General features: G+C 31.4%; 1 protein-coding gene across 3 annotated transcripts; it reads left to right on the top strand.

The window, feature by feature from the left end:
• Nucleotides 1-26871: 26871 nt before the first annotated feature.
• LOC107438760 (uncharacterized) lies at nt 26872-66689 on the top strand. Of its 3 annotated transcripts, XM_087163394.1 has the most exons (16): nt 26872-27074; nt 32970-33010; nt 40402-40423; nt 43149-43189; nt 44557-44578; nt 49262-49293; nt 49473-49497; nt 51333-51379; nt 54253-54373; nt 57375-57436; nt 58546-58570; nt 60940-60982; nt 61108-61152; nt 61234-61270; nt 63516-63631; nt 66534-66689. In XM_087163394.1, exons 1-16 carry the CDS (start codon nt 26989-26991, stop codon nt 66621-66623), a joined length of 855 nt encoding a protein of 284 aa, XP_087019520.1. In that variant the 5' UTR covers nt 26872-26988; the 3' UTR covers nt 66624-66689. The 3 variants fall into 3 exon arrangements, with proteins under 3 accessions (XP_087019520.1, XP_087019521.1, XP_087019522.1); XM_087163396.1 differs by lacking the exon at nt 40402-40423 and having other exon boundaries at nt 26934-27074; XM_087163395.1 differs by lacking the exons at nt 40402-40423; nt 43149-43189 and having other exon boundaries at nt 26887-27074.
• Nucleotides 66690-134573: the final 67884 nt, after the last annotated feature.

The raw sequence follows: 134573 nt of genomic DNA, 5'->3' as shown, positions 1-134573 counted from the left end.
ACTCAACAAGGATTTAGGGATTTGATTTTGAAAAAATTGATGTAAAAAATTCGTATAAGTTTCTGAGCTAATGGATTTTGATGCAAAAGCCCAAATGTAGCGTGTAAGGTGGTCAATAATTAAAGTTAAATATTTTTTTGTTGAATTATAGTAATTCAATCCACCAACACTATCTCTTGCTGGTAAGTCAAAAGACTGATTGACAGAAGGCTTGTAATAATTCAAATCTTTTTTGTGCTGTTTTTTATTTAATTGGCACGTATGACAATGTTTACAAAATTTTGTTATATCTGAAGTTATGTTGTTCCAATAATAAACAGGGGTTATTAAGTTAATCATTTTCTGAACTCCTGGATGATTAAATTTATCATGAGCACTTTGCAGAAGTTTTAATCTTAACGAAAATCGAACAACTATTTTAGTAAAATTTTTCTTACGTACACACAAGACATTATTGATATCAATAAATTTACATTGTAAGTTATCTTTCCTTTGAGCTTCCACGATTTCAATCAAGTTTAACAAATGTGAAACATGAACATTATTATTTTTACTATTACTTTGGACAATTGAATGTGTTGCATCTCTAGAAAGCCAATCTGCTTCAAAATTAGCAGAGCCTTTTGTGTATTTAATATCATATTCATACATATTTAACAATAATGACCATGTAAATAATCTACCTTTTAAATTTTTAATATTTCTTAGCCAAACTAAAGCAGCATGGTCAGTATGTATTGTGAATTTTTGTCCAAAAAGGTAATGATGGAATTTATTTAGAGAATCGACAATAGCAAGACTTTCAAGTTCTGTAATTGCATAGTTTTTTTCATAGTCCCTTAATGAACGAAAATGAAAAGCTACAGGATGCAATGCACCACATTCATCTGCCTGTTTTAATACAGAACCAATTCCAACTAACGATGCATCAACAAAAAGATGACATTCATGATTAGGGTTAAAAATTTTCAAAATTGGTTTGCAAATAATAGTATTCTTTAAAAGTTCAAAAGATTGCTGACATTTTTCTGATCACACCCATTTTACATCTTTCTTTTACAAGTTATTTAAAGGATGTCGAATACATGCATAACTATCAATAAATTTATTGTAAACATTTATTGATCCTAGAAATCTTTGCAATGATTTTACATTTTTAGGGGGCAATAATTTTTTAATCACTTCAATATTATGGTTATCGGGTGATACAATTCCATTTTTAATTTCATATCCTAAAAATTCTAGTTGTTTTTGCAAGAATGAACATTTTGAAAGTTTTAATTTTAAGTTTTCTTGTTTACAAATGTCAAAAATCTTTTTAAGATGGGTTAAATGTTCATCATAAGAATTAGAAAATATAATGATATCATCAAAGTAGTTTGTAACAAATTTAATTTTATGTTTATTTAAAATTCTACGAACTGTACGTTGAAAAATGCTCATGGCATTCTTCCATCCAAAAGGTAATCTTAAGTATTCAAATAGACAGTTGTGAGTAGCGAATGCCAATTTCCCAGTGTCATCAGGATGAATACGAACATGATGATATCTCTGTGATAAATCTATTTTAGAATAATAACTACTATTAGACAATTTTTCTGATAAAGTTTGTATTAAGGGTAGAGGTTCAGAATCTATTTTTGTAATTTGATATAATTTCCTAAAGTCAATACATAAACGACTCATTTTATTTTCATCTTTTTTAAGCACTGAAGTTACTGGGGCAGCATAAGGGGATGAACTTTCGTTTATAATGTTATTTTTCAACATTCCTCTATTTGTAAATCAATTTCCTGCTGTTGTTTTGGGGATGTTTTGTACGACCTTAGAGATATAGGCAAATCTGAGGTTAACCTGACTCTTTGCGGTTCCATTCTGATTTCTCCTACGTCATGCTTATGTTTTGCAAAAATATCATTATAACTTTTTAAAATTTCTTTTAAGTTCACATTTTCTATCTCGCTTTCATTTTTTATATGGAAGTGAAAGATCTTAAAATAACTCCTCTTTTGAAACATAAATCTAATTATTATTCATTGGCATGTTTTCAGCCTTGAAGTCCCAAAATAGAATATCTGCATTTTATGAACACGTAAAAGTTCCAATGCTTTTATTAATACAAAAGTATTTTTATAACTTTTGTATTACACACACACACACACACACACACACACACACCACACACACACACGCACACACACACACAGACACACACACACACATATATATATATATATATATATATATATATATATATATATATATATATATATATATATATATATATATATATATATATATATATATATATATATATATATATACTTTTCATTAATTTAAACTTTACTCATAATAAAAAAAAGCATTATAATTTTCATTGTATAATTTCTAATATTTGGTGACATATTTTAAGAAATTGGTGGCGCACAAAAGTGCCGCGGCACAGTGGTTGAGAATCACAGGACTACGTAATTGTTAAAATGAAAACAGAATTCATCCCCTTTCAGAAATAACGCACCGAACTCTGAGAAAGAGGTCACGACCCCCTAGCGAAGGGATAACCATAAAAGGATAAACAAAAGCCATTGGTCACTTTCTTATGACTATCGATACACGTCAGTTCCTAGGAGGAGGGTCCAAACCTTGGTTCGAGGGCTGGACTTCCCTTCACCGTACTCTTTAAGGGTTGCGAGTCAAGGATTTTGTTTTACTATTGGACGGGGGTATATAGAATAGACCCCAGTGAATAGTGAGATCACCGTCTACGTTCGAAGGCTGCGAGTTTAGACGTCCAAGTGAAGTCCTTGTTCTCATATTAATGACAGTATCACTGTTGCCTAAGGGCCCTTTATCAGATGAAGGAGTGCAGTGCATGGCTTCGAGGGCAGGGACTCCGAACACAATGTCAAGAACACAGTCTCTAAGTCCTTGTTTTCACTTTCAATAGTAAAATTTAAAAAATTAGCTGTAAAAAATTGAAATTTCAATCTCTTTTAATAAAATTTTGAATTTTATTAAAAACCCCTTTTGCATTTTTAGTCACCTGTGGCATCCCTACATTTAGATAATCTTGCCATTTTAGGAAGTTTGTATTTTTATACCACTTTATTTCTAATCTATACTTGCTTAGAAGTACCTATACCAAAATTTCGCGAAGATAACACGCCAAATCATGAAGCATTTCACATTTTCAAGTCTTTGAATTCAATTAAACTTCGCACAGGAGCCCTCTTTGGCTTCTTTCAAAAAGTTAAATTAATTTAGGCGAGAGAGTCGAAGCCTCTTAGGGTCCAACACTTGGGTTAGGATATTATAAGGGTGTTCCCACTAAAGCACAAAATGGCGTCGCAAATGGATTGTGTAATAGCTGCGAGTTTTCCGAATTTATTTATCGTAAAAGAGAAGCACTTCAAGTCACTTTTTGACAGGATACTGTAATCATTGCTGGAAAATAAATTTCGTATCTATCTTGACGAAAACCATAAATAATATAACATACTTCTAATGTTATCATATTTTTTTGGAGTGTTGTGAGCTATTACCTTGCCGATTTCGTTAAATCCCAGGAAAATGAAATGTTATTAACTTCGCACGAGAACCATAAAATTTTCAACCATGTTATCACACCATAAAAATTTCGCGCTTAGAAGCAAAGATGTGAGTGAAAAGTAGGCGTTATTTTTCAAAGTATATTTCCAGTTGCCGGAATGCGAGTATACCTTAAAATGTATACTGAACTTTTGAAGAATTCTTTTCGATTGCCACGGGACACGATCGCAAACATATTGCGAAATACGAATATATATACTGGCCAGTCAATGATAGAACGGTCAAGTTAAAATGAGAAGCAGAGTTGCCTCTCTATGAACACCTGTACTTCTGAATTATTCAATAATTCAACCACTCCTCCACAACCAGAATGTATCATTAACCCCTTGGGGACGGGTGATTCAGAAAAGCATTCGTACAAAATCAGAATCAAGTTGCAATTAAATAAAAAACGGTAACTTAAATGTAGTCGTTACTAATTTGACAGACTTACTTTGCTTTTATTTTAATTATTGTTAGTTTAATCATATATATAATCAATGTTAATTCAAAGTATAACTAAATAGTTTTATTTTGAACAAAGTAATGGTGAATTAAATAAATCAAACAATTATAACTCCGCCCACAAATTAAATTCCTAAAGAAATACTTTGATTACCAGTTTTATCTTCTTGCCCTGATTGATACGGTTTTTTGCTGTCACGTATTTGTGACAGTCGGCGCGAAAGGGTTAAAGCTAAGAATACGGCTATGAATATTTTGAGGGTTAGACCAATTCTCACATATGCCTCACCTGCCTGGACAACCATACCAGAATTCCTCACCAAAAAGCTCAACCAAAGCCAGAACATGTTACTAAGAAAAATCATCTGTGCTAGATGGTTCATCAGAAATACAAATATTCATAAATACCTCAAGATCCCGACCTTATCACAATATATTCACAAATTAAATGCAGATTTCTTTGACATGGCCATAAAATGAATTACAGCTAACTTCAAGCAAATATTCAACTTCGAAAACTAGAAAAAAGATGCAAAATTCAGACCAATCACTTTACATCAGATGCCTCATATCACAATCATCAAAATAAATAATAGCCTCAACAAATGTCTTAATCACAGATCCACCTATAGCATCAGATTCAACAATATTGAAAGATCTATCAAACGTTTCCCCTCGTAGACCATCAACCTGAATCCAGTTCTATAGCGACACATAGTTTATAGCAAGCTGCTTTGGCTTTTTTTCTCTCATTATTTTCATTTACTTAAGCAAAGTGCTTGAATCCCCCCCTACCACACTGCCTGCTGACCACAAAGAACTCATACAATACGCAGGTGCCCAGATAGCATAACTAAGGAGAAAGAAAACAGCTAAACTGTTTAAAAAAAGTGGCAAAATTTACCAAAAATCTGCGAAGTTTGGATTGTTGTTCACTACCTTTTGAAAAAATATATATTTTGCAGGAGAGTTGGCATTTCGGAACTCTGTTGCAGTAATCCATGGGTGAGGGGTGAAAGCGAGACGGAAAAAAGGATAAACTAAAAAACGGTAGTAAAATCATTTAAGTTTTCACTAGTTTTCGGGAGAAGTAAATCTATTCTCTTTTTTAAACTATTCAACAGTATCTACTTTTTTCTAGAGAAAAAAAAAAGCCTTATTAAAACTTTCACAGAAAGGGAATCCGGCATCCCTACTTCCCTTCTAATAAATCCATTAATAAAACAGTTTCAACCACCACTTTTTTCTTCTTCCTGATAATAGCCACTCTGAAACAAATCTGGACTCCTAATCTCGCAACTCCCGAAGAGAACGGTGAAGGGAATCCTAGCCCTCGAACACCTAGCCTAGTTTGGACCCTCCCCCTAGGAAGTGACGTTGTGAATCGATAGTAATAAGAAAGTGACCAACAGTTTTCGTTTATTCTTTAATCGTTCTCTTTTTACTAGGGGCACGATCATCGGCAGATGGCAGCACAATAATAGTTATTTATAATTTCTGAATAATATGAATGTGTTGATTTATGCTTATCTGAGCAGAGAAGTTTATTTTATGCAATTTTATTTAAAGTTTTTAAAAAAAGAAAATTCTCAATGGTTTAAATTATCGATAATATGTTATGAAGGATGGAAAAAAAGATTAAAAATTCGAATAAGGATGAGAATAATGTTAGCATAATCCCCTTAATCGTTGTGCGAAATAAAAGTATTTTTAATTTAATTTCAGTAATATTTCTACGTTTGTGTGCGGCTTTATGATATCCATATTAATAAAATATCAAAGCTCATAATAATAAAATTCAGATTCCTTTGTTCATCAATGCAAGTCATTAAGAAAAAATAGTGAGTAGAATCCCTCCGCGCGGAAGAAGTTAAACTTCGTAATCTGCGACGTTAATTGTAGAAGAATCAGCAGTCGTAGAAGGATCACTAGTTCTATTCAGCGACTCTTTTACCTGCTCCGCTCCCTTCCGTGCTCTGTAATCACGGTAATATTGTGCATTTTCCCCTCGTGGACCTCTTGAACCAGTGGAAGTGCTTGTGGTTGCCTCATCGTCTCGCCATGGAAAATGTATTTGCATTAATAATGTATGTGAATGCGTCATAATGTAATTTCAAAAGAGAAAACCTAACAATCAATTGATATTCACAAGAGACGTACCTTGACATAACCTTAAATCCGTCGCATTGTCCGTGGGATTGTTTTCACTCATTTTTTACAATTGTTATCCACTAAATTTGAAAATAAAAAATACTACCCTATTAAATTATATGTGTATCAAAACAAACTAAACAAATATTTATAGAAAAACAATACTTTTATTATTTTTATGCTAGTGAGAACCAAAACAATATGGAAGTGAATGAGGGAAAACTGGATCCTACCACGTGATTTCCCGGCCAATAAAAATGTAGCGTTAAACGCAACCTTGTTGGAAGTCACATAAGAAGTATAACTTCAAAAACGAAACTAAATATCTTTTTCATTTGTCCAGTAAAAGAGTGACTCAAATTTAATTACTCAATGCAATGTTTTTTCTATCTTTCAATTGAAAAATTGTTTTAAAAATAACAAAGAAATCAAACACTGTTATTAAGGCTATAAATCTACCACCGGAGAGCAAGCTCAGAATCTGACGCTCAAAAAATAATGAAGAACACGCTTTTCGACTCGTGGTCAATGTTTCCAAACCGGGGTTGGAATTGGAATAGTAAAGTTACAGTAAGCGATCTAGCAGAGGCTGATGATTCCTTGGCGTGATTGCTATTAGAGATGAGTCGAAAGTAACGTAACAGTGACTTGTCACAGTGACTGGAGCAGTCACTGTGACAGCCTGTTCCAACCAAAAAGTTGTCACAGTGACTGGAGCAGTCACTGTGACAAGTCACTGTTACTGTCACTGTGACAAAAATCACTGCTACTGTGACTGTGACAAAAATCACTGCTACTGTTACTGTGACAGATTTCACTGCTACTGTCACAGTGACAAATTTCACTGCTACTGTCACTGTGACAATTATCACTGCTACTCTAGCTGTTCCAAATGCCACAGGTATATTCACTGCTCCAAAAAACATACTGAAATACCAGTGAATATTGCCGGCCGATGCTCCAGCTCGTACCCTGCGAATGGAAGCATTTTCGTCGCTTCTAAATTCAAGCTGCTCCACTCTGAAAAATTTTGCTGTTATTTTTGATCAAATATCATAACGGAGTTCAGTCTCTATTTTAGTTTAAAGAAAAAAAGAAATTAAAAAAAGCCATGATTTCTATTTTTATTTTGATAATTTTTATAATTTAGTATTAGATAAATTGTTCGATAATAGAAAAATCTTAATAGTAATCTTAATACAATATTATATATTTGAACAGGATATAATTCGAATATATAATATTTTTGTATATATTCAACCGTAGCTTAGTTTATATTCATACTTGAAATCTAAAACAAATTATAATTTTTATTGATTTTTCTTCTTTAAAGGGAACTGAATTTTCGGTCATAAATATCAATTATGCAGCATATAAAAAAGTAGAAGAAGAAACAGATATTGTTTAAAGATTAGAATTTTTTACATCAAGTTTCCAGACATAGCAAACATTTTTATTTATATCTTAAGTCGTGAAAAAAAAGGAAAAATGTTATCTTCTTTTTTCCCCCTTAAATCGAAAAATTAGTACAAGTTACTAAATATCAACAATGTAACAATCAACAATAAGTAAAAATTTCAAGAAATATCTATAAATATTTAAAAGTACGTAATAATAATTTAATTTTTTATAAGCAAGCTGTAACTCGGACGTAAAGTGTATAGTGGGTACAGTGCCGCGCTAGTGTATGAAAGGTCTGTGGTTCGATGCTCCGGGAAAGCAAGTGTCAATTTTTACATTTTTATTTATAGATTTATACCTATCAAAATTTTGCGGCTAATATTTTCTATTAAATTTATTCAAGCAACTAAATAAAAGTCGATATCAGTTGCATACATAAAATTTTAATTTAAATATTTTTTTAATAAATTATTTTATGATTTTTTAAAAAATAAATGGTAAAATGTCAGGTTTAAGAAATCTTTTAAAATGTCTACTTTAATGGATGAAAAGTTTGTTTGAATATTATAAAAGAAAAAATAGATATCATTTCCAAAATTCTGCCAATAATTGTGCGTAGTTAGTTAATTTCTGTGAAATTTTGATCATAATTTTTTTTCCCATTTAAATTATTGTAATTCTACCACAACTGGGTGAGAAAGACTGATGACATTTACTTTTTATCTTAATTTTTGTTTAATTTAAGAACTGTACAAATCGTGAAGAGAATAAAGACTGCTATCAATAAATGTCAAATTAAAAAATTAATCAACCTCTTTGAAAACAACTAAGTAAATTTAAGTAAATTAAATTAAATTTATTTATTTCTATAATATTCGTTAAAAAGTTATTGAAATTTTAAGTAATTTTTTTATATAATAAGATTTAAAAAAAGAAATTCCGTTCTCGCCCATTTTGTAGAGAGAAAGTCTAAGATCGATATTTATAGCGATTAGAGCCATGGCAACGAAAAAAGCCAAAATATAAATTCAGTTAAGTTTTGGAGTTTTTAACGCTTTGGTGATAATTCACTTTTGAACTATTTTATTTGATTTTCTTATCCTTTTTTCTAGGGTATTCGTCTATAATACTCTAGTAGAGTTCAATTATTACTCATAGATTCTTAATCACACATCTATGCATGCCTAGAAACATATTGATAAATTGTAATTTACTGAAATAAATATAAATAACAATTGCATAAAGCAGTTGAATTTTTTATATCTATTAGAAAAATTAAAGCATAGTGTTTATTTCTCCTTTCCAAACAGCAAAATTTAAAAAAAAAATGCTTAGTGGCGCCATCTGTTGGCTCTTATAACAGATCCTGGTGTACGAAATTAATGCTACCAGCCAAGGATAAAATAAACGCAAAATTAAGAAAATATCTAAATTCATAACAATAATCATAACAAAAAAATTAAATACATTTTTGTTTTCATACTACGCATTCTTTTCTTTTATAAAGGTGAAAAAATCTTCATAAAAGTTTGAAAAGCTATGAAGAATTTCATTAATACGGTGATATTTTTTGTTTGACAACATTACTAAAAATTTACTTGCGATTAAGTTTTCATTTTACTGTACATTTAATGAAGAAATCAGTATTCTATAATATAAAATATTGAATTAATCTCATCATTCATCGTTTTTAAATGCCAAAAACTCAACTACAAAAATTTTGAGATCAGATTTTCACTGTAATATCATTATGAAAATATTAGTAACGAGAAGAATTATGAGTTTTAATTTAATATCTTATCTGAGATAAAAGCTTTGATTTTGTTATTTTAACATTTTACAAGAATTAAATAAGGTCCCATATTAGTTATTAAAAACCATACTACTAAATTGCGTACTGCGATATACATTATTAAAAATTATCTCCTTCCATAAGAATGACTCAGTATAAAGATTAATTTTTTTAATTGACTACATTAAAAATTGATGATATAGATTAATTTTACTAAAAACTAATTACAGCGATTAATTTTACAATAAAAATATTATATCGATTAAATTAACTAAAAACTAATCATATCGATTATTAACTAAAGCACTTAATCGATTAATTTATACCAAGTTTTTATAAATAAAAACGATTAATCGATATAAAATATCGATTACATCTATATCGAAATAATAACAGTCACTGCTATTTGTCACTGTTACTTTTGGGTCCCAGTAGCAGAAGTAACAGTGACTGAAAAGTAGCAGTTTTGCCCATCTCTAATTGCTATTACCATCATTTTTAATAACTCAGTCATCGAAACTACAGAGTAGGATGCCTGAGCGCTAAAATTTGACGAGTCACAAAATTTTTTGGGGTAACTACTTGCTAAGAAACGGAAAACTCAAACAATATGATTTAATTTAATTACTGGTAGATTATATTCACATACATTTTCTTTTACTTTTAAGGTTAACACATATTTTACCACTTTTTACATAAATAATTGCCTGTTACTGAATATTAGATAATTCACTTGCTATTTTCACTTTAAGAGTAATCAGAGTGTAACTTCGAGAATATGAGTTAAATAGAATTAGAGATGGGTCAAAGGTAAAGGAACAGTGACTGATCCAGTCACTGTTCTAGATTGAAGCGACATGGTACATATGGCACGAAAAAGCGTGTACTAACTTGTTAAAACTTTTAACGAAAGTATACAACGGGACAAAAGGTATATATTTAGAGTAAATACAATACCACAATTTTTATATTTTTTTGTAAAGGCACGTTTATCATCTTTTTATAATGGGGCGTAAGTCGAAAGACTACATGGAGGCCGTAGCCCTAGACAATGTTTTAGATGTCAGAAATTTGGCCATATGCAAAGAAATTGTGCCAACCATCCAGCTTGCATGAAGTGTAAAGGTCCATACTTCACCTACCAATGCACAAAAGAGCGGGAAGTTCCAGCTAAATGCGCCAACTGCTCTAACTAGCATCCCTCAACATTTACTGGGTGCCCTGCGCGCCCTGTTAAATTTAAATTTCAAAGAAAGTCAATGAACGAAGCAATCTGCAATTAAAGAACTTTTTAGCGATCCAGAAGTTCGATCTCTAGTGGAATCATTCCTAAGCACCGCCCACTAATGTTCAGCACATCCAATGAGGGCTGCAATGGACTTGTATTTCTTGAAATTCTCAACTTTCTTTTCTCTCCCTTTCCTTTAGGTGATGATTAGATAGATCAAAATAGTACCAGATGAAGACGTAAAAGGCCTCGAGCAATGGTAGATGATGTTTAGGCGTGTCCTTTCGTGGATGAAATTTTCCGGTATACCTAGTGTAGGCTTTCAGTTAAAGAAGGCATGTAAAATGCAAAGCCATAACAGTAGCACAGTTTGAGATTCTTTATAATTTTTTATTCTCAAAATTATGCCATTATAATTTATTAATCAACAGTTTTATGTATAGAGTTAAATAGTGTATAGATGAGTGTTTTTAAATTTTGTTAAGTATCTTTGTTTCTAAGCTTCTTCTTCGTTAAAGTAAATTTTTAGCGTCATAAAAATCAATTTTCATCAATTTAAGCTGCAATAAGATTTGATTTTTAAGAAATCTAGAAACTGAGAAACAATTCGTTTTGAATTATTCAAAACCATAAATTGCATCCCATTACTGTTAATTTTGAAGAAAAATTCATAAAAGTTCTAAAAACTATTAAGCGTCGTTTCTCCCAATCTAATAAACCTTTTATCCTCTATTTTTCCTTATTTTCTTTTTGTTGAGAGGAATTGTGCTGCCTAATAATACAACATCATAAAAAGTCTGTTAAATTTAAAAAAAATAACAAGAAAACACAATTTAGAAATTTAGCAAAGATGGCGATTGTAAAGGCCTCGTAAAGTGTAATTTTGATAAATTTTTAAATAACTGAAATATAATAAAAGTGATGTGACTGAAATATAATAAAACTGACTTTTTTTTTCGATTCAAGAAGAAAATTTAATTTCATGTCACGTCTAATACATGTCTGTTTTACAATTTGTGAAGCATCGAAAGAAAAAAGTAGGCGTTACTTTTCAAAGAATTAAATAAACTCCGTAAATAAATAGTTATGTAAGCTCATCATAATCAATTGCAATATGAAAGATCATTGCAAGCAATCTTTTAAATCCAAATGGAAATTAGCACTAAAATTGATTTTAATTTCGACATCACTTTTTTTAATATAGCTCTGCTTGAGCCACAATGAAATGAAGCATGTATAGCAGTGGTTTCCAACTGGTGGCCCGGGAGCCGCATCCGGCCCGCGAACTAAAATATATTAGTCGTCATTTGTTTGCTGACAATTTTCGTAAAAAATCTGTATGGGTTTAAAATACTTTCCTCGTTAATAAAAACCTACTTTCTTCGTTTCTGTGAAATTTAACATATCAACGGTGCAAAAAAATTTATTTCTCAGGTTTTGCATCAAAGAAAATATTTATTCAAATACAAAAATACTCTTTTTTATTTCATTTTTTTTTTTTTAATATTTTGGGAATATAATTTAGCATGTGTGTATCAGAAGTTTTCTCGAAAAAATTCTCCGATTTAACTTTTTGAAACCACTCATTTTGGACGAAAATATTTACGCACTCATTTGTAAATTTCAAATGTAAATATCTATTCTCTGGTGGTTGCAGCAGACTAACCTCAATTTTATCATTGAACATTTTGTGTGCTGCTATGCAAGTTTTAATACCAACCTTTTAAAAGTTTTATATCTTAACAAATAGATATCTGTTGCACATTAATTGTTTAATACATAGGTGCACATTAAAGTTATTGTAGCCAGAATTTTTTAAAATGCAATTAAATATTTTTAAAAATCTACTGATTTTAATTTGTAATTCAATACTTTTGTTTTGTACAACTTGGTAAAAATCTGACAGTAATATTTAATGTTCCTTCAAATATAAAAGAGTCCTACATCTACATAAAATTTTGATAAAGTTGCGGCCCGCCATTTGATTTGTGTTTTTAATTGTGGCCCCCGGCCTCATGCAAGTTGCTTTACTTTACTTTATTTAAAAACAGCTGGGCACCTGGGCCGCGCAGCGGCCCCTATCCCATTCATCATGAAACTACAAAAATGAGTTAAAAACATTTTGAATATAAGCAGTCGTTGTGGTAGCTTTACAATAATATTACCATGATTAGAGAAAATACAAACTTGAACAGAGATATTTACAGTAATTGCCATGAAAAAATGTACAGAAAATATAACCTTGATTAGAAAACATTACAACTTGAACAGAGATATTTACATTAATTGCCATAAATGTGTACAGAAAATTGAATATGAGCATGAATAAATGATGATTATATATATACAAAAGTCGTGATTCATAGGCGTGAAGGTTTTACATAAATTTTGTCAAGCCTTAGTGGCGCCATCTAGTATGATCAACTTCAATTTGAAAGGGCAGTATGCAGTATTTATTTTAATAATCTGTATGGAAAATTAGAGTTCTGAATAATAATAAGAGTTCAAATAGAAGTTCAAATCAAGTAAAAAAAGACGTTACTGTGCAGGAGTGGCTTCCCCCATAATCCTCTGAAGCAGTTCTTGATTTTTTAAAAGTTCTTGCAATTCTTTAATTATTGTAACCAACCTTTGAGCAAGTCCTGTTGTTGGTGGTGGTATGGCACGTGTTCCCCTCCTGCGGGGACGGGCTCTGCACCCTGTGTAGTTGGCTGTATGAGAGTCTCCGCAGTTACTGCACTTAGGTGGTGTATTTTCATCTCTTTGGCACTCGTATGATCGGTGTTTTCACATCTTGATGGTGAATTACATGATCTTTGACTGTGTCCAAATTCTTGGCAGTTGTAACACTGGATTGGATTTTGTCCGCCTCGGAACCTTTCAATATTGACCGGGATACTTTGTATATTGGTGATAGAGAAAATTTGTCGATTAACATCTGTTTCTGTAAGAATTGTGAGAAAAAGTGGGAGGAGCCTGTAGGTCTCGCCCACTTTTCTCTGAAACTGAATTATCTTTTGCGTTATGATGTCTGACTTTGCCAGTTCCTGGGAGATATGATCAGTATAGAATCCAACTGGAAGACCACGAATAAGAACTTTTATATGCTTAATTGGTTGAACTTTTGCTCGAGTTGTGGGTGGATCTACAGTTGAACTGGAATCCTCCTTGGGTGGAGCTAAGTCAGTATCAGATATAGATTCAGATTGTTGTAAGGAGGTGGCCGTATCTATCGGTGAAAAATGTTTACTATTTGTGGTCATGATTAGATTTGCTTCAGCTTTTTTGACATTATTTTTCTTTTTCTTCTTCTTCAAAGGGGGTTCTGCAATATTTTTGGTTGAGCTTTCTGAATCTCTGGTTGACTCATTCCCCGTCTGCTCCAAAAGTTGGCCGCCTTCATAAGTTTCCATATCAATGACATTAATTGGTGTTGTCGGTATTTCGGGCCTATTTGGCACAGGCATGAGAGACTGCTCCAAATGATTTAGTTTCTCAAGTAGTTCTTTATTTTTCCTTTCATCTTCTTTAATTCTCCTTCCCATGTCTGCTAACTTTTCAGCCATTTTGGTTTCAAAATCCGAGCTTTCCTCATCCGTCGTTGAACCACGTGCACGTCTTTCGGTCAGCCGCTTTCCGCCACGTCCGTGTTGGTGATACGTGGCCATTGTTGCGTGATTGCGAATATTAACTTCGGCAGTGATGTTAACTTAAATTGAAAGCTACTATACCGGGCAGAATCATTTAACTTAACTTGCATCTACTCATACTCTTAAGTTAATTCAGAATTAGAAAAACATACATGATTGCAAGAGTATGAAATAGGTATTACTCACTCAAAAGACACCAATGATAATCCGAAAGTCGCAGTTTTTCAAACCAACATCTGGATCCTGATTTTCGAGACCATTGTCATAATCTTTATCCGGTCGATTTTTTCGCATCTAAATCACTCCTCATGCAAGTTGCATACCTGCCAACTCTTCCGGAAGATTTTATTTTCATATTCAAAGTGGTAGCAATACTCAGGTTATTCCAATTAACTTTTTTAATTATAATGATAATTATAAATGAGTATGACCACCACTACGTATAAATAATTACAATAAATATATCAAAGCATAATAATCCTTGCTCAAGCGAATTTCAACGGGATCAAAATATAAGTATATTTTTGAGTCAGATTGTTTTTCGTTTAATGCTTTACAATCCATTCTCGGAGGGAGTGAAAGTTGGCAGGTATGAAGTTGGAAACCCTTGATGTACAGCGTCGAGAGAAAAAAGTAGGCGTTACTTTTCAAGGAATAAAACAGACTCAGTAAATAAATAATTTATGGAAACACGTCATAATAAATTGCAATATGAAAGATCATTGCATGGATGTGACGTCAGACGATTGCAACCTTTTAAAACCAAATGGAAATTAAAATTGATTTAAACAAACTTCTATATCACTTTTTTTATTTAGCTCTGTTTGAGCCACAATAAAATGAAGCATGCATAGCATAACTCTTTGATTTTTTAATATCACTAAATAGACAAATAATGTTCACTACCAGTAATTGTTTTATGAAATAATTTTAATATTTTAAAAATCACAATACTCCTTCAACAAAATTAGTTACTCTACCCACCCAACTCACACATTATATTTGAAGGTTGTATTCGAAACGTATTGTATTTGGATATGACTAATAATTTAAAATAATTACAGACCAATCGTATATCGTGGTGGGGAAGATATGTGATGTGAATTTTACAATTTGTGAGATCTCGTCAACTGTTTGGGCTATTCTGTAATATTTGGGAACGGTATAATATTGCTGATTATACACAATACTATATATTTCATAAGATCACAGGAACTATGAAAGTGAGTAATAAGAATATTACACTCACCTGTATTTTTTTAAATTAATAATAAAGTATTAATGTTAAATATGCAATGATTCGTTATTGTTTGTGAAAATCGCAACACCGTCAAGAAATGAATGAAATTTATTCCGTATATTACTGATAGTGGAACAAATTAACACGCACTCTAGTTTTGGAATTCTAAATTATTTGTGAAATAGTGTACAGTTGTCTGTTTTTATATTTTTGGATTTATTTATATATATATATATATATATATATATATATATATATATATATATATATATATATATATATATATATATATATATATATATATATATATATATATATATATATAAACTTTTTTGTGGTTAACAGTAAGAGAATTTTTCAGTGTCATCTGAACTAGTTTCCTCTGAGGATCAAAATTGCGATGCCTTCGGATCATCGTCAGAGATGTTTCCCAGACCGTCAGGGGTGAAAGCGAGACGGAAAAGAGGAAAGGCTGGTTGTAAATCCATTTCAGCTGTAGCTAGTTTTGGTGCGCCTTTTCGGTGCGATTTTTCTCTTTGGTCTGGATGGGCAGCCTGAAAAACAGGCTGTGTGGTCTTTCTTGCAATTCACACACGTCGGAGGCTCGCTCAGGGGCTTCGTGCATAGGTAGGAATAATGCGCTCCTGCGCATTTCATGCACGCTGGGCTATCTGTGCAGTCCTTCTGGGTGTGGCCAAATCCTTGGCACTTATAGCACTGGATTTCGTGTCGGCCTCCACGAAATCTTTCTACCCGGATGGGTGTATCCAGTAATCGGTCAAGTTTGAAGATTTCCCGGTGTTTGGGAATGTCGGTCAGAATGGCCAGAAAGAAGGGGAGGAGCTTGTAATCCTGGCCCCGCCTCCTTCTCATCTGCTCTATCCTGATTGGCCGTAGTCCAATATCTGAGAGTTCACGTTCGAGATTTTCTATCTCGGTGTCGATTCTAAGTCCACGTACGAGGGCTTTGATTTTCCTGCCGGTGGGATGCAGGGTATCTTTCGGAAAGGGTGAAGTAGCTGAGGTCTCAACTGTTGCCGGGGCTTCAGTAGTGTCTCCTAGCTCCATCTGTTCTAAATCAGGTTCCGCCGGTGTTGTAGGGATGATCTCTTTCTCGTGGTGGGTTTGTGCACTTTCTAACTCGGGTTCAGAACTGGCTGGTGTCGCCGAGTTGACACCGTTCTTTCTCCGTTTTTTCTTTTTCTTTTCGTTCGTAACAGTAGTAAGTAGTTGTGTAGCAGGCTCAGAGGGGGGGATCGAGTCTGGCTCATCTGTTACAGGAGTTGAGTCAACCGGTGTAGTAGTCTGTATATCCATGGTTTCCGACGCAGACTCTGGTTCCTCTGTTGTAGGAGTTGAAACGGCCGGAGTCGCTATCAGGATATCCTTAGTTTCCAAAACTGGTTCTGGAGCTTTTGGCTTAGCAAGGGCTTTGAGTTCTTCTTCAAGATAGATCATTCTGTAGAGGTTTTTTTTGTCAGTTGTCCTTCATCAAAGCTTCTTCTCATTTGGTTGGTTAATTTCTCTTGCTGGTGAATCATACTAATCAAATCATCTTTGTTTGTACAATTCGAAGCCTTTTTGCGGGCAGCAACTTCCATCGCTTCTCTAAGGGCATTTTGATCAAACGCACCGTCATGAACGCATCCGCGAGAGGGTCGGAAAACCTTCCCTCCGCGGCCAAATCTTATTGAAGTCATCGTGGCAGGAGCTCGGTTTTAAAACAACCTTACTCAACGAAATCCAATGATCGAATGGTGACTTTATCTTGGAAAAGAAGCAGTTTTATATATATGCCAGGATTATAAAAGAAATCTTGATAGTTACAGATATTTCATTTTTTTCGAAAAAAATGCTGGAATGAAATGTTTTACGTACCAGGTTTTTCTCTTTTCCGTCTTGCTATATAAGGGCTTTCACCCATGCAGACCGTCGTTAATGATCTGGATATGTCGCTCCCGATGAGATATATATGGATGCCATACGATGCTCCTGACGAGGAAAATTTTTTTGAGTTATTGATGTTTAATCCTTTTGGTGAGTAGTTCTTAATAATTCTCTCGAAATTATGGCTGGACATGGCAAAGTTTGAAGCTCTTAGTTTAAAGTAAAGTACAAAAATTAAGTTTATTCAATTCAATTTTTAAAGTACTGCAAAATGAGTCTTCGACGTTGCGGACGTGGTGGAAAGACAAGCACGCCTACCGGGCGTCAAAACCTCAGTGACTCTACGACGGATGAGGAATCCACAGAATTCGACAACAAAATCAAATCACGCAATATGGCCACATATCAAAATCATCCACGTGGCGGAAAATGGCAAACCGAAAAGACTTCACGAGAACCAACGGTAAATGTGGAAAGCATGAGTCCAGGTGAACGAAAGTTATATGAAGAATGGATGGAAATGATAAGGATGACCAACGAAGAAGTTGAAACAACAGCGAGAGTGCTCCAGGATTGCTCGCAACTCAAAACTCAACTTATGGAAACTCAAGATGCAGGCCAAAATTTAGAACAGAAAAGCGAAATGACAACCGATACAGAAAATACAGCTAAAAATAATGCAGAGCCTCCTACAAAAAAGCGAAAAAGGAAGAAGAAAAAGCAAAACAAGGCCAAAAATATTGAGGATACACAAATCATGATTACAGAAAGCACCTCTTCTTCACCAATAGATGCCGCCACCTCCTTGCTACTATCTGAAACAATAGTCAACTCCAACATAGCTCCACCCATGGAAGTTCCCAATGAAGAAACAGACACACCCATAACCTCTGCACAAGCACATCCAACCATACATATTAAAGTATTACTCCGTGGACTATCAACAGAATACAAAACAGATGAGATCTCCCATCAACTGGCAAAAACAGGCATTACAACTCATAAAGTCATACAGTTTAAGAGAAAAGTGGGCGAGGCCTATAGGCTCCTCCCACTTTTTCTCATAATTCTTAAAAATACAGTGCAAAATCATCAAATTAACTCCATCACCACTATTCAAAGTATTCCAGTCAGAATAGAGAGATTTAGGGGGGGTCGTGGACCAATTCAATGTTTTAATTGTCAAGCATTCCACCACACTCAAAGATCATGCAACGCTGCCTCAAGATGTGTAAAATGCGCTGGCAATCATCGCTCCCATGAATGCAGAAAGGACAGACACACTCCACCAAAATGTTGCAACTGTAGTGAATCCCACACCGCAAACTACACTGGGTGCATAGCCCGTCCCACTAGAAAGGGCTCTCGCCCGATTCCAACAACAACAGCCGGTATGGCTCGCAGACTTGTCATAATAATAAAAGAACTGCAAGAACTCATAAAGAATGAAGAGCTCCAATTGCTGCAAAGAATCATTAGAGATAATGCTCCATAATGTCATAGTCATGCCCAATTCCGGACTATTCATTCTGAACTCTTGCATTAGTGTAATATGTAGATCATCAAACTCTTCTTCAATGAAAAAAGTAAAACAGCTCAATTAAATTGCAAATTGTATCCGATAGATGGCGACACCAATATTAAACAAAACTTCTGTAAATTTATCATATATCATGTTATATTTGTTTTACTACTTAAAATTACACAATTCTAACTTTATTCAATGCTAAATTGTCAATCGCATTTGCATATATTCTAATTTTACTCATAATTTATCACAACTTATGAATGCATCAAATTTAAATTCCATTCAATGCTAAAATATCAATTGTAATTGTTTATATATTAATTTAATTCATATTTTAATCACAACCTATGATTGCATCAAATTTAATACCAATCAATTCTTAAATATCAATTGTGCTTTTCATATTCATGAAAATTTCTGATTATTTTACAAATCATGACTTATACTAAATATCAAATCATGTTTAATCTGTACTTGTTTATATATTAATTTAATTTCATACTTTAATCACAACCTATGACTGCATCAAATTTAATACCAATCAATGCTTAAATATCAATTGTGCTTTTTATATTCACAAAAATTTCTGATTATTGCATAAATCATGACTTATATTAAATATCAAATCATGTTCAATTTATCAAGCTTGATCTTCTGTAATGCTACCTAAATGCTGCATAATTCAAAATGTTTTTTAATTCAACTTGTAAATACTTCATGATGAATGGGTTAGGGGCCGCTGCGCGGCCCAGGCACCCAGTTTTAGTTAAATAAAGAAAAAAAGAAGATCGTCGTTAATAGCCCATATTGTACAAACGCCTCCTAGAAATTGGAACGGTGATACCTGATTGCGCTAATGATTTCTTATCCCCCTTTAATAAAGGTTGCCTCCTACTTCATTCATGCAGTAAAACAATTTCTGATAAAAGCATCATCTCGCCAATATTGTTCGCCAGAAGCTAGTGTGTTGAGGGTGGAGGGGGATTTGGTCAATAAGTTTTCCTCCATCTTTTAGTAATTTTTATTTAAAAGGAATTTTTTTTATATGTTTGTAAATTTTAATACTTCTGTAATTTTAAAATACAAACTGCATTTAAGCTATGAAAAAAAAAATTTCTAGTTCATTTTAAGGTGACGTATGGCTTTCAAAGTTTCGAAAATCGGTCAAAAGTTTAATTAGACCTATGCAATTGCTTCAAGAATATTGGTTAAAAAGTTAAAAAATATATACATTTGTTGCTAACATGTCGTCTTAAATTGGTTAAAAATAAAAGTTCAGGGTGTAGTATCAAGTTTTAATTAAGTTTAAAAATTTCACTTTAATATTTAATAATTTGAATTTATTTAATATATTTAATAATTAAAAAAAAATTTTACATGCAATTTTTGAATATATTTAATAATCTGAATTTTAAACCAGTTTCAACCAATCTATCTCAACCAAAGTTCTGCATATTATTTTTAAAAACATATTTGAGCATAAAATGACTCTGACCAGAAGTCATGGTTGGCAATCATTATTTTTTTTACTCCAAAATCGCACATATTTGATTTAAAATGGATTTTTTTTTATACGAATAAAATTAATTGAATTTTTTTAAAATTTACCATCCAAAGCATCTGATACAATATTTTAATAATACTATTGCTTAAAAATAGAAGTAAAATAGTTAATATTTCTTACTAAAAATGGATAAAATTATTATTATATTATTACATACTAATCACAGCCTTAAGAAAAAAAATCATAGTTATATTTCTCAGATTCAACTTGGTGATAATTGCTAAAATTGTCAACTAGACATGATGACAATTTGTCAACTAGACGTCTAATGAAAAGTAAATTAGTTTAGATAAGAAAACATTACTGAAAAAAAAAATTACGTCATTCTGGTTTGAGGAAGTCTTGATACACTCTAACTCTATATTCAATAAGACATAAAAGCTTTCCATTTTAATTAGCAAAAAACTAACTGGACATAATTTAAATATGTTTTTTGAAAGTTATTTTAAAAATATTAAAAGGAAAAATACTATTTAAAGGTTTCATGCCACTCTTATTTAAGTGTAGTCTATTTTGAAACATAATAATTACATGAATATCCCTTTCGATATTTCTTAGTAAAAAATTCAAATCAAATTTCTTAGTAAAAAAACATTTTAAATTATATATTTTTTCAATTAATATTTTTTAATAATTTTGTTAAAATTACTGATTTATTTTTCTAAAAAAAATAATCACTATTTACATCAATGCATTTTATAATGAAAGGGATAACATAGTGATTTCAATGCATATGCATTTTATTACTCCGTAATAAAAAAAATAGCTTCCTTAATAAACATACATTTTCAATTAAATCAGACTTTTTAAAAATTCACACATTTAAGAATGTATTTATTAACTATACTGTATGAAAATATGTAAAACTTAAATTAATAATTTTTTAAAAATTAATTCATAATTAATGTTATAAAAATTATGTTTGTTTAAGTTAATGTTTTTTTTAAAATTAAACTGATTTAAATTAGTTATTTATTTTTAAAAAATTGAAAAAATTTAATCAGGATTTAATTCATGACTAAAATGAAGTATTTTATGCCAACCCTGACAGAAGCAATCAGAAACTTAAAAGTCTAGTATATTTTTTTAAAAATTTAATTTATGTGTTTTTAAAGGAAAACCTTAAAATAAAGTTGAATTATTTCGTGCATTTCGAAATGATTTTTAACAAATTCTTTCTGTTTTGCTTACAATAACATCACAGTAAGAATTTGATTTTCAATATATATTTTGAAAATCATGTTCTTTTTATCTACTAAGTTGATAATTGAGTCAATAATATAAGCTTTACTCTATAGTTATGTGCAATACAAATATGATCTTATATCGAGTTTTGCTGTCAATTCAAAATTTAAAAAAAGAAGAAAATGTTGGAAACAATTTTTTTAACATAATTCAATTATTTTTCTTCAATCACTTAACAAAAATCCTAATATGTCTCATAAAATAAAATAGTTTCAAAAAACAACAACTTTTCTAAAGTTTTGTTTGGAAAAGCAAAACTTAAAATACTGAGTGTAACTTTTAACTTATGAGTGTCGAGTCGACATAGTCTCAGTTAATTTTCCAAGTACATGATTTTCATAAAAGGCGTTGCAAGAATTTCTTATAAATTATTTTTTTAAAAAATAAAAGAATAAAAGTTGGTAACTTATTTGATTTTTTTATATTATTAGACTTTTTATTTTTATTTTCAGAGTTAATAAGAAAATCTTGCAACAAATTTTAAGATAAAATTTAATAAAATGCCATATTATCAGAAAAATTAACTGAAAATATATTAACTCGATTTTCCCAAGTTACCCTCAATATTCTAATTTTTACTTCATCGAATAAAACTATAGAAGAGCTGTTTTGTAAAATTTTTAAAAATTATTTCATTCTTACTCTGAAGATATCTTGTGATTGTTAAACTGTTTCTAAATTTAACTACAAAACACTGAGTACTATATATAAACAAAATAATGCGTTTAAATGTATCCTAATCAAATTTTTTATTCACAATAAGTCGAAAGTTGAAAAGGGAATAGCAAAATGTTCTCAAGTGCATAAGTTCACCCGTTCTATAAATACATTTGTAAATTAACTTACCCATAAAGATAATAAAATTGTAATGATAAATGCAATACTATCAGTAAATGTATTATATTCTAATTGTAAATCTAATCCTGTTTAAAATAACTCGAATTTAATAAATTGGACTAATATATTTTGATATATTTCTTGGCCAAGTAGAAGCTTATCGCCAAGTTAGTGCTTGATTTTTATAAATTGTACCCCTCACATGTCAATGAGGAGAGAGATCTACCTACAAACGTTATCAACTAGCAGCGCAATCAGCATACTGCTAGGGGTGGGGGTTATAATTGAGGCAATTACTGAGCGCAGTCCACCATTGCCCAAGTAGGAAGGCCTCAGCACGGATCAATTTAGTAGTCCGATGTGACGAAGTTAACTGCGCAGTAGATGAAAAATAAGGAAGATGTCATTGCGTTCGGGGTCCTAAGCTGCGCAGTGCTTGAAAATACGAAATATGTCATTACGTTTGGACTACTAAAGGATATTTATGGTAACCCGTGCTGAGGCCTGCTCTTATCTAGGATTGTGCAGCTCTAGTGTGACGTAAATAAAGCCTTCCTACCATATTTGTGTAAATATTTTTGGGATCCTTCAATTAAATTAAAAATGTCATATAAAATCATGTAATATTTATTTAATCCTTTTTACCAAGTTAGAAAAATGCTTAAATAAGTTTAGACACACCGTCTGTAAGTGTTTTTCTCATGGCAATCTCTTTTCATCGTCACAGGAACACTTGCTAGGCACCTAGGTATCACCGCATCACACTTTTTGGCGATTGATTTCTATTTATTACTACAAGAAGTTTGCTCTGTATGTTACTGTTTGGATTCAGAAACTGACCCATTGGCGACAACCATGGCCACCATCTATTCTCCATGCCTGATGGTAATTATTGCAAACTTAAAGATTAACAAACTTCATTTGCCTTGTTGAGTCATATAGCCACGACCACATGGACCTGGATTCAAGTCTTCTGGAACGAAGGGTTGTGGTAACCTTTTTCGACATTTTTAAACTCTTTATTTAGATACGATTCATTTTTTAAAGAATTATAAAAACTTACACGTAATGCACTGAATAGTTTTTTTTGTTTACAAATATGATCAAGATATTGTAGAATTTATAGTAGTAATTATTAAATATATTAATAAAATCTGATAAGTTGTTATAAACACAATATAAGTTAGAATGATTATTTTAAATATTTTAAAATGTTAAGAGTAATATTATGTTTGTTCTCTTATTTTAAATTCAATTACCATATGACAACATCAAAATAAAGTAAAATTTTTTTATAATGACGTTGAACGGCTGACCCGATTTTGAGTTTACTACTGCTTACGTTCAACTCCATAGCCTTGTAAATTTGAACCCAAACCAGAAGACAAGAAAACTCCGAAATATAGACTTGGGAGAAATTTGACTTCGTGGAGGACATTTGGATGAAACTAACCCGTATTTGCCTAACATGCAAAGGAAAACCGCGAAAACCTCCCACGGTTATCCTGACGGCATGGGGACTCTTATTCATGATACATCTACCACTGAGGATATTTTAAGTCTGCACTGTAGTCGATGCGAAATTCATTTCGACCGTTGGGATTTGAGCCCCGGTCACATCATTGGGAGGCGAGTGCTCTATCCCCTGAACAACCACAGCTTAAGTATAAAATTTGCACTATAATTTATCACGTAGGTATCAAAGATTCCCTCATTAACTTCATCCCCCCATTGCCATTTCAATTGAACACGGCTGATGATTAGCTTTGTTCGGTAAAAAGAATAGTAAAGTATAGTAATCGTATAGAATATAGTAAAGTATTAGTATAGTAAAATAATAGTAATGTAGTAAGTACACGGAGTCCGCATACAACTATTACAGAGATGCCAACCATCATCTCCTACATCAGAAAGCCTCCACACGGTTTTTTGTTTGATTCTATTTGATTGACCATATTTGATTCTAAAGTTCATTTCATTTATTAACAGAAAATTGGGTACCTGGGCCGCGCAGCGGCCCCTATCCCATACATCATGAATTTAAAAAACTTTGTGTGAAAACATTTTGATTTTGCAACATTATGGTATGCAATAAATGATTCTAAAGTTGACTGAGAGAAATTTATCATGTATATTTGAGAATTGAATCTGTAGTGGTAGACAAGTGAATGCGACAAACCAATCATATTCATAAATTAAACAAATTGTTAGGCATATATTTGCTACCACTCTCTTATTTAAATTGATTTTCTTTAAATAGGATCTTTCGCAAACTGGTTAAATTTATATTTTTCTGATCGGACTACCTATAAAAAACCGTGTGGAGGCTTTCAGTTGAAGGAGGCGTTGTGCCAACTCGCTCTGGATTGCGTATGAATATTTTCAAGTGGTAGCAACATTTCTGTTTTAATTTTTGGTTTAGTACAGTCCATGTATATGATTTTTACTCACCTCTAATTCTGAACTGAGCTGTGTATAAAATATCTAAGCACCTGAGGCCACTTGCGGCTCTTTTCCCATTCATTTTGAGCTTGGTCTGTGTGGTGCTTCGATTAGGTTGTGAAATGCGAATCAAAATGGTAGAAACTCAATTTACTCTTAATTATTTGTTTTTCATTATTAACTAGCATTATGATTTACATTTTAAATTATTCATACAAAAACATTCTAAGCTTTATCTTTCAATGGTAATTTTAAAAAAAATATAATATAAAAAAGCTTTTAATTTCGTTTAATAAAATTTTGAATTTTATTAGCCAACACTCTGTATTCTATTTCGGCAGTGGAAACCCTGCTTCTAGAGTTCTGTAAAAAATTAGCAAACTTTACAAAGATTCCGCACATCTTATAAACTTTGGTTTTTTACCGTTTTATAAAATATTTCCAATTGAACATAAATTTAAGGGACCAAAATTTTAATTTTAACTTTTAGTTTAAATCGTTGTAGGGGAAAAAATTCATACTGATTTTCATTTCCCGTAACTATTTAAGCCATATATATATATATATATATATATATATATATATATATATATATATATATATATATATATATATATATATATATATATATATATATATATATATATATATAATAATAAAATTAACCCTTTTGAAGGCCGTGGTAAGTATACTTACCACCACGTTTTACCACTTTTAATTTAGGTTTCCATTTTTCAATAACTTCAGCTTTCTTGAAGTGAGTTTGAATAAAATTAGTAACCATTTGTGACTTTAAAAAACGTATAAAAGTTATAAAATACATAATTCGTTTTGAAGTTTGTAGCATTTAAGGAATTTATTTTATAAATAAATAAAAATAAAAGTCAGTAAGTTCCTAATAGGTAATGTTAAATATATTTACCACGAAAAAAATGGCATTTTTATAAGCTAAATTAGTTTTTTTTAATTTTTTTTTATCAATTACTATTCTTAAAACAATTTCAATTCCAAAAATACTTTAATTTACCTTTACTAGAAATAAAGGGCCCATTAAAGGGTTAATAATTTAATAAAAATATGATTATGAAGGCACATTAGACAGCATAACTGCCTAATTATTTTTTTGAGGCAATTATGAATTGATTAATAAATTGGTAATTTAAGGGTAATATACGTAATTTTTCAAAATCTCGGAAAAATTTTTTTTTTCATTTACTTCAAGCAAAAAATTTATGTCTAAATTTAAATTTTTTTTTGTAAAATATTGTTTTGTTGCAACATTTTTATCATCAGATAGAATTAAAAGACATATCTATGAAATAGTTTAATAAAAGCAAGTGAAATTCAAATGGAAAATATAATATCTGACAACTAAAGGAGAAAAAGTTATCAGCTGTGATATATTGAGGGGAATAAATGCCATGAATACACACTCACGCTCATACAAAATAGTATTTTTTTAATTTCAACATCCAACACAACATTTTGCTTAAATATTCCATTGCAAAAGTATTATTCAAGAATTTAGAAATTGAAATCATAATTTAATGTTTTGAAGATTATTATTATTTAATGTTATTTAAAAAAAATAATAGTAATTTGCAAAAATTAATAAAAATAAACTTTTATGTTTTCAACTAAATAGAACTGAATAAATTAATTTCGTATCCAATTAAACAACGATTTTGTGCCAATTATAGATTAAAAAAGCTAATTCATGAACACGGAAGGACTGACAACAAATGTGTGACCCTTCCCTCGAAAGAAAAATTCTCAAGGTCACCGTCACAGTTACTTAAAATTTTACACCTGTTTCAAGGTCTCGCACCCCCGGTGGATCTATCCCTCACTGTACATTCCCCCCTAAAACTGGAATCAGCATGACAAGATAGATAAAGGAATCTTCTGCTAGCTTACAAAAATCCCAATATTCAAAGGGTTAGTTGTGTGGCATTTGGTAGAAATTCAAAATGGTACTAGGTTATATTTTAGTTGTGTTGTATAGACTAAAAGATGTTGTCTTGGACTTTTTAGAATTGGATAAAAAATCATTTGGGTAATTATGCACCTTATTTTATTATGGCTGTCCTAATTCTAGTGTGTGTATTGAATGGAGTGTGTGTATTCAATTTGAACCGTAGATCCAGAATTTAATGTAGTTTTTAAATAATTATTTGATCATAATTAGTTATTTTTTTAAGAAAAATAAATGAAGGTTTTTATAACTGTTGCGAGTATGTTATTCATGATTGTTTGATTATTTTGCATATCTTTAAGTGATTTACGGAGAGAAAAAACTCCCGAAAATAAGCACCTCATTAATTATTATATAAATGTAACGTCCAATTAAATTCGGGCCGTTGAACCAGAATTCAACGTAGTTTTTTAATAATTATTCGATCATAATTAGATTTTATTATTTTTTAATTATTGAAAATAGATACAAAGTTTAACTTTAAGTTGACTGAACGGAATTTTTAATACTTTATATGTATTTAACTGTAAATACAATTACATTATGTATAATATTTAATGTGAAATACTTTACCAATTAATAGTTATCCGCCAGGAAGTTAATCTTTTGATGAAAATTTCGAAATTTTGTGGAAAAGCTCGATTTTTTTTCTATTGTTTATATTTGAAATTTTGTTCATTAGCTTTCTATATCTCTTAAAATTTTTGTCATTTTTAGAATTTAAGTTTTAGTTTCTTTTTTTTTTTTTTTTGCATGTGTCTGTGCTGTCAAACGAAACAGCATGGCAATTGTATATACTTTAAAAACATTTTCTGAAAAACGTTGATAGTGAGAAAATCTCTTTATTATAACGCGAGTTACAAAATAGTTCATTGTAGAATTATTAGTAACTTTTTATGTAGATTTCGCATAACGTTATATATATTTTGAACAGAAAGCTAAGGTCTGAGAGTCAATTTATTTTTATCGTACTTTAATAAAAAATATTTAGAACTAAAAAATAAAAATCAATGTTGAAAAAAATATTTAGTTCCTTCTCATTGTATTTTAGTTCGAAACGCAGGTAATTATATTATTGATCTAAAGAGATATTTTTTTAAAAATATTTATGAATTACAATTTATTGCAGATCAGTTAGTCGGCATAAAAAAACTAGTTTTTGTGCTGAAATTTGCCCTTATATTGAAAAATTTTTCATGAATTTTTTTAAGTTAACTTTGGATTTACAATTTTAGGTACCCTGCTTACTAAAAATAAAATTTAAATTTTAATTAAAGTCATTAAAAAAAAAAAGAAATAGTGCGGCCGGAACAAGTGAAACTTCGTAATGTGGAAATGAAAATAGGAAGGGGTAGAACAGGGTTCGTTGATATATATCAATGGATATATATCATGATATATATCAAGATATATATCCGATATTTATTTTGAAATAAATATCATGATATTTTCGATATTTTCAGCAAAATTTCTAAAATATCCCCCACGTTATTTCAAGATTTCTTTTAATCACTACACAAACTCATGCTACCATTCACACTATCTTTACTTCCTATAAAAAATCTTGTTTTAGATTGCACCTGCTCCCACTTACCCCCTACTAAAAATTCATTCTTAGACTGAACCTGTTCTCATTCACCCTATGATGAGTAAGTGGTCAAGGTAGATAATTTAGTAAATGATTTAATGGTAAATTACGCTGATTGTATAAGCATTTTAGAACCGATTGCAAATGCTTTAGATGCAGTTCAAGCAAATAAATGCACAATAGCACAATGTGTTGAAATCTGGTGCAAACTGAAGGAGAAATTAGAAGCATGTGGAAAAAAAGATGTGATGAAAAAGTTCTCAGAAAGAGAAGTAACGGCATTAAACCCTGCTCATTTAGCTGCTAATATGCCATAGATATTGTGGAAAAAAACTAAATGATGAGCAAACACAAAGAGCTTTTAATTTCCTACGCTCTGTTGGCAAAAATATTTTACCTATGGCTATGAATTTTTTGGTCAAAAAGTGCCGCCCCTTTCCAGGCTTCAAGTTCGAAGATGACTTTCTCAATGTGGAACCCACAGTTTGGTGGGAAACTATCAAGTTAAAGGAACCATTAAAAGTCAGAATAACAAATCTTCTTGAACAACTACTAACTGCCTCTCCTTCCACAACTGGGCTAGAGAGAATATTCTCTTGCTTTGGATTTATTCAGTCCAAGTTGTGAAATAGATTAGGGACTGAAAAGGCAGAAAAACTTACTTTTATGTTCAAATATTTTAACAAGAAATAAAGAAAAAATGTGTTTTAAAACTTAGTAAAAGTAAAATAAAAATGTTTTGTATTTTGGTGATTACAAAAGATTTCGTTTCAGAGAACCTTTTTTATTTAAAAAAAATTTCTAATGTTTCATTTTATAAAAATTATAAATTTATTAATTACAATTAACGTTAGGAATTCAGAATTTATATAAAATGAATTATTTTATGTGTTAAATGTGTATATAATGTCTTCAAAACAATTCCTAACAAAAAAGTTAATTTATATGGAAGATACTAAATATAAAACAAAAATTTGAATATATATCAAAATATCGGATACATATCAAAATATCGGATATATATCAAAATATCGGATATTTTTGATATTTTCGAAAATATCAAGATATTTACGATCCCTGGGTAGAAATTGATAGCATCTTTTAATAATCATTTTCGAGTGGAGAAATATCCAAACCTATAACATTTACAATGGGATTATGATAACTAAAGTAAGATACGAAATGTTTGAGTTCTATTATTTCAATATTTCTTGCAAAAACTGCATCAATGATAGTTCCCCCTTTGGTTGTTGGATCATTCCTACCATTTATCATTTCCAATCCAAATTTGTCTTTAAGGAAGATTAATAATGTTTCAACTTCAGGTAACGAGAAATTCACATTAAAATCTCCTGCAAGGATCACAGGCCACCGCCAAAAAAAATCGCCAGCGCATATGAATATTTTACGATAACCCATTGACTAATTCGAAAGAGGATGCGTAAATTTACTAGGTTGCTAGGCAACCAAGCTCTGACTGTAAAACAGGCATACTACGCGCATGCGTTCGAGTGCCACGCACTCAGCGTTAAACGTTAAACGCAACCTTGTTGGAAGTCGCATTAGAAGTTTCACTTTAAAAAAAAATGTGATCCAATTATTCATATACCTTAACAAAAATAAATATTTTAATTTAATGCAAATTTTTCAAAAATGATGATAGTAACTGTTTGAAAAAGTCTACTTGGATATTATATCACAATAGAATTGATTATTTATTTACATTAAATTCTGGTTAAACGTTGAAAATAGAACTCGTCATTACATTAGTGCAATAATTTATAAAATACTATTTTTCCGTTATTTTTTTTTCCGGTTCGGTTTTCCTCGGTTTTTTCTTTATCGGTTCTTTTTTTTCGGTTCTACTATTTAACACTTTTTAGCAAATAATGAACAATATGCTTATTTTCATTACTGTTGTGAACAGTTATAGTTACTTATGATGGCTGTAAGTCTAAGTTACTGTCTTCTAACAATTTTTAGCAAACAATACTCCTATTTTTATCACTGTAGTGAGTTTGTTACGGTTGTTCATGGCTGTTGAAGTTTAACCTATTTTTAGCTAGCTTTTTGTAAGCTGTGATTTTGAAAACAGTGCAAAATGTTAATAAAGAAGACGAGCTCAGGTTTTGGGAAAATGAAAAGCGCTTGCAACCTAACTTTTTCAGTTTAAGAAATTACTTTTAACGCAGGATAATCTGGGATAATAATTTTCATCGCTTTCGAAAAATTTGTGATTTTAAAAGAATTTAATAACTTTAAAAAAATATTTGAATCATTTGTACGTCCTAATGCCTAGATAACTCATTACGACCATATGATATGTATTGTTTAAAATTATACTTCTTCTGCCTGAAGTATAAGGCTTTTTATTTGTTCTTGTCTTAAATGTTTGCTTTTTTTGTTTTCCTTGAAAAAGCACACTTTTATGAGTAAGAGAAACATTATAAAATGTTATCAATAAACAAGTATAACATTCATTCCTAACATCTTTACCCATTTCAGTCCCAGCATAGAATTCTTTTAAATGTGGTACAGTGAAGTCTCCAGGAAAGATCACCTCTCTATAGCGACCAACTCTATTTCGTCTCCTCTATTACATATATTATTTTTACATATATCATATTATGAATGATAAAGCTATTTTATATAAATATACCATTAAGTTTTTTTTTAAAAAGCTCTTTAAATAAGAGCCTCACACAAATATAGAGAATACATTTTACTCAACTTATTTGTTTTGTTAAGTTTTTTGTTTTGATATTTTTTTTGTGTTTCCTTATTTGACATTTTCCGCATTTGGTGCACATGTCTGTCCGGTTACTGGGAGAGGTGTTTTATTAGTCTCTCCTAAAGGTTTTCTTCAACACAAAGTACAGTGGTACCTCGAGATACGAGTGCCCTAACATACGAGTTATTTGAGATACGAGCTGTCGAGCGAGCGAAGTTTTGTTTTGAGATACGAGGAACGGCCAGGCAAGTCCTTCTCCTCCTCGACAATGCTCCTGCTCACCCACCGAACCTCGAACATGACATCCTCGAAGAGTTCAAGTTTATAAAGGTTCTCTATCTACCACCACTCCTATCCTGCAGCCCATGGATCAGCAGGTGATTTCTAATTTTAAAAAGCTGTACACTAAGCACCTGTTCCGGAGCTGCTTTGAGGTGACAGAAAACAGAAACCTCACCCTTCGAGAGTACTGGGAGGACCCTTTTAACATCGTGATATGCCTCAGAATTATTAATCAGGCCTGGCTGAGCGTTGCAACGAGGACCTTGACCTCTGCATGAAAGAAGCTGTGGCCAGAGTGAGTCTGTAGCCGAAAATTGTGCTGTGGCCTGAGTTTATAGCTTCGAAGGATTCGAACCCAAAGTGCCAGTGGAGGAGGATATTGGGTCTCTGGGAAAATCCATGGACCTGGTGATGGGTGAGAGAGACGTGAACGAGCTCATCGAGGAGCACTCTCAGGAACTGACGACAGAGGAATTACAAGAGTTACCGTCGCAGCAGCATTCGGGGGTTCTGCAAGAAATTGGTTTCGAGGAAGAGCCAGAGGTGGAGGAGGTTATCTCTACAAGTGAGATAAAAGTGTTCTTGGGAATGTGGGCAAGAATTTCACAGTTCGTGCTAGGAAACATCCCGAAAAAGTTGCATCTGGTCGTGCATCGGAGCTATTTCATGACACTCGCCTAACTCATTTCTGCAGCATTCTAAGAAGGAGGAAGAAACAAACCTCCTTGGACAGTTTTTTTTAATCCAGCTAAAAAAGCAAAGACCGGTGAAGAGAAAAGCAGTGACTAAAATTAAGCATACAGTAGCATTTAAGATGTGTGCAAGTTGCATTTAAGTGACCAAAATACAAATATGTATGTACACTTTATAAAACAAGTTTTTTTTTTTGCTTTACATTCTTTTTTATTATGTTTTTATACAATATTTGTCATTTATAAATACATTTTTCTTATTCAAAAACACGTAACAAAAACAATTGGGGGTAGCATTTTTGGGGCTGGAACGGATTAATGGCTTTTCAATTAATTTCAATGGGGAAAATTGCTTTGAGATACGAGCAAATTGACATACGAGCAAGGTTACGGAACGAATTAAACTCGTATCTCGAGGTATCACTGTATATGGGAAAAATTCCATGACTCCCAAAATGGGTCGTAAATAGAGGAGATCTTTCCTGGAGGTTTCACTATATCAAAATTGCGACACATTTTGTCTGCTACCTAAAATATGTTATTATTATAATATGTATTTTGTATATGAATTTATTTCTTCTCTTAAAGTCCTTACTGTTAAAATTTTTCACCGACAATTCAAAATTTCATTACGGTATATATAGATGATTATATTGAATTAACTTTTATTATTTTTATTATAGACAAGAAGTGGAAGCAAGATGCGTAAACTTATTGTCAGGAGGTATGTGTTTCGGTTATTTTTTGCTTTCCTCATTGTTAAGATAGCAAGTTTGTTAAGATAGCAAGATAGCAAAACGTAGTGGAGGATTTGAGGGAAATTTTGAATATTTCGTAAGAACTGAAACTCGTTCACACGCGGAAAAAAAGCGAGGTATTCTTTGAAAGTTATAAAGATACTGCAAATGATTAAACAAAAAGCGTATGAAAGATCTGGAATTTTTTTTCTTTCGATTTTAGGAAATTGAAATCTTAATAATCTTAAAAATCTTAATCTTATTAATCTTAGAAATCTTAAAAATCTTAATCTAAATTGATACCAAATAAAAAATAGTATTATTTAGAAATTTAGAATGGGAACTAGGTATTAATGCAGCAGGTGATCTATAGTTTGTCTACGGAAAGAACATCCCTTGCCACGAAGTCTGAGGCCGTTTGCTGCTATGGAAACAAAAAATGGCGCATTTCAAAGAGGGGAGCTTCGTTCTCCCCTCATTCCCTTTCTCTCACTGGCCCAAAGCAAAATCTGTCTTAAATAGTGACCCATCTTAAATAATGACATACTTGAAATAGTTAAACCTAGTAACCGCTACCACTCCAAATGAATGGGAGTTCTTTACATAGTGTGTTAAATGATTCTAGGAAAAAAAGGTACCGGAAAAAAAGGTACGGAAAAAAAGGTCCCTGTGTAGGGAAAATTCTGTAGGGGAAAATATTTTAAATGAGAAGATTGGATTGAAGCGCTTTTTGCTGTTCCGTGCATGTTTTTTTGCGTGTCGCGCGTGTTCAAAGAGCTTTTTATCCAACTTTTGTTTCTTATTTATGCATTTATTCTTAAAAAGTTAATTAAATATGAAAATGTTCAATAAAATTGTTTATTTATTTTCTAAGATCATGATTCTACCGGGAATCTTGACTCTTATCTATTGAAAAAGTGTTATCAGGCTACATGAAACTTTTAGGGGAGGGGGAGTAAAATTAATGTGTTTCGCTTATAACGCTTCTAATAGAAATTTTTTGACAGGTATTTTTTGACAGGTGTCATTTTCTTTCATTTTTCGCTTTTTTTTATTTTGTAATAAGTTACAATTGATAACATAGCACAGAACCGTTTCAGTTAACCAATGGCATGTTTGGGAATCGGTTTATGCATTGACGGTCTTACTTGACCCACTGTTTGCCACCTCTTGTTTACAATATTGGGGAAAAAAATGAAGTTTAGAAAAAGTTTTTGATTTAAATTTTTTTTAAAGTTTTTGATTTATTAAAACATAATATCCCCTAACTATTGAATTTATAATTTAAACCCTAAAATATGACAAAATTATAATTTATCTAAAAAGATATTGCAATAAACAAGGCAGAGCATTCTATATCCACTATCTGGTTAATGTTTAAATATCATTTGCTATCGAATTCGAGAGCATATTTTTCTTTTTTATATTTTGGGTTTTAAAAACTTCAATTTTCGGTGCCATTTCTCTTAAAGATTTTTTCTCTGTTAGTGACTTTTTATTTTCATTATTTTAGTGAATAAATCTAAAAATTATTTTCGATTATTTTTTAAAATTTGTTAAAAATTATAAATATTTGTAATGTCTTAATTGCTTTTAAAAGGCTACTAATGTTCAATTACGTAGTCTTATAAAAGTGAACTCAACCCAGAAGACAAAGAGAACTCCTAGATCAAGCATTGGGAGAAATTTGCCTTCGTGGGGACTTTTCAATGGAACTTAAAAGCATGTGCGTTACATATAGTGTAAACCACGAAAACCATCCACGGTTAGACTGACGGCAAGTGAACTCTAACCCATAATCTGTCTTCCACAGAGGATATTTTACATTAGTACTGTGATCAGTGCGAACTGAGTGCATCTTCATATTGACCCGCCGGCTCTGGCATTCGAACCCGGTGCGGCTCTTGAGCATTTGATTGGTGGTAATGGTGGTGTTATTCGCTTATTTCTCTCTTTAAATAGATAATAATTCTTATTTATTTAATTGGCAATAAGAACAACTTAAAAAATTATCTAAACAGTAACAACTATCATTTTAATTACTTTACATCTTTAGTAATTAATTTACTAATTGAAGCGTAAAAGGTTATTTAACGTTGCATTACAACGTAGTATTATAATTAATGAATTTTTTTTCACATTTATTTACATTCACAATTAACATTTATTCAATGTACTATATTTAAGAGCAAATTAGAATCAAAATGCTGGAAACTTATCAGAAGCAAACCTTATTGAATATTTTTAGCAGGATTTCATTGATTTAATCATGATTTAAGTCAGCTGGTTTTTTTAAAAATATCATTGTTTCGTATTGAATCGAATGTTATTTTATTACTTAAATATATATTAGTCATTTAATGTATATATGTATTATAATATCTGGTCTTTTACATATTTTAATTTGTAATTATGAAATTTCCAGAAAAAAAGAAACCATTCATTAAAGTAGGATTGCTTTTTTAATAAGTAAATAAAAAAAATTAGTATGCTTGATTTTTTTTTCCCATGTATTTTTCTTTATTTTTTTTATGATTCATTTATATTCAATTTCCAATTAGTTTGAACAAAAATTGTGCATCCATTATGCATTTGCTAGAAAGTAATTTATAATACAGTAATATTGCCTGAAATATGTAATTATTTTTATTACATTTTCATTGGATTTAAATTATTTTAATATTTATAAAGTTGAATTAAATAAGATGTGTTTTATAAGTAGATCAGTTTCTTCAATTTAAAATAAAATATATCACAAACCTTTTATGACGTAGTTGACAACTTTTTTAACTATTCCTCTAAAAACTTCAGCTTAGACGTATATGGAGAACTTTGTTTCTGCTTACAACAATATATTTATAAACATCATATTTTATGACATTATTTTTTGAAAACACAAGAAAATTAAAAAATAACTTGATTGGAATACATTACAGGAAAATTTTTTATTTTTTTGTAAAATAATGACGATTTCGATGTTTAAAATGTACAAATTCACAAATATACAATATACAAAAACATAAATAGTTCATTGCTATGAAACTGCAAAAACGGTATTACATATCATCGTTAAAATATCTTATAAATTTTTTAAATAGTATGTCTTTTAGATGTTAAAGAAAATTAAAAACTTACATTTAGGAATATTTAAATATAAAATTTGCTTTATTTAAAACTGCCATGTAGTATCATTTTTAGCTATTCAAAAAAATTAATAAACTAAAGTAATGAATACAGATTTTAATATGAAATTGGAAATGAATGAAAATTTTGTATGTTGACAATTTTGAGTTTTTAGAGGTTTTAAATTTAGTTAGTTTTTAAATTTACATGTTTTTCTTTCTTAGATTATTAGCTATTGAATTTAAAAATTCTGGGATGTCTAGATTTTGGTTTAAAAACTTAACGCAAAGTGTTTTAAACCTTTTTTGAAGAGTTTCATAGCTCCTCTTTTTTCTATGTGCGATATGCACTCCAGCTTTGATTTGCTGGAAACTGAAATACAAAGAATGACAAAGAATGAAAAGCTGAAATACAAAGAATGGCTGAAACATTCCTAGAAAAAGGTTGAAGGGGTTGTTAGAGTGAAACCCCCTCTTATTCTTGTAGGTGTATTCAAGAAACCTCAAGGACATCCATTTGCAGTACACTAATGTACACATACGTCAAAATTGCTATCTTCAGAAATTTACAAGATTAATGAAATGCACTGATTCTAGCAGTAGACTCGCAAAAAAGTACATAAACATCTTTCCTTTTTTATAACACCAATTTCCTTTTGTTTGCAAAAATTTTAATATAGCCACAAATGCTTGTTTTTTGGTAAAGGCACACTTCAGTGCATCTAAACATGATTCAATCTGTAACATACCTTATTGAATTTGATAATCATTGATTTATAATATATATTATTCACTTTGTTAAAATGATATTTGTTTTAGACCAGGGGTTTCCAACTGGCAGCCCGGGGGCCGCATCCGACCCGCGAAGCCTTTTTTTGTGGCCCGCGGACTAAACTTTACTAGTTGTCATTTTTTTGCGGACAATTTTCGTAAAGAATCAATAAGGGTTTGAAATGCTTTTCTCGTTAATAAAAACCTAATTTCTTCGTATCTGTGAAATTTAACATACCAATTGTGCAAAAAAATTTATTTCTCAGGTTTTACACCCAGGAAAATATTTATTCAAATGCAAAAATAATCATGTATGTACTCTATTTTATTTCATTTCTTTTTGTATTTTGTTAATATAATTTAGCATGTGCGTATCAGAAATTTTCTCGAAGAAATTATCCGATTTAACTTTTTGAGACCACTCATTTTGGACGAAAATATTTGCACACACATTTGTAAATTTTAAATGTAAATATCTATTCTCTGGTGGTTGTAGCAGACAAATCTCAATTTTCTCATTGAATATTTTGTGTGCTACTATGTAAGTTTTAATAAAAACCTAAGTTATTGTAGCCCGAATTTTATTATTTATTTAATATTTTTAAAAATATTATTAATAAGAATTAAATATTTCTAAAAATCTACTTCTTATTTTAATTTGTAATTCAATACTTTTGTTTTGTACAACTTATTAAAAATCTGACAATAATATTTAATGTTCTTTCAAACATGAAAAAGTCCTTCATAAAATGTTGATAAAGTTGTGGCCCCACCATTTGATTTGAATTTTTAATTGTGGCCCGCGGCCTCTTGCAAGTTGGAAACCCCTGTTTTAGACCATTATAACAAAATCGTCCTTTTAAAAACATTTCTCTGATAATGAAAGTGCATAGAGAAAGTGATTTTTTATTAAAAAGTGTAGTTTCATGAATGCTGTTCTTAAAAAGAATTAAAAATAAAACCGTCTTTAATGAAATAAAAAAAAATATTTAAAACTGAATAAAAATAGACATAACAGAACAGAAATGTCTATTATTTATTATTATTTCTTAACAGAAATAATTATAAATAATAGATTTTAAACAAAGCGAAATTTACTTATATATTTCCTAAAAATAGCTGAGAAATGTGTTACAGGCTATTTAATGTAATTTATCAGCGCAAAATAACGCGTGTTTGAATAAGTTCTTTGAAATTAAATTTTTTTGTATGCCGAAATCTTAAATTAAATCTTAACCGTGTTAAAATGAGATGTATTAACAAAAAAATATTCTTAATAAAATTCAGTATTAAAATAATCCCTTAAAAGACTACCTATCTGGTAAAAGACTCCTCATTTTACCAAAATAAATGAATCATAACTGTTAAAATAGGGTGAAAACAATTTTGCAGAGAATTGTATCTCCACTAATTACTTAAAAACTGACATATGTTTTAAAAAAATCCATGTTTAATTAAGAAAAGAAATATATTTAACAAAAAAATATCTAGTTTAAGAAACTCCTTCTTAGAAATGAAAAAAATTTCTTGCATCAAATCCCTCCTCCTCCTACTTGCACTAATTAACGAATCTGAATCAAAATTATGAAACGGCAAGAAAACTATTCATAACGTTAGCGTCGTGTCAACTACTTCTATAAACTATTAGTTAAATAAAGAATAACACACGTTCTGTAACAGAAACAACAAAAAAATTTTAAATAGTCTTTTTATCATATAAAGGAAGGGGAAAAAAGTGACATTGTGCTTAAATGTTCTTTCTCCTTTACCTCAATTAGCAAAACTAAATATCAATTAATATGAACTTAAAATATTTCCATGACACCAACCATTCGAATCAGAATTTTCGACAATAAAATAAGTTAATAGAGATAAACGTATCTCTTATAAGAAATAAAAAACCAATAAATAAATAAATAAAAGACGAAACCTCTTATAACAATTTAAAATCTTATAAAAAGAAAGAAAAAATGCATCCGACACAAAAGTCCTCCTACCTTCCTCAATCGGTTAATATGAATATCTATACCCTCTTTCCAATTTATCATTTAAAATAAAAAAAATAACATCTTTTACATTAAACATATTAAAATGCATCTTCCCCTTAGAAAAATAAAATAAATAAATAAATTAAATACATCCAGCTTCTAAGAAAAGAAATACCGTGACTCTAATTAAAAAAGAGCAATACTTTCCTTTCTCCACAATTAGAGAATAAACATCCAACACAGAAATCCACCCACCTTCCTTAATCGGCTCTTATAAATATCAACACCCTTTTCAAAAAATATCATTTAAAATGAAAAAAATAGCATATTTTATATTAAATCTTGCCCTAAAAAAATAAAATAAATAGAGAAATTAAACATACCCAGCTTATAAAAAAAAGAAATACCGCTACTCTAATTAAAAGGCACCAATACTTACACCTCCAATCACGAATAACCATCCAACACATAAATCCTCCCAACTTCCCCGATTGGCTACTTTAAGCCCCACATTAGCAACTTCTACACAAAATATAATTTAAAATAGAAAATAACACATTTTTCGCTTAAAAAAATTTTTAAAAAAAGTAAAATATTATTGAAAAATTTAAATTGTATCTTCCTGCTTTAAAAAATAATCAAAGAAGAATAAATAAGTGAAATAAAATTTAAAAAAAAAAGCGTAATACAACCAGCCTATAAGTGCCCCCACCCCCCTTACCCTTCTCGTTACCTCAATGATCTAATCTGAATTATTACAGATAAAAAAAATATTCATTGAAACAGCGAGAAGCATTCATGTTGCCCAGAAAGCGAGAGGGGAAATATCCATACAGATTTTCCCTATGGAGGTACCTTTTTTACCGGGACCTTTTTTTCAGGGACCTTTTTTTCCAGGGACCCTTTTTTCCGTACCTTTTTTTCCAGGTACCTTTTTTTCCGGGACCTTTTTTTCCGTACCTTTATTTCCGGGACCTTTTTTTCCGTCTACCGTGTTAAATGACTTATATGCAGTGGTGTGGTGTGAAAAAAAAACTTCTGAGTTCTTCTTTACCCAAGATGATTTCACCATATATATATATATATATGTATATATATATATATATGTATATATATATATATATATATATATATATATATATATATATATATATATATATATATATATATATATATATATATATATATATATATATATATATATATATATATATACTATATATATATATATATATATATATATATATATATATATATATATATTACCATTACCATTTGAAATGATGATTATGTAACGATTTTCTTACAATAATTTTTATTATTTAGAAATTATGTTTTCTTTCCGTTTTTTGGGGGGTGAGTGTTTCTCCCGACCTCTACTTCTGCATATTTTGCTTAAGTTATTCTTGGACCCAAATATGGTATTTTTCCCTGTATTATTTCAGAAATAATATCACTTTCATGAATTGATTTTATTTATTTATTTTTTAATTCCAGACGGATCAGCGGAATCCATACGGTAAGCAAATTTTTCAAATACTTTATTTAATTTAAATATTTTTATTTTATTTATTCCTATAAAATAATTAACATTTAGTGTTGATGAGCTGTTAATGTCAGCTGATAAAAGGCGTTCCTGAAAGACCGTTCTTAATGTGTATTTTTAGAATCCTTACCAAAAATGAAAAAAAAAGAAGACGCGACACATTGAGGAACGTAAATTACATAAAAGCGAATGTAAGGAACATCAAAACAGTTTAATTGGAGGTTGAAACTTGAAGAAGTTTCTAATAATCGTCTTTCAATTCTCTTTTATTCTTTCTTGTAATCGAACTTGTGTTGTTGTTATTTACATTCGCTTCCTGTACTGTGGTTTAGGAACATTTCAATAGTGTTTGCATTCTTTTCTCGATTAAAAACTGATTTGTTATAACAAGTAAGTACCCACATATGTATATCTGTCTGCCTAAAGAACTGCAAACCACAGAACTAAAGAACCACAGAGTCAGAGATTGTCTGCTGCTATTCGCGATCACAAAGCTTTGTGAGAAGACTATTCCTCCTTCCCCTTTTTTTTAAAAATATTTTTCATAATAAATTTTCTAAAATATTTTTTAAAATTTCCACGACGTTTTTTTTAGGCCTCTGTTCAATGCAGTTTTCAATTTCGTATCTTTTCTTAACTTTTAAGTTTTCAATCTATTCGAAAATTAGGACAGAAACTAACATACTTCCTTCTCCTATGACACTCCACACGCTATTGGCGAAAGCATTTAAAGTGTTGCCATAAGTAGAGAGTTCTGCTCTACGCCACCTGCAGTCCATTTCGTTTGTCAATAGAAATAAGAAAGAGCGCATTTTAGAGAGTGCATCATTTGATGCTTCTCTCACTGATCTGATCGTAAAGACTCGTAAAGTGGACTGATCGTAAAGACACGGTTCCCAGTAGAACACCGAAGATAACTGTCAGTAAGCGGGGTGAGCTCTTTGATCTGCCTACGTAAAGACCGAGGGTGCGTGGTATCAGTCCTCATTAAACTGTTCTACCGTAAAGTGCTCGACTTCACGAGCAGGTGTTTTGGTTACCAAAGCGTAGGAGCCATCCCCTTTGCAGAAGATCAAAATTCTGATAGCATGGCTTCGGATCATCTTCAGAAATGTTTCTCAGACCGTTGCCAATAACCCATTCTGCAGCTCTAGTGGGGTGCAAATAAAATACCTAGCTACCTCACTCAAAACCTCTCCTAAATGATCCTCACACCCTTACTTGAAATGGTTTAACCTCATAGTGCTCCAGACGATGATTGGAGAAGGGAGTTCTTTAGATTGAGAGACTATATGCAGGCTCGTGTTCTTACTCTTACTCAATACCCCTCTATCGAAAAAGAAGAGCATACTGATACGGGGATATTCATTGGAGGGAGGTTGATGGCTCAAGGTGAGTCCTTCTGTGGTTCATATACAGTGGCGACAATTTCTAATTGCAAGTTTTGCATCCAGAAGGTTCAGCAAAGGACGGCCAAACGCTACGATAAGCACTTATAATCGATATCTTTCATTATGTACGCTAAGGAATAGGACCGAAACCAGTTCAGATCTTATCTTAGTGCATCCACCGGAAGATTGGTGTCAACGTCCACTGTGCCTATAAGGCTTTACTAGCGTGGTTTGCTCGCTAGGCGAGCTGCCATTTGAACGCCACACTCGTCACGCCGTGGAAAGGAATTGTGAATGCCATGGAAAGGAATTGATTGAGGTGTGCGCAGTGCGCAGCAATGGCTAATCAAAAAAGGGCTGTTCTTTTCGCAGATGAGTCCAGGTTTAGCCCCAAGCTGATAGTAGGCGTTGTTTGATTTGGAAAGAATCTTGAGTTTAATATCATCAATGAAACATCAGCAAGACAAGAGATGTAAGTCAAGAAGGTAGTATCTGTGTGTGGAATGGGATCTTTTTGGGTGGAAACACAGATCTGCAAGTCTTACATAGAGATGACATTCTAGTTGTTTGCGTAAGCTCTTATGCTGGTGCAATAGGTGATGATCTTGTGCTACAGGACGATGCTGTACTGGGATCGCCTGTTGGGTGATTATTTTCAGTAGCAAACAATTCAGAGCATGGGTTGGCCAGCTCGATAATCGAATTTAAATCCTACCGACCATGTTTCGGAAGAAGTGTAGCCGGGTCTCAACTATCCTTCTCAGACCCTCTCCCCGCTTGCAACTGCTAGGCTGGAGCAAAGGCTCGCACTTCCAATGGAATTGGTAGGACCGCATAATTGAAAGCATCACACACACCTGTATGTGCTGTAATGCTACTATAGAGGTGATCATACTTCGTACTGAAGGTATTTTTTCGATTCCTAACTGATACATCGGATGTATTCATTTCATTCATTGGTAGATCGCATGGGAATCGGTAGGCCGCATAACTGAAAGCATCCCATTTACCTGTATGTGCTATATTGCTTCGAGAGCTGTTTATACTCCATTTTGAAGATAATGTTTCTATTCCAAACTGACACATCGGCTTTATTCATTTCATACATATGGTAATTTCTGTATCAAATGTCTCATAAATACTTTTTGTGCTACTTAATGTATTATAAGCACTGTAATGTGTGCTAGTTTCATTAAATTATATGAGTAACTGTTTGAGTTATAGCAATTTTTCTTAATTTATGACTACCAAAGTATTTCGCCTTTTTGAATTGATCTATAGTAAGTTTTTTTCCCCCTTTTTCATAGATGTGAACTGATTTCTATATTCCAACTGATAACAAGCACGGGTGAGTTGTTTTGAAACAAACAATATTACTTGCAAACTAAATTATTATGACAATTTTTTATTAGTACTCTATATTATACATTGCATAAAAAAAGTGGAGATAAATATAATACTTAGAGGGACTAACCAAGTTCCTGAATAGTTGAATATGGAAATAATTAAGACGAAAGCTTGAAAATATGCGTGGTTAAAGTCTACCACTAGAAGAGCCTTAGTGGACATTTTGAATTTACTGACAGGAGTTGCAAATATTGTTACCTAGACAAGAGAGGTATTGTTGCATCTTATGTTATAATCACTAAGTGCTCTAGAATATTTCGCATTGAAAGTAAAGGTAAGGATATGTCAAAGCGGGAACTGCACGGCTATAAATATAGATTCTAAAAGTGCAGACTCCCGAATTTTATTTCATGTCCATCGCATACCTGCGAACTCTTCCGGATTTTCCGGAAGATTTTATTTTCATATTTAAAGTGGTAGTAATTATATACTATTTTTTTTCTTTTATAATCTTAATTTTCAAATGATATTGATCACCACTATTCTTACAAAAATTAAGCACATATATTAATATGCGTTACTGTCATGGTTGTCAACTTAAGTTTTCTCAAATACAACGTATTTGTTTGCTTAAAATTGAAGTTTTAATTCCATTTCAATACCACTGGGAAAAATAATAATGGAAGGGATTAAAAGTTGGCAGGTATGCCATCGCCAAGCATTTGGCGAAAAGCAGTAAACCAACATTTAAAAAAATGTTCAGCAATGTCGATTTACTACTTTTACATATTTTCTAATTTAAATTTAAGCAAGCGTTAAATATTTTACGCACATTTTATGCATAATTTCATTATTTAAAGTACTAGACAAATTTATGCGAAATGATTCATTGCTGGCTAAATAATTAGTGAAAAATAATGTATTGAAAAATCAATCCTTTCTTTTTCACTATAAGACGTACGACGTAGCTACCAACTTTACACGTTTAATAATTTAATCATAGGATTTTACTGCGATTTAAGGATTTCATTATTTAAAGTAATAGACAAATTTATGCAATGTGATTCAAAGTTTTCACAATAATTTGTGGGAAAATAATGCATGGAAAAAAAAAACAATACATTCTTTTCCTCTACAGAACATACAACGTAGCTACCAACTTTTCCCGTTTAACAGTAAGATTTTATCTAGTACGATTTAAGATTTTCATTACTTATTGTCAAACAAGTAATTACCAAATTTACGCTATCTGACTCATCGTTGGTTAAATAATAACACGAGTTCCTAGAATGTGTGTATTTTTCTTTTGGTAGCAAACTTTTTGTGTTATTATCAATTTGTTATTGATGAAATATTTTCTTATTTCAGGTAACAGTACCTATAAGAATGTGTAAGTATTTCAGCCTTCTTTTCTCTATAATAGAGTGCTTAACAGTCTGAGATATGTCTGTACAGTGTTCTTCCAAAATTAAAAATGGCGACGAAGTTGCTTACTAATTTGCTTGCAGTTTTTACTTTATTTTATAACCGTCGTCGAACAGCCGACCCAATTTTGAGTTGACCACTACCAATTTTCACCTCCGTAGCCTTGTAATTTTGGACCCAATCCAGGAGACAAAAATATATCCTTGATCAAGTATTGGAAGGAATTTGCCTTCGTCTTGAACTTTTCGTGGAACTAACTCGCATTTGCTTTACATGGTGGGGAAAACCACGAAAGAATCCCACGCTTAGCCCGACGGCAAAAGGACTCTAACCTTTGATCTGTCTATGACTGAGCACTGTGGTCTGTGCGAGCCAGGTGTGGAATTCGTATCGGTCAGCCATCGCTCTGGGATTCAAAACTGGGACAGCCGCGACAACTCTATACACGAGCCACCACGGCTGAATAACTACCAGATCTGATGATCTTTATTTCCGTTGCTACAACAACCATTAGAAAATTGAAGGATTTAAATTATTCTGTAACATGCAGAGTGCGAAACGTCGATATTCTAGAGAATTTCCAGGCATTGTATAGAAACGAGGCGTTTTTAGGCAAAATATGAGAACTTTAGGTATTGTAAATGAAACCCAGACATTCTATCGAATTAAAAATGTTATTTAAGCAGAGAATCAAAGTAGGTGCTGATAATGCTATTATAAAAATAACGGGCAAATGTCAAAAATTTATACGTCATTTTGAGAAAAATGATTATCGTGTCATTATATATATATATATATATATATATATATATATATATATATATATATATATATATATATATATATATATATATATATATATATATATATATATATATATATATACTAAGCCCCCTGTTCACTGCAGCTCACCAACCCCGATGATTGCTTCGCAATAATTGTCTTTTCTTGGCAGAAAACAGTTTTTCTGCGAAAGTTAACATTATTCACTTAACATCTATATACTAAAAGGAATTCTGTTTGCTTACGCTTGTGCCTCTACTTCCGACGTACAAATCTTACTATTTATTAGTATTATAAACAATTAGATCTCTTGGTGAACAGAAGTGATTTTTTGAAGTAATCATTTTTTTAAAATAACATTTATATTCTTATAACATTATATTGTTCAAATAAATTTGTCGAGTTCACAACCATAATTTAATATTTTCGCGAAATATAGCAGTACTGGAAAATAACTTTAAATAAGGGGTACAAAAATATTTAAAGGAAAACAGTACCTTGACGACTTTTGTTAATTTTATGCTGATGACAGCCAAAACAATATTGAAATGAATGAGGAAAAACTGGACCCACTCAGCTTTAGATGGTAAGTTTAGTTGTAACATTTCAGCAAGCAGCATTATCAAAAATTATTACCTTTTCACACACATGCGTTCTCAATTTTAATTGTGCGTTACTAACAGCAAGTCTTCTGTGATTGGCTCTGTTGTCATTTCACTCTCTACTTATATTATATAAAGATATATATATATATTGTTTGAAAAACGTCTCATCTGCATGCATTCCTTTACAACAGCAAAAGAAACATTTCATATACTTGTATATATATATATATATATTATATTATATATATATATATATATATATATATATATATATATATATATATATATATATATATATATATATATATATATATATATATATATATATATATATATATATATATATATATATATATATATATATATATATATATATATATATATATATATATATATATATATATATATATATATATATATATATATATATATATATATATATATATATATATATATATATATATATATATATATATATATATATATATATATATATATATATGTTATGGCCAGAGCCCGAAGTCCGGTAGCTTCGCGAAGTGGCCGCGATGTTCCGACCAAAACGAGATAAAAAGAAATAGACAAGTTTTTAAATACTTTGTCTCAAATGGCCACATCCCACCGCAGTTAGCTAGTAATTTTTAAAAAATGAAGTTATGCTTATACACAGCCAATAATACGTGCCAAGGATTTTTTCTTCCAACTTTGGCTGATACTCCCATGCCATTTCGCGATCTGGTAGGCTAATTCCCGAAATCAAGAAAAGATCGGTCATTGGCCAGCAAATTTACAGCTTTCATAGCCATTTCGCAATTTGGCCGGCCAATTCGCTTAGTGGCCGAATTCGGGCTTTGGCCGTAACATATATACAGGGTGTTTATAAAGTCCCGGACCCATTTTGATGTTTAATAACTCATAAAATAATAAAGATAGATTAAAATTAATAACATAAGACTCAAAATAGATAGACTCAAAAAGTTTCATGACCCTTGTCAATGAACTTCCACGTGTGCCCCCTTCGTCGCACGGAGAATATCAAGTCGATAGTCAATTTCGCGCCAGGTAGCGGCAAGCATGTCGGCATCCACAGAGGCTATTGTGGTTGTAATTCCGGCTTTTAGGTCATCAATATTCGACACGATCCTCCTGTAATGTCCTTTATAAAAATCCCCAAAGAAAAAAAGTCCAGCTGCGTTATATCAGATGATCTGGGTGGCCAAAGAATTGGACCTCCTTCAGAATTACAACCGCAATAGCCTCTGTGGATGCCGACATGCTTGCCGCTACCTGGCGTGAAATTGACTATCGACTTGATATTCTCCGTGCGATGAAGGAGGCACACGTGGAAGTTCATTGACAAGGGTCATGAAACTTTTTGAGTCTATCTAACCATTTATGTTATTAATTTTAATCTATCTTTATTATTTTATGAGTTATTAAACATCAAAATGGGTCCGGTACTTTATAAACACCCTGTATATATATGTATATATGCATGTATATTGATGCTAATTGCTCCACTTTCTACTAAAGTTTTAATAAATTGGTAGCGAATGAAATTGTAAATTTTGTAGAATAAGGATTATTACATCTTATTCTTAAAAGTGTCAACTTGAGATTACTATAATAAGGTTGCATTTCAAATGATCCTTTGAATTTTTGATAAATAATATTGTAAAAATTACTGAAAAAGAAAAATACTAAACTAAAAATAATTTACATTTCGCTACCACTACAAAATATTTTTTTTACAAAGTGGAGCAAATTGGCATTTCTGGCTAAGTTATTCTTGTTAAAACTTCATTCTTTGGCGCGCAACGCCATTGATCGATTGTTAAAAGTGTTAGCGACGTTCTTGCAAAAGTGACATTCTGACATAATATATACCTTTTAAAATTTATTTCAAGGTGGTATAAAAATTCTTTCACTTCCAATTTATTAAATCATAATACGTTGCTGCAATTTTACTATATTTTTTTCGGAAAACTTCTTTTAGCTTTTGCAAGTTTAAGTTTTAATATATTATTCTTTTGTTTATAAATTTGATTCATCTGGTTGAAGGCCAGCCTCATATTTATGCACCACTTACTTTTTCTCAAAAACATAAATTTGGTTGGACTATTGTTTCAAAATCATACTTTCTCTACGAACATTAGGAGACCCTCACCCACTGTAATTTACCAATGACTTAGGTATCTTTTATTAAAATTGGTAAAAAAAAAATAAATAAAAAAAACAATAGTGCGTGGAGTCCCTCCGCGCAGAAGTGAAACTTCGTACTGTGGAAATGACAATAGGAAGGGGTAGAAATTGATTTTTAGTGAAATCTTATTGTTTCTTTAAGACAAACTTTATTGTTTACAATTCACAATGGATCGCATCTTTTAATTATCATTTTCGAGTGGAGAAATATCCAAACCTATAACATTTACAATGGGATTATGATAACTAAAGTACGATACGAAATGCTTGAGTTCTATTTTTTCAATATTTATTGCAAAAACTGCATTAATGATAGTTCCCCCTTTGGTTGTTGGATCATTCCTACCATTTATCATATCCAATCCAAATTTGTCTTTAAGGAAGGTTAATAATGTTTCAGCTTCAGGTAACGAGAAATTCACATTAAAATCTCCTGCAAGGATCACAGGCAGCTCGTTGCCATGGTAGCGTAAAACGTTTAACGCAACCTTGTTGGAAGTCGCATTAGAAGTTTCACTTCAATAAAATGAAATAGATAGTAACGGTAGAAAAATATCATCTTCATATCTTTTTTCATAAAGCTACAATATTTATTGTATAACTTCAGTATAAATGTTAAAACTGGTTAAAGTTATTTTCAACACCACAAATGTTGAAAATAACTCAATTCTTATGATTCTCAAGTTTATATGAAACGCCAAACTGTCCAGGTCTCTCGCGGAGAAACTTCTAAAATTACCAGAAATTCAGAAAGATTTATTTTCAGTCTACTGCTGTATAAAATATTTTGCACAAAGCGTAGAAGTTTGCAACCATGTTAATACAGTCACTACTTTTGCTAACACGAAGAAAAATATCTATTGTGTAAAATTAAAGAAATTCTGTTGTCCCGAAACACATGTTAAGAGAAATTGTAAAGGTTTATGTTAGGTTTGTTTAATTTACCTTTTTTTTTTTTTTTTTTAAAGGATAAAAATCTTACCATAACAGAGAATGATCATTATGTATTTTAAATACTCCTGTTTACTGATTTATTATTATTATTATTTTTCTTACAGAGAAGGAATTGATACATATATTCTGGAAAAAGGTAAGATTTTTTGTTCTGCAGTAACGTAAATACAATTTTTTTTTTTAAAAAAAGGAAAAAATTAAAACTACGCAACATTACCTTGTTAGTTTTGCACGTTTTAATGATGATCTCTTGCAAAATCATTAATTTTTCTTTGATTTATAAAATTTAATAACCATATTTTTCATCCATTTCAGGTAATACTGAAGTGATTGCAATTTGGTAAGAAACAAAAAATACTTTTCCCATATATGTATTAAAATTAATTCATTTTCAATTTGAGCTTTTAATAGCAGATGAGTGTTTCTAAGAGTGTTAATAAACCGAGATTATTTATGCACTAGTGGGCTGCTCCCCCTGCTCGCTAACGCTCGCCAACCCCCGAAAATTGCTACGCAATTTTATATGGTTTGCTTCGCAAACCAAGATCGCTTCGCTCGCTACTAACTTAGGTACATTGCAAATGCACAAAATTCTAAGAATTCAAAACAATCATTCAAATCCATATAACTTTTTTTTTTTTTTTTTAAATTACTTCTTTTTAGTAAATACTAGGTCATTAAAATAAAATTGAATTCAAATAAATGACATGTAATTCGTTAAACCTATTAGAAATGTGCTATAGTATAAAATCTGAAATCGTAACAGCGCGACTGAGACTCATTTTTCAATGAATAACTAATAACAATACTAAAACAAATAAATTCGTGCTATAAATCAAAAATCGTCAAATAAATTCGTAATATATAAATTCGTGAAAAAAAAAAACTTTCAACAAAATACTAAAATAGAGATCTATCGACAAAGACTACTCACTTCTGCCTAGCTTAATAGTATGAGATTGCCGCAGCTGATAGGGTGAATTTCGGAAGAGATCACATTTGGTGAGAATGCTATCTCTGGTTATTTCCGCTTCCGTTTTTAAAAGCGCTATATGTTGAGCCACCTCAGTAGATTTGACATGTGACATTTTTAGCGGCAATCATTGGTCGATTTTCTAGCGTTGTCATTCGGGGCGTTGTAATGAGGCTTTTTTTTGTCACCGTGTAAGAGAAATATATATATAGATACTGTGATCTCTACGTCTTGTAAAATTAAATTTCAAACCTAGTAGCCAAAATACATCAAACTAACTAACAAAACTTGTAATATAATTTGAAGCTAACAAAATATCTAGTTCTTAGATTTCTCTTTAATTTAAGACATTTTCCTTTTTGCTGTTTCTAATGACACTTAGACAAGCAAAGCTCCCTAGCAATTGACCTTTTGAGATTCAAGTCAAAAAGGTGCGTTTTTCGTTTGAAAAGAGAGCACCGCAATGGGGAAAGTACGTCTTGTATCAGAATCCCATAGATAAACGCCCTCCTTATTCATTCGTGATGTTCCCTAAGTAATTTTGGCATAGATTTAAAAGGGAAAGAAATTTTTTCCTGATTCCTGTACCCATGGTATTGCTCGGCAACCTACTACAGCACTTTCAATTCCATAGATTTTAGGATCACGTATATCTCTCGCACCCTATATGTTAACGGAGGGTCGAGGATTGAATCCCGGTGCTACCGGACCAGAGTCTGATTCTCTAACTGCTGAGTTTTTTTCTAGAAATAAATATAATTACTTAAAAATTTTAACATGTAGTAAAGAATTCTCATTTCATTTAAAAATAATCTCTCTCTCTCTCTCTCTCTCTCTCTCTATATATATATATATATATATATATATATATAATATATATATATATATATATATATATATATATATATATATATATATAATATATATATATATATATATATATATATATATATATATATATATATATATATATATATATATATATATATATATATATATATATATATATATATATATATAAATATATATATATATATATATAAATATATATATATATATATATATATATATATATATATATATATATATATATATATATATATATATATATATATATATATATATATATATATATATATATATATATATATATATATATATAATGATTAAATGACTCTTATTATGATTTTAATGTTTTACAGGAGACGAATTCGTTACATCATTTACTTATATATCGAACCTCTGGAAAGTAAGTTGTATTTGTCCTCGAATATCATTAAATTTGTATCGCTATCACTTTTAAATTTAAATGATTCTTAGTGCAGTGCATTCTTAGCAACAGTTCAACGAGTACCGATACCATAATTCCCGATCCTTTCGCAGGCAGATCAAAGTGATCACCCACCCGCACACTGACCACACTCAGTTATTTTTGACATCGGTGATCTTCTTGGGAATCATGTCTTGGAATCTTCTTGAGAATCGTATGATCACTGCAAGACAAATTCTACTTTATGACGCACTTTAATTTAGGGTGATATTTCCTGGTTCCTTGAGAGACTATAAACAAAGGCCTGAATCTACATTAAACTTTCAATTTAACTCGAAGTTTCCTTTTTGTACGGACAAAGGTCAATTGCACAGTAATCAGGAATAAGTAATTGCTTCAATTATAGCCTCCACTCCTAACAGTATGAGAATTGCACTTTTAGTAGTTGTGCGAAAATTTAGCAAAGGGTTCAATATACAATGGATCGAAGCACCTTTCGTCTACTTCGAAATTTGTACCAACTGTTTTTCAACCACATCCTCGAGTGCCTGGGGTTCGCCAAACAGGATTTAGCACATGATTCATTGACGGTGTTGTATTTTTTGAGGGTGTATAACGTCATGGACCTGGTCTAGCCCTGCTGGCCAATGGGGGCGTGCAACAACAACAACACCATTCGTCTTCTCATTGACTTGCGTGAGTGCAATTTTTTTATAATAATCAAGCACGAGGTTAACCGGGTTCGAATTGCGACGATGGCTGATCGAAACAAATTCCTCATCCGGCTTGCAGTGTCCACAGTGCTGGCGTAAAATATCCTCAGCAGTAGACGGATCATGGGTTAGAGTCCTCTTGCCGTCATGCTAACCGTAGAAGGTTTTCTCCTCCGTGTAACGCAAATGCTGGTTTGTTCCCTCAAAAAGTTCTCCACGAAGGCAAATTTCTCTCAATACTTCATCCAAGAGTTCCCTTGTCTTCTGGATTGGGATCAAAATTAAAAGGTGACGGAGTTAAACATTAATAGTAGTAAACTCTAAAATTGGGTGATCAATGACGGTTATAAAATAAAATAATCAAGTACTAATCTTAGTGCTAAGTTTTGAACAATTTGAAAAAAAAATTTTTTTCGAATGTCCGTAAACTTTGTTAAAATATAATAATATTAAAATAGGAAAATCGAAATTACTGCCAATTTTTACGAATTTAAACACCTAATCTCCCATTAAGAAGACAAAGAAAAATTTTTTTCGCATAGTTTGAAGATAGTTTTCATTTTAAAATTGCGGAAGAAAAAAATTATTGTAAATAAAAAGTTGCTATTAATTGAAATTTGCACAAGTGACGAAAAAAATGGAGGGGGCATTAAAGGACGTATAGCTTTACCTGCACTCTTGTTTAACATTATTTGCAAGACAACAATTTTCTCAGAAAATGTTTCACTGTTTAATTGAAGATGTTTTTCGAAGGCTCCACCGTAATATTTTCATATTAATGCTTTCTTGCGAATAATATGCTACAGTACAGAACCCGTTATCTGTGGAAATCAGAAAACCGGAAAACCAAGAAACCGGAACAAAATTCGATAAATTTTCCCGTTATTTTTAAACAAAAAAATTTTTTTTTTCCTCATAAGATTTTAGGATTTTTCGTTCTTTTTTGAAAGATGTTTACCTTACCATCATTTTGGAAATAATCATTGTATTACTCCATCGTTTTTTCTTCTTTTTAAGATTATGTCCAAAAACAAAATTTTTTTTAGTTGAGTTTAACAATAAAAAAACGGTTTTTTGCAGCGATTCAGAAAACCGGAAAAATCAGTTATCCGGAATAGCGATGGTCCCGATCGTTCCGGATAATCGGTTCCCTACTGTATTTTTATAACTGCTATGAGTTTGTAACTGTTAGGTCAAGTTTCGCCTATCTGTAGCCAGCGCTGTCTACGCCAATTTTAAAAATGGCGCAAAACTTCAGTATGGAGAAAAGCCACAGTTTTGTGAAAATGAAAAGCCTTTGTAGTCTAATTGTTTATATTTAAAAACTTACTCCAATGGTGCATTACCTGGGCTCATAAAAATTTGCAAAAGAAGAGAATGGCGCAGTGATATTGATCATTTTCCTCCAGGCGTAAAAATATCCCCAAATTGGCGATTTTTAATAAACTTTAATAACTTGTAAAATATTTTGATTATTTGTCTGTTTTAAGGCCCAGATAATTCTTCAAGGCAGGATTATATATACAGCTTAAAATCTTCGCATTGCTGCAAGTGTAAGGCACTTAAATTGTGTGTGTGTTGTTTTTTTTTCCCTTGGCGAAGGAGTTTAGAAAAACAACGTTGGGAGGACGGTATACCGCGGAAGAAAATTTTCGTCACAATTTCTCCTTTTCCTTCATTACTAATTTAAAATTTAAAAGAAAGAAAAAGTAAGTTCTGGCAAACCTAGAATTTGTCGTGAAGTTTTAATTGCTGAAAAAAAATACTACGAAATATTAAAATGCAAACAAATTATTAGAAAAGAACTTGTGTAATCCTGAGTTATATTCGTCGCAGTTATCATCTCCTAATTTATTTTCATTTGTATGTTTTAAAATTTTCCTTTCAGAATCGGAAACTTCATGGCTAGGTTTGTCTGAACTCACTTTACTTACTAACTAAACTTTAAATTTTAAATTAGTTATGAAGGAGAAGAAAAATTTATAAAAAAAAATTTTCTTCCGGGCATGGCGTCCTCTTAAGATGTAGGAAACGCTGTCCTCTAAGCTTTAGAAAACCATTAGCTGAATCCACTATCACCGTATTATACAAAGTAATAAAACCTTTAATTTTCATGGTTTTAATGAATTATATTTGCAGCTTTTTTACCTGTAGACGATAGTACCCTCCAAGACTTTATGACTACTGAAATGTATCAAGCAGAAATGGACAGAAGGACAAAGACGCTACTTTCAAATGGCAACATAACGAGTCAGTTTTGGTAAGCATTATATTTATTTATTTTTATTTTATGCCTTTGAATCAGAAGCGTTCTCTTAGGTTTTTCACCATTGGGAATAGTAATCTACATTTAGAGACCCAAAAAAAAAAAAAAAAAAAAAAATTTTTTTTTTTTGAAAAGTATATTTTAAATGAGTACCAAGAGTATTTTTAAATAACATCAGTAGAAAAATATGTCCATCACCTTGATTGAGTTTGAAAAATTTGATAACAGCGTTTTGACATTTATTGTAACCAACCGAAGATACCTTGGATATTATTATTGTCAGAAAAGGACACTCTTTACACTTAACTTGCTGAATTAATTTTGTTTTTGCTGCCAATTATTTTAGTTTATTATCTTTGTCTTGTGCGAATTCTTAATAATATCAAAATGTTAAGAGTCACATTTCTAAGCCTGAGAATTAAAAAAAAAAGAGAAAAGACAAGGTTAAAAATAAAAACTGGAAGGGTATCGAAATATCATATTTTTAAGAGGATTGTCGCAAATTTTTGTTCTTTTGTAAAAGGATGAAATTATGGAGGGAAAAAAAAGACTCTCATTCCAAACTTAATTTGCAAAAAAAAAAAGAAGGGAAAAAAAAAGAGAATTAGTGTCTTAAGGAAGGTTTTCTACGGAAAAGTTTGATAATCAGAAGAAGGTTAAAGTTTACTTAAGGGGGATGAAAGCTGGCATGATTGTTATTCCAAAATTAAATTGAGTGAAAAATGGGGGAACGAGGTCAAAAAATTTAATTGGAATATATATAAAACTATGATTTAGAAAAGGCTTAAATTATGATTTTGCAAATGGGGAAATTTCTTTAGTGATAAGAATTTAATTCATACATTATTAGAAAGAACAAAAAAAGAAATTGTAATTATTTGATTCATTATTTTATTATCAATATTGAGATACAATGCGTAAAATAATAATAATAGTATTCGGAACAATTTGACTAACGTATAATTTAATTATCGTATTTTCACATACAAAGAGAAGCAATCTTAATATTGAAAAGATCTCAACTTAATTATTGCTCATCGCCAGCCGGGTGACTGAGTGGTTAGCGTGCCTGACTGCGAAGCCAATGACTGCGGGTTCGAATCCCGCTCTGGGCATGGACATTTCTCTCTCTCTCTCTGTGTTGTCTTCTGATGAGTGAATGTATGAATGTGGCCCACCCTATGAACGGGTATTTGTGGCAGCGTGGCGTGGGTAATGTTGCTCGCCTCCGTGACTTTGGTTCACAGGTGCCCACTGGGTAACGATAAATGAGCAACACTTCCGGCATCTAAGGCGAGGAACGAAAGTTCAGTGCCTGCTATTATTAAAAAAAAGAAAGAAAAAAAATATTGCTCATTAATTAGAGCAGACAGTATTTTGAGTTATAAAATTCACCGAATGAACATTCCTTTCATTTTTTTTAAACGGATTTGGAGTATCTAATATGTAGGCTCAATTGCAACGATTGTTGTTGCTGAGCTCATCGCAGGACCTCGGTGCGTTGACACTTAAAAATCAAAATAGTTAAACATATCAGTATAAAATTAAAATGTGTAATATGCAACCTCTGAACGAAACAAGTATAGGGTTTTCTTTATGGCAAAGTGGCAAACAGCAAAAGCTGTAAGCCGTGTTGCCAGTGGCTGGAGCCTACCCATGAGAAAATAGGTATGTTTCATTCAGAGGTATGCATTTTTGTTGGTGGCTGCTGATGAGTTACAACAATTTTAGTTAAATTTTTGCTATTTACATCTTTTGAAATTATTTCAGTGCAGACCCTATTCCCACATTTCCAATGCACCGTTTCATCTTTATATTTGTTGCGTATTTCAGACTAATAGTTTTTATACAACAACAAATAAGCACCTCGCGAATATTCTACGTCCGCTATTTTCGACATTTTTGAAAATGGTGCATTATGATGTCGATAGAAATTCTAATATATTGTCAAACGATAGTGAGGGGAAAGTCTTTTTTCCCTTTCAAGTTATTTTACCTCAGAAAAGGATTCCGTCCCATATATAAAATCCCTCTATACCCTTTTCTTACACACTGACCCTGAGCTCAAAGGTGCACATGATTAATAATTTTTTTGGTGAAAAGTTGGAAAAAAGGATTTGCGAATTACCACCAACAACCCAGCATCAATTAGATGGCTTGCGATAGTCACGTGGGGGGAGTTCCACGCGACGTTGAAAACAACTGGTCAGGGGTAAATAGAAAAAAGGAGTGAAAGGTGGGATGTAAAGTTGGGATAGCCGCATTTTCGAGGAATATAGTTTTGTCTGATGAGCGATTGAAAGTTTACATCCCTTAATGTTAATATTGCATGGCATATTTCACCGTATCCCCGGAACGAATTGAAAAAATTTTAGTACACAATTAAAAGATTCAATTGTTCGAAGATAATTATTTATAATTCTAAGTATTTATTTTAATTAATAAGGGTGAAAGCGTTTAATTTCTAATATACATATTCTTTTTACATAATTTTAAAGAATGTTTTTTTTATAAGGCAAAATATAAAGTTTGAACGAAAATGATGGAATAGCTTCCAAGTTATGCAATTTTTAAAAAGTCGTATATTCTGTAAAATTTGATATCTGATCCGCACTACATAATTGTTGGATACGTATATTTGATATACACGTATATTTGATATACACGTACATTTAATTTACTCGTATAGACACGTTCATGCATATTCTGTTATAGACCTTTTCTAGTTTTCGAATATGATGCCATCAGAAAACTTTTATCTTGAAAAGGAAAATAATATGCAAAATACTAGATTTTTAAGGTTTTTTTTTCTCCCCTTTTTGGTCGTAAAATGTGGATTCTCATTGAATATCCCAAAATGTATAAATAATAATGAAAATTTCTGTAAATTTTTCTTTTAGAAACCAATTATTTGCCTTGACAGTTTGTCAAGTCAAAAATTTTGTGTTTTGCAATTTGCCTAGTTTTAATTCTTTCCTTCTCCATTCATTTTCAGGTTCATCCGCTATTTCTCTCTTGTTAATGATGTTTTCTACGGACTGAGAAAAATTAAAAGAGGTAAACTTTACATTTATATATATATATATATATATATATATATATATATATATATATATATATATATATATATATATATATATATATATAAAAATAAAAATGGAGTTGTTGACATTTTTGAATTGGTATCTAAAATATGAATTTTAGTTTTAATTTTCATATTCTTTTGGGGGCAAGAATTAGTTCGGTCCGTTTTTGTTGTGATCAAAATCGCATTTATTTCAGAACAAAATGAATGAACAGATTAATCAAAGTATTGTCCATCGATGGCTACTACTTTTTCTTAAATCTCAGGCAATTTTCGAATTCCATCTCGAAAAAATGTCCCGTCTTTTGAGGCGATCCAAGTTAGGGGTTAATTTTCGATTTCTGCGAAAGAAGTGAACTGGTGTCCTGTCAAATCGTGCTGCATCAGTCGGAACAACCAGTAATCAGAAGGAGCAATGTCCAGCGAATACAGTGGATGCGGTAAAATATCCCACTCAAGTGTTTCCAAATTTTTTTTCCAAAATTCATATTCTTTTGCGACATTAGGCTGACCGTTATTATGGTGAAGAAAAACTTTGTCATGTCTTTCCTCGTATTCCGGCCGTTTTTCTCGTAACGAATCAATTGTAGCCTATACCGATCGCACGTAATGGAATCACCAAGTTGTAGCAGCTCGTGGTATACAAAACTATTCACCATTCTTGAAATGTCGAAACCATTCCCTACATGATTTATCAGTTGGGGCATTGTCACCATAAACTTCTACAAGAATTCAACGCACTTCAGCTGCTCTTTTCTTCCAATTAAAACAGAAACATAAAACCTCCCTCACATGGTGCTTCGTTACCACAAAACTTGGCATACTCAACAAAGTAAAAAACAGGGTTTTTGTATGAGACTCAAAGAGATATAAACTGAATATTATTGACAGATATTTAACCACTCTGAAACCATCGAAACCAGCTGTCACTATGAAACATTCATAACAGCAGAGCCATCTCTTAAAAACGGATCGAACTAATTTGTACTCCCAATATATTTTTGGAATTTTTTCCCCTTCTATGTCAGTGTATTTTTTAAAATATTTTTATTTCAAATATAGTATATCCTTTTTGTTTCAGAAAAAAATGTGGAAAGATTAATTAGGTAAGTCATTTTTATGTTATAAAAAAACTGTTTTATTTTGTTTGCACTCATTGCAGTTTGTACTTAGGTGTGATGTATCTTTTTGAGAACTGGTTAGGCGTATGCGATTTTGCTAAATTGATAATTTTTAATGACTACCTCTTTCGTTTGAAGAAAATAGAACAAATGTATAATTTTTGGAATAAAATATCACTATTTACACTATAAACAAAGGGGTCACAGTACCTTTGCAACAATTTTTTAAAATAAAGGTACTATAATCATTCATTTTGAGGATGCTTTACATGCTTATTTAAGTTATAATCAATAATTTATCTTCAAAAAATGATTAAACTGCTTAATTTTTTTTAAAATTTAAAAAAAGTAGAAAAAATTCTAAATTTTTAAATCCCTAAGGCTTTTTTATTTGAACATATTTTCAAAAAAAGTTTTTTTCATAGTGCTTGCAATATTTATCTTAACAATTTTGTGCATTCATTTGTTGATATATCAATTAGAATATTTTTTATAGATTATTTTGTAAAAAAGTAGAAAAAAAAGGGTAAAAACTCCTGTTAGGTATATATAACATGCCGTAAAAGTTGTAATACCTCATAAAATGCTTATTCCATGCACAGTTTAAATAAGAGTATTATACTCAAGATAAAAAAGTTTACTTCAAAGCTTTATCTTAAATAGAAAAAATTCCTTAGGGATTTAATAAGATTAAGACACAAAATTATCATCTATGCGAAAAAGCACTTTGAAGTCAGACTGCTGAGCAAGTTTCTGTATTAGAACAATTTAAAATCATTCATAACTTTTTTAAAAATGTAGAGAGAGAGAGAGATGAATTTTTTTCTGTACATTTGAAATAGTTTGAAGTTTTATTATTAGCAATAAAAAAAATTTTGGTATTTTTGTCATTTTTTGGGTACTGTGACCCCTTAATAAACACGATACGATAATGTGTTCATGTAACAAAAATAAATTTCAAAAGAGAAATAATTTCGTCACTAATTTATATTTTTTAGTAAAGAAAATTACACGAGTTAGTAAGAAAATTTTGATAGTTTTTGCCGAGTTGCAATGACCTGAAAAAATCAATAGGTTGTAACTAATGTTTCTAAAAAGATAAATAAACAAATAAATAAAATTAACTTATTTTCGTATAGAAACCCTTACAATGGTCTTTTAAAATATTTAATCCTGTAATAATAATAAAACTGCGAAGCGATTGTCAATGTTTTATTAAAGTAGACTCTAACTTTTTGCGTTAGTTACAACATTATTTTGAAAATTTTACCTCATGTAATTGCAGTATGGAATTAGCGCACTGCTCCGTTTTCTACACCTTTAGTCAAAATATTTAGATGAGAGAAAAAAATGTAAATATTAAAACTGACAAAATAGTATGTAAGGGTAGATATAACATCTAAATAATGTAAACATCCAAAGGAATTGCACAAAAATATGGAAACGCATCTATACTTACTGTACGTAAATAATCTTTCTTTTAGAAAATGCTTTTGGAAGATTTTACATTACAACATTTTTGACACAATGTGAAGATCGTGCTCGAAGTTTTTAGAAATTGAGTCATAAATACCAATGCAAAAGTTTAGATAGGCGAAATTTAGAAAAGAAAATCAGTAACATTATTTCTAATTTTAAATACCAGCAATTTTGATATTTTGTTGGATTGTGGTATTCTAATCAGGGCCCGAGCTAAGAATTTCAAACTATTAGTCGGTAAATTAGCCAAATATCGAAATTATTGGTCAATTTTCTAAAGCCTTCACCAAAGGCAAATCTTGAGAATTTTGTATGAATCATTTTTTTCCCCATAGAAAAATATTTTATGGTAGTTAGTTTCATGCTTCTAATTAGTTATGCGGCTCATCTACCGAAAATCACTGTAATCGGATAAAAAATACTTATTTGTTTAGAAAAATTCATTTTTACGCCAGTGAAAAAAATCATTTTCCAATACTTTCGCGAAAACACAATTTTATTCGCCAAATTTACGATTTTATCGCATTTGGCGAGGTGGCGATTGATCAGCGTGGGCCCTGCATATAAGAATGCTTTTAGAATAGTAGTATTAAAACCGGAAAGAAGTTTTTAACATCCTACGCTCATTGCGGTCGATTCAAATTTTGAATGGGTTAGAAAGACCACATTTCTGAAAACTGCAAGTCCTTCTTGTACTTTTTAAGCCACTATAACACGTTGCGTTTTCGCAACTGTTGTCCGAAATCGGTTAAATAAAGTTGCATAAAGCGAAGCAGTTTGCATGCATCCCTTTACTTTTAACGCCACTATAACATGATATGTTTTTGCAACTGTAGCCTGAAATTGGTAAAATAAAGTTTGCTATTATTTTATAGGGTTTTATCTCTGCCTCGGGCTGACTTGGCTCTGATAGATGAGGTAATAAGTTTTTATTGATATTTGAATAAAATAGTGATAACAGTGGTAAAATTCAAACAAAATTGTTGTGTGTAAATAAAAGTTATTTGCAACTGAAATTATAATTTCCTTTTTAAATATTTTAGTTTCAGTTACTGAAAAAGGGTGCAAGTACTGTTGTTTTGAGAAAGGTATTTTCATTCTTTAAATTTACCCTTTTTTTATTATTAAAAAAATGAACATTTTGTAAATTTTTTTTTCATTTATTGCAGCAATTGTCCAGAGTTGCAATTACACAAGAACAATTTGGTAAGTTTTTAAAAGCATTTTGTAATTTGTATAATTGAAATATTTCGGTTTCAGAAGCAATTTAATTTTCTTAGACATTAGATTCAGTTTTAGATAAAGAAGAGGGAGGCTAGCGTGGACGTGGGGCTAAAGTAAACAAATGGAATAATTCTGTTATTTATCACTCAAAAATTCTTCGCCAATTTTGGCAGAGCAGAGAAACTGTACCCCGCTTTCGTACATAGTTAGACGACGAAACATTAGATTGCTTAGTAGCAAATCAAGGTTTATAGGGTATAAAAGTTATTTATTATTATTTTTTTTGTTGCTTTAATTGCAACTTTTAGATAATTTTTATATATTGTTTCTAACAATAAGAGATCATAAAGGCAATACTTTTGGTTTGTCTTTTTAAATTCACCGGTAAAGAGTTTAATAAACGAACTCCACGGGACTAGTGTGGGCACCTCATTGTCATAGTAGTGCTCTGGAACTGGGCAGCAAAGCGGCCCCTATCTCATCCGTCATGAATTTGTTTCAAAGTTCGTTTTAACATTGGGATGTCAGCTGTCCGTGTTGTAGCTGGATAAGTAGTTCGAGCACTTTGCTAGAGGAAATTAAAATACTTGGAAATAATTAGGAGCAGCTTGATCAAAAACTTAAGTTTGCTGGCTGTAGATGGGGATAAGGTTCCTGCACTTTCTGGAGAAAATAAGTAAAAGTAAAGAAGTGACTTGATCGATACTTTAGTTTTTTGTTTGCAGATGAGAGTTAAGTGGGACTATAGTGGCAATATCAAGATTAACAATCTTTTAATGGGCCGGCCAGGTGGCCGAGTGGTTAGCGTGCCTGACTGCGGAGCCAGTGACTGCGGGTTCGAATACCGCTCTGGGCATGGATGTTTCTTTCTTTCTCCTTTGTGTGTGATTGTGTGAGTGTGACCCGCCCTATAAACGGGTTTGGGGTTGTGTGACGTGGGCGTCGCCACAGGGGCCCACCGGGTAATGAGAAGAGGGTAGCAGCTCTGATACTTTCTGAGGCCAAATAGACAATAGTTCCAAGTGCCCGCCATTAAAAAAAAACAATCTTTTAATGATAGTAAATTTCTGTTATTGCTGGCATCAATTTTCTCTTTTAAAATACCTCTTCAACGTTAAGAAGTTTGGTAGGGCTTAGTTTTCATACAGATATATGTTCTTTACAGTATAACACATAATACCGTTTTAAATTATCGAACTTTGTTTTACTTCTTTAACACTAAAGGTTTTGAAGAAACCTGATTTATTTACATATTCCTGAACAGATTTTGTTTCTTCTAATTCACTCGAGTGAATTATAGGTGCCCCATTTCTTTGCTATGTAGGAAGTAGTGGGAAAATGGCGATCATACATGTCAGTTTAAAATGCGATTCGTGAAGGTCTTATTGTTTTAGTTTTAAGTGTTATTTTCAAAGGAACAGAGAAGTGTATATGTATGTATGTAAAATTATATGTTCTTCATTAACTTGTTCATTCAGACAAAAAATAAACTAAATGTCAATTTGATTAAAATCTGTAGTTTTCGGAATAGAGCTAATTTCAGATTTGAAATCCCCACATCTGAATTAAGTAAGATCAAATATTTGCAAAAATACGACAAAAATTTGTTTCGCACCTTACTAGTCAATAAAGGTAGTTCAGCATCTCACTTAAACATCTCTATGCCGTTTCACAACTTTGTATGTAAATGTAGCTCCCATGTTCTGCGCATCAGTTACATTGAAACAATTTTTGTTCTTTAGAGATTGCATCAGGTAGAAATGACTCCAGAAAAGTACGCGAAGGAATATTTAAAAGTTATGATAATTCTATTTCCTTCTAATTAAGGAATTCAAGAATGGTTTTAATAATCTATAATGAATAAATACTTATTAATTGGTGAATGTTGCACGTTAAATCTAGTGGGATCACAAAGTCCTCCAAATTCTCATAACAAATCACAACCTCTGGGGGTACTGAATTGGAGATTGATCGTTCTCTGGTCCAGGTCAAAATTACGATCTGTGGATGAATGAATAAATGGAGTATGATTGTAAAACCGGCTGTTACGTGTGTGCGTGTAGCTGAAGTCGTATATGAAGTCGATCATAGATGGCGCCACTGAAAAAACAAGAAACGCACTTTCTGCCTTTAAACTTGTTTTAATTTCAAGCAGGGTCGCTGTTATTGACAAGTGGCATTGGTAATAACAAATAAATACTTTCGTGACTTTTCATTCTTATTTCAGAGGAAAGGTTGCAGTGTTACTTTTGCTTTGAAGAATACAGAGTAGGTGAATTGGTTACATCCCTTTCGTGTTCTCATTTATATCACACGGATTGCATTAAATTGTGGTTACCAATAGTAAGTATTATACTTTTCCCATTTGGCTGTACATTTTAATTCAATTTCATAAAGAACCCTTATCAATTTTTAATTTTTAAATTTTCTTACTGATTTTCAATTTTTTGATGGTTATTTTATTTGGTATTAATAAAATTTTTGATTTTTTGCTGTTACTGCTTTTAGATAATTTCTGTGGGTTTTCAAAAATACTCACATTACATACAGGGTTTGACGAAATTAGAAAAATACTTTTATTCTAAATCGATGTGAATCGAACTCTACCTCTAAAGTCAAACTTTCTAGCTTAAATACCAGCAAAAAATTACACCATTTTTAAAAGCATCAGACATGGTATTACAAATTTTGTCAACAGTTTTGCGATGTAAAATCGTCCAAAATATTTGCTACTAAAAGAAAGATACAATTTACATAGATTTAGTGTAGAAGTGTTTCCATTTTTTGTGAACAGTAAGCTGGACAGATAAAAGTGAAATCGAAGTGTCATTATGTTTTGTGAAAGTACAAAAAAGAGCTGCCAACTGTTATCATTAACAGGTATTAAAATACTTATAGATATTAATTAATATTCAGCCACCTCAACTGGCTTAAACCAATGAAATTGTGACTGAAAATGTTGTATTTGAAAATTAAAAAAAATCATAGCGGCTGCACTTAAAAACTGCAATTTTTTCCCAAGAATGTCTGTACAAAATTTTAAAATAACAACTCAATATTTTGTGCTGCCTCAACGGAAGTTTGAATTAGTTTATTGAGGTGGCAGAATAAAATGTTCTGACTTGCTGTTTGATTGATTCTATTCCGACTTGATTTGATTGAACTGATTTGATAATTGAGTCGTGATGACTCAGTGGTTAAGGCACTCTGCTGTCATTATAAGGCATTGGTCAACTCCCTCCGGCGTCTTGAGTCCATCCAGCTTCAGATTGATGAATATCAGCTTACCTGGGAAGTAAAAGCGATCAGGATGCGATGCTGAGAACATTACTTACATCATGTAATTGTACACAAAATTTTGGTCAATTAATTTGTATGACCTCCTGGCGGCCCACAGCGGGTGATTGTGATGTTTTTCAGACATTCCTATTATGGTAGAATGGTAGAAATCACATAAATCTCGGTGCGTTGCCACGAAGCGGCATTAACTGATTCATCTGTAGTAATAAATCGATGATGAGGAGTAGTGAGGAGGAATGGAGATGGGAAGAAGAGGGGGTGCTTAGCACCAAAAAATCGAGAGGGGGTTCGTGTGAGTCGGCTGGGGCTGAGTGTATTTCGTGTGCTAGGGCAACATATCCCTAAGGAAAAAGGCAGTGATGGGGCTAAATTTAGTGTTGTCGTCAATTAGTTCTATATCTAGGAGTGAGTTAAAATTGCTGGTGGTACAGGTTTTTGCTTCATCGTAGAAATTTTTATTTAAATTTTTTATATAGACGTTGATGTCATCAGTTTTAAGATCCCTTTTTATGCTATTATTGCTAATGCATTTAGGTGCGCCGACGAGTATTCTAATAATCATCCCTTCTGCCATAGAGAGTTTATTTTTTAAATGATCTCTTAGAGTGTTAATGGCGAGGCAGGCATAAGTTAGGATTGGCCTAGTTGCCATTAGATACACAGTGCGCTTGCATTTTAAGTCTAAAGATAACTTCGAGTTTAATATGGAGTTGAGGGCCCAATAGGCGCCATTCGCTTTTTTAATAATGTTATTTATGTGTTGTTTCCAACTTAAATTAGAGGTGATAGTGACTCCTAGATATTTTACACTCTTCGTAGGTTTAATGGTCTGCTTGTGACATTCCTATTACTTAGCTTCAAACTGGTACAGTCTTTTAAATATAATTTACTTAGTGGTGGTATCACTTATATAAATCTTGGCTTTAAGAGTTCAAATAAAAAAAAATATGTATCGCATTAACAATTTATTTTGAACTAAAATTATAAAATTAGAATACAATAATTTTAATTAGAGCTTATGATATTTAATATTACATTATCTTGATAAAAATTAACATCTCTTTAAGCTTGCTGTAATAATATTATTTATATTAATTTTGATGTATGTAGTTAGATAATTAAATAATATCGCTCTTTGAGAACAGTTGCCATCATTTTATTATGTGCCAGGTAATTGGAAAATTCTGTCTAAAATTTTTTACGTTTATTGCATACCTCATTGCATACTTTGAGTTTGCAATAAGCCCAGTAGAAAAGGTTTATTTTAAATAACATTTTTATGCATTTATTCTATTAATGAAATCACTATTTATGGAACAAATTCAGATTTTTTCCATGATAGTTGCCGTAAGCTTAGAGAAATTAAGCCTGATAAATTCTTCGAGCATTTCTTAAATTGCCTGAAGGCTGAATTGAGTAGACTTAAAGACGTCGGGCAGATTTGAAAATACTTAAAACTTAGCCTGACTAATTGCCAACGCCTCCACACAGTTTCTTTTAGGTAGTCCGATCAGACTACTAGGAGCGTAAACTAGTTTACGAAAGAGCCATTTAATAGAATATCTAGTATAAATAAGAAAGTGATAGCAAATATACGTCAAATTTTTTTTTAACGTTATTTTCTTTTATATATATTTTTTAATATTTTTTATATATATATTTTTTTAATATTTATTTTAATCTAATTTCTTTTAAATCTTATTTACTTATCAACCACCAAAGATTCAATTCTCATATACATACATGTATGATAACTTTCTCTCAATTACTTTTAAAATAGTATCTGGTTTCATGCGCACCACTAGTTTACTTTTTAAATAGTCTGCGCAGACTACTTATGATACCCGACTTTCTGATGGAAGAGCGGGGTTATTTTAATTAGCACCTGATTCATAAATAACTAAATTTTTTTGTAGTTTTATTGATTTATTTTTATTTATTTTAGGAAAAAACTTGCCCTTGCTGTAGAAGAAGAGTGGACTTCATAAAAGATTTTCCTTTGAATACATTTATATTGAATCATCACATTTTTTAATCATTTTAATCTATTGTTCATGATGTGATATTTCGCAAGCTAATAAAAATAGCAATGTCTGAAAAATTCAGAGTTACTATATAAGTTAGAGAAAAACTGATTGTAAACCCAATAATTTCTACCTTGTTTTCTAAAGAAGTAAAATTTCCAGGATATATATAATCACAACTTACTATGCTATTTCCCATTATACATTTTTCGAGAGACGTTTCTGATTAGATGCAGAGATGCCGCAGGTGACTAAAAATATGAAAGTGGAAGAAACACTTAATTCATTGTTGCTTATTTATCTCTTTAATTATTCAATGGTAACTACCATCATGGCAAATATTTCAAATTATTCCTATTTACAGCAAGAACTTCTTTTACATACTCATTCAATAGCAATCTGAAAAAAAAAAGAACAAACTCATTCAATAGTAATCTGAAAAAAAAAAGAACAAATCCATTCAATAGTAAACTGAAGAAAAAAAAAGAACAAACTCATTCAATAGTAGTCTGTAAAAAAGAACAAACCCATTCAATAGTAATCTGGAAGAAAAAAAGGACAAACTCATTCAATAGTAATCTGAAAAAAAGAACAAACTCATTCAATAGTAATCTGAAGAAAAAAAGAACAAACTCATTCAATAATAATCTAAAAAAAAAAAGAACAAATCTATTCAATAGTAATCTGAAAAAAAGGACAAACCCATTACATAGTAATCTGAAAAAAAGAGCAAACCCATTCAATAGTAATCTGAAAAAAAAAGAACAAACTCATTCAATAGTAATCTGAAAAAAAGAACAAAACCATTCAATAGTAATCTGAAAAAAAAGAACAAACTCATTCAATAGTAATCTGAAAAAAAGAATAAACTCATTCAATAGTAATCTGGAAAAAAAGAACAAACTCATTCAATAATAATCTGGAAAAAAAAAAGAACAAATCCATTCAATAGTAATCTGAAGAAAAAAGAACAAGCCCATTCAAAACTAATCTGGAAAAAAAAAAAAGATATGTTATAAAATTTGGTAATTTCAATCCCTTTTAATAAAATGTTGAGTTTTTTGGGTTACCACTTTTTGCATTTTTAGTCGCTCTTGGCAAACTTGCATTTGTTGCAGATACACCCAACATTAATGCGAAGTGTTTTTGTGAATGATAGGGAAATAAAACAGAATACTTTAAAACAAATAGAACTCGCACAAAACTTTTATCAAAATATAATAACGTGACTATCTAGGAATGCCAACTGCTTCGCTCTCTGCAAAAGTTATAATGAATACGAGATATTTCAGAGCTTATGGAAAATAGCAAGTGTTTTCCAAAAGAAAAGAAAAATTAAAAAAACAAAAACACTATATAGCAAGAAGAAGAATTTAATTGAAAATTGTAAATGAATATTTCTTTTCACTCATGTAGAGATAAAGTAAAAAATTAACTTTTGCCAAATTAACTTTTTTTTCTCTTCATTTAATTTAATGTTTTATATACTAACTCCACTGAAATTAAACGTCAATTTGTTAGCAAAACTATTGACCATATATTGCAACGTTACTTTTAAAAAGTAACGAGTCAAAGTACAAGTATTTTTAAAAAAAGTAACTAGTAAAAAGTTCTTATTTTAAAAAGTAACGAGTAAAAAGTACAAGTAAAAATACAAGTACTACTAAACAAAAAAAAGTAACGATTTAAAAGTACATTTCTAGGAAATCGAAAATTCAAAGTAACCTACAATTTTATTGAAAAATATTCTTATGTTCTTTAATGTTTTTGCAAAATTGTTGTTATTTATTTAATTATTTTTAGTTTTGCAAGTTATGGTCATTAATTTATTTTTAAATTCGGAAGAATATTATAATATAATTTTATAATATAATCGTTTAGTATAATTTTAAAATCAAATATAATTTTAATATCAAAGTTTGTATGGATTTGCGCGAAAATTTTTTTTTATCTATTGATTTTAATTTTTAGTTTATTATTTTTATTTATTTAAATTACCATTGATTTAAAATTGTTTTACTCTATAGAAACGCATTTTAAAAGCACAAACATAAACAAAGCAAACACGGGATTTCAAATTGCTTTGTCATCTTTGAGCTAGTAAAAAATAATTGAATGTGCAGTATAGATTGAAACAAAACAGTCTACAGCTTTATTTGTAACAACGGCTAATGAAGTCATGCGAGAAAATCATTTTCCGAACATTTCTGCCTAACGGAATAATTAAAATTTGTAAACGAATTTTAGTATCAGCGGATAAATTAATACCTTCCAGTTTTCAAGAGTTAAAATAGTAATTATAATAGTTTTCAATAGCACAAATAGTTCTGAAGTTCTTAGAGATTTGACTGGGCGTTGTTTGACAAGGTCGGGCATAAACATAATTTTAGTAAAAAATGGACAAGGTAAAAATGTATTTAGTAAAAAATGTATTAAGACAAAAATGTATTATTAGTGAGTTCAAAAAGAAAATTGAAAAACATAATAACAAAATCCAAATTTTTTTTTTTTTTTAGAAAGCTTACCGAGTTTTAGAAAAAAGTAACGATTTTATTCGACATATAAATACTTGTACTTTTACCCTAAAAAAGTAACGAAAGTACAAGTAAAAGTACGTACTTTTTACTTGTACCGGCGGTACAAGTAACGAAAGTAAAAGTACTGCCATATATGCTATTGACTAATTAAGCACTTTGAAATTAAAATTTTAGTATGCCTATGAAAATTAATACTTCCAGATTTAAAAGCAAAATTACCACTTGAAACAAAGCTTAAAACATTAATAGTTTAATTTCTGTTTTTTAAGGAAGAGGCCCAAAATCAATTTCGTCCAAGTTTTTGAAAACCGATGCTCGGCTCTGTGATTATGCATTACTGTAAATTATTCTTAAGGAAATTTCTCGTAGAATAATCTGAAAAAAAAAAATGCATTTCAAACAGTAAAATACTTTCTCTATTGTAAAAATAAATTTGTTGATCTTGTTAATATTTAAATGAAAAAATAGTTGACTCCTAGTAATCAGTATAATTGGTGTTTTTAGTGCTGCCATCTACACGTGTTTATTTAAACTCAATAATGCATTTTGAGTTTCACTTTTAATATAATAGATAGCAGCACCATTCTTTTTAGTACTACAGATACATGTAGCCATCTTCTTTGGATGAAAATTTTTGTGAAGGTATTCATCTAGTGACTGATATTCTCAAAGGCATCGACTTTCCTTACTAATTTTTACAAACAATTATTATTATTGTTATTATTATTAACAAAATTGTAAAACAATACACTTAAAAAAACTATAATCATCTAATTATATGAAAAGTATCTACTAATAATGTTCTTCCGATAATCTTGCGAAGTACTAACAAAATTTATTATATAGTTTCACATTAATAGAATTTTTAAATAAACCACTAGTTGAAAAGTATTATTTGTAAATAATTATTTGCCACTAATAAAAGTGAAATGATTGGAATTTGGAAATTTCAGAAATTATTAGATAAATTCTAATCAGTCACGTAGAAAGAATGAAGTTAAAAAGTTTTTTCCTATAAACTCTTTGAATTAATCCTTGTACATTAATTGATTTTTCTAAAAAATAACAAGGAATATTTAATTATATGAAATTTGGCTTCAACTGTCTGAATTAAATTGATTGTTAAATGTGATAATAATATATTTCTTTTAACCTAATAAAATTAAATAGAGTTACCAATTTTCATCTTTTTAGAAGAAAAAAAAGTACTCAAGAGACCGTTTTAGGGGTCAACGGATTTAATAATATGGTAATGGATTTTAATACCATAGCTGCCAATTATCAAAAAGTTTTCACTTTCATATTGAAAGTTGTGACAAAATTTAGGTTTTGATAATTGTGGGAAATGTTTTTTTCTTTACTGTTTTATGAGATTTTTGAAAGGATTATAGATATTTTCAGGTCACTGATTTAAATTCATTCGAGTAAATACTACAAAGTGTCCCCACTTCTCTGCAGCGTATAGAATGGTAGGAAGAAGGTAATAATGCAATTCATTTTTAGAGTGCAATACGTTACGGTCCTATTACGTTCTTGTGTTAAATGATATTTTCAAAGTAACAGATAAGTGTATAAGTAAGCAGATAAAACTAAGGGTTCTTTATAAACGTGTACAATTTGAAAAAAATCAAACTTAAACTGAAAATATCAGATTGAAAAGATCTGTAGCTTTTCCAAAAAAAAACTAATTTCAGACTTAAAATTCTCCCAATAAAATTAGGTAAGATCAATTTACTTGTACAAATGAAACGAAAAATTTGTTGAGTAACGTTCCGAAATTTATTAAAATTGATTTTTAACACTATTATATATAAATAATTAAAACACATACGTTAAAGATTTAGTAACCATTTGATCGGGGTTGCCACAATCTGAAAAATGTATAGATAAATCGCAACGAAATCACTTTATTATTAATTTTTACAACAAAAATCTGTTTATAAATTAAATATATCTGTAAAGGAAATACAGGGAGTTTATGAAGTCCCGGACCCATTTTGATAACTCATAAAATATTAAAGATAGATTAAAATTAATGACATAAATGGTTAGATGGACTCAAAAAGTTTCATGACTCTTGTCAATGAACTTCCACGTGTGCCCACTTCGTCGCACGGAGAATAGTCAGTTCGATATCAAGTCGATAGTCAATTTCACGCCAGGTAGCGGCGAGCATGTCGGCATCCACAGAGGCTATTGTGGTTGTAATTCTGACTTTTAGGTCATCAATGTTCGATGCGATCCTCCTGTAAACATTGTCCTTTATAAATCCCCAAAGAAAAAAGTCCAGCTGCGTTATATCAGGTGATCTGGGTGGTCAAGGAATTGAACCTCCTCGCCCAATCCATCTTCCTGGAAAATGGTCATTCAAAGAACTACGAACGATGATACCCCAATGAGGGGTTGCACCATCTTGCTGCAAAGAGACATGTGGCTGAAGCTCTTCTAGTTGTGAAAATACGAAGTTTTCTAACATGTCTAAGTATACGACTGATGAGACCGTCTTTTCTGTAAAAATGCATTAGTCACACCATTTGTTCTGCCCTATGACTCGATCGTGCATTAGTCCACACCACACATTAACCATTCTCCTTAATATCCGCTCGAATAAAACATCACATAGAAAAGTACTACATAGAACTAACACATCAAAAGTAAACATATTGCAATAGTTGCCAAAAACGAAAGAGAGAAAAATGCAATTAATAAGCAGACGATATTTAGAAAAGTACAGATATTTAGACTGGAAAATGAAATTATCTGAAATTAACCACACGCGCAGACGATATTTACAAAAGCAAAGATATTCAAACCTGAAAAGGAAAATATATGAGTTATTCCATCAATAAATGCCATAAGTTTGTTTATATCTTCATTATTTTATGAGTTATTAAACATCAAAATGGGTCCGGGAATCAATAAACACCCTGTATAGCTAGCTATACACTGAAACTTGAAACGGAACAGTTTTCGTAAAATTAAAAGAAAATTTTTGAAATTTCCAATTGTCTTAATGAAAATTTTGTCATCGCCTTTTATTCCTGGTTGTGGTCATCATTTTGATGCTGTTTTTGTTGCTGAGAAAATTAAAAGGAAAAAGAAAAAAAGAACTTTTTGATTGAGAGCAGAAAAAAATTCTTGAAAAGTACAAAAATCTGCAAATTTTATTTCATTGATCCAGCGTTCTTTTAAAGGGAAAGTTCCTTTCTTGAAATTGATATATTGAAACTGAATAGTTTTATTCTTAAAATATAAAACCTATGAAATTTTCAACTACCTTATGAAAATTTGTCTTCAACTTTTTGCATTTCATTATAGACCATTTTGATGCAGTTTTTCGGTGCTACGAAATTTAAAAAGAAAAAAAAAAAACTCTTTGATTAACACTAGAAAATAATTCCTGAAAAGTACTAAAATCTGCAGATTTGATTTCATTGACCTAGCGTTCTTGCAAAAGTAGTTTTTCTTTCTAAAAATTGGAAAGGTGTTTCATTTTTAGCAGTTACATTAAAGAAACAAAATATTTTTATTTTTTGTGGATGGTTGGCTGAATGTAAACAATAATAAATGCCGTAGAACCGGAAGAAATTTAGAAGACTTCTGGTATATCCCTCCGCTTACGTTATGCTTACGAGGCGATGTGTAAAGAGGCTTAATATTCCAGTTTTATTATTGCGATTTTCATTCAAATTTTCTTCAAATTTCACCATTCATAAGAGTTTTTTGCTATTTATGAATTCTAATAGGTTGTGAACCAAAAAACAAATTTTGAAAAATTAGCATCGCAACATAAATAAAGTGTAAGGTTTGCTACATTTTCAGTGTTATCCTTCATTTGGCTATAATTATGTAAAATATCACCGGTTGTTACTTTTTGGGTTGAATCAAAACATGCTTGGTGGGGTTTTCTGAATTCATTCGTTCTTCGTTTCGATGAAAGTTAAATTGTAAGAACACCTAATATTGAAAATACTACAAGGGTGATAATATTAAATGGCGGACTTTTTCGTGCTTAGACGTAAAAATCAATCTTAATTAGTAACCCGGAAGTCTTAATCCGAATTCTAACCCCCAGCCAGGGCCGTAACTACGCCGGGGCAGCCGGGGCTCCGACCCGGGGCCCCGACGGTCAAGGGGGCCCCATATGAAGAAACCACATCATGTTTTTTCAAAATACAGTACTCTAATTATATATATGTAGGAAAGAAATTGTGTTAAGATAGAGTTGCTGAAAATTTTCTTTTTTGTAATTACGTACCTACTATAACACTTGTTAACACTTTCTGTTTATTGCACTTCTGGTTTACTTAGTTGTTTCCTCTACTATCTATCGTCAGACTCAGTGGCGTGCCAGCCAGGGGGAGGCAGAGGGCCCCTCTAAAATTTAAGTGATGGGGCAAACGATGCGTTTCGCCCCTCCTGAAATTTAGACACTCACAAAAATAAAGTAAAATCGGTAATTTCAAAGAATTAAATTTCAATTTTGAAGCTATTTTTGAAATAAGAAAACTTTATATTCCACTAACATTTATGTGCTGCTTTGCCTCTTCTGATATTTAGTTATTCGCCAAGACGAAGTCCATTAAAATAGGTAATTTTAGAGAAGAAGAAAAAAAAGCTATTCTTTCTCAGTTTGAAGTTATACATCAAGTAGGAAATTTTATTTTGTTATGGGCGATTAATGTGTCTTTTGACTTATGGAAAAGTAAAGTGAAAGTGGAAAAAATATTTTGATTCCAATTTTCACTCTATTTTCTTCCGAAATAGTAATGAGGGGGCGAACATAGTGTTTCGCCCCTTTTGAAATTTCAAAGTGCTAAAAAATATTAGAAATTGGTAACTAAAAAAAATTTCATCTTTGAATCTATTTTCCAAATAGAAAACTTTATTTTCTTCTGAAATAAAGGTGAGGGGGGTGGGGAATTTGCTTCTCATCTTCTGAAATTTAGACATTAACATTAATAGAATAAAATCAAGTAAAGTAGGAAATTTCAGAAGAAGAAAATTGTTTTGTTTCATAACTTCGACGATATTTTCCAAATAGAAAACTTAATTTTCCTCTTAAATTATAGTAAGGGGATAGGAAACTTTATTTTCTTCTGAGATAAAGTAAGGGGGGCTAAAATGTGTTTTGTATCTTCTGAAATTTAGACATTTGAAATAATAAAGTCTAGTATGTTCTTATTTTTTAAAAAAAAAAAAAAAAAAAAAAAAAAAAGAAAACTTTGAATCTATTTTCCGAAAAGAAAATTTTATTTTCCCCTTAAATTAAAGTAAGGGGGCGAAGAATATACTTCGCCCCTTCTGAAATTCAAACATTCGCAGGAATAAAGTCAAGTAAAATTTATATTTAACTCTTATTCCCCTTATTCCAAATCGAAAACTTTATTTTCCTCTGAAATTTAATTGAGATGGAAGATAATGTGCGTCATCCCTTCTGAAAATTTGACATTCGCTACAATAAAGTAAAGTAGAATTGAGAATTTTAGAAAAAGAAACTACTTTTTTTTCAATTTACTAGCTCTTTTCCAAATTCAAGTAGAAATCCTCCCCCCCACAAGAAAAATACTTCGGTTTTGTTTAAATTTTTTTTACATGTTACAACTTTCAATTTATTAAAAAAATTTAAAACTAAAACACGAAAAGAGAAGAGGAGCACATCATAAGAAAAACATAACAAGTGTTTAGAAAACTAAAATAAGTACCACTGTTTTGCATCCTGAAAAATGCATCATACACTGAGACTAATAGATATATTTTAAAGCATCTTTTGACTGTGGGTGGTATGAAGGTGTTAAAACCTTCATACCACCCACAGAGTTGACCCACAGTTATCTGACTCCTCAAAAAATAGCCATCTCCTTTTACACCATGGAAAAATGACCTTTTGCTTCCTTAAATTGCCTTAATCATTTTTATGACCCTGGGCTCTTTTGTGCTTTTATAAAATGTCATATATTTACAGTACCATCTATATGTCCCTTAAGTTGTCTTAAACTAGCAATTATCTAGATGTTCTAGGAAAACAGCTGTAAGCTTTTAAGGGATCCAAGGGGATGACTCTTGTTTAGGTCATTTTGTCAAGAGATTTTTTCTGAGACAAACGTAAAACGTTCCAGTTAAATTCCAGTTTTTAGCTCATTTAATTGCGTCATTTAAATTAATCATTTTTAATTCAGATATAAATTTTCTGTTAGCTTTCATTTTATTCAATTTCTGAAATTAAAATTTAACTTTAATTAAGAGTTATTGAAATTGCTTAAAACTTCCTTTTTTTCAAACATAAATCGTGATATCAATAATTCCCATTCTTAATAAAAATTTTCGTTGGAAAATAAGAAAACCAAATGTAAATTTATTTATAAGGAGGTAAGTAAATGTTTGCATTAACTCATTTAATACATTTAAATTTTATATTTATATACTGATCGAATTCTTTTATAAGAATGGTAACATAAAAATTGCTTTTTTTATGTTCGTATATAAAATTTAATTTGTATAGTAAATATTTTAATTGATAACTTTACTGTTTATCGTGTGCATGGATTTTATTCTTATTTTATATTTTTCAAACTATTAAGACCTTTAAATTTTTTAAATTGGAACTTCGAATTTTTAGGGTTTTTAACAACTTAGTTTTCATTAAAAAGTGAAATGCAATCTTCATTTTATATAAAAAAAAAATCATATTTAATTTTATAAAAGAACGCATTTAATTTAATAAAAAAGCTATGAACATCAGCTTAGAAATCCGTAGTAATTAAAATTCATTTCCATGACAAACCATTAAAAAGAATATATTTTTAATTAACAAATATGCTTTGACTTTTTCTCATTTTCTTTCATAAAAAAAAACTATTACTCTTTGTCATAATTTAGTCATATATGATTACATGGTTTCATGAATACACAGGCCAAATATTCAAGAACGATTTTCTATGGATCTGTCCATATTGGAGTAAGACAACTGTTTTTGTTAATCGATGTATAAAGAGAAAAAATTTCTGAATATTTTTTCAATTAGGACTTTTGATTTAATGATCGGATCTTCACGTTCTAGGACTCCATCTTAATAATTCGAGGGTGTGACATCAAATATGCAAATTAATTAGTGCACGATATTTTATTTTAAGTTACGCAATCAGACGCAAAAACATACTTTCTCCGAATAAACACAACTTTTGTTCAACAGATTCGATTTTCTAACCCCCGTAATATAGGAGGTAGCTGTAATCTGGGGAATATGGTCCCAATAGTTGGGTCGGGTGAGCTATCCAAAGTTTGGACCCCCAAATGTTAATTTTATTTTTTTGTATTTCACTACAGATCGAGAGCTTTTTAAGGGAATTGAAAAAATTTCGCACACGATTATAAAATTCTGTTATCTAAAGATAATTCCACGCAAGAAATAACTTTTAGTAAATATTTATTATTTTTTATTTAATAATAATCTGATGTTGATCATTTACGTCGCACTAGTGCTGCACAATAGGCTATTGGCGACGATCTGGGAAACATCCCTTGAGGTTTGATCCTTTGTAGAGAGGATGCCCCCCCCCCCCGCTTCGGTAGCCCGGTGACCTGCACTCGAAGTCGAGCACTTTATCGTAGAACAGTTTAACGAAGATCAATACCGCACACCCTCGGTCCCTACGCAGACTGACCCAAGTGGTCACCCATCCGCACACTGACCGCAGCCAGTGATGCTTGACTTCGATGATCTGCTAGGAACCGTGTCTTAACGATCAGCCCCCTTTGGGACAATAATATTCTGAAAATTTTTGAATCGTAAGGCACATAGTTTTTTTTTTTTTTGTATCATTTTAAAGTATCTAATTCCACATGGAAAATACAAATTTGAGCGAAATTGGTTGAATAGTGTATTAGTTCCTGAGAAATCGAGTTTTATAAGCACGACTTTTTTAAAATTTAATTTCTCAGGATTAATCGATTTCGCAGAAATTTTGCATCTTGTCATGTTTAAAACTTACTATGTTTTGTAATCCAATTTATATGCGAATAAATAACTTGTTTTCATAAATATATTCACTAACATAATACATAAATAGCTAAAATGACAGTTAGAGATGGAGTACGGAAAGTTTTTGAAAGGGCCCCCGCCAAAAATGTTTGCCCCAGGGCCCCGAGGAGTGAAGTTACGGCACTTCCCCCAGCGCCATTTATGCTTAGCTTTACACAGTCAACCTTCGATAGAATATTCATTAAGTATATGGATTTTTCAAAGTGTAAAACTAAACACAGGTGGCGCTAGGGTATTACTATTTATCGTAAGATTTCCTGCTTACTAATTTCGATTTATTTTTACGCCAAAGATTGGAAAAGGGCGCCAACCATTATCAATATATTTGTAGTGATTACAATATAACGCTCTCTTTAATTTAAATTTAAGTTTAATTTGTTCAGTTTTAGCAGAAAACGAATTTGGTTATTTCCACAAGCATGCTGTGATGCTCAAAAATAGAAAACTGCAAAATTTTTCACCAACATAGCCAAATAGGGGATAACACTGAAAACGTGTTGAGCTTTACGCTTTATTTATCTTTCGATATTAGTTTTCCCAGATTTACTGAAAAATCACCTCATATAAATTACCAACGATGCTAACTTCCAAAAATAAATTATCATGTGGTAACAAAATTTTAGCGAATTTTAGTTTAGTATTTTTCATATTCTACAAGTTTTACAGTTTAATTCGCTACCAATTTATTTAAATATTTACAAAAAGCCGGAGCAGTTGGAATTCCTGAAATACCCAAAACTTTTATGAATAAGTTTTCCTGAATTTCTAAGTTACGGGTAAACTAAATCACAATAATAAAACTTCCTAGAATATCAAGCTTGTTCGCACATCGCCTTATAAACGTGATATAACACCGGAAGTTTTCTTTATTTCTTCCGGTTTTAAGAAACCTTTTACTGTTTATATTAAGTCAGCTATCCATAGTAAACCTAAAGCCCTGAATACCTAGGGTATCAAGGGGGTAAATAGTAAGGGGTATCCAGGGATTTAGGTATACTATGAGTATTCCGAGCTTTAAGTATACCGACTTATAGTATATAGTAGGCATATACAGTGATTCCAAATTTCTAAGATTAGAGCACATGATGTATTTTCATAAAATTAGCTAGATAAATAGATCTTTTATTAAAATATTGCTTTGCTAATTAATTACAGAAGATAACTTATAAGTAATCTACTTCACTTATCAAACGGAGTTGTAGTTGGCTTAGAATTCCCGCCATTTACCAAACTGATTTGTCTTGAAGTTTCAATGATACGATTTTATGTTCCCATTGTTCATATCTTTAATTCTTGCATGTTTTTTTTAACTAATTTATTGAGCTGCAATTTGGTATTTTGGGTTGCATGTATTCTGATAGCTTTTTCTACATTTATTTCTATGGTTTAAATTTTTGACGTTTGTAGGAAGTTTGAGGTAATTTGGAAAGAAGTCAAAAGTGGTTGTTGCTTTGTTATAGGCGCCCATAATTAAAGACTGAAGATTGGAAATGCAGTTATCAATGAGGGTTAGGTTAAGTTCATAAATGGCATTAATTTTTTAGTTTCTTTGTACAAAATTATGGCAAAATTGCCAATCTTTTTTTGAAATTTTACCTTTTGTCCTTTCCAAGTACGTGCCGATTGTGAATAAAATTAGATTGCAATGAAAAGACAGTTCATGAAGTACTGTAACGAATCAAGGTATATTGAAGAACCAGTTTCTTATTATAAAAATGACATGTTTACTTCCCTCAACATCCACACATCAACGAAGCAAAAATAAATTGAGATACCCGTGACGGGTTACCATAAACTTTGCAAGAAAAAATTGAAGGTCTCGTATTGGGTAAGTATGAATCATGTATGGCAACGTTACTTTTAAAAAGCAACGAGTAAAAGTACAAGTATTTTTAAAAAATGTAACGAGTAAAAAGTTTTTATTTTAAAAAGTAACGAGTAAAAAGTACAAGTACTAAACAAAAAAAGTAACGATTTAAAAGTACATTTCTAGGAAATCGAAAATTCAAAGTAACCTAAAATTTTATTGAATAATATTCTTATGTTCTTTAATGTTTTTGCAAAATTGTTGTTAGTTATTTAATTATTTTTAATTTTGAAAGTTATGGACATTAATTTATTTTTATATTCGAAAAAATATTATAATATAATCATATAATATAATTTTAAAATCAAATATAATTTTAATATCGAACTTTTTACGGATTTGCACGAAAAGGAAATTTTATCTATTGATTTTAATTTTTAGTTTATTATTTTTATTTATTTAAATTGCCATTGATTTAAAATTGTTTTACTCTATGGAAACGCGTTTTAAAAGCACAAACATAAACAAAGCAAACACGGGGTCTCAGATAGCCTTGTGATCTTTGAGCTAGTAAAAAATAATTGAATGTGCAGTATAAGTTGAAACAGAACAGTCTACAGTTTTATTTGTAACAATGGTTATTGCTGAAATCATGCGAGAAAATCATTTTCCGAACATTTCTGCCTAACGGAATAATTAAAATTTGTAAACGAATTTTCGTACAATTCTGGAGAACACTCCACTCACAATGATAGTTGCAGTCAAAAAAAGATCAAAAGAACCGTATTTTCCTTTTCAGGATTGACAATTCTAAAATGTCAAGGTATTTAAACACGAAGTTAGTTGTGAATGCATATATATTGCACATTAATTTTACAAATTAAAAAAACATAAGCATTTTTTTTTAATTTAATTTCTTTTTAGAAAGCTTACCGAGTTTTAGAAAAAAGTAACGATTTTATTCGACATTTCCGTTACAAATACTTGTACTTTTTCCCTAAAAAAGTACAAGTAAAAGTACTAAGTTTAAAAAGTAACGAAGTACAAGTAAAAGTACGTACTTTTTACTTGTACCGGCGGTACAAGTAACGAAAGTAAAAGTACTGCCATATATGGTATGAATCTTGAATACAAACAAAAGCTATTTTATATTTTACAACCGGCGTTGAGCAGTCGACCCAATTTTTGGGTTTACGATTAATGTTCAACTCCGTAGACTTGTAATTTTGTACCAATCAAGAAAATGACGAAACTCCTGGACCAGGGCCGGGATAGCCTGGTCGGTAGGGCGCTGGGCCCATATCCAAGAGGTCGTGGGTTCGATACTCGCCGGCCGAAGACTCCCCGTGTAGTAAATGGTGACTGATGCACGTTAAATCTGTCGAGTCTCAAAGTCCTCCATGTTCCCACAACAAATCAATACCTCTGGGGGTACTGATCCAGGAGTTTCCTTGTCTTCTGGATTGGTTCAAAATTACAAGGCTACGGAGTTGAACGTAAGTAGTCGTAAACCCATGAAATTGGGTCGGCTGTTCAACGACGGTTATAAAATAAAATAAACTCCTGGACCAGTACCCCCAGAGGTATAATTTGTCATGGGTATATGGAGGACTTTGTGACTCGACAGATCTAATGTGCATCAGTCACCATTTACTACATGGGGAGTCTTCGGCAGGCGGGGATCGAACCCACGACCTCTTGGAAATGGAACCAGGGCCCCATCAACCAGACTATCCCGAACCGAACAAAAACTATAAACGACAAAATTCCAAAAATTGCCTCATTCTTTTATTTTTTTCTTGATCTCGTTGTATGTTTTTAACTAATTCATGGCTGCGTTTGAAAGATATTTTTAAGACTTTATTGTACTCAGACAGTTATCGGGAAATCAGCATTTCAAATAGCAAAGTCAAGAATGTAAGTCTATGGTTTTTGATTTTCTAGGAAATGAGTTGGTTCAGAAGGTGCAATTACATTAAGGAATAAATTTTCTATTTGGCTTTTTAGAATGTTGCCATTTTTGTTCGTTTAAAAATCTCCCCGTGAAGTATGTTTCAAATTAAAGTCGCCAACAACAATGGTTTTTAGATCAGAACGAAACAGATTTATAGTATTATTTTGTGTAAAATTTTATCTTGGTTAATTGTAAATATCGGAGATTTTTGTAAGTTTTGTATTATCATATGTAAGAACAACGGTGACTTGCTTGTATCCATCTTTGTTGTTCTTGTTGTATTCAGTAGTTTTCTTGGCAAAAACTGTAACTCCTCCGCCTCTAATAAAGATCACATTTATAGATATTGTAGTTTGGATTCTTAGTTTTAATGCTTTGTATTTAGTGCGTTTCTGTGACTATTATGATATCCACGTCTTGTTCAGTAATAAAATTTCTAAATTCTTAATATTCATTGAGTAAATAGTTTGAATTCCAATTAATTATTTGAATAGGAATTTTCCTAATGCTTTTGTTACACATTATTGTTGCCATTTTTTTAAAACCAAGTTTGAAACAGTAAAGGTTTTCAATATTTCGAAAAGATTACTATTTTTTACAAATTAACAAGTTCTCTAAGTTTATTAAAAACTTATTTTGCATCTTCAATGATAGTCAGTCATACTACTTTTATTTGATTGAATGTGTCAAGAATTTATTTGATTGAATGTGTCAAGAATGTATTTGATTGAATGTGTTCGTTTTAAGTGCAAACGCAAAAAAAATTTGATTTGTGAGTTGTTTGAATCACTATTTTTGAATTTATCATCCTTTGAAGGTAGATAGATGTGTTCCTCCGCAATTTGCACATTTCGTTGGTTCTTTTTTAGGTTTTTCACATTTGCATGTCCAGTGGTAGCAACCGCATTTCATACATGGTACTCAGTTCATACATTTTGTCTCATATTGACAGGATCTTTGAACTTGATTAAAGCCTTGGTACCGGAAGTACTGGAGACTTCCATAATTCTCAACTTTGATGCAAAGGCTCATCATAAATCTTTTTTGTTCAAAATCATAAATCAGTTTCTGGTAGTCACTATAAAAAGTCACTATATATCATTCTTGGGGCCGAGATAGCCTGGTTGGTAGAGCACTGGGTCCTTGTCCAAGAGGTCGTAGGTTCGATCCCTGCCAGCAGAAGACTCTCGGTGTAGTAAATGGTGACTGATGCACGCTAAATCTTTCGATTCACAAAGTTCTCCTTGTTTCCATAACAAATTAACACCTCTGGGGGTACTGATCCAGATGTCTTCTGGAGTTCTTGAAATTACAAGGCTACTGAGTCGTAAACCCAGAAATTGGGTCGGCTCTTCAACGATGGTTATAATATATTTCATTCTTGAGAAAATCATAGATGCGTTGCTTGAGTCGCAATTGCTCGGGTATAGCGCTCGCCTTCCAGCTAGGTGAATCCAGGTTCGTATCCCAGAGATGGCTGGTCGATGCAAATTTTCATCCGTCTTGCAACGACCACAGTGCTGACAGTGAAATACCCTCAGTGGTAGAAGGATCATGGGTTAGTCCCGTCAGGCTAACCTTGGGAGGTTCTCGTGGTCACACTCTCCATGTAACGCAAATGCGAGTTAGTTTCATTTAAAAAGTTCTCCACGAAGGCAAATTTCTCCCAATACTTGATCCCGAAGTTCCCAAGTCTTCTGGATTGGGTTCAAAATTACAAAGCTACTGAGATGAACATTAGTGGTTGTAAGCCGAAAAATTGGGTCCGTTCTTCAACGACGGATATTTAAAAAAAAAGTGCACTACTTTTTTCTATAAGGGATTTTTATCTAAAAAAAAGTCACACCGCACTAGTGAGGTAAAACCGAGGGCATATGTAAACCCTATGGGAAATTAGAAATTCGGAAATTAGAATCTGGAAATCAGAATTCATTGAAGAAATAGCAGACATTTCAATTTTATAGGAACATTTGAGAATATTATGAGCGAAATTAAGATGTGAAATAATTATCTTCTTCCTCGGTTTTTCCTCTGCTTTCAGTGGGTCCAGGAAAAAACTTTCTACGTTTGATCCAGCTTCCTCAATTCTTTTTTTTTTTTAATTAGTTAGTTAGTTTAGTTAGTATCATTACATCATAAACGATCAACATTTGCTATGTTTTTATCGTCTTTCTCTAAAAAAAAAAAAAAAAAATACTAATCAAGAATTTTGATCTTTGCTAAGCAAAAATTTAAATAGAGATATATAATTATATATATATTTTTTTAATAAAAAGGAAAAGTAGTAAAAATGTGAAGTTTTGTCTTGCAATATAGTTTTAAAAATGTAAGGTTCATCAATTAGTTTCCGGAATTGATATAGGCGTAAATAGGACATTTTTTTCTTCTTTTATAACCGTTGTTGAACAGTCGACCCAATTTTTGAATCAACAACTATCAATGTTCATCTTTGTAGCCTAGTAATTTTAAACACAATCCAGAAGACAAGAGAACTCTTAGATGAAGTATTGGGAGAAGTTTGCCGTCGTAAAGGACTTTACCGTTGAGCTAACCGGAATTTGCGTTACGTGGGGAGGAAAACCACGAAAATTTACCATATTTAGTCTGACGCAAGAGGACCCTAACCCATGATTTGTCAACCACTGAGGATATTTTGTGTGAGCACTAAAGGTCGGTGGGAGTCGTTTGCGGAATTCGCAACGACCAGCCACCGCTGAGATTGAACCCGAGTCACCTCAATGGGAAGCGAACACTTTATCCCCTGACCCACCTCGACTCGCATAATGGAATTGTGATTGAAGCTAACTTTTATAAAAGGGAAATTGCATAATTTAGGACCTAAGCTTCGACTTGTAACTGAACATCAAACTTTTTATAGCGCATTTATTAAAACCATACTCTATTCATGAACTTAAATCAATATGTTGTAACCTTTTTCTCACGTTTTAAATTGTTCTTTCTGCGGCTTTAAATTGTTCATAATAAGGTATTTAACTAACGCATAACAGTGGTACTGATTCTATATTCTTTTCCTTATTTTTGTTATTTTTAAGTATTCTTTAATGATGAAAAAATGAAAAATACTTTTTTAATCATTATAATTTTGGAGATCTTCGATGTTAGTTCACAAGCTTTACATGAGATGGCAGGCCTCGCTTTTTCTGCTTCATAAAAAAATGATCATTAATTGAATAGTTTCAATTTTCTCCCTGAGAGGAAGTTAACAGTTACAGTGAGAAAAACCAAATGAAAAATATTCCAAATCAGTTCACAAGCACGATTTCATCAACATTCTCTCCACGAAGCGGTCAGAATATCGTCTGCATATAAATTCCGAGGGTGTTTTTTCTTCGTCAAAGTGGCAATCGGAAAAACTCAGCAGCAGGACCATTACTCTTCAACTCGAACGAGAAGGGAGATTAATCGCTGATGTTGTCATAAAACAGACTGCAGTCTCTCCCTCTATATCGAGTTCCACTTTAAGCGATAAGTCTCTGACGATAAAGCGATATCGGAATGTTTTCAATCGGCTTTATTAATAAACGAACGGTTAGATGAGAGTTGAAATTAAAAAAAAAAAAAAAATGGCGCACGGCCAGGTTTGGAAAAAAAGAATTTTGATGTTTCGTCGTGATAAAGTTAGCAACTCGTAATTAGACAACTCTGTTTGCCTTGGGGCAACTCGAACTCGGATAGGGAAGAAAAAAAAAAGGGGGAAATAATATTTAATTTTTTTTTTCTTCTTCCAACCACCAAGTTTCGTCTTTTTCATCGTGTTCGATTTTAATGAGATAATGCATCAGAGATGGGGGTTTCGAATGAAGTAAAAAAAAATAGAACAAAAAAACATTAAAGGCTCCTAATGTGAAAATCGTGAGTCGCAAAATTGTAGATCGTCAGAGTCTTTAAATTGCGTTTTTAACGACTCTGAGGTGTTTAAAAGAAGGAAAAATAATTTTCATCCGTGCCTTTTTGCCTTTTCTGAGGGGAATTACATTTTTTACACTCATCATTTGACGTTTAGAGATGATTTTTTACCACTCTTTTTCACTTCTATTATGCCAACCTGTGCGAGTTTTTGGAACGTTATGGTGAGTTTTGGGGCTTTTAAAACTGAATTATTTATGGAATCATCACGGAGAAAAAAAAATGCCGTTATTTTTCTCTCATTCTCTTATGGTAGGTAGTATTATATTCCGAGTAACGTTATTGTTCGGTAATTACTGCACCTTTGATAATAATTCAAGAAACATGTTGTGGCCATAAAAAAACATTAACGCTCCGTGAGTCTCGAAAATTATGATAGGTTAACTTCTTTAGGTCAGAAGATTTGTGTAACATTGACAAAAGAATTAACGTAGCTAGTAAATGACTTGAAATGTCAAACATTTTATCACGACATTTATAAGTCGGATTCTCGCAAATTTTAGAAATTTTGCTTTGTCAAAGCTGACCAAATCATTGTGATCAGGTTAGAAGATTTGTGTAGATTACACTGGGGACAGGGCTGAAAGTCTATAAGTCTATATATATATATATATATATATATATATATATATATATATATATATATATCCAAACGGAAAAGAGTAAATACTAATAATAATTAAATTTCATTTTTAGCTTTTTTTCGGGAATAATAAAATAATCATAACTATTAATTTTTTTTTTTAACGGATACATTACATAGATTAAATTACTTCGTTCGTGAGAAAATTTTAACAATAATGAATTGTATATAGTTAAGAATAGATTTACTCCTCCCAAAAATTATCTATTACTGAAATAGTTCTACTACTAGTGTTTCTTCTTTTCCGTCGAGCTTTTAGGCCTAGCAGGGGAGCAGATTTTTTATTGCATACTAGCACTTGATCTTATGTAATTTGCGTGTAGGAATTTTCGATGTAATTAGTTTAGTTCGGAGAGTTACAGATTGTTTTTATAAAAATGGTACTTTTAGTTAAGTTTATCTTTTCTTTGGATGTACGGATGCTTGATGATTTTCACATTTTTTGCCTTTCTTGTTTTTTTGTTCTATTTTTTTTACTTTATTCGAAAACCCCTTTCACTGATGCATTAAAATCGAATGTTTGGATTTAAGAATATTTAGTATTATACGCATACATTTACACTTGTCTGTTCCTCTGAAAATAACACTTGATACAAAGAAAAACATCGCATCATGAACTGAAATATACCATCAACTTCGTCACACCTCTCCCTACTTAACAGAGAAGTGGAGACACTCCCCAGTCACTCGAGCGAAATTAAAAAAAAAAAAAAAAAAAAAAAAAAAACCCTGGTTAAAAATATGTTATTGAATTGCAAAAAAAATTGTAACTTGTAGGGAGAAACCGTATGCAAAATAGATATCAACGACACGAAAATATCTATTCATTAAAAAATCTCCTGCAACTGAAAAAAAAAATATTCCCAGTTTTATTGATTATGATCAGTTTGGAATTTTTTTCCTTAGATCAAAAGATTTGCATTTTAAAAATAATTAGTGTTGATGAAAAACAACATGGAATGCTAAATATTTTACCAAATCTGAGTCAGATCTATAAAATTTGAAAAATGGAATTTCCTCAAAGTTTATTAGCGAGAATTTCTGTAGCACTAACTAAAGATTTAACATAGGTGGTGAATGAAACGTCAAAACTTTAACAATCAGATTTATACAAAATAGAGGTGTCATGTTTTGCTAAAGTTATGATTGGATTAGAATGTTTTTCTTCTTCTTTTTTTAAGTTAAAATATTTATTTAGCTTTGACAAGAGAGTTGACGTAGCAAGTAAGTTAATTGAAATCATTTTATCATAACATTCATTAATAAGATTTACAAATATGAAAATTATGCTCTACCAAAGAGTAGTAAAATTTTGTGATCAGGTTAACTGATTTTTGCGGGATTGTTCCTTAGATTAGAATATTTACATAACATTTACTTAAAAATTCGTGTTGATAATCAGTATCAAACATTTTACCATAACACATATAAGCATTTATCATAACACAAGTCAAATTTTAAAATATTTGAACAATCAGGCTTTATTAACGCTTATTAAAACTAAGGTTTGAAGATTTGTGCAGATTATAATTTTTGTAATATTAAAAATTTCGTTCAGAAAACACAAGAAGAAAAATATATTCGTTGCAAATAAAAAAAAAAAGAAAGAATTATTAAGCATTTTGGTCAGAAGATTTGAGCAGTATTAACTAAAGAATTAACAAAAAAGTTAACATACCTAGCCAATGGTTTAAGACATCAAACAATTTTGATTTGGGATTTAATATTGTTTAATATTTAAAATATCAAATAAAATGGATAAGTATTGCTCCATCAAAGTTCTTTGAAATTTTGTGATAAATATTAAAACTTAATAAATGCGGGGCCAGCTTGTTGCCTTAAAGAGAAATATATTACGACATTAAAAATTGAAAATTGTTTTGCAGAATTTTGTTTCTATTCTTGTTTTATGCTACTAAAAGAATCTAAAACCGACATCACTGCTTAGTATTGAAATACTCACAACAACAACAGTTGTTATATTCTCGCTGTTATGAGAGTAACCTCCGGGAAAGACCTATTTTGCGACCTCCTCTATTTATGACCACTTTTGGGAATTTTTACCATAGATTTTGAGTTAAAGAAAACCTTTAGGAGAGACCATCAAAAACTCTCGGACCAGCGACTGGACAAATTTTTGCATCAAATGCGAATAAGATCAAATGGGGAAACACAAAAAAATGTTAAAACAAAAAATCTCAAACAGACAAATAAGTAGATTAAAATGTATTCCAAAATATTTGTGTGAGGCTCTTATTAAGAGAGCTCTCTTAACGATCTCTGAAACGGACAGTGAGGGAATTAAAATTGCTTGTGAAAAATCATGTACCTTCGATAACATTTTGAAATCAATGGAGTTAACCCATAAGAACGACCCACCTCCATTAACGACCATTTTACTCTGTAACAGAGAGTGGTCGTTCCAGAGAGGTTTCACAGCATTTATGTTATTATGTTAATGTTAAAAAAAGAGTTGAAATTTTTCAGTTCTATGGAAAGAAACTTATTGATACCAGTCGGTACTTAAACATCGATACATATAGCTAAAAAGTATCAATGACAATGATCGTATCGATACTTTGTCAGTGTAACTTTCTACAAATAAAACAGATCTTTCGATCACGTACTCCAAATCAAATTCATCTAAGGGGTTAGAAAGTTGTTGAGTTAACGGCATTGAGGAATGTTATAATCCATATGAATTCAAGTGTTGTCCATACAATATATAGACTAGATATAATAAAATTACACAGTATATAAATACATAGACGGTAAATCACATATCCTTTACCAGACTTTGCTTTTAAATGCTATAGCTTAAACGTAACTTTATTTTGATTCCATTCAGATGCTGAGGTCAACGTTTGAGCTGGAACTGATCATCGGATCTGCATCTTACTCGCAAAATGAATTTTAGCCGAAGACCGATTCGACTTGATCATTAACACTGCACTATAGGTATATTAATGAGCCATTGGCGATTTAGTGAGATTCATCTTGATTAAATTAGAATACATGTGCGTATGAATTCTAAGTTAGCGAAAATTCAGATAGATTTAGTTGTCAACGTAATATTTGAGCCAAACAAATAAAATGTTTTTTTTTTTTAATTTTTAATAGCCGTCTTTAAACAGCCGACCCAATTTTTGGATTTACCACTACCAATCTTCAACTCCGTAGCCTTGTAATTTTGAATCCAATCCAAAAGAAAAGGGAATTCTTGGATCAAGTATTCGGAGAAATTTGCCGTCGTAGAGGACTTTTTGATGGAGCTAACCTGCATTTGCGTTACATGGAGAGGAAGACCACGGGAACCTCCCATTGTTACCCTGACAGCAAAGGGACTCACCCACGATCCGTCTAACACTGAACTGAGGATATTTCGCGTCAGTGGTCGGTGCAAGCAGGATACGGATTCGTATCGACGAGCCATTGCTGAGATCGAACCCGGTTCACATCATTGGAAGAAGAACTCTTTATCCACCGAGCCATCATGGCTCAAATGAAATAGTTAACAGAAGTCTGGAATTTGTGCTAACATTGATCTAAGGTCAATGCTGCCGCAATATGCTACCACAATAAAGATCAGGAGATACATGCTGATAGTTATCAGGCTGCCTCTGCTCAACGTTTCCCATCCGTCCAACTATGGTTGCCCCCTTTCCCTCTGAAATCACTGAGGGCATTCATTAGAATTAATTCGAGAGCATAATAGAAAGAGCAATCTGATTAAACGACGAGTTGAATCCAGCCACAAACCACGGTAGACGAAGGCTAAACCCACCACACTGCTTGGGCGTCCCAATTCAAGTAGGACAGAAGACGATAGGAGTAATCATCTCGCTCTCAAACTATACAGTTACTAGTAACTATTGCAATCGTTTTGACTCGCACCTTACTATCCATTTTTACTGGATCACTAGTTGTACTGACGATTGAGCCCAAAGCACTAGAAAATAGCTCTGCTTTGAGCCATAGCACAGCAGATGTATCAACGGACTAAACAGCATTCAATTGCGACTATATTTGAGTATGTCATTTGTCGCAAAACAGCATTTGGAATAATTTAATTGTAAAAACAAACCGTATCATTAAATAAAAACACCTGTTCTTAAAAAATTGCAGTTTTCTTCTTTCCCTAACTATTGTCAATTTCAATTGAAAACTGTGTAAAACTGTTCTAAATTACAGCCACTCATAAATTTTACAGCCACCATGAATTACAGCCATGTGTTCGATTTCGTAATTTCATTCGGTTTAGAGTGGGGGAACGAAAGTAAGAATATATACCCTGCTGAAGATAAGTAAGCCAAGATCTAAAACCGACCTGTCATCTAACGAACAAACTTCACTTTTCACTCTCTGAAAATTCTGGATAAACCAATCTGAAAAAATGTTTTTTATACAGTATATACTTACAACACATCTTCTCACCCCCCTTTTAGAAGTTACCCTCCCCTCTTTTCTGCTCTCTTCTGATTTCTTTTGATAAATTACCAAACGATAGCGTAGACATTTCATCCATTGTTTTAACGTTTAAAGCAGCCCGCCACCAGAGGACGCTTCACATCCATCAATGTCACGTGATGGAATATGGCTTTCGGTTGCAGAAATTATATTTGAAAGTTAAGGTGAGCCTTCACAAATTCTTCCTCTTTTCTTGATTGTGTTTTCTTTCACTCCACTTCTGCTTTTTAGAACTTTATATTATCGTCTTGAGTTCTTGATTTCGTTCGATTGTTGATTGACTGTCATAAAAAACCTGGTAGAAATTCATGTTTAAAAATAACTGCCATAAAACAGTTGTATTTTCCAGATTGCATTCTTCTCCAACGATGAATTGATTTAGTAACGAAGTTTCTTAATATTGTGGGAGATATTTTTTATTCATTTATTTTTTTTCTCTGGATCAGAATGAAAGTTCTTATTAAACATGAGTAAATAAAAATAGCAAAAACATGAAATATCGTTTGATATTTTAAAATAAGATTATTCCGGTAGTGTTCTGCTTAAAGACAAGAGCATCAAAATGAAATATAATATATTCTCAAAATTCCTTCTTTAAAATACGTTTATTTGCAATGTTTTTTATGAAAAACAATTCTTAAAATAAACATTTACTCGTTTGTAGTTTCCTAAGCTAAAAATAACACATCATAAATTCTTTTGTACAGATTTTCAAATAGCGGTAAAGAGTTCTCTCTGAATTGTATACTTTAATTGTGTTATTCATTCAAATGAAGAACTTTATAAACAGTTATAACAGCTGTCCATGCGATACCAGAATTTCCACAATGCTATATATTGTCACTAAGTATTGGTATTTTACTCTATATGACGTTAGCAATATTGGAATGGGATTATGGATATGGATTATGGAAACTAAACAGTGATATTTTTTATATTATGGGTGTGATACCGAAATTTTAGTATCGCGATATCTATATCTGTATGTTACAGAGATGCCAACTTACACAGAGAGACGATAAATATTTTCTTGTTCTGGTAGTAATGTATAATTCTTGGTTTAATAAATTCGATATAGTATAGGGTTTTTACACACTTTCCCCTGCTTTTAAATAATTCAAGAGCTTATATGATAAGCCACTTTATAGCAGTAAAGACGAGTCGAGGCTTTTAAAAAGTTAACAAAATTAACCGATAATCTTCAAATTTTCTTCTGTGACTTTCTACCGTATCTTAAAATATTTTGCTGAATCCGGAGCAGTTATATTATGCTATATAGTTAAGTTATATCATGCAAATTATGTACTAAGCCTGTAAATACTGTAAAAAAAAAAACTAACATTTTATAATTATTCACTTATTATAATTAAATATTATTATATTTAATTATATTTCCTTATAATTATAATTATATTTTCTTATTTAATTTAAGATAGGCAATATTCTGTTGGCTTGATGGAAAAAATAACAACTCAAAGTTCTCTTTAACAGTTTTATTAATCATAATTAAAAAATATAGTAAATTATTATAAAAATATAATTACAAATGTACTTAAACGTCAATACATTTATTACTCTGAGCGATTACTTCATTATCATCACCTTTGATGATATTTAGTTCATTCACCTTTTCACACAGAAAAGACTTTTATTGGTATGCACTCTACAAAAGCTTAAGTCGAGTCCTGGTGGCTCAGGAGATACAGGGCTCACCTTCCAATGAAGTGACCCGGGTTCGATCCTAACAATGGCTTTGCTATACGAATTTCTCACCCGGTTCGCACAGTTCACAGTGCTGGCGTAGAATATTCTCAGGGCGGTAGACACAGAACATGGGTTAGAGTCCCCTTGCTGTGAGGCTAACCATGGGAGGTTTTCGTGGTTTTCTTCTCCAGGTAACGCAAATGTAGGTGAGTTCTATCCGAAAGTTCTCCACGAAAACAAATTTCTCACAAAACTTGATCCAGGTTTTCCCTTGACTTCTATATAGGGTTCAAAATTACAAGGACATGGAGTTGAACTTTGTCAGTCGTAAACTCAAAATTGGATCGGCTGTTCAACGACGGTTAAAAAATAAAATAAAAAGGTTAAGTCAGTCTAAAATAAATAGTACTTTCAAACAGTGTGAAACTGCTGTTTGTAAACAGATAGTTCTTTCTACTTCTTCTCATTTTCTGCTCAATAGAATTGAGGTATTGAGATAATGGGGGTGGGTCACCCCGGCGTGAACGTGTTAATCGATTTTAGCTATTTATTGGTCACAACTTTTTATATATTCTGGAACAACTCGGTTTTTCCTTAAATAAGAAATTTTCTATCTTTGATGAAATATTACAGTATGTTTAACAGTAATGTGGTCTGGAATTTCGGGAATTTTATTTCTTAATTTATATTGGAAACCTGTCATTACGAGTTACTGCATATTTATGCAAATTCGCAAAGCCATGTGGAAAATGCAAAATAATAAATGTATTTTACTAACTTTTATCCTGAACTTTTGATTTACATTCTTCAATTATGCAAATTTTCTATATAAATTATCATGTCATGTGTGAAAAATAAAATTTTATCAACACTAAATCACTAAAAACTTTCTTTTTTTTTTAAAAAAAAATAAATAAATAAACCTAAGTTTTATATTCCTTTAAAAAATTCTCATGGTACTGTCTTCAAAAGAATGCGTTTATATGTCATATTTTAGAAAATTGTAATTGTAAATATTAAGGTGATTCGGAAAGAAAAGATTTTTTTTTATCATGTTCAAACACAGAAATAAACTCGTTTTTTTAAAAATTCATTTACGTAATTATCCTCGTTATCAAAAATCTTTTACCACCTAATGGGCAAATTCTAAAAGCCAAGTCCATAGAAAGTCCAATCCTTTTTTAGTCCTAGATGTGGCCTTTTGGACATTTCAATTTTTTCAAATATTTTGCCTCTTGCAAAATGGAGTAGCGATCGTTAAAAAACCGAAACCCGATAGCGCAATATCTGGTGAATATAAAGAATGTGGCAGTACCTGTCCTTCTAATTCTTTAAGTCTTCAAACTAATTTTAGTTGATGAAGAAAATATTGGTCAAATTTTATCAAAGAAAACTCATTACGTTGTTATTTTTTCAAATACTATAAGGTCTCTGAAATAATTTGGGTCCCACTTTATCCCTAAGCCTCAGTCCCCGTGTCTCTTTAAACCAATCCCGAGTATCATTCCGAGATTACAAAAATTTTGTTGTTGTTTCTAATGTATCTTTTTTTAAATTTTTTTTTATATTTTATTTTTATTTTTAATATCGGTCTTTGAACAGCCGACCTAATTTTTTGGGTTTACGACTGCTAAAGTTCAACTCCGTAGCCTTGTAATTTTGAACCATTCCTGAAGACAAGGAAACTCCTGGATCAGTACCCCTAGAGGTATTGATTTGTTATCGGCACATGGAGGACTTTGCCACTCGACAGATTTAACGTGCACCATTTGACTACACGGGGAGTCTCCGGTCGGCTGGGATCAAACCCACGAACTCTTGAACATGGGCCCAGTTCCCTACCAACCAGGCTATCCCGGCCTAATGCGTTGTCAATACCAGCAGGCCTCCTTGGTGAAACCAAGCAGAGAGTGCGATTCTTGTTTTTCAGTGGCATCATCTATGCGTCACAGATAGTTTATAATTAGAAAGAAATAATAACCGATTTAAATTGTTTATTGTTTTAATTTTTATTTATATTATTTTTTATAGAGTGGTAGGAGATTTTACATTAAATCAACTTTACGAAAGCAGTAATAGTTCTTACAGCGCTTTATCTTTTTTGTGAAATTTTTTTCCAGTGGTAGATAACAAAGATAATGGTAGATAACTCTAGTATTAGATAAGTGGTAGAGAAAGCGGAATTTTTCCCCATATAAATCAGATTTTTATCATGCTTTTATCAGAACTTAACCCCTTAACTTGTGCACTCGAGTTAATTCGAGCGCGCTAAACAGGCCAATTGTTTTACTAACAGAGATGCCAACTGCTCCGCTTTCTGGAATATTTTTAATAAAGTAGTATCAAATGAAGCATAGGTGCATAAGAATGGAAAGTTGCAAACATGCTCTTCTAATTGGAGATTTAATGCAGTAAAATTAAAGCACTTTATAGTCTTTTCCATAAAAACAGTTTAATAACCATACCACCAGATGGCAGTAGCTGCATTGCAACTTGATTGAAAACTCGATGTTTTCAATCACGATAAGTTCAGTTGGGAGTTTGATAATGTTTCGGCACACTTTCAAAAAGTAAGTGCGGATGCATTCTCAGGGCAAAAATCCTAAATATATTAATTTTAAATGTTACTTATTTTAAGAGAAAACAAAAATTTTAATCACAAAATTTGCATTTTATAATTTGAATTAAAAATTTTATAAAACACGAATTTTTCGATTAAAAATTTTTCTAAAAATAATTTTTATTCGTGAATACTGTTTTTTTTTAAATCCTTCTGAGTAAAAAAAATATTTTAAGATTTGTGTGACAAAAGTGATTGCATTTGTGGAATAATGCTAAAATTACTGAAATTTCAGTCTTTTTTATTTTTATTTTATTTATTTATTTATTATTTTTATTATTTTTTTTTTTTGAAAATAATATTTAGGAATACTATGGAAACTTATGTTCTTGACTGCATTTTGTTTGCAATTCTCGTAATTGTAACAACTTTAAAATTAGATTTTCCCGTATAATTTAAATTCCTAACATAATTTAATGCTAAATAGTAGAAAGAGTTAATATAAATAAAAACATTCTGCATGTAAATTCATTTTTGTTCCATTTAACTGTAAACATATACACCCCTTAGTTATACCCTTGGATATTTTTTTCATTTATTAATTTTTTTATTTTGCAGAAAATTTAGTTTTTTTTAAAGGTATTATTTTAAAAAATGCTTTTATTTTTCCAACATAGTAATTTATTTAGTAAATTTTTTTTCAATATAAACACAAAAATTTACCGTTTGAATACTAATAAATTTTTTTAATTTAAAATTTTTCTGTTCAATTGGAATATAAATAAATACCATAATTCTTTAAATGTACAATGTTCAGCATTTTAAAAGAGGCCTTTTTTTTTTCCATCGGGAATTTCAGGTAAAAATTTTTGTTTTAGTTTTCTTGACATTTTTTGAAAATTTCAACAAATTTTCGATGATAGAGTATCATTTTATTAAACTCTACTTTTCAAAAATGTGGAAAAGAAACCCGTTGCCTTATTAAATTAGGAGAAATAATAGCACCTAATATTTTTTTTCAGAAATGTTATGTATTTTTTCTCATACACGACAAAACATGCTGAGCCGTGGTGGCTCATGGGGTAAAGGGTTTGCCTTCCAGAGAGGTGAACTGGGTTCATATCCCAGCGGTGGCTGACTGACACGAATTCCGCATCCGGTCGCCCGACCACAGTGCTGACGTAAAATATATGGTAAGAGTCTACTTGCCGTCAGGCTAAACGTGTGAGGTATTCGTGGTTTTCCTCTCCATGTAATGCAAATGAGGGTCAGTTCCATCAAAAAATCCTCCCAAAAATTCAGTACTTGATCCAGGAGTTGGCTTGTCTTCTGGATTGGGTTTAAAATTACAAGGCTACGGAGTTGAACATTAGCAGTCATGAATGGCTGTTTCGGATAGGTAATTAGAATACTATACGTTCCATACCACCTAGAAGTAAGAAGCCCTCAGCACGGGTTTCCATAAACAAGAATTTGCAGCTTGGTAGTCCAAACGTAGTAACACATTTTCTGAATCCCTCCACAGCGCAGTTTACATTCGTTGTGTTTTACTAAATTGATCAGGCCGAGGCTTTCCCTCTTTGAGGAGGTGTTGGTACAGGCTCCCGTTGTGTGTGATCGAGACTGAGTAGCAACAGCGCGAAGAGACAATATCACAAAGAAGTCACAAATAGCAGGTCAATTGTTTATTATGCTCTAATTGAGGTGAGCGTTTCTGTCGGGGTTAGCGTAATTATATCACGTCCGACAGTGACAAGTTTGGGTTTAGGCTACCGACAATGTCAACCGTCATCTATCAAAAGACAGCTCGACAGAAAATAGAGTTAACAGGTTAAAAGTGTTGACTGGCAACTGCAATGCATTTTTTTTCACCGCTGTGTTATTGTAGTACTGAAGGCACATCTTCTGAAGTAATGTTGTTGATAATAGCGAATGTGTTATTTATACCCGGAATAAACGAGCCATAAAATAGTTTCAATATATATTTTTATTGGATAAAAGTTATTCATTTTTATTTAACCAAAAATACAAGTATTTTCGTTTTCTGCTGCGAATGTGTCAGCATGCACGTAAACATGAATGACTTGTTTCTCAGACACAAATTTCAAGAATGGATTAACCATTTCTTTACCACAGCAATATTAGATCTGTCTCCATGCGATGCCCAGTGTGTACGAAAGCCGTCCTTAACCGGCATCCACTCAATGTCCTGCATGCACCCGTGCTTAGCTGGCATCCACTCGACGCCCTGCATGTAGCCGTGCTTAGTCGACATTCACTCGATGCCCTACGTGTATGAATGCCGTGTTTAGCAGGCATCCACTCGTTGACCTGCATGTAGCCGTCATTAACCGGCATCCACTCAATGTCCTGCGTGTAGCCGTGTTTAGTCGACATCCACTCGATGCCCTGCGTGTACGAGCAGCGTGTTTTAACTGACTTCCACTCCCTGCGTGTACGAGCACTGTGTTTTAGCCGACATCCACTTAATGCCCTGTGTGTAAGAACATCGTAATTAACTGGTGTCAGTATGGTACCCTGAGGTAATCACCCCAATCTTATTCAAACTCCCACTGACTAATATTCCCTTTTCGTATAGGCATTTCATTAACGTCTAACAGATTAATGCCACTAAAATATTATTTTGAATTTATATTTTAAAATATATCTTTGATGCCCCTAATACGTTTTATAAGTCGAAACAAGTTGTTAGATTTAAGAGTTTTATTAAAGGATTTATCAAATTTAAAAACAAATCCGGTTTAAATCAAATAGATCTGATTTTTTTTTCGAAGCTTCATAATTTTTACCAACTTGTATCGAGCTAAGGCAAAAAATGTTAAATCATAATTAAGAAAATAAAAATATGGTCCCTAGATAAAATTTATAGATCGCCAATGGCGATCGGACGACCTTATTTCCCGATCCCTGACTATTCAGTAGAGTGGAGAGGCACATCCAATTCCTCTAAGAAGAAGTACCAACTAAGTAAATAAGTAAAACATTCTTCGCGTCGAGGAGCCTACCTTCACCTTTACTACCTCCATTCCTTCATTCAATTTCCTAAGCCCCATCAACGGTAGGCGAAAGAAGTAAAAAAAAGCTAAAGGAGCGCCCCTGCACCAATGAACGTCAAAAACTTTCCATGCAATAGTAATGCGAAAGGAGGGGTTCCTGTAGGATGTGGGCCCGGCACTCACCCATTAAGATGCCCCGGCTCTTGCCATTTGGTAACCTGCTGCAGCCCCATTTATGTAATGAGTCAGCAGGTTGGGCTTTTTAATGGCTGTATGTAAGGGGCGGTAGGTAGGCCGGGGCCCCGTCCCTAAGGAGAGAAGATACTCTTCTGACATGGTGGCCAAGTTACTTCCCATGAATAATTCCGAGAGTACCTGCGTTTTCTCCAAGCTTTTAGTAGACTAGTGTGAGGAAAATTCCAAAAAAGAAGGGTTGGAAAATGCTGTTTTTATCACGTCAAAAGAGCTGGAATACTTTTGTAGTTAGTTTGCCGTTTTTAAACGTTCTTTATTGCATATGTCAGATTGTGCGGAAACAATATTTTTAAGTTTAAGCAGGTGTCATAGACGAAACATTCTGGCTAGCTATTCTTATTTTTAAATAGCTGTAGTAGAAGTTCTTCATTTTCAATCTTTCAAGATAGTAAGAAAAATCTTGAAAAGGGAAGTTAATAAAAAATGAATATTTTAACTAATAAAAGAAAAAAAAATATTTAGGAACAGAACTCTTGATAACTATATTAAGAGTCAACACACTCAATGTACCCGGCATGGTTATCAAGTGCAAAAAATACAAAGAACTGATAGGGAAGACGTTTTATTACCTGCCTTTGTTCCAAGTGACGATCACTACTTATTATATATTTACTTACACATATTTACAAATGACAGTTGGTTCGCAGAACTCAAGCTCAAAGCAGACAATTTTACTTGATTTTTTTAGATTTAAAGTGATAGCGAATCATGTTTTTCTACTTCATTTTTTAATTTTAAAATTTAGATTATGATGATTTTAACCGACATTAAATATGAATAAATAAAACACATATATAAATGCAAGCTGAAATTGAATAGTGGGTTTAACTTTTCGTAATGTATTAAAATACTTTTGCTTACAACTAATGCCAGAAACATCAACTGCTACGGAATCGATAAGATACTTTAAGAAACGGAATAAAATAAAATTTGTAGATATTCGGTTATTTTTAAAATGCTCAACACAGCTTACCTATAACAAACTAGTGTAGGAAATAAGCCTTTGAATAATTTTTAAAAGTAGTTAGTAAAAACTCTAAAAATCGAATTCGCTAAACCCAGAATTATACATTAAAAGATGATCACTCAAAAATATTTATCCGATGTCAGCAGTAAATTGAAATATTTGTTAATATTTATAATTTCTCTGCCACATCAGAAAACTCATTCTGGAAAAGAGTAAAAGTTGGCAGGTATGATACATTAGACATGTTAAAAATAGTAATAATAAAAAATAATAGTAACTGATAGTCCTCGGTATCGGTCCTCGTTAAACTGTTCTACCGTAAAAGGCTTGACTTCGAGCGTAGGTCGCCGGGCTATCACAGCAAGGGAGTTTTTACCTCTTCAGAGGATCAAAATTTCGATGGCATGTCTTCGGAGCATCCTCAGGGATGTTTGCGTTGCTATTTAAATAAAATGAAAAGGTTACATAATTCTTCTTGTAGTTATTATTATTATTATTGTAAAATTAAGATATTTTTAAAATAAATTAATACATAGATTGAGTTACAGGTACAAGAGCCGGAGGAAGTGGATTTATAAAATACATCCATCACAAAAAAGTAGTGTCTTTAAAGTTCGTTTTGTCGTTTTATTAGTGTCATGACGTTCAACGTGTTTATTTGTGTCATAACGTTCATTGTGACATATCTCTGGGCTAATTGTTTGTCGATAAAACAATTAAGATCCTGTTGTCTAAATCGGGCAATCAAACTAAATCAAGCCATCAGTCGATGTTTTGACCATGAATAAACCTTATTTATTTATACAGTCAAACCTCGATATCTCGAACTTGAAGGGAGAGGAGAAAAAATTCGAGATATCGAAAAATCGAATTATCGAAAATCGCATGTTATTGATGGTAGAATAAAGAAAAATGCTCGTTACATACCTTATTTACTATTCCATATTTATTCTAAAAACACTTTTTACACTTTCATTTAAAAAAAAGATTCAATTATTGTTTGCTTTAGAGATGTGTAAGAAAGTTTGTCTACAACACTTTCTAAGTGGACTATACCTTTAAATGTCTCCTCTGCCATATTCGGCTGCCTCTCAATAAATCTCCTGACATTGTTCACTGCAGGAAGTGCTTGTTTGTTAGTAACATTGGGAGGTAAATCTTCGATTTCTTCATCCTCTTCTTCTGATAGTTCACAAGAAGCTTTCGCTTGAGTGATTATATCATTGTCATCCCACTGACCACACACTGTTACTGCATTATCTACGTTTACAAAGTCATGAAATTCCATGTCTTCAAGATTCATGAGTCCAGTCAATCTGTTCCAATCATTTTCGGTGTAGTTTTCAGCAGAATTAACGATATTGATTGTTTGACTACTTTCGTGATCTCTAATGAATCCAGACTTCTTGAAGCCATTCATTATCGTAGAGGAAGACACATCATTCCATGCCTTGTCTTCCATTCTTAAATTTTTAAATTTTTTTAAAAATATTTTTTTTTAATTTCAGAAAAAAAATCTGCACTATTTATGGAAAAAAAATTCAAGTTATCGAGGGATTGGAGAAAAAAATTCGTGAAATCAAGTTTTTTTTAACATTGAGTGTATAGGAAATTTGAAGGGAATTTTTGTTTCTTTGAGCCATCGAAAAATTCCCGAAATCGAGGTTCGAGTTAGCAAAGTTCGACTGCATATACATAGAATTGTACAGCAGTGAAATAAACTACGAGATAAAATCACATTTTTATCCCTGGAACTACAAGGCTATGGAGATGAATATTGGTAGCCATAAACTCACCATTGGGTCAACTGTTCAACGACTTTTATTTATAAAAAAAAAAGCATTTTACAGTATTTTTTGATAAATTTTAAAATTCATAAGATAATGTGGAACGCAATTATTAAGATATAAATTTTTTTTTTATCTTAACATTAAAGTTGACGTCACATCAGAGGTGCTGTCGAAATGTAAAGGATTAATTTTAACTTTGTCATCTGTTTATCTTCACGAAATAAAAAGAATGCGAAAAAAAATCAAGGGAGTCGGTCAGTGAAGCCTGCATGAGTGGATTTCCATAAAATAGCAACACAAACAAACTCTTAGGTGGAAATAGGGAATCACGCTAACATATTAGTTTGGCATCCAATTTCCCGTGTAAGTTCTATCCCGTGTACATTCCATTTTCTTTATCAGTCTCCATGTGTGGTGAGAATTTCGTATGTAAGTTTATTTTATCACATTTCCTGGAATTCAATTTAACGACCACAGTAAGATGAGTGTTTGAGGACAAAGTTTCAATTTTCAAACTTAGCGAACCGATAACGTGTGGTTATTTCAGATATAGTCTACTCGTCATACGCAGCACAAACAACACGAGTAGCTGTTGAGGCCTTAAAATCTTGATTGAAATAAAAGAAAAGAGAACGAGGTGTCGAAAATGCTCTATTTCCTCGACTTTACATTTCATTTTATTAATCTGAAAATTAACATAAATTAATTAAAAAAAATTTTTTTGGAATAACACCATTTTTCGAATGATCTAAAACATTGCTCAATTGCTGGCGTTCCAATTATAAAATTTCAAAACACGACGGAAACTTACTCTATAAAAAATGGATAGCCTGGTCGGTAGGGCGCTGGGCCCATATCCAAGAGGTCGTGGGTTCGATCCTCCCCGGCCGAAGACTCCCCGTGTAGTAAATGGTGACTGATGCACGTTAAATCTGTCGAGTCTCAAAGTCCTCCATGTTCCCACAACAAATCAATACCTCTGGGGGTACTGATCCAGGAGTTTCCTTGTCTTCTGGATTGGTTCGAAATTACAAGGCTACGGAGTTGAACGTAAGTAGTCGTAAACCCATGAAATTGGGTCGGCTGTTCAACGACGGTTATAAAATAAAATAAAAGCCGTTTCCTCGTATATGCTTCGAGTGAATATTTTGTCGATATAACGAAATAACAATCCTCATTTCTTCGAGAAAACGAATTTCGTCAAAAGTAAAGGAATAATTCGCATTCTAGTTTTCATCGTCTAGTCTTGATTCTAGGTAACAATCTTAGACAATGCATATCCAGGTTTAGGAAACATTTTTATCATACATTTGACAATTTGTGTTTCGTCACAAATCACGTGATTTTGTGATTAAGTGATTCTCAAAATTAACGAAATGCAGCTCAAGGATTGATGAATCATTAAAAGAAAAATTTTTATTTCTGAGAGAGAATTTACTTTACTACCAATATTAAAATTACTTTAGAGATTTTATTGAATACTAATGTCTTGCTTCCGTTGTGGCAAAACTGTAGCAAAAAAATCTTTAGTTGGTCGAACCGCAGGTTGCCAAATTGTATGTTTGAAGTTCTGGTGATGAAAATTTATCTTTATTTTAATAACCACAACAGGGATTTTGAAATTTATAAATTATGTTTTGGAAGTTTATAGGAATTACTGTTATTATTCCGAATTTATTTCTCTTCAATTATTTTAAGTTTTTATTTGTACGATTCAACCATATCAAAATTCATACACTCTTTAGAAAAAACTCATTATCGATTGAAAGTAAAATAAAGTTCACTTTTTAAAATTCGAAAAATCTTATTAAACCAATTAGTTAAAATAATGATTCTTGAAATTCATAGATTATGTAGCAAAAGTTTTTATTGCAAATATTGTTGATATGCACAATCACTTTTCTTTTTTATCAACCATATGCAATTTCTACTTGTAAAATTCTTCAAACCAAAATCCTTCTAAAATTTTAAATAAATATGTAAGCAAATGCTTATAAGTGATTACTTTTTAAAATTCAAAAAATCCTATTAAATTTATTAAAATAATTCTTTGAATTAATTCATCGACTGTTGCGAAATTTTTATTGCAATTACTGTTGATATCCATATTTACTTTTCTCTTTTATCAATCATAAGCAAAATTTTGAATAAATATGCATACGAATGAAATAAAGCTTCTTGCTTTTTAAAATTCGAAAAATCTTATTAAATGTATTAGCTTAAAAAAGTGATTTTTGAAATTCATAGATTATGTAGCAAAAGTTTTTATTGCAATTACTGTTGATATTCATATTCTTTTTTTTAACAACCATGTACAATTTCAATTTGTAAAATTCTACCTCAACAAAATCAGTATAAAATTTTAAATAAATATGCATACGAATAAAATAAAGGTGCTTGTCTTTTAAAAAGCGAAAATCTTATTAAATGTATTAACTTAAAAAAGTGATTTTTGAAATTCATAGATTATGTAGCAAAAGTTTTTATTGCAATTACTGTTGATATTCATATTCTTTTTTTTTACCAATCATGTACAATTTCAATTTGTAAAATTCTACCTCATCAAAATCAGTATAAAATTTTAAATAAATATGCATGCGAATAAAATAAAGGTGCTTGTCTTTTAAAAAGCGAAAATCTTATTAAATGTATTAGCTTAAAAAAGTGATTTTTGAAATTCATAGATTATGTAGCAAAAGTTTTAATTGCAATTACTGTTGATATTCATATTCTTTTTTTTACCAACCATGTACAATTTCAATTTGTAAAATTCTACCTCATCAAAATCAGTATAAAATTTTAAATAAATATGCATACGAATAAAATAAAGGTGCTTGTCTTTTAAAAAGCGAAAATCTTATTAAATGTATTAGCTTAAAAAAGTGATTTTTGAAATTCATAGATTATGTAGCAAAAGTTTTTATTGCAATTACTGTTGATATTCATATTCTTTTTTTTACCAACCATGTACAATTTCAATTTGTAAAATTCTACCTCATCAAAATCAGTATAAAATTTTAAATAAATATGCATACGAATAAAATAAAGGTGCTTGTCTTTTAAAAAGCGAAAATCTTACTAAATGTATTATCTTAAAAAAGTGATTTTTGAAATTCATAGATTATGTAGCAAAAGTTTTTATTGCAATTACTGTAGATATTCATATTCACTTTTCTTTTTAACCAATCATATATAATTTCAGTTTGATAAATTCTACTTATCAAAATCAGTATAAAATATCATATCATCATATCATACGAATGAAAAAGTGCTTGCTTTTTGAAAGTTTGAAAAATCTTATTAAGCTTATGAGTTAAAAAATTATTTTTGAAATTCATAGATTAAGAAGGAAAATTTTAATTGCAATTTCTTTTGATATTCATATTAACTTTTCTTTTTTACCAACCATATACAATTTGAGTTTGCAAAATTCTACCTTATGAAAATCAACATAAATTTTTAAATAAATATGTATACAAATGAAATAAAAGTGTTAGCTTTTTAAAGTTCAAAAAAATCATATTAAACTTATTATCATTTTACATGGTTATTTACTAAAATCAATGTAGAGTTTTGAATTAATGCATACACAGTAAAAGTGCTTTTTTTTAATATGCTGAAGACTCTTATTCATCTTAACAGCTAAAATAGTCATTCTTGGAAATCAAAGAATATATTCTGAATTTTTTATATAGCAAGTGCTGTTGTTATTCATATATTCTTTTTTTTCCCTACCGTATATAGTTTTAATATGTTCAAAATTTACCATAATAAAATCACTGCAGAATTTTGAATAAATGCACGCACGGAAAGTGCCTGCTTTATAAAATACAAAACATTTTATTAAAGTTAATGACTAAAATAATGATTCTTGGAATTTATATTTTATACTGCGAATTTTCTACTGTAATCACTGTTGTTATTCACATTTCCTTTTTTATATTTTGGAACAGCACTATAGAATTCTGGAATAAATACACATAGGAATAGAATAAAAGTGTTTGGGGGAACACATTATTAACATCGAACAACATATTGCGAAACAGCTTTAAAGTTCGAAACAACTTATAAAACATAGAAGCTCAGAGATTTAAGTTCGCTAAAAAATTAATGCTTTTCGAAAAATTAATGCCTTAAGTACTGAACTTCAAGAACAGCTGACATCTCACTTTAATGCGCTTTTTAAAGGTTTCTAGCGTGTAACGTGCATTTCAAAAGCTGAGCAACAAGGCAAAGCACATCGTATATTGCGGGAGTATTTAAAAGGTGATTCTTCCTGTTTCAAATGGACTACGTGGCCATAACATCGCAGAATTTCATTTCCCTGTTCACCCAACCTTCCAAGACGGGCACGACCCTTTGCTCCACCCCTGCCTCGCTCTACCTTTCTTACCCCTATGACTGCAATAGCATTAAAAATGTATAGACTGCGCTACCCTCTTCCCAATTGGATGCAACGGTGGAATCTTATTTGGTTCTCCTATACCTGAAACCGAACATGAAAGTGATGCCAAAAATAAAAAAAGAAATACTGAAGTAAAAAAAAAAATAGAAGGAAGAAGCTGAAGTTAGACGAAGAAGCAAACGATACATCTGGAGTAGAAGTGCACAGATCGAAATGAAATTTTGTTCTTTTTTTCTTCTTTCTTCTATGTTCTGGTTAGTTTTCCTTTTGGAAGAAGAGAAAAGTTAGAGAGCTTCCACCACCATTTTCAGTGTTACAGACGTCGCCCCATTTAGAGCAAAACGTGACTGTAAAGTTGGCTCCGGTAATGGCTATACGAAAGGGTTTTGCTTCCACCCTAAAGTGGATGGCTGTGCCTTAATGGACCATGTTTTTGCTCGATTACTGGCTTGGAATTATTTGGAGTGGCGGATTGGAGGGGTGGGATTTTCGATAAAACTTTGAAAAAGCTTAGAAATAGTGACACACTTTCCATCAGGTACACGGTTTTAATCTTTAACAACTCTCTCTCTCTATGTCTGTGTGAGAGAGAGAAGAAGTCTTGTGGATTTTTCTTTCCTTTATTCAAGTGAAATTGGCTCGCAAGATGATAAAAGATCCTGGTTTCATTTCTTAAATAAAGTCCAACATATGCGTAATCACTTTCACTCTTGGATTCAAACCTGCTGCTTTGATAGAAATTAAGCCAAACGATATTAATTATTATTTACATGAAAATTTGCCTCAATTTCATTTTAGAAAAAAAAAATTAACTCCTTACTGATTTGCCAATTACTTAAGGAAACGCCTCCTATAACTGAAAGCCTCCACACGGTTTCTTTTGGTAGTCCGATCAGACCATTATGAAAAACCATTATATACCAAAAGAAAGTTTTATGCAAAACCTAATCACAATAAGAAAGTGGTAAAAAAATATCTGTCCGGCAAATTTGTTTAATTTATAAATATTATTGATTTGTCTTAATTATTAGTCAACTACCACAGATTCAATTCTCAAATACATATGATAAATTTCTCTCGATTATTTTTAAAATAGAAATTGGGTTCATGCGCACAACTGGTTCTCTTTTTAAATAGTCTGCGCAGAAAAACCGTGTGGAGGCTTTCTGATGTAGGAGGTGATGCTTAAGGTAGTGGCTACCAATTGTTCTACCACTAGATATGTCATTTTAAATTAATTTCGTCTCTGGTGCACGAATTAAATTGTTGATAATATGACCAAATCTTTAGGAATGTAGAAAAAATTATAATATCTAATTTCTTTCGCAGTTTGTATCATTTGTAAATTTTTTGCTTTAAATGAAAAAAAAAATGAAAGTCACTAAATTTTTAACTTTTTTGATAACACCTAATGGGTAAGAAATAGAATTACCATATAAAAATGGTGGTTGAAATTCAAACTAATTTCACCAAATAAGTTAAATAATTTTTTTTAATCAAAATTTCAAAAGCATTTTTAACCTCCTCAGATACAAAGTACCTACTAATACAGCTTCCCAAATACAGGGTACCTAGAACCCGGAAAAAACAGTGAAAGGTGACCAACTTTTCTCAAGACTGCTTAAAAGTTCATAAAGTTACTTTCAATTATTTTTATAAAAATCAGTATTGAAGTTATCGCACCTTAATGAACGAAATTAAAATATATATTTTAGCATATATGAATACTTCAAAATATGCATATTTTTCAGAATTTAACTATCACTTTTAACAGTCGTGATTTTTTAATGATTGAAAACATTGAAAAAAAAAACAATCAAGGTAACATACTAAATCCAATAAGTTGATTATCTGCGAAAATAAAATAGTTCTGATATTTCATTTTACTATGATCATTTGGAAAGACATTTTTAAGTAATCTAATTAAATAAAAAATGTTAAATTGACACTAAATGTACGTAATTATAAGGCAAAACTCCAACTTCAAACAATTTTATTTTTAAAAATTTGCACTATTATGTATATATATATATATATATATATATATATATATATATATATATATATATATATATATATATATATATATATATATATATATATATATATTATATATATGTTACCGTTAAAGTATGAAATCCGTTATTTTATAGAATACCTAGTTATTCCATGAAATACATGATCGTGTCCGTTAAAGTGTAAAACTCTCTTGTATTTCACGGTTTAACTAGTAATTTCATAGAATAACGATCTGCAGCCCGTTAAAGTGTAAAATAATCTATATCATAATCATATATCTCGCACGACAAATACATTTACCTTCCACCCCTACTGCATTTATGAACTAGTCAACAAAAAATGTTTCTGTTTTAGAAATAATGTTCTTTGTAATTCCAAGTGTCATTTTAGTAATCCTTGTTGTAACAAATGATTTTCTGGTACGTTTCCATAAATACCATTTATACGCTGCATAAATTAGATAGATTGCCTGTTTTTCATTTTAATTGTCTATCATTAGTTTATTTATAGAATACCTAGTTATTTCATTTTAGATCAATTGTTTATTTTACACTTTAACTGTCTCTCATTAGTTAATTTATAGAATACCTAGTTATTTCATAGAATAACTAGGTATTCTATGAAATAACTGCATTATATACTTTAACGGTAACATATATATATATATATATATATATATATATATATATATATATATATATATATATATATATATATATATATATATATATATATATATATATATATAAAATTTCCCGACTCATTTTAGCAAATAAGTTTCCTCTACACCAGTAAAACTGAATAATCTTTCGACAATGTAAAAATGTTGCATTTCTTTTGGCTAAATATTTGTACCAATACACCGAAATTAATAATCGCAATACATTATTTTTTTTATCCATTTATTAAGGGTGGGTCAAGCATTTTGAAAATGCTCATTTGGGTTTAACTTAGGACTGCATGAGTGTGACCTTTAGTAGCTTATGAAACTACATCAATTACAAATTATCACTTAAAAAGATAAGTCTTCATCAACTTAGTGTTTCACGCTTTTCAAGTGTGAGTTATAACGAAAAATAGTTTGTCAGGAAGAAAAAAAATAATCAGGAGATTATAATCAGTATTAGGACCGCGCCTTCCATATGGTATGTAGACAATTGCGCCACCTGCTGTGTCAAATAAAAAACATCTTGTCCATTGTCATAATTCACCGTTAGCTACGGTTGCGATTACTTTATCGTAATCTTTAACAAGCGTCTAGAATCGGAGTATTTATGGGCGATTTCAAACATACCTCATGACAGGTTGTAGATTCCAAAAACGAAAAAAATTCGAAGTATTGTTCTTTTTGGATTTCTTAAATTGATGTGGTGATACTAGTGGAAATTTAACCTTGATATAAGCGATATTTTTGACATAGTGTAATATATTATAGATTTCATTTGTAGGTCATCTAGATTGATTCAAATTGAAACCGTATTTTTCCCTATAAATGTTACGGCGCAACAATAAATATTCGATAATTGTTTGAAAGTAAATTAGAAAAACATTACAAATCTCTAAGTCGTCCTTTTAAAAAAAACGGCTCACACAACGGCTTTTTATAAAAACTGCAACATAACTGTTTCATTATTAGCAGTTATGTTGCAGAAGGAAAATAGTTTCTGTCTACCAAAATATGATATTAATATGTTTATTTAAGGGTTTCGAGGCGACATAGCGGTTGTTCTATAAATATATTTTATAGTTCACCGCAATGATACGACAATTTCAACAAGAATGGGGTTCTTTAGCAGACCAAGATGTCGATTTTTACTGTAAAAATAAAAATAAAAATTATTATAAAATTAAAGCCATGTGAGAATACGGGCAAAGACCAGCATCATAAATTCTAGAAAAAAACCCGTAAGCTAATAATCACCCGTAATTTTACATTGTAGCAAATAAAAGATTAGCCTGTAAAATAAGTAACATTACCCATAAAATAACAATAGCTATGTAAAAGATCCCTAGTAAAATAATGGACACCGACGGTAAATTGAAATTCGAGATAAACAATTTACCAATATTTTGAAACCTACGGCATGATTGTTGTTATATAGATAGCATTACGCAAAAGCTACATTTATTCTCTATACAAGCTACAAGCTGGTACCCATTGATCTGATGTTGGGTGGGTCACAAGCCCTTACAGGGGATCGAACCCCAGTCCTTCGTAGCGACAGCTCAGTACCTTTAACTACTGAGCAATCGCGGACATTTAGTGCTTAAAAGAATAAAGGAGATGAAATTGTAATAAACAAATCTTGTATTAATATATATATATATATATATATATATATATATATATATATATATATTTCATTTTAATAGGCAAACAAATCTAATGCATAGCTGCCAATTCTGCCGGATAATCTGAATGAATTAAAGATGCATGTATATACATACTAGTAGTATGATGTTGTGTTTACGTTTTGGCAAAATATATAACTATTTTTACCTGACATTCTGTTCTCATTTCACAACGCTGGTTGTGTAATGAAGTGGAAAAATCATATACAATATTTGGAAAATCATATTAGGAAAGAGTTAATGTTGGCATTTATGTTATTGATGGTGACATAATGATTTATTATGTTTAGTTAAAGTGACAGTACTTAAAAACGTCACTACCACAGAGTAACGGTTCACTGTTTTTCGAAGCTCTGTCGCCAAGGAAAGTGAAAAAAGCCATAGTTTAAATGCCTTATACTTGAAGCAATACAATGATTTTAAACTGTATATATACAATCTTGTTGTAAAGAATTATCATGGGTATATAGCAGACAAATAACTTAAATATTTGAAAAGTTATCAAACTTTTTTTAAAAATCGCCAATTTGATGACATTTTTCCATCTAGATTAAAATTATCAAAATCACTGCCTTATTTTCAGTTTCTGCAAATTTTTATGAGCCCAGGTAATGTAGCATTGGAGTAGGTTTTTAAATATTTAAAAATTAGACCACAAACGATATTCACTTTCACAAACTCTGGCTTTTCTTCATACTGACGTTTTGCGCCATTTTCAAAATAAGCGTAGACAGCGCTGGCTTTAAATAGGCAAAACGTGACCTAACAGTCTTAAGTAAAGTAGCAAATTCACAGTAGTTATATATATATATATATATATATATATTTAAAAAAAAAGAAGTATGTTTTTAAATTACGCGACGGAGCCTTCGAAAAATAGTCATAAGAGACCCTTCCACTCCCGGCCCTACTCAACTGTGGAAAGGGAGGGAAAATTCTAAATCTATATATATATTTCTCTTACACGGCACCAAAAAAAAGCCTCATTACAACTCCCCGAATGGCAACGTTAGAAAATCGACCAATGATTGATGCTAAAAATGTCACATGGCAAATGTCACATGAGGTGGCTCAACATATAGCGCTTTTAAAAACGGAAACAATAACCAGAGTGAGCATTATCAGGTTGTTCAATTCAGATTCGTGCCCTAAAAACATGATAATATTTAATTTAAACTCAATTAGGAATTAATTATGCTGGCCTTTTCCATGACTATAAATAAGTCACACAGACTTTTGAGAAAATCAGTTCAGTATTGACTAAACAAGTTTTTAGTCATGGACAACTTTATGTTGGCCTGTCAAGAGTTAAGTCATTTGACAGCCTTTCAGTAATTGCTCCAAGATGCCAAATCTATAATTGTGTTTTCAAAACAATTCTAAATGCTTAGTGTTAATTTCTTAGAGCTTTGCAGAAAAAATGTTTTTCGGAAAAAATTTAATTGAAACTTCTATTGGCAGTAGGCAAGGGGAACTGCCAAAATCGAAACTCCCCGATTAGAAATGCTGCATGGCGACATTGGTATTTCTCGGCTAATGCTAACAGCCATGCATTTTAATTTATTGTATGTAAAACATCCTTATTTTGTTCTAAAATGTTATGTACTTTATCACAAATGTTGATTAATATAGAAATTGATTGCAATAATGCTGATCACCAAAAAATATTTCATTTGGCGATAAAACAAATTTTTGTGTTCTTGAAAATGAAAGACTTTTTGAGGGTTATTATCTCACAAGGAAAAGTTAGGGTTTAAAGTTTATGTTTTTAAATAATAAATTTTTTTTCTAAAACTCTCAGAATTTCCAGCATTAACTAATTTATTATACACATTTAGTTGAATTTAGGTGCGTAACTGCAATATTTGATAATTTATTTTGCTAACATGTTTCTCATTTAGCTAATGTTTTGATTTTTTCACCATGTACAATCTAAATAGCTAATATACTTTTTTAAAAGCCAATAAGAACATTGATAGAATTCTTCTACATAAGTACAATACTATGTCTTTGATGATAAAATACTATGTCTTTGATGATGCTAGAACACTGTGTTCATTGGCGAGCGAGCGCAGCGAGCCATGGTTCACGGCGTGAACCACATAGGATTGCGTAGCAATTCTCGGGGGTTGACGAGCATTAGCGAGCAGGGGGCGGAGCCTCCTAGTATGCTATATAATGCTATAACTATACTATATCTTTTATACCTTCTTGTTTAATTTCCACTTATAAAATGATGAAGGATATGTACTCTTTTTGTGTCTATTGTTCGATACGTGTAAATTATAAGGCCATCCAGCACCCAATCAGCATTTGAGATAAAAAGTGTGATTATTATAGATTTTCTTTCTTTTCATTATTATAGATTATTTTTCTGAGAAAATTATGACTATACGATTCTGCAATCAACAATTTATGAAAGATATTATAAATAGCAAACATTTAAATAGTAGTTATTTTAAATAGTAGTTACTTGTTTTTCAGATTTTTGATAAGTATCTTTATTCTGATCCAATTAACGCTAGAGGAAATTTTTTGCACCATCCACGTCGCTTTTCATCAGTTTAAGTCTAGCAGTGGTCAGTGTGCCGGTGGGTGACCACTTGGATCAGTATGCGTAGGGACAGATGGTGTGCGGTATTGGTTCTCGTTAAACTGTTGTGCTCGACTTTGCGTGCAAGTCGTAGGGCAACCGAAGCGGGGATGCCATCCCCTCTGCAGAGGATCAAAATTGTGATGTAAATTACTTACTCAAAACCACAAATCGCAGCATTTAATTGCTTTAAAGTTTTGTGGAAAAATTCATAAAAGTTGGAAACATTATCTAGAGCTATTTCTTGTAATCTAATAAAGCGATCTCTGCATTTCTTACAATTTTCTAAAAGGTGTTCCAAAGCTGCCTAGTAATACTATATCATCAAAAGTTTGATAAGTAAAAAAAAAATATACAGAAAACACAAATTAAAAATTGAACTTAAAATGCAAAATGTCAAGAATAGAGGCCTCTTAGGAGGAGGCAATAACGTAAGAGAAATTTTATAATTCTGTTTCAGCTCTATAAGTAATTTTTAATTTAAGTTTGTTTTTCGAAGACTCCGTAATTTGAAATGATGTAAGAAAACGCAAGGAAACACAAGAAAATGATGCTGCTTTTATGACTGCTGTGAGTTTGCAATTGTTACTCACGACTGTTTGGTCAAGTTTAGCTTATCTAAAGACAACGCTGTCCTCACTTAATTTGAAAATGGCGCGAAACGTCAGTATTAGAAATGCCACAATTTTGTGAAAATGAAAAACTTTTGTGGTCTAAATTTTAAATATTTAAAAATTTACTTCTGTGCTGCATTACTTTGCCTCATAAAAATTTGTAAAAATTGTGAATAAAGAGAGTGATTTTGAAAATTTCTCATTTAGGTGGGAAAATGTGGTCACATTGGCAATTCTTAAAAAAGTTTAATATTTAAAATGTTTAAGTTATTTGACAGTTCTATGGCCCAGATAATTCTACACGTCAAGATTATAAATATAGTTTAAAATCATCACATTGCTTCAAGAGTAAGGCACTTAAACTATGGCTTTTTTCTTTTCCTTGGCGACAGAGCTTCAAAAAACCGAGTTAAATCATAAGAAAGTGAGTTCAGACAAACCTAGAGAACTCCATAAAGTTTCAATTGCTGAAAAAATAATCCAAAATTTCAAAAAGCAAATAAATTATAGATATAGAACTTCCCCATTGCGTAGTCCTCAAGTCCTGTTAATCAACCTGAGTTTTATCTCACTAACTAGGCCTACCTAATAACGCCATTTAGTTCTTCTTTTTCTCAGCTGGGTGTATATTATAGCCAAGAAGGCTAATCTCATGACCATACCTGATGACGCGGAGTTTGAATTCCAGGGTTTAAACTACAATATTACATTCATTCCCTTCTACATATGAAAAATTCCCAATGCCCATTACCTAACAAAAATCCTAGCCCTAATGTCCAGTTCAATTTCTTTTTTACGGTTTCTAAACCTTGCTAGTTGTAAATGGTTAAAAGCCCATATAGTTCTGTATCCATTATTGTTTAACCATACTAGTTGTAAACGGTTCCAAGACCATAATGATAAAAACTGCTCATTATCGTAAACTTTACTGTTAATCAGTTGGATTGCAGACGTTTATTTTACCGCTCTTTTAGAATGAAAATTCTAAAAGTGTAGGGAAGACTGTGACACAGAGCCTAGTCGCAACTTAATTAATAGAATTTTATTGTATGAATTCTATTGTACAGAATTGTATGTTTAAATTACTTACATCTTTTAATGGGAGAAATAATTTTATTAAGTACAATGCTAAAATTCAAAATTGATGTCGTTCCAAAACAGAAGGAAAAAAATTGTGCATAAAATGTATTTGTTGAAATGGAATTATTAAGTACATTTATAATTCTAATTTCTTGTCTTTCTAAAAAATATCTAATTTTCAAATAAAATGCATTAGTTGAAATGCATTTTTTGAAGTTTGAAACTGCCGTTTCTTATTAAAAGTAATTATTTTATGAACAAAATATACAAAATAAAATATAAATATTAACAAAATATTCAAAAATATGAGCAAAATAAAATATATTGGAAAGAAATTATTAAGTTCCAGTTCACAATTTTTATCTTTTTAAGTAAAAATTATTTTGTGAACAAAATTTAAATGGATTTATTAATTACAATTATAGTTCAAAAAATTTCTCTCTTTCTAAAAGTTATTTATTTTGTGATTAAATTGTATCAGTCTAAACGAAATTATTAAATTCAGTTAAATTAGTTCAAAATTTTTATCTTTTTTAAAAGTAATTGTTTCGTGAATAAAATGTGTCTGTTGGGATGAATTTATTGAATTCACTTACAGTTCAAAATTGTTATTTTTCTAAGAAGTAATTACTTTGTGAATAAAATGCATTTGTTGAAATGGATATACTAAATAAGATTAGAATTCTAAACTCTTATCTTTCAAAAAACAAAAAATTTTATGAATGAAACGTATTAGTTAAAATGATTTTAATACAGTTACAGTTGGCTTACACACCATTTATTATGACTTTATTATAATTAAATATAATAAAGTTTATTATAATATCGTTTATAAATTTAGTCTATCATAATTATATAAAGTAATACAGCGTATGGTGACACATATGAAACATACAAAATGTAAAAATTCGCAGTAATTTTTCTTTGTCCCCAAAACAATTTTGAAAGTGACTCTCATTGACTTCAAAAATGCCTTATTTTGCATAATTTTGAGGCTAATAATTTTATGAAAGAAACGTATTAGTTAAAATGATTTTAATGCAGTTACAGTTGGTTTACACACCATTTATTATAACTTTATTATAATTAAATATAATAAAGTTTATTATAATAGCGTTTGCATATTTAGTTTATTCTAATTAAATAAAGTAATACAGCGTATGGTAACACAGATGAAGTATACAAAATGTAAAAATTCGAGGTAATTTTTCTTTGAACCCAAAATAATTTTGAAAGTGACTCTCATTGACTTCAAAAATGCCTTATTTTTCATAATTTCGAGGCTAATAATTTTATGAATGAAACGTATTAGTTAAAATGATTTTAATACAGTTACAGTTGGCTTACACACCATTTATTATAACTTTATTATAATTAAATATAATAAAGTTTATTATAATAGCGTTTGCATATTTAGTTTATTCTAATTAAATAAAGTAATACAGCGTATGGTAACACACATGAAGTATACAAAATGTAAAAATTCGAGGTAATTTTTCTTTGTCCCCAAAACAATTTTGAAAGTGACTCTCATTGACTTCAAAAATGCCTTATTTTGCATAATTTCGAGGCATTGTATTTAATTTGAATGACTATCCCAGAAATTACATATTTATTCAAACAACAGTTTCGTCGGCGTGAAACTTTTCCTAATTAAGAGTCTTCATCATTTGTCGCCAAAGGAATATTATTCTTTCTCATGGCAAGGTGCATAACATTCAAAATAGTACGAAGGAACTCTTTTAGGGAAAGACGGGCTATTCATCAGACGATGCATGACTGACCCAAAACGACCTTTTCGATTCGAACGTGGCTGCTGGACAATGCCAACTATTCCAATTTGTACTGGAGAGAGAGGGTGAATTTATAAATGCTGGTAAACATTATGTGGGGACATACAACGTCCGTCCGTGGAATATGACCCGGCTACCTTTTATAAATGCGATTTTGTGGAAAAATATGGCAGGGACAGCATTAATTTGCATGAAAAGTGAATGTCCGAATATTTTGGAGGAAATGGGATTTTTAAAACAGGTCTACGGTTATCATAGTTAAATTTCATTCTTAAACAGTAGGGGATATTTCTTGTTGTAATATAACAAAGATATGTGTTTCAATGATTTAAAAAAATAAAAAAATAACAGTAATGTGATTTTGTTAAAAAATATGATCTGTGGGGAAAGATTAATCTGTTTGAAAAGTGAATGTCCGAATATTTTGGAGGAAATGGGATTTTTAAATCAGATCTATGGTTATCATAGTTAAATTTCATTCCAAAACAGCGGAAAAGTTGTAATAAAATGGTATCGAATTGAGTAGTAAAATAGCAAATTGAATAGAAAAAGGATAATTATGCCTACTTTTTAAAAGTGTCACCAAGAGGAAAAACGCAATAAAATTGCATTTCATGAAACTATTAAAATGAAACGGGGGAAAATTACATAAAATGAAAATACTTATAATTAACAAAATATAACGTAATCTTTTGTAATCACTGAATTTAAAAAAAAAAAAAAAAAAAACTAGAAAGCAGATGGTATTTTTTTGCGACGTTTACCACGGTTTATTAGTGGCTACAAATAACCTTTAACCCCTTGGGGACGGGTGATTCAGATAAGCATTCGTACAAAATCAGAATCAAGTTGTAATTAAATAAAAAACCGTAAGTAAAATGTAGTCGTTGCTAATTTGACAGACTTACATTGCTTTTACTTTAATTATTGTTAGTTTAATTTTATATAATCAATGTTAATTCAAAGTATATCTAAATAGTTTTATTTTGAACTAAGTAATGGTGAGTTAAATAAATCATACAATTATAACCCCGCCCACAAATAAAATGCTAAAGAAATACTTTGAATACCAGTTTTTTCTTTTTACCCTGATTAATACGGTTTAATGCTGGCCCGTATTTGTGGCATTCGGCGCAAAAGAGTTCATTTTGTAGGGGTTTGAATTATTTAAAGTAGTGGTATGTAAAAACCATGTAAAACGAAATTTACTAAACCAAAAATCATGCATTATAAGACTCATTCGAAAATATTTATCCGCTGACCGGAGCAAGCTGTCATCTCTGTATTTATGATAACGTATTTATTTAACATCATCTATCACAAGCTTCCATATGAAATAGTTTTACCTTTTTTTTTAACAGTTAAGCATTAAAACTCAATCTTCAAAAGATTGTGGATTAAATTTCATGAGGCATTTTTTTTTTTTTAGTCATTGAAATATTATTTGTTAGAAAAAAACCCGGTGGCCAGATAGATTCAGTTTTAGGTCATTTAAAAAATGAAATAAAAGGGTTTATACAGATTAATATTTCTTCTTCAAGAATATCGTTTTCTTTTTTTCTAACGGAACCGACAGTCATCGAACAAATCTGCAGGAAATAGGTGGACAGATAAAGAAGTGCAGTCGATCAGAAGAATTTAACCTGTTAAAAAGCTGTTAAATCCACTGGTTTGGGTAGCACAAAAGAGTGCTCATCACTTTGTTTGCACACAATGGAATCATCCTTTAGAACTCGGATCATTATCAGTAGGTTTCTAGGTCAATACTAATGTGGAACTTTTTTTGCATGTGTTCGAAACTATTTGTGCCAAGGTCAAGGGTTTAAACATTGAAAAATAGTTTTTTTTTTCTAGAATTCTTTTTCCAGTGTAGAATAAATGCTCACCGATTAAAAGTGCATTTTTTTTTCGATTTGGATGCCAAATGAGTGGAATTAGGATTCACATCTGTTCCATTGTCATATGGACACCAATCCTTCAGAAATTTAATTCGTTCGATTTATACAACGTTTCGTTTCACTATTTTATGATTTGCAAAATTTTCAAAAGAAACACGAACCATCAGAGCCTAAAGGGGTGTAGACATAGAATGAAATGTATAAAAAAAATTAGTAAAACCATTTCTGGTTTTCGTAAAATTAGCTCTTACTTATCCTAATTCTAAACTATTCATCATTATCTACTTTATCTTGAGAAAGAAGGACAGTACAGGGATGCCAACAGCTCCGCTTTCTGGAATAGTTTTAATAAAGTGACAGCAAATTATGTAGTAAAATTCGGTAAAGAAGGATAGTTACGCTTACTTTTTAATAGAGTAACCAGTAGATTGATGCTTGAACGTTGCATTTTATATGATACTTATAATTTTTGATATTTAGTGGTGAAACATTTACTTAAAATGAAAAATACTAAACTAAAAGTAACTTAAATTTCGCTACCACTAGAAAATACTATTTTGCAAAGCGGAGCAAGTTGGCATCTCTGCAAGTGTAAAAACAGTCCAACATATACGTTGTAACGTTTAAAAATATCTTGATAGTCTTGAATACTTTAAACTTTCCCAAAACAAGTGTATATTGAAATGATTTTCTTACTAGTTTTTACTCTGTTATTTTTTTATACAGATTGGCTAACTGCAGGAATGCCAATTGTTCCACTTTCTGCAAAAGTTCTAATAAATTGGAAGCGTAAGTTATTGTAAAATTTGTGGAATTAATAATAAGAACGCCTACACTTTAAAATTGCCTTTAAATAATTATGAGATATAAATGCATTTTATATGACACTTTGAATTTTCGATATGTAATGGTGGAAAAATTACTTAAAATGAAAAATACTATACGAAAAATAACTTAAATTTTGTTACCACTTAAAAATATTTTTTTACGAAGTGGAGAAAGCTGGCATCTCTGTTTCAGTTAACACACCCAAATGGATACGACTACTTTTATATTATTTTCCCTAGTTAGAAACTCCAACTAATATTCAGTCCTAATTAGTTTATTTACATTATATTTCCCTAATTGTTAGCTATCGTTAGCTCCTCTCGAAAATCATGCTATACCTGTTTTTCTACTTTTCGATCTTAGTATCTCCTCCAGGCAGAACCACTGTAAATCAATTTTATTTGAAAGAAAAAATAATAGAACAGAGGAGAAATATAAATAGATTTTTAAATATACGATTTTTTTTTTTTAATTTGATTACTCAAATTATTCGATAGATTTTTTCAAATTTTGTGTTTTGATATATAAAATAACAATCTTAATTGCATTAGAATTGCATTTTACATTGCATTGTAACTGCTTTTAAAATTGCATTATCTTTGCACTATAATTGCATTTTACATGATGCTTTGAATTTTTTGTATGGTGGTGAAAAAATTACCTAACCCTTTCTAAGGCCGTGGTAAGTATAATTACCACCAATTTTTAAAGTCCATGGTGAACTTTTTTACCACTTTTAATTTAGTTTTCCATTTGTTAATAACTTCAGCTTTCTCGAAGTACGTTTGAATAAAATTGGTAGCCATTTGTTAGCTTAAGAAAACGTATAAAAGTTATAAAATATATAATTTCTTTTAAAGTTTGTAGTATTTAAAAAATTTATTTTATAAATAACGAAATATAGAAGTCAATAAATTCCCAATAGGCCGTGGTAAATGTACTTACCACCAAAAAAATGGCATTAAACTTTAGATTAATTTTTTGTAAGCTAATTGATTTTTTTTCTTATATCAATTACTATTCTTATATGAATTTCGATTCCAAAAATACTTTAATTTACCTTTACTAGAAATAAATGGCCCATTAAGGGGTTAAAATGAGAACTACTGAAAATAACTTAAATTTCTTTTCCACTCGAAAATAATTATTTACAAAGTGGAGCCATTAAACACACCCAAATTTATACGACCATTTTATATTATTATACCACTTTGTATTACTACAATAAAGTAAAGTTGCATCTCATATGATATTTTGAATTTCTCATATGTATTGATCAAAAAATTATCCAAACGAAGAATACTAAACTAAAAGTCACTTAAACTCCGTTACCGCTAGAATTTTTTAAAAAAAAAAAAAAAAAAAAAAAAAAAATTAAAACAAAAAAAGCAAGTTGGCAGCTTTGCAACAGTCCTGCCTAAAACTTGGGCACTGTCCTTAGAGTGGATATAGTTTCAAATTTCTAGAGTAACCAAAAAAGTTAAAAGAAATACGTTGCGTTTTAATGTATGATTTTAACAGCCCTTTGTTAGAATAACCTCACTAAAGTTACAAAGCTCAGATAATATAGCATTTGCTGGTTCGCGTCATGGCAGTGACTGGTCAATTCGTTTACTACTTCCTGCTCTAACCAACCGCTGTGCTAACCGCAGAAGGGTTTCGTTGTTGTTGTCCTCTTTATGAAGTGCAGCATTGTTTTACCTAAAAAGTTCTCACGAAGGAGAGTTCATCGATTGTTTATTCAGGAGCTCGTAGTCTTCTGTGTTGTTATCCAAAACACAAAGCTGTATAGGCCATTGATAATCGTAAATCTTATGTGGATTGGATGTTCAAAATCGGTGATAAAATAAAATTACACCATTCGGGATGCTACAGGGTCGAGAGTTTTTTTTTTTCAATTTTATTTGTTTATTTTTTTATTTTATTTGGTTATTGTTTTTATTTCTTTATTTATTTCTGGGTGATGCAATCTAAATTCGGATCCAAGTGATTTAGAGGATTCGTGTATTGCTTGCACATAGCACAATGCTCATGTAAAATATTCCAAGTGGTAGACGGATCACGCTAAGAGTTTCGTCAGGCAAAGAATTAAATATTTTTTATGTTTTTCCTACTCAGGTAACGAGAATTTGGGTTACAGTCTCTTATAAATAAAAATAAATAAATAAAAAGTAAGTTTTCCCATTATTATTGATCAAAGACTTCCATGGTTTTTGAGGTAGGTTTAAAATTACAAAATAAAAATGAATAGGAGCAAAACAAATATGGAAATGATGTTTAACACCTGCTACAAAGTAAAATCAGTCAGACTTCTGTTTAACGAACTTCTGTTTTCTGATTTTCTCATTTTTACGAACTTTCGTTCACAGATAAGAACATTTTGAGAAGTTCTTCGTAAAATAACTTCCAAAGTAGAAAGTAGTAGTAGATGAGTAGTAGTAGATGAATTCTCTACTTTACAAATGTTTCCTTGTGATCCAATATCTCTCAAAAAATTTTTTTTAAACCTTTCAAACTTACTTTTCTTGCAACGCATTTTGTGATGAACATTGACTTTAAAATGGTTTTAATTAGTCACTTAACTTGCATACAGTAAAGTATTTGTCGATCTTTGCATTTCATGCAGGAAATATAACCTTTTTGTTCTTTGCAAAAAGTTTTATGATGAATAAAATGTATAAAATAATTAGTATACTTTTATACATTCGTTTTGTGATATTAACTTACAAAAAAAGGCTATTAATTACTTATTTAATTACATGTTATGTTTATTAATTAAAGATCTGTTTTGTGTGAAGATATTTTAGAAGAAAGGTGAATTTCTATTTTACAAAATTTGAATAAAACGAGCTTATTTTCGAGATTTAAGAAATTCGTTAAATGGTTAAAATTCCGATTGTATTTTAACCTTTTCGGGACAGACGAGTCATAAATATATATTCGTATGGAATGAGAAATAGGATGGAAAAAAATAGAAAGGGGTAGCTTAAGTTTGGAAATGGCTAATGTGACAACCTTATTTTTGCTTTCACTTTAAATCTAATACGTCCAATCTGTGTTTGTTAAAAGTGTAACTATATAACTTTTAGTTTGAACTAAGTCTTGGTGATTTAAATAAAGCAAACTATTATTACCCCGCCCACAAATAAACTGCAATAGAAAATAGTTTGGCGATCAGTTTTATCTTTTCTTGCCGTGATTGTCGCCGCCCTATGACTCACCCGTCTCGAAGAGGTTAAGTAATAACATATACATTTGAATCTCTTTTATTTTCATAAAATAAAATGAAAACTGAAATTTAAATTCTTTGAATCTTTACATAAGAATTGGTTGGCACTTTTGCCAACTGCAAACACAATAAGACTTTGTTTTAAAAGAATGTAGAGTACAATTAATTATTTTATGCTTGAGACATCCAGTTACCTGATCGCTATATCTCGCTCACCTAAAACAAAAAATTTAATCGTATTTATTTTTACTTACAACAACATATAGATATAGATCATAACGAATTTCGGCAAAATTTTTTAATTCTGAAAATATTTTGAAGTAGAGATTTGCAACACATAATCACACTGGAATTGTTTGACTGCATATACGTAAAAAGTGCAATAATAAAAAGAGTAAAGATCTAATGACATGTAACATTTTCATGTGAACAAATCTACTTTAAACATAATTCCATGAATTCTAAGCCTTATGTTTTTAAAAAGTTCAATTCCATAAACTTTAAGTTTTATTTTTTCAAGAAGCACAATTCCATGAACTCTAAGCTTTATTTTTTTTACAAAGCACTATTCCATGAACTCTAAGCTTATTTTAGTAGCACATATCTTTAGAAAGGAAGATACGTTTTGTTATTGTAAGATAAAAATTAACCCTTTCTGGGCGTGCGATTCATAAAAAGCATTTGAATAAAATTAGAATCATAATGGTACAAACCAAGAAGCAGTAACTTAAATACGGAAATTCAATTATTTTGCATTCTCTTGAACCAATGTTAGCCTTATCATATATCTAATCACCGTCAGTTCACAGTGTATCTTTATAGTTTTTATTTTGAGCTTAGTAGCGGTGAATTAAATGAACTGATTAATAATATTGCATGTGGGCATATAAAATTAGGCACGAAAAGGTTAACAATTGAGCTGCTTCTTACTAGAACTTCCTCAATGTTCTGGCGTTAAATTTGCTTAAATATTGCCTTTGAACACATGTCATCTTTTTTTCGTGTTAAAATTTTCTTCAAATATTTAAAGTGGCATCTTCAACATTTTTTGTAAGTAATATGATTTTTAAGGATTTTAACTTCATAACAAATGTAGCAATCAGCATTAGAGTATTTTTAAGGATTGTAAATTGGATGTAAGGATTTTTCGTAAAAAGCGTAAAAGTTGCCAGCTATGTTATTATGCGGAAAGCAAATGTTCAAATGTTTAATTTTAAAAAATATATATCCTGAATACATAATAAAAACGGTTGACACGTTTTTCACCTCATTCAGAAAATGCTACCTTTAAACGTTTTGATGTATAAAATAAAAAGACATTAAATTACAAAATAAAGAAGTAATGTCGTGTGCTCATGAATTTAAAATCCGTTTTGCGTTGTTGAAAGTCTTTTTACACATAGAATTTCAATCATACGAATTTTCCCTACAGCTACCTTTTTCGAGATTTAGTGACTTCGTTGAATACAGATGCAACTGTATTTGTTGAAGAACATAAAATAAATGAAGAGGATACAAAATTTGCTTCCATATCTTCAATTATTCGTATTTACGTATTTTCAGAAAGTGCAATACGCAAGCAGAAAAAAACGGACCACTTTGAATAACTTTTGATCAAATAATCGGATCTTAACGTTCTAGGATTCAGACTTGATCATTCGAAGCAGTGACCTCAAATAGGCTAATTTAATAAGTGCACAAAAAATTTTTAAAATACAAAACAAACACAATTATTATTATTTTTTTTTTTGCATTAACATACCTTTTCTTCCTCGGATTCGGATCTCTAACCCCCAAAATGTATAGGGTAGGCGCTATCTGGGAAATATGGTCCCCATAATTTAGTCAAGAAAACGGTCCAAAGCTTGATTCTCTAAAATCTCGAGAACTTTTTAAATGAATTGAAAAATTTTTCCACACAATTATGAAATTCGTTTTTCGAAAGATAATTTTATGCAGAAAAAAAAACTTTTATCAAACACTTTATAATTTTATAACAGTCGTTGAAAAGCAGATCCAATTTTGGGTTCACGACTACGACTGTACAACTCCGTATCCTTGTAATTTTGAACCAATCCAGAAGACATGGAAACTCTTGGATCAGTACTCCCAGAGCTTTGATTTGTTATGGAAACATGGAGGACTTTGAGACTCGACAGATTTAACGTGCATCAGTCACCACGGGGACTCTTCGGCAGGGCTCGATCGAACCCACGACCTCTTGGACATGGATCAAGTGCTCTAACAACTGGGCTATCCCGGCCCTTAATCAAACATTTATATTTTTTCATAAAATCAGAAAAAAAACTTTAAATTGTATGGTTAACAATTTCCTTACATCATTTAAAAGAATGTAGTTTTATATGGCAGAATACAAAATTCCAGAGAAATCATCGAATAGTTCATGAAAAATCGAATTTTAAAAATATCGTATTTTTAAAAATTTATTTCTTAGGAACTATTCAACTAATTCAGTCCGTTTCACGTACAGTTAACAGCCCGTTTTTTTCTTCTTTTTTTTGCGCACTTTGCATTATGAAACCTAGTATTATTCACTTTTTATTTACATATCTTGTTTTGAGACTTCGAACGACTTAAGAAAAAATTATCATCAATATTCTTTAAATGTCATTGAAACTTTAAAAACGAAATGAAAGAATTGAAATAAATAATTTTTCCTTCAATTTGTTTGTATCGAATAACTGATAGATTCCGAACACGAAATTCAATAACTACCTGCTTGCAAAACAACTCTCCTTTAAACAACAATTCACTTAAAATCCACGCCTTCCCAAAACTCGTCTCGTTCTTATTCAATCACGTGATGCAATCTCCAATAAATGTTATTTTCGTAAGCAAAGTTAACAATGAAACTGGAACGAATCGAGGAAAATAAAAATCGCACAATTCGTGACCTGCACACCTCATGGTGATCCCATAAAACAAGTTACCCGTCGGTGGCAGAGTTTATCGTAAAGGTTGGAGTTGTGGCCCTGCATGCGAACGGCCCTTAATTGGGCCTGAAATGGCTCTGCCAAGCACCCTTATCGGAGATAAAAACACAGAGAAACAAATGTACTCTTCATAGTTTTATCAGCGCGGGAGGTGAGGTGGTACCCCACATCGGATTTGTTGGGGACTTCTTAGATGATGTCCTCACCTTTGCCAATCCGGATCAAGCTTCAAGGGTGGGCCCACGAGGCTTTCTCTCTCTTGATTTCTTTACGTGACACTTTTACGGTGCGAAGAATTATTTTATGAAATGTTAGAACTCACCCACAATTTTTTTTTGAAATTCGCGTTCATAAATATCTTCTTTTACACAACTTGAATGTAAGAAATGAAAAGTAAATAACATGCTATAAATAAATAAAACTGAACTAATATAAGAAAAAAATCTGGAGCTGTAAGTGACGGGTAAGTTACGAAATAGTGATTAGCGAAGTGTAGGATAACTTTATATCCAGTTGTGATTAAAAGTAATTTGAATTAATCTATAGATCCAAGAATCACACAGAAGAGCACAAACATTGCACCTTGTAATTTCTGTAAGTCTCCATAACTAGACTAAATTTGTAACTTTAATTCCTTTTAATTCATTAATTTTTAATATGTAATTGTATTATATGTATTAACCCCCAGCCCTTGCAGCAAACCTCGACAGACGGGCTTAGTAGGTTTGTAGGATTGGGAACTAGGTGTGCGGGACCGCACACGCGTCTTTTGGGTGACAGCTGTGTGATTTCCGTGTCCGAGGGGTCTGGGTCCTACGGATCTCCGGAAGTGTGGAGAGAAAGCATACGCAGTGATTGCGAAAAGTCGAAAACCCGCTTTGCGGGTCGGCTGGCCACATCTTAGGCCGGGATAGCCTGGTTGGTAGAGCACTGAGCCCATGTCCACTGAGCCCAAGAGTTCGTGGGTTCGAGCCCCGCAGCCGAAGACTCTCCGTGTCGTAAATGGTGACTGATGCACGTAAAATCTGTCGAGTCGCAAAGTTCTCCATGTTCCCACAACAAATCAATACTTCAGGGGTGGGTACTGATCCAGGAGTTCCCTTGTCTTCTGGATTTGCTTCAAAATTACAAGGCTACGGAGTTGAACATTAGAAGTCGTAAACCCACAATTGGGTCGGCTGTTCAACGATGGATATAAAATAAAATAAAACATTAAATCTTGAAGCAGCGGTAGCTTAAGGGATTGAGTGCTGAGCTCTAAGTGAGGTGATGAAAGTTCGAATCCCAGCTATGGCTGTTTGATACGAATTCTGCCCCCGGCTCGCACCAGCTACAGTTCTGACGTAAAATTTCCCCAATGGTAGACGGATCGTAGGTTAGAATTTCCTTGCCGTCGGTCTAACAGTGGAAAGTTTTCGTGATTTTTCAAATTTTACTAGTTTTCTTTTGGATTTTATTTAAACAAACGTATGTTTTATCGAGAATTTTGAATTTTTTTCTTAATTCATGGAATCCTGGCAGTCACCAAATCTTACAAAAATCTGTAAATAGTTTCGGTGTAAAAGGTAAGTAAAGGTAAGTTATATATTCAAAATTTTCAAATAAATTGTAAAAGAGTCGCTATAGTTAGAGGCACAGAGGGATCACTTTCTAATAAGGTGCCTCAGTTTCGAATAACAGTGGTGGCTGATTAATACCAATTCTGCTCTAGGATTATACCAACCACAATGCTGACTTAAACTATTCTCAGTTGCTGACGGATCGTGGGTTAGACTAAACTTACAGTATGGCTTACTGCGGGAGGTTTTCTTCTTCATATAACTCAAATGATGATGGGTTTCAGTAAAAAGTACTCCATGAAGGCTAGTTTCCTTGTCTGATGGGTTGGGTTCAAAATTGCAAGGCTGCGGAGTTGCGCATTGATAGTCGTAAACTCAGAAATAAATTGGCTGTTCAACACAGTGATAAAATTAAAAATAAATAAAAGGTTGCTGCCCTATTTAAATATAAAAATAAAATATCACTGAAAATTCATAAATGTTTTATGAACCCGTTCTTACAAAGTGGTATCTGATATAAAACGATGATCAAATTTCATTGTGATGAATGTCATCAGCATAAATGCCAACTTATGGGCTTTTTCCTGAGGATTTCTCTCAGAATCTTTATAAGTATTGCCTGGTGCGAGTCTCTTGTTTTCTGTATATTTTACGAGATTAATTGAATCCGGCTTCACATCTGATATAAAACGGAAATCGAATGTCATTGTGAAGAATGTCATCAGCATATTCTTGCTACAAATTTTAAAATAAAACTTAAGTAAAATGAACATAATATCTGGAAAATTAACTGAGACTTCATGAAATCCATTCTTATAAGCTAACTCAATATTTTATTTCTTACAGTTTCGTGCAAAATCAAAGAAAAGTTGTTCCTTAAAATTTCTTAAAACTATTTTATATTGATTTTATAGTGAGAGGATATGTGCTGCTGGGATCGAACTCCTTTCATCTGCACAGCCCTTTTATAAATTCAGCATTTTGTTAGTTTGAAATTCTTTTGACAAAAATGGCTATTATGTATATACACGAATAACTAGTCATTTGCTTATTATATCTGGTCATCCGACAACAATATCAATACTATATAACTATCTCATTGTAGGTAATAAGATGTTTCTGTATAGTGAGTTGTTATCTTTATACTTCATAACCAGCGTTGAACAGCAGACCGAATTCCGAGTTTATGACTCTCAATATCCAACTCCTTAACCTTGTAATTTTGAACTCTATCCTGGATCAAGTATTGGGGCAAAATAGCCTTTGTGGAGAACTTTTTGAATAAACTTATTTACATTTACGTCACATGGCGGGGAAAACCACGAAATCCTTCTATTGTTAGTCCGATGGATAGGGGACTCCAACCCATGATACGTCTTACCATTGAGGATTTTTGTTGTTGTTAATTTACGTCGCACTAGAGCTGCACAATGGGCTATTGGCGACGGTCTGGGAAACATCCTTGAGGATGATCCGAAGACATGCCATCACAATTTTGATCCTCTGCAGAGGGGATGACACCCCTGCTGCGGTAGCCCGATGACCTGCGTGCGAAGTCGAGCTCTTTACGGTAGAACAGTTTAACGAGGACCAATACCGCACACCCTCGGTCCCTACGAAGACTGATCCAGGTGGTCACCCACCCGCACACTGACCGCAGCCAGTGATGCTTGACTTCGGTGATCTGCTGGGGAGCCGTGTCTCACTCACTCAGTCTACTGCGGGACTACCATTGAGGATATTTAATGTCAGCACTGTGGTCAGTGCGAACCAGGAGCAGAGTTGTATCGACCAACCGAAGGCTAGTATTCGAACCTGGATCCCCTCTTTGGGAGGCAAGCGCTTTATACATTGAGCCACCGCTTTTCTAAGCTGCTATCTTGTAGAAAATCAGGAAACTTTTAAACTTAAAATAATGATAAGGAACAGTATATTTTCATGAAAACAAAATAATTTCGTTATTACTTCATTGAATTTTATCGTATTGGATTAAGAAATTCAGTTATTAATTAAAAAATTCTAAATGACATAAAAGAAAACAATAAGCAGAATTGATACTTAAAAAATAAAATAATAAATAAACAAACAAAAACTGAATCTTCCATTAATAAATAAAAATTATAAATAAATAAATTCAGTATCCTCAAGCTTGTCACTATAATGTATGTTTTAAGTGCGCTAAAACAAAAACTAACATGGCCCATCTTTTTTCCTATCTTTCTCTCCTCTTCCCTCTTAAATTTAATTCACAGGTGTCCCAGATTATCTACTACATTGCAAGTCACTGCAACAAATCGCAGCCACTTGTTATTCCTGTCTGTAACAGGTAGTGGAGATGACATCCTGACAGGCGATATCACCCTATAATTCTTCCTCCTTTCAGACGAAAAGACATCACATTGTTGGTGGGGGTTGACATTCTATGGCGATGTTTTCAAAGAGCGGCGACTGTGTTATCTGGTCACTGGATTAATAAATTTGAGTCAGTGTTAATATGTATTGCTCGGTGCTTGTTTCTTGTCTTCTATATATTTTACGAGATCACTTCAGTATTATTTTGCATCTGATATAAAACGGGGATTCATTACATTGATGTCATCTGCATAGGTGCCAATTTTTGGATTTTTTTTTCTTTGTAGATTTTACCGAATGGTGATACATGTATTGCCCAGAGCTTGTGTAGTACACATATTACAATATCGTTTTTATTAGCCGCTTCTCATCTGAAATGAAACGATGATCAAATGTCGTTGTGATTGATGAATGTCATCAGCATAAATGCCAACCTCTAAGTTTTTTGCGGAAGATTTCTGTCAGAATCTATATAAGTATTGCCCGGTGCACATTTCTTGTCTTATATACCTTATACAATATCACTTTAATTTCGCATCGCTTCTGTTACGAAACGGTAATAAAATGCCATTGTGATGAATGCAATCAGCATAAATGTCATTTTATAAGCATTTTGCTGAAGATTTCTTACAGAATATGCATTGCCCGGCTCGTGTTTCTTGTCTTGTATACATTTTACGATATTTCACTTTCAAATCACTTCTCACCTAATATGAAATGCTGATTATATTTGATTGTGGATAAATGTTGTTGTTGTTGTTACTAATCCTTCATGACCTAGCAACAGCTAGATCTGGTCCATGAGTCCATGTATTCTATCAAAGTCAATAACAAGAAGTGGACATGTTTTTAGGTCTTCCAACCCCAGACCCAGGCAGTCCAGGATATGCTCCGGAGAGGCTGGCTCTGAATGGATAAATGTTATTAGCATAAATGCCAACTTGTAGACTTTCCGCTGAAGATTTTTTGCAGAATGTATGTTGCACGGTGGTTGTTTCTTGTCTTGTATATATTTTACGAGATCTACTGAATAACGTTTCGCATCTGATATAAAACGGAAATCAAATTTCTTTATGATGAATGTCATCAGCATAGCTGCCAACTTATAGACCTTTTTGCTGAAGATTTCTCTCAGAATCTTCATTAGTATTGCCCGGTGCGTGTCTCCTATTTTCTATATATTTTATGACAATAATTGAATACCGCTTCACAGCTGATATAAAACGGAAATCAAATGCCATTGGGATGAATGTCATCAGCATAGCTGCCAACTTATAGACCTTTTTGCTGAAGATTTCTCTCAGAATCTTCATTAGTATTGCCCGATGCGTGTCTCCTATTTTCTATATATTTTATGACAATAATTGAATACCGCTTCACAGCTGATATAAAACGGAAATCAAATGCCATTGGGATGAATGTTATCAGCATAGCTGCCAACTTATAGACTTTTTGCTGAAGATTTCAGTCAGAAATTTTATATGTATTGCTCTGTTCTGGTTTCTTGTCTTGAATCCATTTTACGATATCGCTTTAATATCGCTTCCCATCTGACATGAAACGGTGATCAAATGTTATTGGGATGAATGTCATCAGCATGACTGTCAACTTATAGGTTTTTTTTCTTCTGAAGATTATTCCCAAAGCTCAATGTTGATATGGTAGATATAAACATTAAAAATGTTTCTCGCAATAAGCTATCATTTTCAAGGGTTCAAACAGCCCTGTTTTTATAAATTATCTAGTATAAATAATTGAAACAAAGTTTCATTTATAATAAAGAGGTGAGCAAATCGACTTTTTAAAGAAGAATAAAAAAAATAAAACATAAATTTAGCTGCCAATACAAAATATTTATCCCCAAATGAAAGATATAAAAAAAAGTTGGCATCACAACACAAACACGCTGACCACAAAACAAGAGATCAGAAAAGCTTTTTCAATCTCGTATTTTTTCTCTATAAACTTTATTACACAGATTTGGCGAACTACCCCTTAAAATTAGGGAAACTGGATATCCTTGTAGGGTGGGAGGGGGTTTACAATTCAGTGAAGGGGGCACTTTTATGTATCGATACTCTTTAGGCAAAGGTGCCGGGTTCTATTCAGCGCGGTTTGCCATCGGCACAATTGCAACAATATCAGTTTCTCCTCTCCTTACAATAGATCCTCGTTAGTATTGAAATATGATAGCAAAGATCGGGGATTTTATATGAGTTTGAAAAAAAAAAAAGAGGGGTAAGGGGGGTAGGGAGAATCTCCGTGAAAATGGACTTCAATTGTGCGGAACATGAGCTGCAGAATTATGGATATGGTTATGTGAAGAGGTGTAGACCTTGTTAAGGGTCTGTGTCATATTTTTCTGTCTTCGGTGAATGAAAAAAGTATCGAAAAATTGCACTAGAAGAGAAAAGTCGCTCTATCTATTGATATTATAGAAAAACTATAGAGTGCATATTATCAAAATGTGAATGAAATTGCTTTGCTCGCTTTAGCAATGAAAAGTTACAATAAATAAATTAAAATGTGAGCTTTATATTGGGCAAAAATAAAAAGTAGAAGACAAACAGTTCATATAAGCAAAGAAAAAACTGTTTTTAATAGATATATGAAACCATGTGTTTCTCATATTGATACTTACGCTTTTAAAGCGTGTTTCTATAAGCTTAATTGTTTACTTGCGTTTCAAGAAGACCTGACATACCCACACATGTGACTTATGACTTTAGCACCAGCTAATCTTTATCTGCAAAATGGCATATTAAAGTTGAGTAATCAATATTATTAACTTGAATGGACTTCATTATTTAGCGGCAAGTAAATTAAATACAAAAACTACACATCCTTACACATAGGATACTTATTCGTTTTAGAGGGTGATAAAAAATCTATTACTACTACTACAGTACCTGTATCATAAGTTCTCTAAAAAGCAGTGCTAAAAGTCATATCAATCGAAAATCGTTTGAATTATAAAAAACAACTATTGCCATCACAATATTTTAGTAACACTCCTTAAATATTATGTTTTTCTATATTTTCGAAAACGGTGATTACATATCAAATCAATAAAAGATAATTTTTTAGAAGTCTGAAGGACAAACTGTATCCAATAATAGGCACACTAAGTAGAAAATATCCCAATAACCATACTTAGCATAATTTTTTGCTGTATTTTCTTAAACAATAAGAGTTTATCAAATCAGGGTATAATATTTATAAATATGAAAGACAACTACTGTTGAAATCACAGTACATTAATAACCACACTAAAATACTACATTTTCGTAGTTATTCCTAAAAAAGAACAATTACAGATGAAATTAAATGATAATCTTATAAAATATAAAAGACAACAACCGTTGCCAACACAGTACCTAAATAACAATATTAAAACGTTACACGATTGGCCCCAAGATTATCGGTTGCGTGTTGAACCGTTATATTAACCTCACATATCGATTAGGACCGTTCCCTTGATCGGTATCGGTCTTGTGCAGTCTTCACAGCTGTACGACAACTTATTGGAATAACTGATCAAGGACTTTAATTGCATTTTCACGCTTAGTAATTATCGGAACTTCTCTCCCTGACCGCCGGACTGCTGTCACTGACCCCTGTTCCCCTCACACACCACTATCACTGACCTTCCCCCCTTCCCCACTAAGTCATCACTCTATCTGAGATCAATGTGTCTAGTTCCCAGCAGTTGTTGGTATGAGAACATCAACATGTTCCAACTTCTGTTTAAGAATTAGAAAATAACGTGAGACGGAGGAAATTCGCTTCCTGTTTAAAATGCAGGAGGAAATTGTTCTGAAACTGTTGCGGGATCCGTATCTTGTTCTAGAACAGTGATAAGAATTCTGTTTATCACGGTAAGATAGATCAGTTAAGATGTTGGAAGTCGAATGCGGCTCTTCCGATTTGAGGGTGAGCGGTTTTGGAAAACGTTGATTTCTGTGAATTGATGATAGAGAAATCGTGATTTTAAAATCTGACCTGACAGTAATTTCAGTGATAGCAAAATTACAATTAAATAAACGGTTTTGCAGTTAATTAAGTGGTTTTAAAAATTTCGGAAGCAAATGAAAACACATGAGTGAATTGATTGAGTTGACTCAATTCTTTTCTTTTAAAAAGTTCATGAGAATTTTGGTACGCATAGAGAGGTAATTTACATTTTCTTAATGTCAGCATATGTTATATTAAACATTACAATACCAAATTATTTATGATAGTAACGAACATGAAAGAGAAAAAAAAAATACAAGAGTAGCTGAAAATACGAATATTAACCCTTTCGCGCCGACTGTCACAAATACGGGCCAGCATAAAACCGAATCAATCAGGGTAAAAAGATAAAACTGGTAATCAAAGTATTTCTTTAGCAGTTTATTTGTGGGCGGAGTTATAATTGTTAAATTTATTTAATTCACCATTACTTTGTTCAAAATAAAACTATTTAATTATACTTTGAATTAACATTGATTATCTATATGATTAAACTAACAATAATTAAAGTAAAAGCAAAGTAAGTCTGTCAAATTAACAACGACTACATTTAAGTTACAACTTTTTACTTAATTACAACTTTTTACTTAATTACAACTTGATTCTGATTTTGTGCGATTGCTTTTCTGAATCAACCGTCCCCGAGGGGTTAATATTTGTACTTTCAGCTACTCTTGGATAAGATGTTGATTTATCTTACTAAATCAGGTTTTCTCTAATCCAAAAAGTAGAAAGTTACTTAAGTTAGAACTTTTAAGTACTTCTCCATAAATCCAAGTAACAACAGGGGCAGAAAATTTAGCAATCACTGTTGAAATATATTGAATCATCACGAAAATGAACAAAATACAAAAAGGCTTTAGTTTCAATTTTTAACATTACATAAAAACTTAACTCATTACTTTATCATAAATCATTCATCAATAATTTTTTTAAAATTTACTGGTCACTGTTTCTTAATTTTTTTATTCATTCGAAGAAAAGGAAACTCATGTTAGTATAAATTTTCCAAACTAATACAAAATATTATTTATAGTAAAATATTTGATTTTAAGTTTTAATTTTTTTTAAATTCATTTTTTGTAAAATACGCCCGTGGTGTAGTCAAGCTTATAATGCAAATTTACACTGAACATTTATAAATCAGTTTTCGCTATTTTAGGGAAATTTTTGAACAATACTTAAAATAAAACCTATCGTTTATAAATAGTTGATTTATATTCGCAAAATGAGTTTAAATCTTACTGTTTTATCTTTAAATCACTTATGACGAAAATTGGCTTTCTATTATATTGTTTTAATAAACATTTTTGTGATAAATCGTGCTTGATGAAGGCATTTATCTGTAAATTACTATAATAGTGCTTCGCACTATACTTTTGTATGCATAATTATAAAAGAATGGAAATAAAAATGCTGCAGAATATAATCTTTCGTTCATAAATCATAGATGTTCTTTATTCTAAAAATAGTTCACATCATATCTTTGAATCACTTATTACGTAAACTGGCTTTTCATTAAATTGTTTTAATAAACATTTTTGTTGTAAGTAATTTTCAGAGAAAGCATGAACACAATGATTTCCAACTATGAAAATCATATTTGTTCCGAGCATTTACCCTCCAGTTGTTACAGACTCGTTAATACCGAAACCATTTATGTACACAATTATATTTGACTATAAACAAAAACTATGAACATTCGATTTGAGGGAAATTAGTTGGTTAAGAGAGTTGTATATTTAGGCTTAGTTACATACTCGCTTACACACATGAAAATTACTCTTTATAAATTATACCCAGTGTGTTAAACATTTTTTATACAATTTACAGCTTTTAGGTTTAATGCAAACACTCACTTTTATTAGTTTCCTGAAAGTGTAGTTTAAACAGTTTGTTCTAAAAGCATTCTTTTTGGGTTCAATTCCCATCGTTTCGAAATCGGCACATTTTCTCTAAATCAAATCAAGAACTTAAATAAAAGCCAACCGAAAGAATTGAACGCCGTTTCAATAACAGAAAAGGCGCCGATGTTAATCATTCTTAGTGAAAAGTTCTATTTCCTTTGAGAATGAGGAACAGTTTCTTCGTCTGGAATGCTAATAAACCCATCCCAAAAAGAGGAAAACGAGGGTGATTTCCCAGCAGAAATCATAATTAACAATTGGAGGAAAACTTAAAACCAGAACTATATGATTCCTCTGCAAACCCCCGAAGGTTTCGTCAGAACTCCCCTCAAAAACTGCCGGGTTCAAAGGGTTTTCCTCCTTTTAGGAAATTCTAGGGCCAAACGGAAAAGTAATTGATCTTCATTAAAGAACAGGGAGGAAATCTCGCCAAGTGGTAATCTAATTCATTTGTTTTGTTGCAGTTTTGTGGTTTTGCCGCCAAGAAATCTCATGTTATGTTGCGCGTGATTTGGAAGTTTAAGAGCTGAACGGGACCCTAATGGTCCGACCATTTGCACAGTTAGTTGTTTCCTGATAGTGGATGCTTTTAGGGAATGTTTGTAGGTCTTCGGAAGAAGATTCTAGAATTCAATTTCCTCATCGAAAGTGCCTCATTCTTCTTTGTTATGTAAAAACATTTGTTTATCTTAATG

Source organism: Parasteatoda tepidariorum, chromosome 5 (assembly GCF_982258835.1).
Source record: "Parasteatoda tepidariorum strain Cologne lab strain chromosome 5, Ptep-v5.0, whole genome shotgun sequence".
Classification (NCBI taxonomy): Eukaryota; Metazoa; Arthropoda; class Arachnida; order Araneae; family Theridiidae; genus Parasteatoda; species Parasteatoda tepidariorum.
The sequence above is the reverse complement of the archived record's forward strand: the minus strand, read 5'-3'. Positions and strand labels throughout refer to the sequence as shown.

Coding starts and splice junctions, on each gene's coding strand:
- LOC107438760 (XM_087163394.1), top strand. CDS start 26,989: ATGGTACTAGGTTATATTTTAGTTGTGTTGTATAGACTAAAAGATGTT. Junction 44,579..49,261: donor AACAGTACCTATAAGAATGT/GTAAGTATTTCA, acceptor TTTTTCTTACAG/AGAAGGAATTGATACATATA. Junction 63,632..66,533: donor TTAAATTGTGGTTACCAATA/GTAAGTATTATA, acceptor TATTTATTTTAG/GAAAAAACTTGCCCTTGCTG.